The 127,500-nt window shown below is 41.7% G+C and overlaps 5 protein-coding genes and 1 long non-coding RNA gene across 9 annotated transcripts in view; 4 read left to right on the forward strand and 2 right to left on the reverse strand.

Annotated features, from left to right (window-relative positions):
* The window catches only part of LOC138947509 (methionine--tRNA ligase, cytoplasmic-like), a 96,594-nt gene extending 67,570 nt beyond the window's left edge, over window positions 1-29,024 (forward strand). Inside the window, exons 20-25 of the mRNA XM_070318995.1 lie at window positions 21,276-21,459; window positions 22,090-22,179; window positions 22,671-22,763; window positions 25,229-25,372; window positions 26,158-26,268; window positions 27,228-29,024. Coding sequence (XP_070175096.1) covers window positions 21,276-21,459; window positions 22,090-22,179; window positions 22,671-22,763; window positions 25,229-25,372; window positions 26,158-26,268; window positions 27,228-27,392 — 787 coding nt within the window. The 3' untranslated portion in view covers window positions 27,393-29,024. The remainder of the gene's footprint in view (window positions 1-21,275; window positions 21,460-22,089; window positions 22,180-22,670; window positions 22,764-25,228; window positions 25,373-26,157; window positions 26,269-27,227) is intronic.
* A 16,184-nt stretch (window positions 29,025-45,208) lies between these two features.
* LOC138947510 (uncharacterized) lies at window positions 45,209-54,348 on the forward strand. The gene is made up of 9 exons (XM_070318996.1): window positions 45,209-45,264; window positions 46,174-46,314; window positions 47,996-48,103; window positions 48,939-49,034; window positions 49,833-49,980; window positions 50,403-50,533; window positions 51,137-51,273; window positions 52,143-52,317; window positions 53,595-54,348. Exons 2-9 carry the CDS (start codon window positions 46,188-46,190, stop codon window positions 53,819-53,821), a joined length of 1,149 nt encoding a protein of 382 aa, XP_070175097.1. The 5' UTR covers window positions 45,209-45,264; window positions 46,174-46,187; the 3' UTR covers window positions 53,822-54,348.
* A 5,335-nt stretch (window positions 54,349-59,683) lies between these two features.
* LOC138946680 (uncharacterized) lies at window positions 59,684-63,000 on the forward strand. Its single transcript, XR_011449408.1, has 5 exons — window positions 59,684-59,986; window positions 60,820-60,949; window positions 61,945-62,046; window positions 62,341-62,419; window positions 62,642-63,000. It is a non-coding gene; the product is annotated as an uncharacterized lncRNA (long non-coding RNA).
* A 3,531-nt stretch (window positions 63,001-66,531) lies between these two features.
* Window positions 66,532-94,193, reverse strand: LOC138947511 (protein roadkill-like). Of its 4 annotated transcripts, none has more exons than XR_011449688.1 (11): window positions 93,822-93,967; window positions 90,580-90,917; window positions 89,157-89,278; window positions 85,634-85,785; window positions 84,466-84,593; window positions 83,274-83,451; window positions 81,333-81,388; window positions 78,105-78,227; window positions 75,592-75,734; window positions 66,914-74,768; window positions 66,532-66,733 (listed from the first exon to the last, which is right to left on the reverse strand). XR_011449688.1 is itself a non-coding variant. In XM_070318998.1 (10 exons), exons 2-10 carry the CDS (start codon window positions 90,655-90,657, stop codon window positions 74,624-74,626), a joined length of 1,125 nt encoding a protein of 374 aa, XP_070175099.1. In that variant the 5' UTR covers window positions 90,658-90,917; window positions 94,085-94,193; the 3' UTR covers window positions 66,532-74,623. The 4 variants fall into 4 exon arrangements, 2 of the variants coding, with proteins under 2 accessions (XP_070175099.1, XP_070175098.1); XR_011449689.1 differs by having other exon boundaries at window positions 66,532-66,719; window positions 66,900-74,768; XM_070318998.1 differs by lacking the exon at window positions 93,822-93,967 and adding an exon at window positions 94,085-94,193 and having other exon boundaries at window positions 66,532-74,768.
* Window positions 94,194-94,248: 55 nt separating this feature from the next.
* LOC138947513 (RUN domain-containing protein 3B-like) lies at window positions 94,249-111,362 on the forward strand. Its single transcript, XM_070318999.1, has 10 exons — window positions 94,249-94,409; window positions 95,382-95,497; window positions 95,951-96,087; window positions 97,001-97,086; window positions 98,776-98,865; window positions 99,912-99,995; window positions 102,866-103,034; window positions 107,073-107,218; window positions 107,776-107,934; window positions 109,644-111,362. Exons 1-10 carry the CDS (start codon window positions 94,336-94,338, stop codon window positions 110,947-110,949), a joined length of 2,367 nt encoding a protein of 788 aa, XP_070175100.1. The 5' UTR covers window positions 94,249-94,335; the 3' UTR covers window positions 110,950-111,362.
* Window positions 111,363-119,828: 8,466 nt separating this feature from the next.
* LOC138947514 (uridine phosphorylase 1-like) overlaps window positions 119,829-127,500 on the reverse strand; it is a 36,811-nt gene continuing 29,139 nt past the window's right edge. Inside the window, exon 8 of the mRNA XM_070319001.1 lies at window positions 119,829-126,237. Within this exon, the coding sequence (XP_070175102.1) occupies window positions 126,095-126,237 (143 nt within the window). The 3' untranslated portion in view covers window positions 119,829-126,094. The remainder of the gene's footprint in view (window positions 126,238-127,500) is intronic.

Consider the following 127,500-nt stretch of genomic DNA (forward strand, 5'->3'; position numbering starts at 1 on the left):
GGCGAGGTGGCGGCAGCGTCAAAACCGATCGCAACAGTAATATCAAAGAACGCATGTTTTCATATGTGCGATGCGACGGATGCTTCATCTGGGGATTTAATCAAGTTTGAGTGAATCTTTCTTGAAGGTTTTTCTTTGTATTCATAAATTATGAGTAATCTAAGCTTAATTAGTTTGGACAACATTTTGGATGAAATTATTGCTGCTGCAGGAACATTGAATTGGCAAGTCTGTAACAGTAATCGTCTCTCTGACCCCCCCCCCCCCCCCTTGCTTGCTGAAAAATAAAATTAACTCTCTTCCTGTCCTCTGTCACATCCTCTGATTCTTTTGCTGTATCTTTTCCTCTTTTTTTGGTAAAAAATGTATCTTGTCTGTCTTACATTTATAACAAGAGGATAAGCGATTCTCTGACCTTGACATAACGTGAAATAATAATTCCTATCTAGATGTACATATTTATAACCACATTTAATATAAGCTTAGCTTATTGTGTGGTTACAAATGTTTATATCGCATATATATGCAAGTTATCCAAAGAATGAAATTGTTTTGAGACCTATAGCACCGTTAGTTTGTCAGAACAGGAGGTGGTCCATATCAGGCAGTTGTCCATGTTAGGCTATTTTCCCTTACGACCAGGGTGTGCTTATTGCGTGTCTTATGAGAAACAGACCGCGTGCAGAAACACACACACTATGATGTGTTGTCGTATTATTTTTGCTTTGGTCAATCGTAGGACCCTATTCTGAGGTCTCAATATTTTCCCACGGTCTTCCCAACGCATGCGATGTCACTTTCCATTGAGCGTTTTTGCCACCATTTGGCAAGGAGTTATCAGCTGAGATAAAACGACTGTAAGTAGAACGCGAAAATCACACCTGGACTCGATCCGACCGACTGGTTCTTGTATACGCAAGAGCACTTGATAGTCTCTGCCGCGGATCATAAAATCGTATAATCTGCTGATTTTCGCATCCCGAATCTACTCAGCTTCGTCCCAATAGGCCCACTTAAAACATCACACGCGGAATTTAAATTAGCTAAGATGGACAACTGGACACCACATGTGAGAACCACGCACCAAGACATTGTCAGCATTGAGAGAATGTTTTCACGGAATTGTTTCACGATTCTGTGACACTGTTATATTGCGGGGTTATGATATTTTCTTCGTTTCTGATTTGAATTCATGTAAATGAAATCAAGTTAAAATTAAACACTATTGTTATTTTAGAAACCAATGCGGACCCTGAAAGAAATAACGTTTCACTCAGATAAATTTTATCCAGCCTGTCACGTTTTTCATTTATACATTTTGACAGAAAAAAGAAAATAACAAAAGAAAAATTAACACATCTGTGTGGGATTAAAATCAAACGTCGATTTGTGTTACTAAAGTTACTGACCACCATGTGCATGCGAACATTTGCTGCCCCCCCCCCCCTCCACATCGTAATCGTATCGGCTCTGTCTCATTTTGCCCACCACCCCTCCACCTCTCCCCAGGACCCCCCCCCCCCCCCCCCCACCTTCCTTTTCAGTAAATAGCCCTTCAGTCGGAGCGGCAGTTGTCGCCACGCATCAGACTTTTTTTGAATAATTATGTGCGGTTTTTAGTATCTCCTTTACAAAGCTGATCTGATAATTAACTATCTTTTTTTTTGCAAGCAAACGACAAATTCGCCTCAAAAAATGTTATTGACAGTGCATATAGAAAAGGTAGCAAAAAAACTTGCGGGGACAAAGTGGGCGAGGGAGAGCCTGGGTGGTCAAACGGGGGCCGTGCCATGCCATATGTCACCTGCTGGTTAAACGAAAGGTTTAAAGGAACAGATATCGCACACAATATTTTGATCTTTTGATCAGTCAACCATCAATTTTGTACATCAACCCCAACAGTGTTGTTGTCCAAAAATAAAAGAATTGCATTCTGTCCTCAAACTGAACGGTAGTTCAAAGTTAAAGGGATATTGACCAAAGTGCTTTTGAGGAACAATAAAACACTCTCCCCAAAATAAAGACGCAAAAAAACACCCCACACAAATAAATAAATAAAGAAAGAAGCAAAACAGATTTACAAGGAAATTAATTATGTTCATGGTATGCTAGCGCTGTTTTTATTTTATTGTATAATAAGCATGCTGATACCGGGATGCAGTATACGTTAAATGTAAATGATATAATGCTGACTATCTAAATGTGAATCAAAAAACAAGAAAGGTAGGTTTTTTAAAAAAATTTTTAATTTAAATGTGAACCAGAAAAGATGCATTTCTTTTAAATTGATGGCGCCGTCAAAAACAAAAACTAAATTCTTGGTTACAAAATCAAATGAATCTTAGTAGTCGATAGTTTAGTACTATTTGTCACTTTATTAGAGGTGGTTTGACTGAGTTGCCGACTTCTCCGCTTTAATTCCTTGTCAGTTTTATCTGTACACTCTTTGTTTTCATGCGATACGTGTAACACTTTTCCCGACCTCGCACATGATGGACAGCATTCATTGGAGCGATATGTTTTCACCGGGTTTTCGCAAAATTGTATTTCATGCCACGCTATTATCGATTACCTCAAATTAAAAAAGAAACAAAGAAAAACTCCGGACAAGCGCACAAGGTAGAACCAGCGGTCAGTGCATGGGACTGCAAAAGTGCACGTGTGCGTATGCGTGTGAATACATTTTTTTTTAAACTAGTTAGTGTCACTATCGATCGAATGTCATTTCGATCACGTTTCAGTTTAGCGGACAAGCGTAATCGGATTCAACATACGCATACACACTCACATAGTCGGAAGAGTCGTCGAACAGGGAAAAAAATGACAAAGTAAAATATTGTAAATTGAAAAATGTTTGTGTAATTTTGCGATGAGACAGAGACAATCTGGGAAGGAAGTTTATACCCAAGTAATACTATCGAACGGGTTAGTCCGTAAGCTGCGGACAAATATTCTTACTCAAAGAGAAAAATGAAACAGGATTTTTTCAGTAAATGTAAGCTTACAGGGCTGCCGATGGGGAAAGACTGAACCACCTAAACAAATAGCAGTTCACATCGGTTGATGATTCTTCAGTCCCACAGAACTTCGGTCCATTAGGAAGTAGCCCTGTTGATTTGCTAGATTAACACTCTCCACCTCCAAGGAAAAGGTCCTGCTGAAACTGAAAGACCAAGCAGTCCCACAGGTCGACACGCCAACGTTTCTGGGAGTCACCCTGGACACACGTCTGACGTGGAAGCCGCAGATTGAAGCGACAGAAGGAAGAGCGATGAAGAAGCTCTCGCTCATGAAGAAATTGGCAGGAACCCAGTGGGGCGCAAACTCTGGCATTCTGAAACAGGTCTACACAGGCGCTGTCAGACCGGTCATGGAATACGCCTCCTCAACATGGACCACTGCCTCCAAAACCAACAAAGGAAAGCTGGACAAAGTCCAGAACATGGGGCTAAGGATCATCCTCGGTGCCATGAAAAGTACACCCATCCAAGAAATGGAGAAAACAGCAGACCTGGAACCACTCGAGGACAGACGAGAGTACAAAGCTGTCCTCCAGGGAGAGAAGATGAAGAGACTGACCACTCACCCACTTCACCAAAACCTCAACAAGGGCACCAAGAACAGGCTGAAACGAAAGAGCCTCAAACATCAGGTCAAGGACCTCCAAACGGAGTATGCTGAAGCTCTGGAAGCTGACCCCAACTGCTGTGAGACACTCGTCTCAGACGTCTGGGCCCCACGCAAAAGCTTCCATGAAGTCAGAACAGATGTACCAGGACTGACAGCAAAGGGCGAACAGTCACCACATGTCCAGAAGGCCCTCGCCATGGAGATGATTCAGGACCGCTACCCACATTGCACCTGGACTCACGTCTACACAGACGGCTCCTCAGAGAACGCCGTAAGGAATGGAGGCAGTGGCGTCTACATCCGTCGCCCAAACGGGACCACCACCTCCCTCTCCGTCCCAGCTGGTGACCTGAGCTCGAACTACAGGGCCGAGCTCCACGCCCTCATCACTGCAGCAGAGCACGCAGCAGGGGAAGACCGCAGTCGGCAAAACATCGTCCTCCTCACTGACTCCCTGTCCGCCCTCCAGTCCCTTCTGTCTGGCCCCACTGACCTCCCCACCAGGCAACTCGACAACTGCCTCAGCACCCTGTCTCAACACAACAAGGTGGTGCTCCAGTGGATACCGGCTCATGTCGGCATTGCCGGCAATGAAGAAGCGGACAGGCTGGCAAAAGGAGGTGCGAGACTTCCCCAACCACACAACTCCACCTCGTACAAAGAAGCCAAGACTCTTCTACAACGGAAGAAGAAAGAAAACTGGAAAAAGAGAAACGGAGACTACAACCCACAGGAAGACCCCATCAACAAACTAGACCGGAGAAGCCAAACCACCATTTTCCGTCTAAGGACAGGGCACTGTGGACTGAAGAAACACCTCAAGAGACTGGGCCTTGCGGATGACGCACACTGTGAATGTGGCTCGGAAGAGCAAACTCCGGAGCACATTCTCCAGAACTGCCCCCATCTAGAGACAATACGCCAGAAGTTCTGGCAAGAAGAGACCAGTGTTGGAGCCAAACTCTGGGGTCCTGCCGACGAACTGCGCAAGACTGCGGACTTCCTGGCAGCCACTGGTCTGAGGATCTAGCACGGCCACCAACATCGAACGCAGAAGAAGAAGAAGCTAATTAACATCACATCGCTACCCGAACCGATTTTTATTGAAAATAAACACTTTTTTAAGCTCAGATATAATTTATCTGTAAGTTACATCACGTCTACAGTCGTTGACACAATCTAAAAACTCTATCAAATTACTCCGCCAAAGTTCCGACAAACTTACTACACATATATGCGTCGTCTGCATGTGTTGCGCGCGCAGTCCGGGGCGTGGCTTATTAAAAAAAAAAAAAAAAAAAAAAACTCGTATTAGTCTTTTTTTTTTAAGAGTTAAATTCAGATAGCACTTCATTTGGACAGCCTTGAGAAAACGGCCGTACAATACGTGTATATCTTCTTTTATCGAGAAGGAGATTAACAGCGGTGGGGTTTCAGTCATGCTTTCTGACGCCAGCTTCAATTTCAGATAATGTTAGGAGATTTCAAAATGCAAGGGGGTGGGGGTATAGAGTGGGGGGGGGGGGGGGGTATTTTCTCTGAATCGTTTATAAGGAAGGAATGTGTTTTTTAGACCCCAATCGTCAATGTTGAAGGTCCAGTATTAAAACTTGCCCAGTGTCTGACAAAATTAGACTCAGTTTAAAATTACCCTTGACAATTTGTGCGTGAGACAGACTGATTGCCGAACGGAAAATGGAATCACTCATGTGGCGCAGTGAAGTGTAGCCAAGTACCTGCTATGTCCTTCAGCAGAAGTGGCGGAGTGCCTGTCATCTGTTTCTCATTTAGTGGCCTCACAGTGGCCGAAGATTGGATTTGATGTGACTTTTAGTACACACTTGTGAGCGTGATCTGGTAATTTCCCTTCGCTTGCGTCTGACTTTCCCGTCTTAAGCTAACATACGAGAACAAACATAATATGCAAAATTGCAAGGATCGACCTCCTTGCATGAAAAGTCAACAACACTTTGTTATTTTCTCATTGTATAGAAACCTAAAATGTGACAGCAGCCCACAGGGTTATCTGTGTTCGTACACGCCGAAGTCTGTTCACTCGAAATCGTTCTGACAATTATGTTTTATGTTCAATGATATGTTTAAATTCAAATTCCAACGACAAAAAAAAAGAGAGATAGAGAGAGAGAGAGAGAGAGAGAGAGAGAGAGAGAGAGAGAGAGAGAGAGACAGACAGACAGACAGACAGACAGAGAGAGAGAGACAGACAGACAGACAGACAGAGAGACAGACAGACAGACAGACAGACACAGACAGACACAGACAGAGAGAGACAGAATCAAATGTAAAGCGAACTGTTTAAACCTGTTGCGATAATTAATGTACAGTTCTGTAAAAATAAACTGTACTCTTAGTGCCCGACCCGACTCCCCAAACCTACGTCGCGGTTATCTGACGCTCTCTCTACGTCGTGCCTCTGCGTGCCTCCATTACAGAGAAATGGAAGGTGAAAATCTTTGTGTCAGTTTGACTCTTGATTTTAAACAAGTCGCGTAAGGCGAAAATACAACATTTAGTCAAGCTGTCGAACTCACAGAATGAAACTGAACGCTATGCAATTTTTCAGCAAGACCGTATACTCGTAGCATCGTCAGTCCACCGCTCATGGCAAAGGCACTGAAATTGACAAGAAGAGCGGGGTAGTAGTTGCGCTGAGAAGGATAGCACGCTTTTCTGTACCTCTCTTCGTTTTAACTTTCTGAGCGTGTTTTTAATCCAAACATATATCTATATGTTTTTGGAATCAGGAACCGACAAGGAATAAGATGAAAGTGTTTTTAAATTGATTTCGAAAATTTAATTTTGATCATAATTTTTGTAATTTTAATTTTCAGAGCTTGTTTTTAATCCAAATATAACATATTTATATGTTTTTTTAATCAGAAAATGATGAAGAATCAGATGAACGTAAATTTGAATCGTTTTATAAAAAAAAATAGGCCTATTTTTTTTTTACAATTTTCAGATTTTTAATGACCAAAGTCATTAATTAATTTTTAAGCCACAAAGCTGAAATGCAATACCGAAGTCCGGGCTGTAAAAGTTGTTTCAATTTGTTTCCATTTAAAACGTCCGCTACTGGCACCTCAGTCGGACCATACATAACACTCTGAGAAGTAACCAAAGTGTTTTCTTTTAAAGTAATTTGTAACTCTCCGCTCCGCACGCCAACCAAAACAATTCCTGGGAGACGCCTACATCGTTCGGAAAAAAAACCCACAAAAAACTGTTCCGAGCCAGGACTGAACTAGAAAGGGTTTCCATGACCACGGACGTAGCTTTGTGCCGAGGCTGATCACGTGGTCAGGTTGACCAATGGCAACGCGACCCTTTTACGGCCTCTCTATTGTCCAATGTGTGTACTCTATGACCCCTTGAAAACTTCAGCGATTGGTGTGAAGTGTACTCTTTAGAGAGGATGAGTTCAGCGGTTAATTGCTTTTAACATACTTACCTGAACAGATTATAGGCCATTATCTCGAGATGCCTTGCTTTCGGCAACAGTTCTTTGAATCCCTCCCTCCCTCTCTCCATCTTCTCTCTACCAGTCTGTTTCTCTCTTTGTTTCTCTCTCTTTTTCACACTTTTCAACCATTAACTATTCATATTCATTTGCATAATGTAGAGCAGTCCCTAATTGGGCGACAGTTGGCTGTTAAAAGGAAAACACATAAAACAAACCAAAAAAGAACACTTTTGTAAGCTTACTACATTACTTTTGAAAAAAACCATCATTGGGTTCATTTCGCGTCATTTTGCTTTCGTCAACAGGAAAGTTTTTGTAATGCCTCTCTCCACCTTCCCATATGCTCCCCTCCCCCATTTCTGTCTCTGTTTTTTACATTTAGTCAAGTTTTGACTAAATGTTTTAACGTAGAGGGGGAATCGAGACGAGGGTCGTGGTGTATGTGCGTGCGTGCGTGTGTGCGTGTGTGTGTGTGTCTGTGTGTGTGTGTAGAGCGATTCAGACTAAACTACTGGACCGATCTTTATGAAATTTGACATGAGAGTTCCTGGGTAGGAAATCCCCAGACTTTTTTTTCCATTTTTTTGATAAATGTCTTTTATGACGTCATATCCGGCTTTTCGTGAAAGTTGAGGCGGCACTGTCACGCTCTCATTTTTCAACCAAATTGGTTGAAATTTTGGTCAAGTAATCTTTGACAAAGCCCGGACTTCGGTATTGCATTTCAGCTTGGTGGCTTAAAAATTAATTAATGACTTTGGTCATTAAAAATCTGAAAATTGTAAAAAAAAAAAAAAAAATTTATAAAACGATCCACATTTACGTTCATCTTATTTTCCATCACTTTCTGATTCCAAAAACATATAAATATGTTATATTTGGATTAAAAAAAAGCTCTGAAAATTAAATATATAAAAATTATTATCAAAATTAAGTTGTCCAAATCAATGTAAAAACACTTTCACCTTATTCCTTGTCGGTTCCTGATTCCAAAAACATATAGATATGATATGTTTGGATTAAAAACACGCTCAGAAAGTTAAAACAAAGAGAGGTACAGAAAAGCGTGCTATCCTTCTTAGCGCAACTACTACCCCGCTCTTCTTGTCAATTTCACTGACTTTGCCATGAGCGGTGGACTGACGATGCTACGAGTATAAATTTTCGAAATCAATTTAAAACACTTTCATCTTATTCCTTGTCGGTTCCTGATTCCAAAAACATATATATATGATATGTTTGGATTAAAAACACGCTCAGAAAGTTAAAACGAAGAGAGGTACAGAAAAGCGTGCTATCCTTCTCAGCGCAACTACTACCCCGCTCTTCTTGTCAATTTCACTGCCTTTGCCGTGAGCGGTGGACTGACGATGCTACGAGTATACGGTCTTGCTGCGTTGCATTGCGTTCAGTTTCATTCTGTGAGTTCGACAGCTACTTGACTAAATATTGTATTTTCGCCTTACGCGACTTGTTTTTCTTCTCGTGTCCCTTTGCTTGTTTGTAAGTTAGTTTGTTGATTTTCTGTTTGTTTTAATTACTGTTGATGAATTGTACGCTCTTAATATATGTTTTACGCGCAAAGTAAACATTTATTGCCGGCGTAAAATTGAAAATATTGATTACGCCTTCCTAGGCAAACCTGAGGTGGTGATCCAAATCATTGATACGTATTGGAAGGACTTCATTTACAAATAAAGAAATAAATAAGCCGTTTTAGTGATTTTTCCCCGGCGACATCCACCTTTCGAAGCCCAAGAGACATTCGCAGTGATGTAATTTGGAAACATCTGAAATAACTAACTGTAAAACGCTCCGTTACCGTTGCCGATTATTTCTTTTCATACAAACAGGATTTCACCTTCTGGCGATAATCTCTTTTGCGTTTGATTCTTGATTCTTTAAATTAATTTTTTCAGTGCTATTTAGTTGTAATCCATTACCCAAGCAGATGAAACCCGTGTGAATAACTGAACACTTAGACACTGATGTTCAGATGGTACGTGTGTGGTTACATAATTACAATAACCAAAATTGCAACCCGAACTGTCCAGTGAAGTGCTTTTCCAAGTTGCATGTGAGTGTGTGATTGTGTCTGTTCGGAGCGCTTCTAAGAAATTGTAAAAGTTTATGCGTAAGCATTTGCGATTTTCCGGTCTTGTACTTTTTCGTCAGTTTTCAGCAAACTCAGTTATATCATGTCACATTAGTGTGTGTTTCTCTTTTCTTTTATTTTTTCGTGTGTGTGTGTGTGTGTGTGTGTGTGTGTGTGTGTGTGTGTGTGTGTGTGTGTGTGTAGTTAGTTGTGTTTTTTTTCAAAGATTTGTTTTTAGCCAAGTTGATAGAGCGCTTGGGCGACTTACTTAAAAAACAAAAACAAAACTTCCCTTTTTTTTCCAACTAAGATCCTTTATACTCGTTTTAGGAATGGGTATGCTAAGTACATTTTTCTTGGCGAATTGTTGTGTTAGCTAAGCAACATTACGTGAATCGTTAAAACATGTGGGTTTTGTTTTTTAAAGTATTCCCCGCTTAACGAATTAAGATTTCTATGCAAAACAACGTGTGTTAACCCCATGTACAAAAACAGTACATGTAGTACATGCTTGAAAGTGCAGAGTGCTGTTGCGTCCAAAGAATTGAGTATTTCAGTAATTATGTCGACTGGTGATAAACACACATACAAACACGCGCACGCATTAACAAATCATAGAGAAACAAGCAAACAATTCGCAGAACAAACGTATATTAATGTGTGTGCATGCGTGAACGCGTGCATTCGTTTGCTTGACTAACTGACAATGTCAATCACGCTTTTAGAAGAGAACCGCTGATTTCAACGTGGTATGGCTTTTACGCGGTCTTATGAGCCTTCTGTAAGACGGGCAGCGTTCGGCCTGTAACAAAACAGACCATCCAATAAACACCAGCGAAGATTTCATTGACGCGGCTGTCAAGTGTTTTGAGTGAAGTGGGCGGAGCGTTGGGTTTATCACATGACCATTTGGGCCAATGGATGAATGTATTTAGTATGTGCGCTACTTTACTGGCGGACCACGAAGCTCGAAGAAGGTGTCAACTTGATTTCTTCATGCAATAAATCGTTGGCAGAAAAAAATGTTGCCCTTGGTGGAACGGGAGCCGCTCAGAAGAGGCGTGATAGAACTTGTGCGCGGTTCATGCATACACAACAATCATTTTTCTTTCAAGGTTTTATTGAGTCACTTGAGAAAAAGTGACTCTATGTAATCGGTCAGTGTTAGACACCACCTTAACGTTGGACTTTTCTCGGAAACTATCAAAGCGATCGGGCTCATATTTTGTTTAGTCGTGACCTCCAATGACCTCTACACTTTAACGATGGTTTCGTTGACCTTTGACCTTTTTCAAGGTCACAGGTCAGCGTCAAAGGAAAAATTAGACATTTTATATCTTTGACAAAGTTCATCGGATGTGATTGAAACTTTGTAGGATTATTCTTCACATCAAAGTATTTACATCTGTAGCCTTTTACGAACGTTATCAGAAAAACAAGGGAGATAACTAGCCTTTTCTGTTCGGCAACACACAACTTAACGTTGGGCTTTTCTCGGAAACTATAAAAGTGACCGGGCTCAAATTTTATGTGAACGTGACTCATTGTGTTGTGAATAGCAATTTCTTCCTGTCCATCTGATGCCTCATATAATATTCAGAACTGCGAAAGTGACTCGATCGAGCGTTTGCTCTTCTTGTTTAACACTATGTGTTCGTAAAAACCGTTGCTCAACAACAAAAATAAATTAATTAATATTTTTCATCCTATACATGCCGCTACAGAAGCACACAGGGAGAGGTAGACGCGGCGAGTCGTGTCGTCTGTGAGGTAACGATCGTGTCAAATCATAGTATCTGTTAACGACGCGCCGAACCAAGGTCAGGGGTGGAGACAGGGGTAAAGAAGAAAAAATATGTGTATTCAGATTCATTCTTCTTTCAGTTGATCAGCTTACTTGACTTCTATTTCCCGAAAGTTTTTTTTTGTTTTGTGCGCAAAATTATCGATTGTTGTCGTTGTGGTATAGTTGGTTGTCGATATTTTTTCTTCTCAACATCACTGGCTTGATTTGTTTAATGATATATGTAGCAGGCAGCACACGTCTGTTTCAGAAATCGTTTGAACGTCTGAATTCTGTTATGATACAACAATATAGATGATATACAACTTTTACATGAGAGAAGAAAGTCAAACATTATCTACCTAGAACATGTTGTCTTGTTAAGTTAGCATGCGTATTTTGTGTTCTATGCTATTCCTACTCATGCAGATGTCGAGTGCATTTGAGGTAGAAAAATAACAACAACCGGCAGTTTTGTCGCGACATTTCTCGCAATAATGTTTTGGTAAAGTTTACTTCCTCGTCCGGATTTTCATATGTAATTTTCCATGATGTTCGACCTGCAACCGACTGCGAATTACTCCTAAATGTTTTGAAAGTTGCAACGCAAGTAAGCGTTTCTATCTTTCCATGAACTTTTGTTGTTGTAGTATATCATTATGACATATCTGGGCCCCGGCCGAGATTCGAACCCGCGACCCTAGGATCACAAGTCCACAACCTGAGCTACCCGGGCTCCCTTGAAGCCAATCGGTGTGTTTGAATCTTTAGTCCGATCGTGCAATCAAACCTGTCCAATGAAAGCTTGTCCACCACTTTGTCTATAACGACCACACGAAATATATATATATATATATTTTTTTTTAACATATTGTAAAGTTTTGACTAAATGTTTTAACTTAGATGGGGAATCGTGACTAGGGTTGTGGTGTAGGGCCTACGTAGTACGTGTCTGTGGGTCTGTGGGTCTGTGTGTATGTATGTGTAGAGCCATTCAGAGAAAACTACTGGACTACTGGAGGATACGTTTCTTTGATGACGTAATATCTGGCATTTTGTACAAGTTTTGGTGGCACTGTCACACCCTCATTTTTGGATTCATTTGATTAAAATTCTGTAAAAATAACTTTCGACAAAATCCGGACAACAGGATTGCATTTCAGGATTAAAGCTTGCAAATTATTTTTTGAGTTTGGCCATTAAAAGTCAGAAAATTGTATTTAAAAATAAAATGTGATGAATCGATCCAAAAAGATGTAATCTTATTCTTGATCATTTTCTGATTCCATAAACAAATCTATGTGTATCGATTGAACACTGGATTTCCCTTCTTTGAGCTATGTGACGTCAGAGGCCGACAAAACGTCTGTTTAGGCGGCCAGCCGAGACTACAAAATAGTGCATGTTTGTGTGCGTTCAATCATAAAAACTACAAGAAATTCTACCCAGATACATAAATTTTATTTGTATTTTTTTACCAAAATATGACAATTTACACATATCTCGACAGTCGTTCACCTCGACCGCTAGCGCGGTCTCGGAGGAACACTGACTGTTTCGATCTGTGTAAAATGTCCTATTTTGGTCAAAAATACATACAACGTTTAATGTCCTGTTTGGATTAAAACAAGCTCGAAAAAAATTATACAATATAAAAAGCACAATTTCATAAGAAGCGCTTTACACTACTGCGCTATACTGGCTTTCTGTGGCGTGAACGCGATAGCGGTCGCCGTCAGGTATGAAATCGACACAGGTATTGAGTTTTGTCTTCGTATTGTCTTTCATAATGTGAGTTCGAAGGGTTGACTGAATGTATTAATTTCGTCTACGCGACATGTTTTAAGATATTGCTTACTTGTCAACTGCGATCACATGTCTAAACGGACTGCGGCTGCCAGTTTCGGCCCAAACTAACGTTCACAACCTGTCTTTCACAACCTTTAAAATCATGTTTGTTTTAAATTTATTTTTTTAATTACATTGTACTATCTCTACATCACCAATACATAAAATTCATACACTACCATCTCGCTATACCGACTGCTAAACGTATCAGACGGACGGGACGGCTCTCAGTTAGCCGAATGCAATCACGTTGTCTTCTGCGCTTGAGTGCACCCCATACACACCTCTTGACATACTCTTGAAAGCGATAAGACACCACCCGAGTAGCCAACGGCGGCTTTCTTTAATTGCGATAACAACTCGGGTAGACAGTTTCAAACTGTCGTTAAAGACAGGTCCAACTACACTTACTTTTAAGATGTTACATTATGGAGGTCAAAATGGCCAATTTTCTGTAGTTTTTTTTGGAACAATCTATCCTGTTATTGTATTAAAAAAAGAAGCTTTAATTTTTCGGCACTATATTTGATTATGGTGGACTCAGTGGAACTCATTCTGATAAGCATCGCTCCACGGCTATTGCCAGTTGTCTCTCTGACCGGACGCTACAGTCCTACGCGAATCTATATAAAAAAAAAAGAATACAGAGTTATCTCCCATATGTTTTTCGCGAGCACTGATCTAAATTTGAGATCAGTGTTCGCGAGACGAAAATGATTGCAGATTGGCCGACTTCGACAGTGATCTCCGTTCTGTTCTTCACAGTTATGATAAAGACATCGTTCTAAGGTCAAAACAAGTCGAAATTTTGGGACTGCTGCCGGAAGGAGACCGTAATATATGGTTTCATCTCTGTCAACTGGTTACAGAAAAAATCGTCTGCTCCAGTGAGCGCCGAAACCAAACGGTTGATTATCACGTGACACTTTTGTCATATTTAGAATTGTTTGCACAGTAAATACAGCCGCGAAAAATAGCTCGCTTGAAACTGTCTTACATTTCAATTCCTTCGTAATTTTAAAATGACAAAACACCATGAAAAATCATTATCGACGATCGCGAATCTGCTTATATCAATAATACATTACAAAAAGCTCTAAATATGCACACACACACACAAAAATCGGTTTCCTTGCCAGACAAGGAATCTCAAGGCATCCTGTCAGGGAGAGAATGACCTGAACTCCTTTTGACCTGAGTTCAAGATGAGTGGAACTGTCCTAACATTCTCAGAAAATTATTTTCAAAGTTTATGTTTGTTTTAAACATTAATATGTGAAAACAGAATTAAGGTAGGTGATCAGCGATGCTGTCAAAACTACTCACATTACGTCATATATGGCTGGTTTTTAGTGTTGATATTTTTGTTTCGAGCGACAGATTGACTGATTTGTTTCATATCGCTTAACCGGTATTTATTGTGGGTTTTTTTAAACATTTTTTATTAGGTGTTTTTTGTGTTTGTTGTTGTTGTTGTTGTTGTAAGCACGCTGCTGGATTACACACACACACACATACACACACGGCTGAGTCTGCAGGTGACCCGTCTGCAGTTTTACTAGATATTGCTCGTCGTCGGCGTGTGCTCTTTCAGTAGATATTTATATGTTTTTGGAATCAGCAAATGATGGAAAATAAGATGAACGTTAATTTGGATCGTTTTATACATTTTTATTTTTTTTAACAATTTTCCGATTTTTAATGACCAAAGTCATTAATTAATTTTTAAGCCACCAAGCTGAAATGCAATACCAAAGTCCGGGCTTTGTCGAAGATTACTTGACCAAAATGTCAACCAATTTGGTTGAAAAATGAGGGCGTGACAGTGCCGCCTCAACTTTCACAAAAAGCCGGATATGACGTCATCAAAGACATTTATCAAAAAAATGAAAAAAACGTTCGGGGATTTCATACCCAGGAACTCTCATGTCAAATTTCATAAAGATCGGTCCAGTAGTTTAGTCTGAATCGCTCTACACACACACACACACATGCACACACGCACATACACCACGACCCTCGTTTCGATTCCCCCTCGATGTTAAAATATTTAGTCAAAACTTGACTAAATATAAAAAGATAAAACAATAATAAAGTTTTTTTATGTATTGCAAATCCTGACATGGTTCTGGGCGTTTCACAAAATTAATGTGTTAACAAAATTACAAAGCAATGTACATAATGAACATTTTAAAACAAAACCATTTTCTCCCTATAAAAATCAACTAGTACTGTGGCATCAGCATTAACAGGGAAAACAAATCTGAAAATTATTAAAAGCACAATCACCTACAAGATGCACATTATAATACATTATTTATCCAGAATCTATCATAATATTGATTGTTTGTTATTATGTGTTTGCGGCTGCCAGTTTCGGTCAAACTAACGTTCACAACCTGTCTTTCACAACCTTTAAACTCATGTTTGTTTTTAATTTTTTTTTTTAATGACATTGTACTATCTCTACATCACCAATAAATAAAATTCATACACTACCATCTCGTTATACCGACTGCTAAACGTACCAGGCGGGCGGGACGGCTCTGAGTTAGCCGAATGCAATCACGTTGTCTTCTGCGCTTGAGCGCACCCCATACACACCTCTTGACATACTCTTGAAAGCGATAAGACACCACCCGAGTAGCCAACGGCGGCTTTCTTTAATTGCGATAACAACTCGTTTCAAACTGTCGTTAAAGACAGGTCCAACTACACTTACTTGTAAGATGTTACATTATGGAGGTCAAAATGGCCAATTTTCTGTAGTTTTCGGGGGAGAAATCTATCCTGTTACTGTATTAAAAAAGAAGCTTAAATTTGTCAGCACATTATTTTATTTTAGTACCAGTTCAGTGCCTCATATGGCTTTTTGACCAATCAGGACGGATTCTAGGTGACCCTCTAAATGTTATAACGTTCAAGCAGGGACCCTTTTTGTTTATCAAGCAAAACATTGACAAGACAAAGTACAAATTTAAATCAACAATACCAACGTGATTTATTCTAAAGAATGACACTTCAAATGCTGCGAGATAATACTCTCTTTATCTAAAAAAAAAAGTACAGAAAAGCTAGTTTTGTCGGTGGGTGCTTCACGGAATAGCAAAGCACCGCCCATCCTCTGAGTGTGCAATGCCGACCCGCTCACTTGGAATCTAAATGATCAAAGTTCGAAAAAATCTAGTGAAATTGCGTCACTCGCTTTACGTCAAATGTATCTTTACAGCATTTCCCATCGTCTGGAGTCGGTTCTAAATATCTCTCTCTCTCTCTCTCTCTCTCTCTCTCTCTCTCTCTCTCTCTCTCTCTCTCTCTCTCTCTCTCTTTTTCTCTCCTCTCTCTCTCCCCCTCTCTCTCTCTCCCTCTCTCCCTCTCTCTCCCCCTCTCTCTTTTTCTCTCTCTCCCCTCTCTCTCACTATTCTCTTTCTTTCTCTCTTTCTATCATCATCATCATCATCATCATCATCATCATCATCATCATCATCATCATCATCATCATTTTTCTTTTCTTTTCTTGCTCCTCTTACAGTATCACGGTAAATGTTCCCAAATAGATCCTAGTTACCTCAGAGGACGTTAATCCCCAAAGTCAGCCAGTCAGTCAGTCATTAAAGGCAAAAGCGAGGTAACGCACAACTGGGTCCGACCAGTAAAGCCGTCGCTGCCTGTGTGACAACCACCATAAAAATCTACCACAGCGGGAAACTTTCAAGTTAAGTATTTTCAACCATCATGTGCCCGCATTAATCGAATGGATCAAAACTTTGAAACCTGCGCGCATATTCTAAGCCGACTAACACATAATTGTTAAGGACATCATAAAATGGTTCTCGGTGAAAACTTGACCGAGGGCCATTTTACGACGTCCTTGACTCGAGTGTGTGACGTATACTCTTATGTTCTGCTTCTTGGGCAAGGTAAAGAACACCGAAAATATGTCAATGCCGTTCTCGAGCTACGCTGACTTTTACAAAGGGTACAGCTGACACGGCTTACGTAATCTGGTTTCCTGGTCATTTGTGTGAAAAATCTGTCCGACAAAGAAGAAGAAGAAGAAGTGCGCGCAGAGAGAGAGAGAGATAGAGAGAGAGAGAGAGAGAGAGAGAGAGAGAGAGAGAGAGAGAGAGAGAGACAGAGAGACAGACAGACAGACAGACAGACAGACAGACAGACAGACTTTCCGCACTCGTTAAAATGTCAGTCGATACTGGAATGAATGTTGAAACATTGTAAACCTAAAAAAAAAAAAAAAAAATTATTAAAATTAAACATTCATACGAGTTACTATCTGTGACAAGAACGCATAAGAAGTATAGCAACTAAATATTAATCCGCTTACCCATTGCTCCTCTTCGCACCTCGGCCTGTGAGTCGTCCTTTTCCTGAGTACTTGCACACAAGTTTTGCGTATGCATACTTCAGTTCGTCTGGAAAGGGCTGTTTTGAATTCTTGTTCGCAAGTTGAACAGCACGACTGTATTTGACCACGTACACCAAATCGTTCTTTCTGGAAAAGTCTGCCAGCCGTTCAGTAAGATCATTCCAACTTCTGAATGTTTTCCCCAACTGTCATTTGTGCCATTTCTCAGCGATTGATCAACGGTGTGGTTATTATGGATGTAGTAAGTGTCGAATTGTGAGAATGCACAGTTCTGTCCGCCAAGTGGTTTTAAACACTGCGCGTATTTGCACCAAGTAATAACGTGTCACATCAAAATAGTTCTTTACCTGTCAGATAGTTTAGCGCCAAAAACATGAACCAATGATAGCCCATGGATTAGTAAGTCATATGATGTTGGGGCGGGGCCAATGAACTAATGTCAACACAGTAAGTATCAACCAATGTTTGGCTCCGCCCCCACATCACGTGGAATGGGTGGCCGAGTGGTAACGCACTTGCGCTCGGAAGCGAGAGGTTGCGAGTTCGACCCTGGGTCAGGGCGTTAGCAATTTTCTCCCCCCTTTCCTAACCTAGGTGGTGGGTTCAAGTGCTAGTCTTTCGGATGAGACGAAAAACCGAGGTCCCTTCGTGTACACTACATTGGGGTGTGCACGTTAAAGATCCCACGATTGACAAAAGGGTCTTTCCTGGCAAAATTGTATAGGCATAGATAAAACAATGTCCACAAAAATACCCGTGTGACTTGGAATAATAGGCCGTGAAAAGTAGGATATGCGCCGAAATGGCTGCGATCTGCTGGTCGATGTGAATGCATGATGTATTGTGTAAAAAATTCCATCTCACACGGCATAAATAGATTCCTGCGCCTTGAGTCCGAGTCTGGAGATACGCGCGCGATAGAAGACTTCATATATATAATCACGTGACCCATAAACCCATCGCCTGTAATTAGATCATACTATTACCGCTTCAGTTCTGAGACATCCTGCTTGCTGGCGCGCGCGCAGAGAAAAAAATTCCCTCTTTATCTTCGCTTCTGATGCTCATCCTATTGTTGTTGGCACTCGGGTTTGTTTGTTTGTTTGCTTAACGCCCAGCCGACCACGAAGGGCCATATCAGGGCGGTGCTGCTTTTGACATATAACGTGCGCCACACACAAGACAGAAGTCGCAGCACAGGCTTCATGTCTCACCCAGTCACATTATTCTGACACCTGACCAATCAGTCCTAGCACTAACCCCATAATGCCAGACGCCAGGCGGAGCAGCCACTAGATTGCCAATTTTAAAGTCTTAGGTATGACCCGGCCGGGGTTCGAACCCACGACCTCCCGATCACGGGGCGGACGCCTTACCACGAGGATTGGAACTCGGGTAACAGGGAGCGAAGGGCAGTGCCCCACCTAGTGATCGAGTGCCACAACCCAGACTTTTCCCTTAATATATACATAGGTTTTAAACTCCTGCTTCCGGATTATACAAAACACATTAAAACATGTATTAAACAATGGCGACTGGACGTGAGAGGGAACAATAAAGAGACCAAAAAGCAATGTACTCACGTTAAAATGACGAACACGGAACGAATAACAGCGACGTTTCGACCTAAGGGTCTTCTTCAGGCACAAAAACACAAAAATACACACACAAAAAAGAAGAAAAAAAGACGATAGAACAAATGAAGAGAAGAATAACTGACAAAACAACTGCACTGCACAAACCAACAAATGACAAAGACACAACACTTCGAATTAACCTAAAATAAATCTCATAACAAAATAATTGTGATCATTTTTTTTTTTACAGGAATGTATATGTTTCTGTGTTTGTTTTTGTTTTAATACAAAAAACCCGTGATCAAATAATCAGAACTCTTTCAAAATACTCTGAATAAAATATATTAAATGCAATAACTTTTTTTTTTTTAATTCAAATAAATGTTTTAGTTTGACTGCATTTGAATAGAAACTGCATTCTGATGAAAGCAGTTACTGTAAAGTCATTTGAAGTCACATGATAAAAATCACATGGTTTAGTTGAGCAGACCACAAAGTGCAGAGCTAAAATATGTGTATGAATCTGTGTGAAAATCCAGTCCGTTTGTCCACAGGGATGCTAGGAAGCAGTCAAATGGGGTCGCTCAATCTGCTCAAATCCAGTCAAATGGGGTCGCACGGGCCGACAAATGGGGACGTCCCCGTTTGTCGGAAGCGTCCCCATTTGACTGCTCTCCAGTGACAATCGTCCCCATTTGTCGGTAAAACCACCTACACACACACACACACACACACACACACACATACACACACACGGTAAGCATAGGTGACACGGTGCAAGAGTGCGAGACACTAGATCTAGATCTGTCTGTCTGTAGCCTACTTACGGGAACACGACTGCCAGATGGCCAGATCGACACTGCGCTTTCGACAGCGCTTCCTCGCGCAGACACTGGAAACACGCTGTGCAGATTAACCTGAAGGAAATCTCCTTTGGTATCTTCTTTATCTATTTTTCTGGAGCTACGAAACCGAACAATGTGAAATCGTCTTCTCCGAATCGGCGAACTGCAGCTCGGTGATAACTGTATCTATACCACAATCCTTCACGCGATCTGACCTAACCTTGACCCCTGACCACACACGACACAAACCAGTCACCTGTTTTTACCCCCCCCCCCCAAAAAAAAAACCACCACCCGTTTTCTTTGGATACACACTTTAACTACATACGTGCCGACAAAATGTTGATCATTGCTTCAATACTTTGAAGCTGTTGCTTGAATAATAACCAGGTAAAATTAGTATTTCGGTGTTCAGACAAATGTTAAAGTTTCTACCACAGACATACATACATACGCACGCACGCACGCACGCACGCACAGACAGACAAAAGTTAGCATCGCATAGGCTACACTTACGTGAGCCAAAAATGACAGAAAACTCTTTTTTTTTTTTTTTAATTTTATCCCAAGAACAACACAAGCAAACAATGTGGACATAATGAACGTACTACCTGCTTAATAATAGTACAGTCAAATAATAATACAATCAAAAAAACAAAACAAAAAGACATATATAACTCAATTTTTGGTTGTTGTTGACCTAGTGTCATTGTCTTGTGTTGTGGTTTTCTCCTATCATCATGGTCCATCTTCTGACCGGCACGGTTGGCCTAGTGGTAAGGCGTCCGCCCCGTGATTGGGAGGTCGTGGGTTCGAACCCCGGCCGGGTCATACCTAAGACTTTAAAATTGGCAATCTAGTGGCTGCTCCGCCTGGCGTCTGGCATTATGGGGTTACTAACCAACCGTTGGTGCTAGGACTGGTTGGTCCGGTGTCAGAATAATGTGACTGGGTGAGACATGAAGCCTGTGCTTCGACTTCTGTCTTGTGTGTGGCGCACGTTATATGTCAAAGCAGCACCGCCCTGATATGGCCCTTCGTGGTCGGCTGGGCGTTAAGCAAACAAACAAACAAACAAACAAACGGTCCATCTTCTGACTCACATGACCTCTGTATTATTTGTTCATAATTCTTTGACACGGCTGTGCCAGCGCTCAAACACAGCGCACAGTACACACACTGACAGCAGCAAAAGACTGACTATGTTTAGAGTGAGCCAGCGAGCGAGTCTGGCATCCCAACCACTCACTGCTGGAATCATAAACTAAGAGTCTAGTTTCTCTGCTGGCTGTAAGAGAGAGAAATTCAAGTTTTACGCCCTCACGGCAAAGCCATAAGGGGCATGTTCCCAGGTTTTAACCTGACTTTAGATGAGATACACAAGTGTATGCGTGTTTAGGTGGTATCAGCCATCTGCACTTATGGCAGAATGACCAAAGTCTTTTACGTGCCACAGTGGTGGCACGGAGGTGGGACATGGATACAGTCTCTGGGTCTGCACATAAGTTGGCCCGTGTCCGTTCCAGCCCGGATTCGAACCTGCGACCTTAAGATCCTGGCTGTAAGACTGTGTTGAGTGTGTTTGTTCGTTCATGGCAAGAAACATGCATGCTTGTGTCTTCATCACAGGAAGCGTGCTGGCGCAGTGGTCAGTCTGTCGGCGAACGTGTCGTGCCTGCTGTCCGTGTTGCTACAGCCCTACATGCCGTCGGTCAGCGACACCATACAGCAACAGCTGAACGCTCCACCCAACATCAACGTTGTCACGTCCGCCTTTGTCTGTCGTCTGCCGTCTGGGCACAAGATTGGCAAGGTGATGCGAGGATTTTTTTTTAAGACTATTTTGAGTTTGTCTGAAGAAGACAGCGAGGGAAAGGAGTGGGCACCGCCCTCATAAAGCTGGCCTGCGAGTAGTTAAGATCTCTAACATCTCACTCCCCTACGACCAAAAATGGTTTTAGGACTACCCTTAGCTTTTCCCTTTAAACACCCCAGTTTGTTTGTTTGTTCGTTCATGGGCTGAAACTCCCACGGCTTTTACGTGTATGACCGTTTTTACCCCGCCATTTAGGCAGCCATACGCCGCTTTCAGAGGAAGCATGCTGGGTATTTTCGTGTTTCTATAACCCACCGAACTCTGACATGGATTACAGGATCTTTTTCGTGCGCACTTGGTCTTGTGCTTGCGTGTACACACGGGGATGTTCGGACACCGAGGAGAGTCTGCACACAAAGTTGACTCTGAGAAATAAATCTCTCGCCGAACGTGGGGACGAACTCACGCTGACAGCGGCCAACTGGATACAAATCCAGCGCGCTACCGACTGAGCTACATCCCCGCCCTAAACACCCCAGTTATTCTAGTTATTCCATGGCAGTATTTTTTAACAAGTAGATGGAGAATAATAAAAATTGACTTCAAAATGTTTCTCTTTCTTTCCAGCCAAGTCCCTTGTTCCAGAAGATTGAAACAACCCTCATTGAAGAGCTGAAGGCCAAGTTTGCTGGCAAACCAGCACCGGAGAAAGTCAAGGTATACAGCTCACACTCAGGGCTAAATCTGGATACTGCCCATACTTATTTCAGTTGCTATTTTTTGGAGTATTTGACTCTTTGTTATCAAATGCAGAGATCTGAGCGTTTGCAGTACGCATTAATTTTGTCAGAGGAATAAGGGGAATAATCTGATGAGAAGTAATAAGAGTTACTGCGAATGGAGTTTCTGCTCCCCTGTTTTGCTAAACCCCCGTATATTCGGGGGTGTATAGGTTTCACTCTGTCCGTCCGGAGTTAGATTCTTGGTACTTATGAGCTGAAATTTGGTGTGTATGTTTGAAATGGGGTACAGACGGTCAAAGCCAAAATTTGTATTCCTACTTGTAGCAAGAAAGGAGACATGCGCTTTACACTTCACAGCATGTGAACACACACCAATCGAAACTACTTCTGTCATTCTTTGCCAAGTGTCCAACCTCCGTAACAATAAGTGGCATGTTTACTGAAATGTAAATGATACTTTTGCAGGGCAAACCAGGGGCGGCAGCAGCTGCAAGTGGACCACAGGGACCGGTGAACCCAGCAGAGGTCACACGACTCACTGAAGAAGTTGCCACACAGGTAAGGTCAAGCAGACGTTGTGTTTAAGTTGTGAGAAACAAAGGGAAGTAAACGCTCTAAATGCATACGACATGTGCTTCTTCTTCTTCTGTTGCGTTCGTGGGCTGAAACTCCCACGTACACTCGTGTTTTTTGCACGAGTGGAATTTTACGTGTATGACCGTTTTTTACCCCGCCATTTAGGCAGCCATACGCCGTTTTCAGAGGAAGCATGCTGGGTATTTTCGTGTTTCTATAACCCACCGAACTCTGACATGGATTACAGGATCTTTTTCGTGCGCACTTGGTCTTGTGCTTGCGTGTACACACGGGGGTGTTCGGACACCGAGGAGAGTCTGCACACAAAGTTGACTGAGAAATAAATCTCTCGCCGAACGTGGGGACGAACTCACGCTGACAGCGGCCAGCTGGATACAAATCCAGCGTGCTACCGACTGAGCTACATCCCCGCCCATACGACATGTGCAATATAGTGAGAGGTGCGCGGAACCAGTCTCCTGGCGCCTTTAGAGAATAACAAGCATTGAAATGAACAAGCGATTTTCATCCTTTTAAGTTGGATTTGACTGTTTGTGGCCTTACAGACTGTGATGGTTGAAGACAGCTTTGTGGCCTTACAGACTGTGATGGTTGAAGACAGCTTTGTGGCCTTACAGACTGTGATGCTTGAAGACAGCTTTGTGGCCTTACAGACTGTGATGGTTGAAGACAGCTTTGTGGCCTTACAGACTGTGATGGTTGAAGACAGCTTTGTGGCCTTACAGACTGTGATGGTTGAAGACAGCTTTGTGGCCTTACAGACTGTGATGGTTGAAGACAGCTTTGTGGCCTTACAGACTGTGATGGTTGAAGACAGCTTTGTGGCCTTACAGACTGTGATGGTTGAAGACAGCTTTGTGGCCTTACAGACTGTGATGGTTGAAGACAGCTTTGTGGCCTTACAGACTGTGATGGTTGAAGACAGCTTTGTGGCCTTACAGACTGTGATGGTTGAAGACAGCTTTGTCTTTTCATTTCCTGATTGATTACCTTGTACATCTGTGGATCGTAACCCACTCACTGTAAAAAAAAAAAACAAGTCGCGTAAGGCGAAATTACTACATTTAGTCAAGCTGTGGAACTCACAGAATGAAACTGAACGCACTGCATTTTTTCACAATGACCGTAGTCTGCCGCTCGTGCATAACGGAGTGAAACTGACGAGTCTGTTCAGCGCGGTAGTGGTTTCGCTGTGCTGCATAGCACGCTTTTCTGTACCTCTCTTCGTTTTAACTTTCTGAGCGTGTTTTTAATCCAAACATATCATATCTATATGTTTTTGGAATCAGGAACCGACAAGGAATAAGATGAAATTGTTTTTAAATCGATTTCGGAAATTTAATTTTGATCATAATTTTTTATATTTTCAATTTTCAGAGCTTGTTTTTAATCCAAATATAACATATTTATATGTTTTTGGAATCAGGAAATGATGTAGAATAAAATGAACGTAAATTTGGATCGTTTTATATATAAAAAAAATTTTTATTACAATTTTCAGATTTTTAATGACCAAAGTCATTAATTAATTTTTAAGCCACCAAGCTGAAATGCAATACCGAAATCCGGCCTTCGTCGAAGATTGCTTTACAAAAATTTCAATCAATTTGATTGAAAATTGAGGGTGTGACAGTGCCGCCTCAACTTTTACAAAAAGCCGGATATGACGTCATCAAAGACATTTATCGAAAAAATGAAAAAAACGTCCGGGGATATCATACCCAGGAACTCTCATGTCAAATTTCATAAAGATCGGTCCAGTAGTTTACTCTGAATCGCTCTACACACACACACGCACACACATACACACATACACCATGACTCTCGGCTTGATTCCCCCTCTATGTTAAAACATTTAGTCAAAACTTGACTAAATGTAACAAGTCAGCTCTTAGCCGGGTGCATTCTATGCACAGTGGTAATTTGTGTATGAATTAATTTTGTAAAAGCCACGAATGGCTTTTTAAGAAACTAATTGCTAACAAACAAATTCCTACTGATGTTGTTTGATGTTGCTGTCTGATGTTGATGTCGTGTGCCAAAAAGAATTAAAAACGTGTAATAAAAAATAAAAATAAAAATTAAACAAAATTTTTAAAAAATTCCAACTCACATCATATCAGCAAGCAGGCAGAGCATTGAACTTTGGTATGTGACCAAAAGCGAAGGGGTGGCCTGATCCTGTGTAAAAGCGTGGCTAGATCTGAGATGATGAGCCGGCCTTTTCTTAAGGCGATCTTTAATTGAGCCCAAAGTTGACTTCATGAAGTCTTTTAAACGAAAATTCAGTGCTTAAGCTTCATGCGGCCGGCTTCGCGAAAAAGTCGACTTCGTCTGGTTAAGGACAGGCTTTTGGGGAAGGTGTGTGCCTTTAACATGGATGTTGCAGGACTGTCATTTTCAGTTGACCATGTCTGTGTTGCCAGGGCAACGTGGTGCGGAGAGTGAAGGCGGCCAAAGCAGAGAAGTCTGTGGTGGACGCTGAAGTGGCCAAGCTGCTGGACCTCAAGAAACAGCTGACCGCCGCTCAGGGGACACCACCCCCACCAGGCAATAAGGACAAAGAGAAGGTACGGGAACATTTATGATTAGTACAGTGGAACCCCCCTTTTAAAGAACCCCCGACCACCTCAAAAATGGAAATAAAATCTGAGAAAATCAGGTTTTAAAAAGGAGGGAGTCTTTTAAAATGGGGATAAATTTACAGAGGTGTTTATCAGAAGATCTTTCAAAAAAGGGTCTTATATAGGAGGGAGTTCTAAATTGGGGGGGGGGGGGGGGGTCCAAGGGGGTTTCAAGTTCAACTACCAGAATGAAAGATTATTGTGTGAGAAAATTGGTTGATATGCTTCATGTGTGACAGAGTGACGTAGTAATCCCCCTTTCATGGAATCTACTCTGCACAGATGTGATGATAAATGTTGTTTTACACCGTCAGTGTGAAACCATTTAGAGCATGATCCCGGGTGCTACCCCGACTTTAGATCAAATACCTTGGTGTATGCGTGTGTAAGTGTAACCAGCCACAGTGCACTTATGGCAGAATGACCGAGGTCTTTTACGTGCCACTGTGGCGACACGGGAGTGGGACATGGATATTGTCTCTGAGTCTGCACACAAAGTTGACCCGTGTCCGTCCTGGCCTGGATTCGAACCTGCAACCCTAGGATCACGAGTCCAGGACTCGACCACCTGAGCTACCCGGGCCCCGCACAGATGTGTGCCAGCCTGGAGCTATTTATGGCATAAAGATTTGGCCATTAATCATAGCGTCAGAGTTACTCGGAACATAACTTGGGTGTTTTTTTATACAGTCACAGCGCTTTTGTTAACGGAATGCACATTTATTTCACAGGGCAAAGGGGACGCAGCGGCCAAGCCAGCGGGAGATGCCGCACCAAACGGACCAGGCGGAGTTGTTAACGAGGCAGAGGTGGCTCGACTCACTGATGAGGTCGCAAAACAGGTAAGAGTTCATGCTCATGCAGTCATGTTGATAGGTATGGGTGTGATTTACATGTTTCAAACTGCTTGTACAGTGAAGCGCGGAAGTGTCTAATACATTTTGAAGCTGCCTGCATTCTTACAACCTCTGTGGCAAAATACTTTATTAATTTAATATGCAGTTTTTTTGTATATAGAAAACTCAAACTGTTCTCAGTCAGTATTTTGGGTCTTGAAACATCATATATCTTGAAGGAAAAGGTTGGCTTTTTAATATGTGTAAAAAAAAAAAGCTTAGATAGATCGGTAATGATTTGTGCATGAGCAAGGCAGGTAGCTTTCAGAACCCCGGCCGGGTCATACCTAAGACTTTAAAATTGGCAATCTAGTGGCTGCTCCGCCTGGCGTCTGGCATTATGGGGTTAGTGCTAGGACTGGTTGGTCCGGTGTCAGAATAATGTGACTGGGTGAGACATGAAGCCTGTGCTGCGACTTCTGTCTTGTGTGTGGCGCACGTTATATGTCAAAGCAGCACCGCCCTGATATGGCCCTTCGTGGTCGGCTGGGCGTTAAGCAAACAAACAAACAAACAAAGGTAGCTTTCAAGAGACTTTACAGATTTAGCTGAGAAAGGTAATAATACAGTGGAACCCCCCCTTTTACCACCTCCAAAAATCTGAGAAAATCAGGTCTTAAAAAGGAGGGAGTCTTAAAATGGGGGTAAGTTTACAGAGAATATGAATAGGAAATCCAAAAAACTAAGGTCGTACAAGGGAGGAAGTCTTAAAGAGGGAGTTCCACTGTACCCTTAAAGCCCTCCAGGAGACCAAGCCTTTCTAATCGTGGAAGGCCACAGCGCTAAATTTAGTGTTGCCAGCACAAAAAACTAGAGCTACATCTACCGTGAGCCGATGTTGGCCTTTAAGACACAATGTAGACAACACACCCTCACCACCAACCCGTCCATATCTCTATTTTCAGGGCCTGGTCGTACGAGAACTAAAGACAGCCAAAGCAGAGAAGTCTGCCATCGACCCTGCAGTAGCCAAATTACTGGACTTGAAGAAACAACTGGCGCTAGCTCAGGGTGTCGACCCCAATGCAGCAGCTTCTTCTGGCAGCAAGAAGAAGGGAAAGAAGAAGTGAAAACATTGGTTTTAGCTTTGTGTTGGACGAAGATGGACCCATTTCAAGAAATGACTCTGTTGTGTGGTGATCTTATTATGAGTGCTTGGGGTTTGTTGAAATGAGTTATGCATTGACCGAGTGGCGGAAGTATAAAGAGCATAGCAGAGAGAGCAAATGCTACTTTATCAGTCGCTGTCGAAGTAAGAATTGTTGGTTATCATAACGTCATTTGTGCTTTGAAGAAGATCTCACACTTGTTACATTTAGTGGCTGTGTACGAAAGAAGTCTTTGAAAGTGTGATGAAAGCATTTTGAGATATGAAGAAGGAAAGGGAGAAATACTTGGTTTTCAAGTATGGGTTGGGTTTTACTTTCTATATTTCTTTTCTTGTTATATCTGAATCATTTTTCTTGTTTGGTATTTTGTTGTTGGAATTGGTGCTGTTGGTTTGTGTTAAGTATTCGTTATGATAATTAGCTTTGATTAGTTTGCTGAAGATTTAGTTTGTACATGTATGTAGAAGTTTGGCTTTGTTATTTCATTGTCTGACAGGTTCTGTACAAATGTTTATGATTTTACTTGTTTAAAGGTACTGAACTTGTCAAATCCAGGTGCACGGAGCCCCTGGGGCTTTTAGTCATACCTCAGGCAGCTATCCGTTAGAAGAACTACCAAGTTTCATTGACTTGCACCCAAAGAGTCAAGAACTGCGATTTTTTTTACGAACTAATTTCGTACTCGGACCCGGCTGGTGTTGACCTATTTTTGGATCTAAATTTAGATCAGGTAGATCACCACATCATGCACAAAAAGACACGTCACTAAAAGCAAACTATGTCAGACGTCATCATGAGTTTGTGTAAAACAAAATGGAGGCCGGAATCACTCAAGTTGAATCGAACTCCGACCAAACACCAACGTAATAACTAGGGTAATTTATGTACTCGCGTGAACAAGAAACTGTCGAGCTTCACAGATGTCGTCGTTGGGTAGTTTTGGGTTTGTTTTACTACCATAGGAGGATTTTTGAACTGTAAATGCACTCAGCTGCAACAAAAACGCAAAACGAAGGCTGTGAGCTGCACTGGGCCTTTAACCCCTTCACTGCCACAGTATAACAGCATTATCCGAACGGTCTATGGGAAAGAAATGTGTTTAGAACCCCTACAAGTACTTGGACAGTGGTTACCTCCCATTTAGTTTTCAGAAATGTCCTGAAATGTTGTTGACACAAATCCCACGTATGAGATACGGTTATGGGCGTAGGACAAACCGAAAATGACCACGTATTACATACGGGGTGGGCAGTGAAGGGGTTAAACAAGGCTGTGAGCTGCACTGGGCCTTTAAACAAGGCTGTGAGCTGCACTGGGCCTTTAAACAAGGCTGTGAGCTGCACTGGGCCTTTAAGTGGGGCATGTTCAACAAAGAAGTCTTACACTTGTAATACAAAATGTAGTTTATTTAGAGTTTATTTAATTACTTCTGCAGATTTTGAACCAATTTTCTTTTCTTCATAGAAATACACTGTATAACATATTCACATATTGGCTCTAGTCGGTTGGGGAAGATGTGAGCTGTTGCTTACAGACTATGTTTGTTTTTGAAGCATGTGTTCAAGTTTTAGTAAAATTGGTTTTCACAAATTAGTACTGTATTCTTGTTTCTGTGAGAGTGCGGCGTGTTGTTAAGTAATAATTGACATTCTCTTGTGCTTCGATTGTACTCGACTCATTTGTCAGATGTAAGGGCATTAAATAATTGAAATACTGTACAATTGCTTGTATGCCTAGAATTAGGGATGTTCTTTCAGGTCCCCCCGCGGGTTAGGGGGAAGAATTTACCCGATGCTCCCCAGCATGTCGTAAGAGGCGACTAACGGATTCTGTTTCTCCTTTTACCCTTGTTAAGTGTTTCTTGTATAGAATATAGTCAATGTTTGTAAAGATTTTAGTCAAGCAGTATGTAAGAAATGTTAAGTCCTTTGTACTGGAAAATTGCATTCTCCCAGTAAGGTAATATATTGTACTACGTTGCAAGCCCCTGGAGCAATTTTTTGATTAGTACTTTTGTGAACAAGAAACAATTAACAAGTGGCTCTATCCCATCTCTCCCCCCCCCTTCCCCCGTCGCGATATAACCTTCGTGGTTGAAAACTAAAGAAAGAAAGAAAGATGTTCTTTCAGGGAGTTTTTGGTTGATGCTACTCTGTGTTCTTTCAAATAAATGTATTATTTTCATTGACACTATTTATTGCATTGAAGCACAGGTATTTAGGCCAAAAAGAAAAATATGTCTGTTTCCGGTAACCCGACCGACCCTATTTTTAAGCGCCGACCCTAAAGTTTTTTTTTCGCTTTTCGCACACACACACACACACACACAAAAACCGGGAGGTAATCGGTCGATGAGACTTCACAATTGAAGAGACATACCTTCCGTTTCCGTCGGCACGCGAAAAAAAACATGGTGGCCAATGACGCCGGGAATCCCTCTGAAAACGTAAGAAAAAGGTAAAAAAAAAAAATTTTAAATAAATAAATAAATAAATAAAAAACCGACCGACCGACTCTATTTTTTTCGGCGATGTTACCGGAAACAGACATATTTTTCTTTTTGGCCTTAGGAAATGTGATCAATATCGACCAACAGTAAAGTTGTGTTTGTCTTTCCTCTTCATCCTCCTATCTTTCTTTGTTGTTTGCAATAGACAATTCTTGCCTTCATTAATATTTTACTAGCAATCTTACCTACACCACAAATTGTATGTACCTCACTACCATCCTGAACTCAGGTCAAAATGAGTTCGGATCATTCTCTCCCTGGTCTATGCGAATCTATCAAAACAAAAATACAGGGTTATCTCCCATATGGTTTTCGCGAGCACTGATCTAAATTTGAGATCAGTGTTCGCGAGACGAAAATGATTGCAGATTGGCCGACTTCGACAGTGATCTCCGTTCTGTTCTTCACAGTTATGATAAAGACATCGTCATGGGTGAAACTAGCCCGTCAATTGTAAAAAATGTTGTGACGGAAATTCCGTCAGTCCGAAATTGTGACCCCAAAAAATTATTTTGAAATCGGTTTACTTGCAGCGATGATGACGCGATTCGGTTTCAGCTTTCGGTTTGAAGGGAAGTACTCTTTTGTGTAAGAATACAGCCAGCGTCTTGTTGTTGTTAACTTCGCAGGAGTCTGACTTTCGGGTCACTTCATTTCTCTGACAGTGAATAAAAGGCTCTATTTCCAAAGAAAGCCGCTTTTTTCCGTGTTTTGACGGGCCAATGAAGTGATGAAATGATTAAAGCATAGAAGATACCCGTTTTAAGTATAAACGCTTCAACAGAGTTGATCGGTGCTGACCAACCGAACAAACGCGCGTAAACCGTAGAGTGTTTTCGGAAGTGGTTTCAGAATCTTGATACATTTGTGTGCCATCTGCTCCAATTTCCAAATTGTGAGATTATGGAATTATCGGGAAGAATATGCACGCGCAAGAAGCAAACATCACAAGAAAGCTGTACCGACTTCGTGATAAAGTCGACCATTTCATTCTTTCTTTCAATGGGCCATGCTCCGTATCTTTGGATCTTCGGTTCAACTTCAATGCGTATCTTTGGTGTAGTTTTCAGGTTAGTCATCAAATAAACAAGACATTAACTTCAGGTGTTCATGTTGTATGTGATATATGGCTGCTGTTTTTCATGTGTTATCAGTTTTGTCATATTTCTTTCGAATACATCACCTCAATTTAACTAATAGGAGTTACCTTACTTACGAGTGCTAGACTGAGAAGCGTCCTATGTTACCAGTACTAGACTGTAAACAAGGTCGCTAACTCTAGATTTCCGTCGGTATACCATTTAGGGGAGTAGTCTCCCTTTGTCGGTAGTACCTCTCTGCGCATGTGCCAATGCCCATAATCCTCAGTTTCAATTTCTTGCTACGGGGAGCTAGACGTGTATTTAGACCTTTCCCGTCTAAGAAGACTTCCTTCACAGGAACTACAACTTTCACCTTCAATCACGGTTTGGGCTTTCCTTTTTAATGGCGATTACTTCGCCCGTATACATTCAATGATTCATCACGTTGAACAACGTAACGAACCGTGAAAATGAAAGTGAAACGGCTTAAAAATGTAACAGAGTTACTTGGTCATAAGTAGAAGGTACTACAATCATCAATGATACCTTGTTGACACACAGAGCCTAACAGGCTCCGTTACTTGTCTTTTAAAACTAGTGAACACGCAATTGAACGACAACTATTCTTTACTCAGTCGTTACGAATGTCGAACAGATATTTACAGCGGTTGGACCGGTTTCATTGGCGCAATAGAACTCTGCGAACGATAACTTACCTTGCCGCTTTCAATGGAAAGCAACGGCAGGTCACCCTACACATCAATGTAGGAATACGAACAAGACCTTCAACTTCGAAATTACCCGGAAGTTTTTTGCGTTTTAACAGCTTTTTATCGACTACAGCGAGGTTTACCATGCGCGTTATCCCGACCGGAAGCGCATTTCTGATCCGAATTTTTAGGCGTACAAAGTACCGAGCGCCCGCGAAGGTTACATACGGCGTATGAATACTTCTGTCATTACAAACTGCGATGACTCTTGCGGGCAGCGTAGATACGGAACGCAGTACGCTTGAACGCTGGTTGAACTGAAGGCACAGAGCGCCCGCGAATGTTATATACGGCGTATGAATACTTCGGTCATTACAAACTGCGATGACTTTTGCGGGCAGCGTAGATACGGACCGCAGTACGCTTGAACGCTGATAGAACTGAAGCGGGTTGTATCGAAGAATAACAACAACAAACCTCGCCCGCTTGGAAAGAAAACCAAACACTGAGATTGAGATATGCGCCTCCGGGAATATTACGGAGGGAACTTCCTTTACTCTCAGAGAAAGGCAAGTAATTCTCTCTCCTATGTTTCTGGGAAACGATGTTTTCTGCGGTTGGCAGATTATGGTTTTGGTATTTTATCAGATGATCATGGTGGACTCACAGAGACCACGTGGTGGTACTTCTTCAAATTGGATAAAGAATACTTTCCTTGCCAACTTAACTTGATTAACTTGTAAACTTGTATGCGTGCATACATACACATTATATATATATAAATATATATTAAAAAAATAAAAAATAAAAAAAAAATAAAAAAAAAAAATTTTTTTTAAATTGACAAGGAAGAATTAAAGTGTATGCAAACACAGATGGGACATCTTTATTGGGATATAATCCTTTTTTCTTGGCAAAGGGTATCAAAGAAGTCAGTTGATGTTACAAATTCCATTTTCATGGAGTGTTTAAATCAGCTATCTGAGTGGTAAAAGATTTAACTTATGGTTAAACTCAAGTGTTTACACTTTGAGATTTACACTCAGCTAAAATCTGTTGATACCACAGTGCCAGGAGACAGCTCTTCAAATTCAATTAGAACAGGCACACATATATACTTATGTTCTGTTCCAGTGCACAATTGATGTACATTACACTTGAATGACATGTTATGAATAATATACAGTTGAAACCATGCCTTAGGGGCATGAATAAACTTGGTTGTTAACACATGAGTATTACACTCAGCTGAGTTTTCACAACATGCAAGATCGAGCAAGGCTCTGAATAATACTCACAGGTGAGCTTCCTATAATGTTGTCAAGCCTCTGACCTTTAACAAGGCCACATCTCTACTGTTGTCACCTAATCCTACGACTAGGTTCTCAGAAGTAGACAACAGGACCTAACAATAAGAGGCCGCCCTTAAATAACACTGGCTCTAGTCAGGTTCATACAAGGGATACAATGTTTATCATTTCATATTATGGAAAATATAACATATTTGCTAAACGGATGTTGTTACAACACACAATTAACTATGCCTCCTAGACAGAGCGGCTACTCTCATGAGAAAGGTACTGGATAAACTCTTGGCACAACCATGCCGTTATCAGTACGAGGGGGAATTAAGTCATATTGACATGTATTTATATATACGTAGACATTACCAAACAGACAATGTCGGGCGCTCTGGGGGAATACCTCCAGTAAGCACAGGAAGAGACAGGCTTCCTTTTCGCCCTGATAACTCCCAGGATCGTTGCGACAGCTTATGACAGACCCTCCAGCTGTCAGGCAAGACGTCCACTGGGCGTAACATGAGTAGAATCTCCCTGAGGTAGCTACAGCCTCGTCTGCAACCTCTCCCTTGAGGTGACCCTGAAACACGGCTGTTGACAGGACTGGGCCCCTCCCACCACTATCTTTGCCAGGGTTCCCCATCATGATGGTGGCTTCATGCATTTTGACTACCAGTATTCAGTGCTGCAAACTGCCTGTAGCGATGCTTCAGCACCGGAAGGACAGCTCCCGCCCCCCATTGCCTGTCTACCACCTCCTGACGGACTGAGGAAGACCTAATGTTTAACGCTCTTGGAACTAGACCAACACTTCACGCCTGACCATATTCAGCAGTGCCCGGCTACACAGAAGTCTGGGAGTGTGAGGAGAATGCCTAGAGCCTCCTAGTTATCTTCATCACATGGAATGGAGAGCTAATGGTTAGAGGCTACAACCTTCACACCGGGGAGCCGCCCTACCAGTAACAAGATGGCACCTGCAATCTGCATACAGATCACCAGTCAAACAGCGGTGGACAACTGAACAGGGTATGGTAGTCACATCAGTTTCCATGCATACTGCAAGCTCTTGAGGTCTCTAGATGTCTCCTTCGGATACACAGCTACAAGACAGACACTGCGTACCAAGATAAGAGGAATCAAAGTGTCTCAAGACATTTGCCTGAGGAAACGACTCTGAAGATCACTCACACTTGGAGTGGAGCTTGTTCAACAGGGTAACAGGCCCAAGAATCTTGCCATACAAGCGTCGGGCAACACGGGTGAGCATGTTCAGGCTACATCACAAGGCGGGGAGCTGTTGGAGATAACGCAGAGACGGGGGAAGAAGTGCTCTGAGAATGTCAAGTACAGATTGCTTTCATGACCTGTGGACGGACCCAGCGTAACAACTTGTAAGAGTTGCCCCTTCTTCCTGAATGTCATCTGACACCCGCATCAGCCAGGGGATGATGATAGAAATGTCAGATTGTACAGTCGACATTCAACAGAGGATGTCCGACACCTGTAACAGGTCACATCTCGACTGATAATGGTAACAACTCTGGCAGAAGCATCAACAGGAGAGACGACAGTAGACGTCCTAGAGAAGGGATGGGCCGTTTAAGATCACTGGGCAGGTGCCCCTAAGATGATCAGCAGCTTTTGGAAGACAACCTACCCCAGGGTCAGGCAGTCCTTAGGCTACAAAACCTCATGGTTATCTTCCTTGGACCAAGTCAAGAACCGCCCTGATATGGCGCTTCGTGGTCGGCTGGGCGTTAAGCAAACAAACAAACCAAGTCAAGGCAAAACCCTTCAACAGGGACAGCACTCAACCTACGTCATGCTTTAGAGACGGACAGACTTGACTAAAGAGGGAATGTCTCCCGAGGTGACTCCGCCCGTTTTTCCATGGACTTTCCAGGAAGGACACTGAGAGATAGTCTGAGGTCTGGCCAGCCATCCGCACTATGAGATCCATGGGCCAGATTTCATAGATCAAGGAGGACCTCTCAGCCCATGCGGATTGATTAGTGCTGCCAGACATCTTGGACTGGGTAAACCATACGTCCCTCCATCATTGAGTCAAATTTTCCTGGAACAAGAAGAGCTTCCTCTACCTTTAGGGGTATTGGGTACGGCCACAGACACACTTGGATTTGGGAAGGCTCAGCCACCCCTTCCAACCGAACCTTGAATTGGACAAGCTTCGTTTGCCTCTTACAACTGGCGCTCTAAGATCCCTGGACCACAGAGATAAGACCTAGAGGTATTCCTCCCCCGAAAGGCATAATGAGTGCGGCAATACCTTTGACAGTGGGTGAATGTGTCCATCCCATCCATATGTAGACTCTCAGATGCCTGGACTCAAAAGCTAAAGGAGCTGGAGGAAAGAGACACAGTGAGATCCTAGCAGGAGCTAGGAATACCACACAAGGCTATCTCCCTCGCTCCCAGTCTATGGTGACACAAGGTTATTGGGTGAGTATAAGTTGTGTCACTCTAAGAGCTTGAGGTAGAGACACAGTGAGATCCTGGCTGGAGCCAGGAATACCACACCAGCCTTTTCTCCCTCGCTCGAAGAGCCTGAGGTAGAGACACAGTGAGATCCTAGCTGGAGCCAGGAATACCACACCAGCCTATCTCACTCACTCCCAGTCTACGGCTACGCGTCGTTTTTTGGGCGAGAAACGTGGCAACTCGGGTGCTGACTAAGACCTTTGTCAAGTCAGAACTAGGCATCAGATCAAGAGAGTACACCTCCTGCCTCAGGCAGGGGCCTGAAAACAACTCTGCATAGTCACCCTAGAGCTCAGCTCCACAAACAGCTGAAGTGCCCCAGAGCTCACAAAGCTATGCTGGTCAGACAATGCAACACTTGCCGCCCGCAGCCACGCCTACTGAAAATCCAGATATGGACTTGGGTGATCTAGGCAGAAGTACTACTGAGATCACAACATAAGACATCTTTGTGAGTTCAACTACCAGGGGGCAGAACTTTGCATCAGCCCAAGATAGTGCACCTTCGGCCATAGGCCGGAGAACATCACTGCATAGTCATCTAAGAACTTGTGAGCTCTACAGAAATCTGGAGTGTCCCAGAACTCACAAAACCTATGCTGGGCAGACAACCCAGCAGATGCCACCTACAACCATGTTTACAGAAAACCTAGATCAAGGACCTGGCTGATCAAGCCAGAAAACGGTCCTGCTGAAATCACAAATGGGACCTCTCAGTGAGTTGCATGCCAGGCATGGCATCCTCTTGAGTAAGACAAGAGCGGTCATTCAGCCAATAAGGGCTCAGAGATGCCCATGGTCACTGGGGACCCCCTCACGTTATAAGTGTGGAATTTCAAAGTAAGAAGCAGGTTTTCCCCTTGGGTAAAGGCAATACAGCTGGCTGTCTTTCACTGGCTATTCTAGGACAAATGGTACCTTTAACCATTAAGGGTAGGCTTATAGCCCCCACATGCGTTGAGACAGGCACAGGAAAGGTGCAGACAGTGACCGTACTGCTGAGCGCACTTGCGCTTACTTCCTGTCACGCAGGAGGAACAGCTAAGTCAGCCTGAATTTACACTGGTATCTGTGCCTACCATCCTCATTAGAGAGGTAAATTCAGAGAGGATATATATATTCATTCATGCGACTGGCACAATTGTTTGCCATGGAAAGTGGTGCCTCAGACCAGAATTCTACAGGATCTCTGGAAACTCTGTCAATCTCCCTTAAATGGAGGATCAGTCGCAGAGACGCACCTTGGTGATAAGTTCAAGGTATTAGAGGAATTGTTATCTCTGACCATTCCTCATCTTTTAGGTCGTTCACCTGATCCACCTGCAGAACTTTACGTTGCTGGGGAGTTGGGTCGCTCAAGGCGCATAATGGCAAGTCATAACCATAACCCAACTTTGATAAAGACAAGTGATCAGAGGAATAGTAACGACCATCGAGTAGAAACCAGCTCTACATTGACAGGTGGGACTTTCTTTCGATTGTCCCTTTCTGGAGCAAGTTGACACAGTGGCAACAATGCAACTTGCCACTCGCCCGACTCAGGATTTCTTGCTTCTCAGTCCGATGATCTATCCTTTTCTTCCCCCGTTTTTACAGGGGGGATTCCGGACAAATGGACTGAGTCGGGTGAGGTGACACTAGATTACCGATCGAAAGTCAACCCTCCAGCCTGTTATCTATTCTCCTATTAGTTAAATTGAGGTGATGTATTCGAAAGAAATATGTATTTTTTACAAGTAAAATGACTATTTCTAAGAATACTCACCTCAATTTAACCAGAGACCCTCCCACCAACCCCGCTATTGACTTAATAGCTTCGAATTGAAACTGGGGATTATGGGCATTGGCACATGCGCAGAGAGGTACTACCGACAAAGGGAGACTACTCCCCTAAATGGTATACCGACGGAAATCTAGAGTTAGCGACCTTGTTTACAGTCTAGTACTGGTAACATAGGACGCTTCTCAGTCTAGCACTCGTAAGTAAGGTAACTCCTATTAGTTAAATTGAGGTGAGTATTCTTAGAAATAGTCATTTTACTTGTAAAAAATACATTTTCTGTTTGTCTTTGAGCGTGTATCTTTATGTGTTATAAGCGCATGATCGAGTGACTTGTTTGGTGAAATTGTTGTTTTGTACAAGGGCATTGTTTTTGTGGCTCATCGACTTGATAGGATCTGCTGTTACTTATTACTCATTTCTCTGCTTGCTTCAGCACAGTCTATCTTTAGCTTTCTGACACTCTTTTAAGCAGAATAAGTTTGGAATGGACCTCTGAAGTGTCACATTTTTTTTTTAGAGCCCAGGAGAGGCCATAAAATCACCTACATGTATAAGTATAAAACGTCAAAATTTGTTTTCAGCTGGGGGGTTTTGCCCCCCCTTGACCCCCCATCGGGGCGCTGCCCCTGTACCCCGCCAGGGCCTGTGCGGCCCCTGGACCCCTGCCTCAGAATTTTCAGTCAATTTATTTTTTTTAGGTTTCACCCATGCAACGTTCTAAGGTCAAAACAAGTCGAAATTTTGGGACTGCTACCGGAAGGAGACCGTAATATACTGTTCAAAAAAAGAAACGCATAGCTTGTAATATTTGGTTAATTTAGTTATATGGCTACAAGGATATCCACCAAACTGCAGAAAATGTTTATCTGGTCGTCGACCTTTCGTCCATTGCCACAAGTGAGCTCTGCACATGACGCATGCGTTATCAGTGGCTACAATGTCAAAATTGCTCATTTGGCATGACCACTCGTCATGCTTCAGTGTAATCTCGTGAAACTCGGGGAATATTGAGCTCTCACCATGTCTTCCAAAACCCATAAAAGCGGATTGTTCGCCACAAAGAAATCAGACGACAATTCAGCGACGAAAGATGGCCCGATTGAGCAGAGAAGACCGCCAAATTGCATTGGGTCGTTTACAAGCAGGCCAAAGTCAAAGTGCAATCGCCAGGCACTTCCACGTGTCCCAGAGCACCATCAGTAGACTGTGGGTCAGGTTTCAAGCCACTGGCTCCGTTGCTGACTTGCCACGAGCGGGAAGACCAAGGGCGACAACTGCTGCTCACGACCGCTTCATACGGCTCCGCCACCTCCGGAATCGTTTCCTGTCGGCCTCATCTTCTGTCCAGGCTCTCCCCGGGCCACACCGATTATCGGACCAGACCGTGCGGAACCGCCTGCATGAAGCTGGTTTGAGAGCTCGCAGACCTCACAGAGGAGCTGTCCTCACCCGCCGCCATCGCCAGAACCGAGTGCAGTGGGGCAACCAGCACCTTCGCTGGACCGTCCGGAATCACTGGAGACACGTGTGGTTCAGCGACGAGTCCTACTTCCTGCTCCTTGACGATGGTCGGAGGAGGGTCTACCGGAGAGTAAACGAACGTTACGCGCCCAACTGTGTGGATGAGGCACCCGTTCATGGTGGTGGAGGCGTCATGGTGTGGGGGGCGATCAATACCGCTGGAAGGAGCACCCTGGTGCACGTCCAAGGGCGCATAACTGCCCAGCGATACGTGGAGGAAATTCTGTGCCCACACGCCCTTCCTCTTCTGGCTGACCAGGATAATAATAATAATAACGATTACTTATATAGCGCGTAAACCTCGTGGTGACGAGCCCAGAGCGCTTTACACCTACACAATCACAATACAAACAAGGAAAGAGAACCAAATCCGAACAAATCCAAACATGGCCACACACACCCACACACGCACGCACACACACACGCACACACACACACACATCACACACGCGCGCGCAGGATGCCATATTCCAGCAGGACAACGCTCGCCTGCACACAGCACGACTCACCACCCAGTTCCTCACCGACCACCATGTCCAGGTGCTTCCCTGGCCATCCATGTCGCCAGACATGAACCCGATAGAACACCTCTGGGATGAATTGGACAGACGTGTGCGCAGGCGAGAAGAAGCGCCGGCAAATCACCGCGATCTATTGCAGGCACTTCAGGAGGAGTGGGACACCATCCCACAGCAAGATATCCGGCATCTGATCCAGTCCATGCCCAGAAGGTGCCGGGCAGTTGTTGCTGCTCAAGGCAGTCACACCCCCTACTGACTTGACAGCCTCGGCACCCAATCGTATTGATTGACTGATTGATTTGAAGATGCAAATGAACTGTGTGTGCATTCAACTGTGTCCATACCAAATTTCAAACAAATAATCTAAATATTGGATTTTCTGTTAATTTTTTCGAAAAATAAAACAAATTTGGCAAGTAGCAACTATGCGTTTCTTTTTTTGAACAGTATATATGATTTCATCACTGTCAACTGGTTACAGAAAAAATCGTCTGCTCCAGTGAACGCCGAAACCAAACGGTTGATTATCACGTGACACTTTTGCCATATTTAGAGTTGTTTGCACAGTAAATACAGCCGCAAAAAATAGCTCGCTTTGAAACTGTCTTACATATCAATTCCTTTGTAATTTAAAAATTACAAAACACCAAGAAAAATCATTACCGACGATCGCGAATCTGCTTATATCAATAATACATTACAAAAAGCTCTAAATATGTATGAAAAAAACCCATCGGTTTCCTTGCCAGACAAGAAAACTCTTGGCATCCTGTCAGGGAGAGAATGAGCCGAACTCATTTTGACCTAAGTTCAGAATGCACCGTCATCATCATCATCATCACCATCATCATCATCATCATCATCATCATCATCATTTTGACCTGAGTTCAGGATGCCTCACTACCTGATTTCCATTCAGGGCGGGGATGTAGCTCAGTCGGTAGCGCGCTGGATTTGTATCCAGTTGGCCGCTGTCAGCGTGAGTTCGTCCCCACGTTCGGCGAGAGATTTATTTCTCAGAGTCAACTTTGTGTGCAGACTCTCCTCGGTGTCCGAACACCCCCGTGTGTACACGCAAGCACAAGACCAAGTGCGCACGAAAAAGATCCTGTAATCCATGTCAGAGTTCGGTGGGTTATAGAAACACGAAAATACCCAGCATGCTTCCTCTGAAAACAGCGTATGGCTGCTTAAATGGCGGGGTAAAAAACGATCATACACGTAAAATTCCACTCGTGCAAAAAACACGAGTGTACATGGGAGTTTCAGCCCACGAACGCAGAAGAAGAAGAAGAAGAATAGAAAATCTGAAATAGCAAGGTCTTAAATGGGGGGGGGTCTTAAAAGGAGGTTCCACTGTACTGACTGTGTCACACCTATCGCCTTTTTTCTTTTCTTTTTTCTAAAGATACAAACAAAATGTACTTTACATCTAGTTTCTGTAGAAATGTGGACTGCATTCCTATCAAAAGCGCCAGTTTGGGTTTCGGTTCATTTATTAGGTAAGTAACGGACATTGCAGCAGTTAAAATTTTAAATGAAAAGGTCAGATTGACATTATTTGGGTGAAACTTTTGTATTGTCAATGTCATATAATTCTTATGTCACAGGTTTGACGCTTGATTCTTGATTCAGCCTGTGTTAGTGTTGGTGAATAAATGGATGAATCTGTGAATATTCATTGTGATGCTTCTGAATTACAGATGAGATGGAGTAGGGAGTATGAGAAGGTGTAAAGAGACACAGGAACCATAGTTCTTTCTGTGTGTGTGTGTGTGTGTGTGTGTGTGTGTACGTTTGTCTGTCTGTTTGCCTGTCTGTTTGCTTGTCTGTCTGTTTGTCTGTCTGTGTGTGGGAGACATTCAAAGATAACAACCACGTACAGCTCTAAAAAAAAAAACACGATGAAAAAATCTCTCTCTCGCTCTCTTTCACACACACACACACACATGTATAAATACACATGCGTACAAACACACTCACGCACATAATACAAGGGAGAAAAACGCCCACAGCGTAAGGAAATTCATTAAAAGATATCTCTCTCTCTCTCTCTCTCTCTCTCTCTCTCTCTCTCTCTCTCTCTCTCTCTCTCTCTCTCTCTCTCTCTCTCTCTCTCTCTCTCTCTCTCTCTCTCTGTAAAATTCAAACACACTCGCACAGAATTTAAATTCCAACAAAAATTGCTGTGTCGGTAGGTCATGACTTGGCTTGACTAGATAAACTTCAACTTCAAGTTAGATAACCACCTCCCCACCACCACACCAATGTTCACACGCTCCCCTGTCTAAAGATTCCCACCAATCAAAAAGTGTCTGTCAGAGTGTGTGTCCACAGGCGCCTGGCAAGCCTGTATTACCTTCACATCCGTCGTAGGTTTCCTCTGAAGTCGGAGTATGGCTACCTGCCTAAATGGCGGGGTAAAATGGCCATACACGTAAAAAAATTCTAGTCTTGCAGAAACATCGATTGTACATGGGAGTTTCAGCACAAGAACGCAGTAGAAGAAGGATATATCTAAGCACGATATGCTGTAACTAGCTATATATGGGACTGGGTGGCCGAGTGGTAACGCACTTGCGCTCGGAATCGAGAGGTTGCGTGTTCGACCCTGGGTCAGGCCGCTATTTTCTCCCCCCCTTTCCTAACCTAGATGGTGGGTTCAAGTGCTAGTCTTTCGGATGAGACGAAAAACCGAAGTCCCTTCGCAGTGTACACTATATTGGGGTGTGCACGTTAAAGATCCCACGATTGACAAAAGGGTCTTTCCTGGCAAAATTGTATAGGCATAGATAAAAATGTCCATCAAATACCCGTGTGACTTGGAATAAAGGCCGCGAAAGGTGAATGTTCGCCTAACAGGCTTGAGGTTTGCTGGTCGATGTGAATGCGTTATATATTGTGTGTAAAAAATGTTTGTTTGTCTGTCTGTCTGTAAAAAAATTCCATTTCACACGGCAGAAATTAATATGTAAAGCGCGGAGAGCACAGTTAATTGTGGTTCGCGCTATATGATAATAATAATAATAATATGGGAGATTTATAGAGCGCTTTACGTTCTCAAAGCGCTTTACAATGACAAACATACATAATACATACAAAGCAAAGCAAAAGCATGTGCAGCAGCATTCAGCACACAAGTGAACAACGAAACTTAAACACTACATCAATACAATCTGCAAGCATATAAGCATATAAGCTCACCATAATAATAATAATAATATATGTGATCCTCTGTTATTCATAACTACAATGGACCCCCCCCCCCCCCCCACCCTCCTTCAAAAACCTCCTGAGGGAAGCAGATCTAAAGGGGAGTCTACAAATTGAGATACATTAGCATGCGTTATGAACACGAGAAATGATCTGAAAAGTATGGCATTTTTAAACAAGTCGCGTAAGGCGAAAATACAACATTTAGTCAAGCTCAGTCGAACTCACATAATGAAACTGAACGCAAAGCATTTTTTCCGCAAGAGCATCTCGTAGCATCGTCTGTCCACCGCTCGTGGCAAAGGCAGTGAAATTAACAGTCCAGAAAAGCGCGGTCCAGGCAATCTTTTTCGACATTTCCAAAGCATTTGACAGAGTCTGGCACAAAGGTCTTCTGAGAAAGTTATTTGCACTAGGGATTCGAGGTCAGATGTTTAATTGGTTGAAAAACTATTTAACTGATCGAACACAAGCAGTGGTGCTTAAAGGAAGTATGTCTAGCTACTTACCTGTGCAAACAGGCGTTCCACAAGGCTCTATTCTAGGACCTCTCCTTTTTCTGGTTTACATTAACGACATAGTATGTATTTAAGCCTGGAAAATTCTCAGATGCGAACAGATATTTTTAACTCAGATCTTGATAAAATCGACCAGTGGGCTAGACAGTGGAAAGTTAAATTTAACCAAAGTAAAACAAAACTTCTGAATATAAGCAGGAAAAGAAATCCAGATTACATCCCTTTAAACTTCGGTGGCACAATTTTACAAGAAACTCAAAGTCACAAACATCTTGGTATTATTATTCAGAATAACGGTAAGTGGGAGTTACATATTAAATATGTTATAGCAAAATGCCGTACGCTAGTAGCTTGCTTACGATCTTATAAATATAGACTAGGCAGAAAAGCTTTAGAAACAATGTATAAATCCTTCATATTGCCACATTTTGATTATGCTGATGTTCTCTGGGACAACCGCCCTAAGGAGTTAGCCACCGAGCTCGAAAGTATTCACTTAGATGCAATTCGAACGCGGTACAAGCCATCAAAAATTGTACGATGAGTCAGGCTTTATTTCATTACTAGAGAGGCGAAAACGTCATAAATTGATATTATTTCACAAGATCGTTCACCGCAAGGTGCCAAACTACTTATTAGCGATATTGCCACCATTGATATCAACTAATAACCCATATCACCGACGCAGACCTCTAGACAGGAAAGTTCCATCGTTTAAAACTGAATTATACAGAAACTCATTTCTCCCATCTACTACACAACTCTGGAATTCTTTACCAGACTATATAAAACTTAGTGATTCCCTAAGTGAATTTAAGCACTTTTTGTCAAAAAACGATTTAAGTCCGCCGTGTTATTTTTATTCTGGAGATCGCATGTCACAAATAATTCACTGTAAGCTCAGGTTATATATAAGTGATCTCAATAACGATCTAGTGAGACGTCACGTTGCTACAGATGCATCTTGTGACTGCGGATTCCCGTCCGAATCCGTACAACACTTCATATTCGATTGTCCAAATTATCGCGAAGCACGTCAAGAAACTATACATACCCTCCCTAATCACATAACTCACCTCCCCCACCTGCTGTTTCTGTGAACTTTGTATACATGTCATGATTGTAACCTTTGTTAAAATAAACTTATGTTTAAACCAAAAGCGCGGTAGCTTTGGTAGCGTTTGCGCCGAGGAGGATAGCACGCTTTTCTATATCTGTATTCTTTTTAACTCTCTGAACGTGTTTTTAATCCAAACATATCATATCTATATGTTTTTGGAATCAGGAACGGACAAGGAATAAGATGAAATTGTTTTTAAATCGATTTCGGAAATTTAATTTTAATCATAATTTTTATATTTTTAATTTTCAGAGCTTGTTTTTAATCCGAATATAACATATTTATATGTTTTTGGAATCAGAAAATGATGAAAAATACGATAAACGTAATTTTGGATCGTTTTATAAAAAATTAATTTTAATTACAATTTTCAGATTTTTAATGACCAAAGTCATTAATTAATTTTTAAGCCTCCAAGCTGAAATGCAATACCAAAGTCCAGCCTTCGTCGAAGATTGCTTGGCCAAAATTGCAAAATGGAAAAATGAGGGTGTGACAGTGCCGCCTCAACTTTTACAAAAAGCCGGATATGACGTCATCAAAGACATTTATCGAAAAAAAAATTTAAAATGTCTGGGGATATCATACCCAGGAACTCTCATGGAAAATTTCATAAAGATCGGTCCAGTAGTTTACTCTGAATCGCTCTACACACACACACACACACACCCATACAACACGACCCTCGTCTCGATTCCCCCCTCTATAATGCTAAAACATTAAGTCAAAACTTGACTAAATGTAAAAATCAGTTGGGGGTGGGGAGGTGGTTATTCATGGTTGTCTAGAAACGGGAGTGTCTTTGAAAAACGGAGTCCACTGTTTGGTGTGTAGTGTGAGATTTTGTATTCAACGTGACTGCATGCTCAGAATAAACTACTGTTTAACGTGAAGACATTATTCATTGGCTTGTCTAGCGCCTGTGATGTCTTTGTGTGTCTCGTTCTATCGGATAACGCAAACACCGTAACTTCACGTGAAGATAGAACCAGAGAGCACCAAAACCTGTAGTCGTGACCTTGACTCGTTCACTTCAACCAAGACTATCAGCCGGTGAGCATGTGGGAATTTCATTTCTTAGCTAAGGATATTTCGTTTTTCCGAGTTTGTCTTAGTCACGTTAGTAGTATAGATAGGCACTCACGTTCTTATCTGTTGTGTGCTTTTTGAAAATAATGACGAAATAAATTTACACTCAGAAGTGTTGAGCTTGCAGGTGTGTATTTTGTCACAGTGATACCTGAACGAAACACGTTGAGTTGACATACAAAAAACGTGTGGCATCATAATTTGTCGCAGGTTTGACTATACGGCATGTCAGGGCCAGTTGTGCAAAACAAAGTGGGTCATATCACAGGCACCTTACTCTGAAAATCCTTTTGTTCGGCCGCACTGAAATCAGAATAGTATGAGTTGTATTGGGGTCATCACCGATAAGGTTCGAAATGTTTTAAAACCTAAAATCAAAAATAACAAAACTCATTTGTGGGAGTAAGTCGAAGAAAAGGTTTTCGTGACATACTTAAAATGAATAAATGTTTCCCCCTTTCCAGGCCTCTATTGAAACATGTATAGGTCATTCAGTGTTTTCACCCGTGTGCCGCACTACCTTATCCGTGTATTTCGTGCTGACATAATACATGTCACACAAACACCGAATCTGTCCAACGGCTAGGGTTTGCACACCTGAACTGGTAAAGATGTTGTCCGAGGTGAAAAGGATTATTGTGAATGTGCATAGGATGCTGAAAAGGGGAACGCTGGAATAACCAGGCTGACGTTGCAAAAATTAATGAGCTTGCCACGCACCGTGAATTTCAACAGAACCACATTATTTAAAGCAGTGACTCAACAACAAACGAAATGGATTAACCCGGCTACATCTGAGATAGTAAGCCGACGATTAGTTTTCACTATACATATAAGCACTAAAATGTACATGTGCAATAATCTTCCCTGCAGCTGCTACACTGAAAATGACGAGTGTTCCTCACAGCCACATTCCCTACGGAGAGTCCGGTTCTGGTCACTATGGCAACTGGTTGGCCACCCAGGATGCCGACAACATCGCCATCGTCAAGGATCAGATCTTCAAGGCCGTTGGTAAGTATGCGTACAGTGGAACACCTCTTTTAAGATCTCAAACAATCTGAGATAATCGAGTCTTTCCCCCCGCGGGTTAGGGGGAAGAATTTACCCGATGCTCCCCAGCATGTCGTAAGAGGCGACTAACGGATTCTGTTTCTCTTTTTACCCTTAAGTGATTCTTGTATAGAATATAGTCAATGTTTGTAAAGATTTTAGTCAAGCAGTATGTAAGAAATGTTAAGTCCTTTGTACTGGAAACTTGCATTCTCCAAAAGGAAGGTAATATATTGTACTACGTTGCAAGCCCCTGGAGCAAATGTTTGATTAGTGCTTTTGTGAACAAGAAACTATTGACAAGTGGCTCTATCCCATCTCCCACCTTTCCCCGTCGCGATATAACCTTCGTGGTTGAAAACGACGTTAAACACCAAATAAAGAAAAGAAAGACCTCAAACAATCTGAGATAATCGGGTCTTAAAAGGGAGGAGTCTTAAAATGGGGGTACATTTACACAGGTCATGAACCAAAAGTCTGCGAAAACAAGGTCTTAAAAGAGTTAATTGTGACCCTCCACCACGGAATGAGTCGCATGTCACCTTTGCATGATTTTTATATTTTTACATTTTTCTAAAGAGTTTTTAATGCTCTATCCAGTGGTGAAAACCGTTTTAGAAAAGAGCGAAAACTGTTTGAGTTATTAGCCTGTGACTAAGGTGACCCTCACACTGTTACCAGACACTCCCTGGACTTTTACTGATTAAGCCTAGCCGGCAGAACCGCGCGAGGTGACATGTGACTCATTTCGTGGTGGAGGGTCACAATTGCCTTCATCAAAACGTTCCCAGAACGTGCGTATCTAGTGGTCACCTAATGGTGTCTGAGAAATGATTTAGTTAGTGACTAACTTGCCGACCCACTGACCAACAGTTACTGATTGGCTGGTTGATCTCACGATCTCAGCAGAGTGGCATATAGGCCTGTTGGTTTTCACTGACACACTGACTTACATTTGACTGATTTTCTCCGACTTCCAGTCTTTCTGCTTGCCCAACTGACAGACCCTGGAACTTCCTAGAGTTCGTGTAGGCCTTCATGTGAAGTGAACAGCTTGTTCGAGGATATTTGCCAAGATTTTCAGAATAAACATTAAAATAAAGTTGTAGGTTATTGGAACGTTCGATTAGTGACAAAACAAAACTGGGTAGACAGACAGACGAACACAAGTTATGATACGCATAATGAACTTATATCAAAATCCTGGATGAATCTGGCATGCAAGATGGCAGAGAGGTAATGACATTCAGCGGTAAATCTGCCAAGACATTCAGTCACAGCTTTTACTATGAAGCAGGGCCGGACCCAGGGGGGGGGGTTCCAGGGGTTCCGGAACCCCACCCCTGGAAAAAGCATGTACCTTGCTTTGAGTGTTTGGTTTTTTTACTAGTTTTAGCACCAAAACAATGCTGCTCTTAACCCTCAAAACAAGGCCCAGAATGCACCAGATTGCACAGATTTTAACCGTTTTTCAAAAAATTTTCGGGGGAGCATGCCCCCGGACCCCCCTAGTTCGCGCGCCTGCGTTGCAGGTGCGCGCTTGTGGCTTCGCCACTTCGCTGATTTGCCCCCCCCCAAAAAGGAGGAACCCCCCCTTACAACTCATTTGGTCCGGCCCTGTGAAGATAAACATCGTGTGCAGACTCCATCCCTGTGCGGAGCGGAACCAACGGCAATCGTCTGTTCACCATGGGAGACTATGGCACGGCTGATGGCTCCGTCACCATCCCTCTCATTAGAGAGCTTATCAGTGAGTGTGTGTGTGTGTGTGTGTGTGTGTGGGGGGGGTTATATGTGTGTGTGTGTGTTTGTGTGTGTGCGTGTGTGAGTGGAGGGGAGTATAGGGTGTGTGTGTGTTTGTGTGTGCGTGTGTGTGTGCGTGTGTGAGTGGAGGGGAGTATAGATGGGGGGAGGGGGCAGGGCGTGTGTGTGTGTTTAACGGTGTGTGTCTGCGTGTGTGTGTGTGTGTGAGTGGAAGGGAGTATAGATGGGGGGAGGGGGAAGGGTGTGTGTGTGTGTGTGTGTGTGTGTGTGTGGAGGGGAGTATAGATGGGGGGAGGGGGCAGGGTGTGTGTGTGTGTGCGCGTGTGTGAGGGGAGGGGAGTATAGATGGGGGGAGGGGGCAGGGTGTGTGTGTATATGTGTGTGCGTGCGTGTCTGTACGGTGCGTGTGTGTGTGTTTGTGTGTGTGTGAAAGAGAGATTGCAGGGATGTAGTAGTGTAGGGAGACTGACACAAAGGTTGTATAGGCTACATACATTGTATTAAGTTCGTTCGCGTCTGTGCGCCTTTATGTTTTTTCGTCCGTCCGTCAGTCTATCTGTCTATCTTGTCTATCTGTCCGTCCGTCAGTCTATCTGTCTCTCCGTCCGTCCGTCCGTCAGTCAGAACCGTCTGAGTATATTCTGGTGTCCAGAAAACGTGAAGGCTACAGTAATGAAAAACGTTGGCAGTTGAAAGGAGGATAATGTTTTGAAAAACTGCATATGGGTCAGCAGGTAGTCAGTGCGGTCTCTGCATGTGGCTCTGTCCTTGTTGTTCCGTCTGTAACTGTTCACTGTTTGCATTCTCCTTGTTGTTCACAGCCACGATAAGGAAGAAGCACGGAGAGGTACCGATACAGATCGTCTATGAAGACCAGCCGTCCAACGACTTCAACTCTGTCTTCAAGCGTATTCATGGTAAGTCTTTGAACTGGAAATATATGACAAAACAACAAACAAACGAATAAACAAACAGGCTGATTAAATGACCGACGACTCAGTGACTGACTGACTGACTAACTGACTCACTGACTGACTCCTAGCGCAGACTACAGAGCAAAGACAACCTTTCACTGGGCAGTTGAGTACAGATACACAGCTGAAACTGATTCTATGAGCTATCTTGCAAATGACGCACATGCGATTGTACCATGTTATGCTCACCCCCCGCGGGCTAGGGGGGAGTCCCATATTGGTTGGGACGAGAAAGAATTTACCCGATGCTCCCCAGCATGTCGTAAGAGGCGACTAACGGATTCTGTTTCTCCGTTTACCCTTAAGTGTTTCTTGTATAGAATATAGTCAATATTTGTAAAGATTTTAGTCAAGCAGTATGTCAGAAATGTTAAGTCCTTTGTACTGGAAACTTGCATTCTCCCAGTAAGGTCATATATTGTACTACGTTGCAAGCCCCTGGAGCAATATTTTGATTAGTGCTTTTGTGAACAAGAAACAATTGACAAGTGGCTCTATCCCATCTTCCCCCTTTCCCCGTCGCGGCGATATAACCCTTCGTGGTTGAAAACGACGTTAAACACCAAATAAAGAAAGATGTTGTGCTCGTCTCAATAAATGTTCACAATCTGCCCGGGGCTTAGACAAACTGTAACGAATCAACTGTGTGGCCCAATACTCTTCTTTCTTTCTTTTTTTTTAAAAGAAACTGTGTGGCCCATTATGATATTTTCTCTCTGATTACTTCAATTCTACGTGCAGGTCTGATACCGGATCCTCCAACTTACCTGAACGACTTCAAGAACGTGTTCGTGTTTGCGTCGGGTGCGAGCTTCTACCACCAGATACTCCCCGACAACACGGGGGACCTCATCATGTCTTTCATCGCGGCTCACTGGATGTCGGAAGCGTAAGCCGGTTGACGTCAATGGGGGTACGGGGTGGACAGGGGGGAGGGGGGGGGGGGGGCGGGCGTGTTCGTGTTTGCATCGGGTGCCAGCTTCTACCACCAGATACTCCCCGACAACACTGGATACCTCATGTCTTTCGTCGCGGCTCACTGGATGTCTGAGCCGTGACTGAGTTGACGATGATGGTGGTGGCGGTGGTGGTGGTGATGATGATGATGAGTGATGATGATGACGACCACGACGATGACGATGATGATGATGATGATGATGACAATGAGGAAGATGATAATGGTGTGGTGATGGTGGTAGCGAGAGGCGATCGTCTTTGGTAAAATGGGGTAGTCTCTCTACCTATCTGTCTATATGTCTACTTTTGTCTTTCTGTCACCAACAATTTCAAATTACACTTTTTCTTGGACAGACCAACAACGTTCCAGGACTCATTTCACCGGTTTCCTAACGCAAACGAGGCTGAGCGGAAGTTGGTGGCAGCCCAAGCAGCCAAAGACTGGGAGACCTTTCTTCTCCTCCGTGCCAAAGAGATGAAATCGGGTAAAACAGCTTACATTCATTGAAATGTATCCACTTATTCGTTTTGATCATTTGTCTCTATTTTTCCTGTGTCTGGTAGTCTCTGAAACAATCGTGAAATTTGAGATGTTTACGTTGGACACAAAAAATGCCCCTTCCCTCCAGACCGGCCGCGCTCCTAGCTGTGCAGTATGACATATTACCCTTCCCCTTCCCTACCCCCCTTCCCACCCCCCCCCACCCCCCACCCCACCCACGTTCAATAATTTCTTCAATGATGCGCAAGTCTAGCAGCAAAAAAAAAAAAAACCCAACACATATCATCCATAACTAACAAAAATATAGTCAAGTCATTGCGATTTTCACCATTGTCCCGAATTAACTCCGTGGAACTGACGATTACCTACTGAAAGGAGAGCGGCAGTTTGCAATTCTTTCAATGGAATCATGAAACTGAAGCCTCACATTAATTGGGTGAAGTCTACTTCGCGAAGTTGGCTGCACGACGTTTTGGCACTGAATTTTGGAGAAAGAAAAAAAATTCGCGAAAACGATTTAGGCCTTAATTAAAGACAGCCTCCACAAAAGGGCTAACTCGTGTTATTCAATATTGTCTTGTTGCAGGTGGGGTACTTATTGTGTCCACCCCGTCTGAGGACCCCGAAATGAAGCAGAAAGGGGTGCGCTCCTGTAACCAGGGTACCGAGGAGGGCATGCTGAACATGTGGAGAAGGATGAGGGACGAAGGCAAGATCACCAATGTGAGTTGTTGAGGTTGTTACAGTACAAAAAACACACCATACTGTTCAGCAATTTTCCGTTAAGTTACTTTACTTCCCGTGTAAAGGATCGACTACACACCCACATATCCGTCCAGGCGTTTACATGGGGTAGCCTAAACCTACCCTCCACTTAGAAAATAACAAAAAGCAACGACCGTACTGCTTTCTCCGCAGCCTGACTGGGATTTGTTTTTATTCAAAAATATTTAGCAGATTGACACAGGTGTCAATTTCAAAACAAAGAAACATTATAATAAACTCTGCACAGAAAGTAGCCATGCTGCATAATTTGGGTATATGTCCCAGTGGAAGAACTCTCTTCTCCCATGTAAACGCCTGGACATATCTCTGGTGGTTTACATGATAGTTTTCGAAGGAAGACAGGCATTTTCAAGCTATCGAGAAATCGTCATCGGCGTGTATCTGTCAGAGAAGTTTGCCGGGCCTGTTGCATTCTTGTAACAAGACTTTCCAGTCTTCCAACGATGTGATGTCTGGTCGTTGAACGTAGTTTTGCTGCTGAGGACCTACGCTTTGTTGGAACCCTACACGTCATAACGGGTTTTGGTAAAACTAATGTTAATTAGCGAATGAATTCAGTGTTAGAACTGCATAACAAAGGCATGGCATTGGGAACTGTTTTCCTTTGTGATAATGATGGATCACCTAGTCTCAAACACCACTGTGACGATCTTTGACAAGTCTTCCTTTCATGAATACTCCCTCTGGGTTTGCAAAGACGATTGAAGCACGTCCTTGGTCTCCGAGACGAGAATGCTTACTCGAGGGATCAGTCATTATAGGACGTATTAGATCTATATTTCAACTGATACGAATTCTGACTGCAGGAGGAGTTTGTGAACACCAACTTCAACCGCTGCCAGAGATACCTGGAAGAGTACAAGGCACCGTTTGAGGATCAGAACTCAGCTGTGTACAAGGCAGGGCTGAGACTCATCAGCGCTGAACAGGTCCTCTCGGCATGCGTGGCGCAGAAGAAGTGGCAAGAAAAATTAGAAAAGGGTAAGTTTACCAGAGCGTAAAAAGGGCGATGACCTCGACCAAAATTCTTGGCTCTTTGCTTGGACTGTTTTATGACTTCACCATTCAATTTGAAGGTAATGTTGATAGATTGTCCACTAAGGACAAGTAGTTTTGGTCAACCAATCCAAAGACACATCCAGCAGAAAAACGTGGCCTCGGTTTTAGACTCCTTGTGGAGGAAACAAATAATACTTGCTCAGTTCTGCGCTTCACGAAAATTAAACTACAGTGGTCGCCGGTTAATATGACCGCGGTTAATATGACCAGCCGCGTATTATGACCAATTTTACCCGGTCCGGAATTGTCCTTCTTTGTTATGTATTAGAAAAAGCCGCTTAATATGACCACAACGCCGCTTAATATGGCCACATTGTTTCGAGAAAATGGCAACAAGTTCACATCTTTTTCAGTTTGAAATCACTCGGGGGGAAAAAATACATACGATTTTTTGAAAAAGGCAAAAAGGCGTGCGATATTTTCTTTCTTTTTCGTGAATGAAACTAAAGTGATCAGTGATCAGTGCTCAGTGATCTCTAATGTCGCGATCATTATTCTCTCTCTTTTTTTCCCCCGAGACTGAGCGTCATAAAAAAGGCAAAAAAGCGTGCGATCTTTTCATTATTTCCCGTGAATATATCTAAAGTGATCACGATGGATGGTTTTCTCGTTGGAAAGTTCGCAACGGCTTGACATTTCATAAAATTCACGGTGAAGCCCAAGACGCCGATTTTGATGCTGCTAAGACATGGAAAGACGACGTCCTTCCGAATCTGCTCGCAGATTATGCCCCATCGGAAATTTACAATGCTGATGAAACCGGGATTTACTTCAGAGCTTTGCCGGACAGCACATACGTTATTAATTACAATTATTAATTACAAAAAAAATGTTTCGTTTTGCGATTTGTTTCAAGTCGTTTTCTCTAACATCGGTTAATATGACCAGCCGCTTATTATGACCATTTTATCCCGGTCCCAAAGTGGTCATATTAACCGGCGACCACTGTACTTAGTTTGCTTACACCTTTTAGGTAATTACGACTAACACATATTGGCAAACTAATAATTATTTTAAACAGACATTACAGTGAATGATATGATTCGCGCTCTTCTTAAATTAGATATAAATAGATAAATAATGTAATAGATAAATAGATTTTTTTAGATAAGTCAATCAATCAATCTATCAATTAACTAATCAATCGATCAAACAATTAATATTACTGTTAACACACATTTCATGTTCATGTTCTGCAGAGGGTGTAGACGATCGCAAGACGTGGGCCAAAGCTGTGGTGAACCAACACAGATGCTGGAGTAACAGTTCCTTCATCCGGGGACTTTCCGACAAGCGCAGCGAGAGCGAAAAGGAGGCTCTCGTGGACGAGATGTACTCTCGTCTGGAGGCAGAAGTTGCCACTCAGGATCCGAAAGTATTCAAGAACTGGTACCTGCTGGGATACGTTTTCGCTCAAAAAGTCTAAAACCTAGATCAGATTTTGGACGTTCTCTATCTTGATGATGTACCACAAGAGAATATCCTTTCAAGATCGAGTGTTCAAAAGCTGGTACCTCACGAAATACGTCTTTGCTAAAAAAAAATAAAAAAAATAAAAAGTTCAAAGATTTAATTGGATCAGGTTTTGGATGTTCTGGGACTTTAAGTAGGGTAAGAGAATAGTCTTTCCAAGACTGTTCTCAGGACGTCCCTGCCACGTTGTTCTATAACCTGAGCTTTTGCCACTTTAAAAAGAAATCCAGATTTATTTTCAGTTTTTCCAATTTCTTACATCAGAGTAATCGGGCTTAAACATTCTATTAACTGGGCCAGTCTTGATGTTTTCCCATATCTTGATGATGCAGTTGTTTGAAGCAAAGTTCATATTGTTTCCGTCAATATTGACACCAAAAGCGCACAATGTACATGTGATATTATCTTTTTGGTCATTTGTATTCACGGTTACTGTTGTATGCATAGCATTTCCGCACAGTAATAAAATTGCAGCTGTCATTCGATTTTGTTGGTGTTGCATTTAACTTGCTCGTTTTATGCGTTTTGAGACTGTACCGCTCTAGAGTTTGCGGTTTTAGTTCAGTGTCGTAGTCGCTGTCATCATAGTCGTTGTTGTTGTTGTTGTTGTTGTTGTTTAGTATTGTCTCTCTTGTTAAAATTACATTGTTCAGGATTTATAACGTAAAAACTTCCGCTGATGAAAATAACGTCGGAAATATGAAGAGCGGACCCGATCCATACTTTTGATTTAGTGTAAATTCATATCCAGTCCAACTTTTTACGTGACATGTGTCGTCTGCTTCCCTGGTTCCAGTGCCGCTGAGTTTTCAAAGGTAAAATTATGTAAGCAAAGAAACGAGTGATAAATCGATAAAGGAATGCAAAACTTTAGAAACAGAAGCTGAATAGATTACGTTTTTGATTTTTGGTACATATGTTTGTTCTGTCGGAATGTTTGAGCGTGAGTGAGTATCCACCTCGGAACACACTGATGATCAGCCCAACAACAAGACACTGTGCTCTCTCTCTCTCTCTCTCTCTCTCTCTCTCTCTCTCTCTCTCTCTCTCTCTCTCTCTCTCTCTGATATGATTAACCTCTATAATCTTAAACAAATAGTCAACACTCCCACTAGAGTCACATCATCCAGCAGTACTCTGATAGATCATATCTATGTTACTGATCACCATAATATTGTCGAATGTTGTGTTCCAGCCAATGGTTGCAGCGATCATTTTCCTGTCTGTTTAACATGGTCAAGAAAGGGTGTCAAAATTCCTAAAGTTGGTCACAAGACAATAAAATACCGCTCTTTTTCTAAATTTAACGAAGACACCTTTCTACATGAACTTTGGAATTCCCCACTATCTGATACTTACAATTTTACGGATCCGGACGAAGCCCTAACACATTGGCTTAGTGCCTTCAATGACATATACGATAAACATGCTCCGTGGAGAATAAAGAGAGTTAGGCACATTGTAAAACCTAAATGGTTTGATAATGATTTACAACATGCCATTGACCATCGCGATTTTTTAAAGTCGGTTGGCAAGGAAGAGGAATACAGAGAACAGAGAAATAAGGTAAATTCACTTAAACGAACAAAAAAGATAAAATATTTTCGTGACCTAGCATCAAGTTCAAAGCAAAACTCAAAGAATATATGGAAGGCAATAAATGAACTTACGAATAAAAAGGCTGCCAGTCATCCGAGTTGTATCAAGGACATATCTCCCGATGATTTAAACACACATTTTTCCAAAATTGCTGAAAATGTGATTAAAAATGACAAGTCCAAATTAAATGATTTGAAAGTTTTAGAAGAATTTTGCAAATCAAAACAAATTTCATGTCAAGCAAAAATTCCCCTTCTTACAGTACCTGAAGTTTTTCACGCACTTACACACCTCAAGCAAACAGGCACCCGGGGGCTCGATGGGCTTGATGGTAGGATTCTTAAATTGTCAGCCCCCGTAATTTCTGAAACACTTACCTACATTTACAATCTCTGTTTAGAAAAAAAATATTTTCCAGTCGCCCTGAAACAGGCTAAAGTCATTCCTCTGTTTAAATCAGGTGACAAAAGAGACCCCTCAAATTATAGGCCAATTTCCATTTTGTCTGTGTTATCAAAACCACTGGAAAAGCATATCAACAAACACATCCTAACACATTTCAACCAAAACAACTTATTCCATCCTAAACAATCAGGATTTAGAGCTAAGCATTCCTGCCACACTGCCTTAATCTCTCTTGTTGATCAGTGGTTGGACAAAATAAACGATAATGAATTCTGTGGTGCCATTTTCGTAGACTTTGCAAAAGCCTTTGATGTAATTGATCACACATTATTGCTTAGAAAATTCGGTTTGTATGGCGTCGGATATGATACTATCAATCTTGTTAGTTCATTCCTCTCTGACAGACAACAGACAGTTCTTACAAACACTAGAGCATCGAGCATGCAAGCTGTAGATTACGGTGTACCACAAGGATCGGTATTAGGACCTCTGCTCTTCTCAATATATGTTAATGACCTCCCCCTTTATATTCAACATTTATGTGAACTTTTTGCAGATGATACCACAATTCACTCCAGTAACAAAAATTTAACTCGCTTATCAGAATCCCTCCAAGGAAGTCTAAACCAGCTGACAGAATGGACTGACCTAAATCACATGTCTCTTAACCCAAAGAAAACCAAATATATGATAATTACAACTAGACAAAAACGACAGAATTTTACCTCAACTGGTCCCGATTTAATGATTGACGGCAATATAGTGGAAAAAGTCGACCATCACAAAGTTCTAGGTGTCCACATCGATAACAACCTGTCTTGGTCAACTCACATTGAACAACTTAGTAAATTAGTGTCAAAGAAAGTGTACCTCTTATCTAGAATTAAACACTTCCTTAATTGTCAAGCCAGGAAGTTATTTTTCACTGCTCATATTCAGTCTCTTATTGATTACGCATCCACTCTATGGGACTCTGCAAGTGATAATTCCCTAAAGCTACTCAGCAGATTACACAAAAGAGCGCTAAAAGTAGTATTACTCAAACAGACTACTCTCACCGACTCAGACTACATCAACATAGGGGTCCTACCTCTAAAGTCAAGAATGAATTACAACAAAGGAATAATGATGCATAAAATTATGACAGAAAATGCACCCGAAACCATTTGCTCAAAGTTCTCCTTGAAGAATTCGCACCACTTTATAAAACTAAACACTCCTCTTCCTAGGATAGACCTATTTAAATCAAGTCTTGTTTATTCAGGAAGCAGCCTCTGGAACGCTCTTCCGGACGCCCTGCGGCAATCCACCAACACGGATTCTTTTAGAACCAAATATTCTTTCCATTTAATGAACTCTATGAACAAATAAACTTGATTGGTTGGTATGTTTTCTTTGTATACAGTTGTTCATTATCGGAATTATGGTTTATTGTGACAAAATCACGAAGATTTGGCTCTGTAATACATTGTTTTGCTGAGCTAATGTATTGTTGGGTTACTTTCCGTTTATCTTCATTGCTTTACACCCAATTTTGAACACTACCTTATGATCTACAATGCTTCTACATAATGCGCTTCATGTACATAAACTTATATGTTCTACCATTAATGTTTTTATGTAACCTTTTTCTAGTCATAGTTATAGTAAAATAGTTTAGTCCCTCTTTAGGGCGAGGGCCAGATGCAAAAAAGCATATCTATGCTTATTCTTGTCACCCTCGAAAAATAAAGATTTGTCATTGTCATTGTCATTGTCATTGTCTCTCTCTCTCTCTCTCTCTCTCTCTCTCTCTCTCTCTCTCCGTCTCTCTCTCTCTCAACCACGCTGGCTTTGTAGGGGTTCGATCGCCACGTTCGGCGAGAGATTCAACTGAGTCAAGTTATTTCTCGGAGTCAACCGTCGTTTGTGCAGACTCTCCGAAGTTCGGTGTACCAGGGACCTATATCTAATATAGGTCTATGGGTGTACGAACACCCCCGTGTGCACACATGCGTACGAAAAAGATCCCACAGTTCACAGCGAAAGTCTCAGGGCTTGGAAAACACGAAGACACGCATGCATCATCTCTCGTCTCTGATTATCATGATCGTATTTCGATACTTTGACGCCGGAGTGACAAACCCAATGCTATGGAAAGCCGTTTGGCTCATAACCATTACGCGTGTAATAAAACATAAATACACGCGTAATAAATGACTAATACACGTGTATTTATTTCTTATTGCACGTGTAATTTATCTTTTTTCTCATGCTATGGAATAGCATAATGATTAAATACACGTGTAATAAATATTTCATACTCGTGTAAGAAATGATTAAATACACGCGTAATTAACATTTCATGCGCGTGTAAGAAATATTTAAATACACGTGTAATTATTTATTACACGTGTATTTAAATATTTTTTACACGCGCATGAAATGATTATTACGCGTGTATTAATTATTTCTTACACGCGCATGAAATATTTCTTACGCGTGTATTACATATTTCTTACACGCGCATGAAATATTTATTACGCGTGTATTTAATCATTTCGTACACGTGTATGACATTTTTATTCCACGTGTATTTAATCATTTCGTACACGTGTAAGACATGATTAAATACACGTGTAATACATTTTTCATACACGCGTAAGAAATGAATAAATACGCGTGTAATAAATATTTCATACAAGCGTTAAAAATGCAGGAGTCACGTGGTTAAGCGACTTAAAAACTCGGACTGGGAATCCACATGAAAAACACTCTATGCGTCTTCATCGCCTCGCTTTGCACGCTTACAGCTCAAGATGGCGGAAGCGGCAAACGTCAATGTCACCTTGGAAGGTTTGCGAGAACAATTTAACGCCTTTGCCCAGGCTCGCACAGCATTGGAAAGGTAAGTTACTTGTTTTATCAGATGAAGTCGGTTGTTGTGCGCGCGAACCGGAAGTAGAATAGACGAGAGTTGTTGCTTTGCATGTCGTATATTTTCCGATTCAAGTTTTAAGTTTATTACGGGTGTATGTAATGATTAAATACACGTGTATTTAAATAATTTCCTACACTTGTATTTAATCATTTCTTACACGCGTATAAACTATTTCCTGCACGTGTATTTAATCATTTCTTACACGCGCATGAAATATTTATTACACGCGTATTTAATCATTTCTTACACGCGCATGAAATATTTATTACACGCGTATTTAATCATTTCTTACACGTGTATGAATTATTTATTACACGCGTAAAAATGATTATTACACGTGCATTAATCATTTATTACACGTGTATCAATTATTTATTACACGTGTATTTATGTTTTATTACGCGTGTAATGGTTATGAGCCAAACGGCTCAGTTTCCATACAATGCTGGTGTAGCTAGCTACGTACGTGTCGAAGAAGACAGCCACAGCGGGCTTGTTCGAATCAAAGTATCGCACCATATCTTCAGCGTATTACCAATAGGCCTGTCCCAATATAGACCAGTTGGTCTAAGAGGACGTTAAACCCTGTAATAGTGAGTCAGTCAACCACACAAAAACACGCGCACGCGCGCGCATGCCCACACACTTGCACACACACTTGCGCACACACACACGCGCGCATGCGGCACGAATGCCCACACACACTCGCGTCACTGACAAACCCACAAGGCGCGCACGAACGGACGCACACACACACACGAGAGACAGAGAGAGAGAGAGAGAGAGGGGGGGGACTGAGGAGAGACAAAGAGAGAGAGGAGGGGGGGGAGGAGAGAGAGAGAGAAGCGAACTGAGACAGACATGGGGCAGTATAAACACACACATGCGGTTACAGGCGGCATGAACTATTGAACTTAGCCCGGCTTTGCCAGCTCAGTCTTGATAAACAATGACCAATGTCTTCTAGTAGTAATAATGTCTGTACCTGTTAATTCATTCCTTGAGTGAGACTTGTAACACAACGGGGCAACCACACCAACCAACGAACAGGCCACCCACCCTGTTCCAACACGCATAGCAGTATTGAAATGGATGCGCAGGCAGCAACGCCGCCAATGCCGGTCATCGTCCACCACTCGCTACGAAACACTCCGATCTACTCTTGTCTGACCAACCAGAGACTTAGAGTGAGAGGTGAGAATAAATAAGCCTAGGTAACAAATAATAAGTAAACGGTGAAACAAAAACATTGATAAAAACAATACCGGTACATTACTACAGAGGCGTCCGCCCCGTGATCGGGAGGTCGTGGGTTCGAACCCCGGCCGGGTCATACCAAGACTTTAAAATTGGCAATCTAGTGGCTGCTCCGCCTGGCATCTGGCATTATGGGGTTAGTGCTAGGACTGGTTGGTCCGGTGTCAGAATAATGTGACTGGGTGAGACATGAAGCCTGTGCTGCGACTTCTGTCTTGTGTGTGGCGCACGTTATATGTCAAAGCAGCACCGCCCTGATATATGGCCCTTCGTGGTCGGCTGGGCGTTAAGCAAACAAACAAACATTACTACAGTCGAACCCATCCCCGACAAGTGTTTCGTCTGTACTGATTATTCTCCTTTCCATAACCACCTCAGTGTCTATGGTGACCACTTTTGGCCGGTCTCTTGGTCGGTCATTATAGACAAGTTCGACTGTACAAGAACTTGCTTGTTGCTAATGATATCCATTCTTTATACCAAACAGAAGTTAAATACTAAATAAATAAATGAATACATCAGTCTGTCAACGTTTGTTCTTGGTTACGCAAGTAACCATAATTATAGTGTTAATGGGAAGACGCTGAGAGAGTAAAATGTGATCACCACTAGCATCTTTTCTCGAAAGATTGATAACTATAAACAAGTAAACACATGCACACAAATAAATAAATGGATAAGTCAGCCATTCACACAAAAACAAAAACACATTCTTTAGTTAACTATCATATATATGCCACATTATATGAAATGACGTAACTGTATCGCAGTGTCAGAGACGACGTCAGAGAGGAGTGTGATTTTCCCGGCATCCAAAGTGGCGTTCTATTACCTGCACGTGACACCCGACTTGCTCTCGCACATGGACGATCAGGAACAACGCTCCAGTTTACTGCACAGGTGAGACGTTTAATCATTTTTTTTTAAACTACAAAAACTGCGACAATTTTAAAAGAAACAAAGGCAGTAACAATGGCACCGATGAGGTAAAAGAAGTCGCAAGTTGTGGTTGTGTGGGTGTGTGTGTGTGTGTGTGTGTGTGTGTGTGTGTGTGTGGAGGGGGGGGGGTGACGTGTTGTAAATATTTGCACTGGAGAAAATTTCGTCTGAAACTACTCTACTTGTATCTAAATGTCTTTCAAAATATATTCAGTTCTTGTGTTGCTTGTCTCTTTTCTCTTCGCTAGCGCTGAGAGCTGGGATGACTTGGGACTAGTTGTAAGAAAGGACCATATGGACCTAATGCTATTATTCTTCCGTAATAAAGTTTCGAGTTCGAGTTCAAGTACTCTTCCACAGTATTTATTTTTTATTTTTTATTTTTTGAGTCACTTGAGAAAAAGTGACTCTATGTAATCGGTCAGTGTTAGTCTGTCCGGCCGGCCGGCCGGCCGGCCGGCCGTCCGTAGACACCACCTTAACGTTGGACTTTTCTCGGAAACTATCAAAGCGATCGGGCTCATATTTTGTTTAGTCGTGACCTCCAATGACCTCTACACTTTAACGATGGTTTCGTTGACCTTTGACCTTTTTCAAGGTCACAGGTCAGCGTCAAAGGAAAAATTAGACATTTTATATCTTTGACAAAGTTCATCGGATGTGATTGAAACTTTGTAGGATTATTCTTTACATCAAAGTATTTACATCTGTAGCCTTTTACGAACGTTATCAGAAAAACAAGGGAGATAACTAGCCTTTTCTGTTCGGCAACACACAACTTAACGTTGGGCTTTTCTCGGAAACTATAAAAGTGACCGGGCTCAAATTTTATGTGAACGTGACTCATTGTGTTGTGAATAGCAATTTCTTCCTGTCCATCTGATGCCTCATATAATATTCAGAACTGCGAAAGTGACTCGATCGAGCGTTTGCTCTTCTTGTTTATTTGTACAAAGTGTCACCAGGTTTGTGGAAGGTCATGGTCATTGCTATGTCGTCATGGAAACCAGTGCAATGTGTGAAAGGACCTTCACCTTGCTGGGAGAAATTCAGACCCAGTAAGTGCAGTGTTTTTCTGACTTAGGCCTAATGCTTTACTTGTTGTTACGGTTGTTGTTAGTTTGTCTGTTTTCAAATGTTTTGTGTGTTGATTTATTTCTTGTTTATGCGTCTGTACAAAATGTGTAACGATTCTGTTATTTTGATGGTCAGCTTTGTTTTCTTTTCTTTCGTTTTATTTTACATGAGTCAAACCATTTGTGCATCTCTTCTTTTCTTCTGATGTTCTTATCTTTCATGACATGTTACGTGGATATGTTCTTTTCTCAACTTCTGTTTGTTTTGACAAATAGGCATCTGGATTCTATTCTTCAAGTCATCCCAACTCTCAGTGCTAGCGAAGCTGGAGCTGCTATGGTGGACATTGCCAAGGTAACAGTTGCTATGTTATTTACAACGCATATCATTAGCACTAAATTGGGTTTCTGTCTATAGCCAAAGAGAAGATGAAACATTTTAGCTGTTTTCAAGAAGTTTTCAATGAAGGTTATTTGAATTAATTAATTAATTCTTCGTCTTCTACTTCTGCGTTCGATATTTGTTGATCAATTAATGTATGCCAACGTCACGACGTGCTATGCTTACTGTGTTCAGCTGCAGTGCCGCCCTCTAGCAGACAAGATGCACGCCCGGTTCTGCGTGTTGCTGAACCGTCTCTTGTTGGAAGACACCTTCCCTTGTCTGTTGAGTCAGCTTGGACTCGATTCACATCATATCCTTTGCTTTCTGTGTCTTGTTGTTGGTGTTTGTTTTCTTTTCTGCGTCTCATTTTATTTGATCATTTGTTTTATTTTTTTATTTGTTCAAAGGTCCATTGAAAATGATTTGTGCTGAAAGAACAAACAGTCAGAAACTGTTTTTCTTTTGAAAGTAAGTTTTATCAAACAGACATCACTCAGGAATGATTTCAACACAAATTAAAATTGAAAGCAAAATTTAATGACACAGAGGAAGTGATCAGCAGTCACGTGACTTGAGGCAGATAAGAGGTGAATAGTTTGTTTTTTTGTTTTTTTCCCCTGTCCTAACACCTGTTCCTTGTCCCGGTGTGCTCTTACGTTTATCCTTAACCGTTACCATAGCAACAACTGGTTCAAGACGGGATAGGCAGTCTGTCCAGACTGGCCTCTGCTTCTACATCTGACCTCATGGATTGTGCACTGGACCGTGAAACTGCCCTCAAGCTGACACGCTTCTTTGGACATTCCCAGGAGTGACTGTCCACTCATTTTGCAGTGGGCCTGTGGCTCCTCCTTACAAACAAATAGAAGAAAGAAAGAGAGGGAAAGAAAAGGAGAAAGAAACAAAGAGAAAGAAAGAAAGAAAAGAAAAGAAGAAACAAAGAAAAGAAAAGAAGAAACAAAGAAAAAGAAAGAAAGAAAGAGAAAAACAAGTCGCGTAAGGCGAAAATTCAACATTTAGTCAAGCTGTGGAACTCACAAAATGAAACTGAACGCACTGCAATTTTTCAGCAAGACCGTATACTCGTAGCATCGTCAGTCCACCGCTCGTGGCAAAGGCAGTGAAATTGACAAGAAGAGCGGGGTAGTAGTTGCTCTACCGCCCTGATATGGCCCTTCGTGGTCGGCTGGGCGTTAAGCAAACAAACAAACAAACAAGTAGTTGCTCTGAGAAGGATAGCACGCTTTTCTGCTCGTTTTAACTTTCTGAGCGTGTTTTTAATCCAAACATGTCATATCTATATGTTTTTGGAATCGGGAACCGACAAGGAATAAGATGAAAGTGTTTTTAAATTGATTTCAAAATTTTTATTTTGATCATAATTTTTATATTTTTAATTTTCAGAGCTTGTTTTTAATCCAAATATAACATATTTATATGTTTTTGGAATCAGAAAATGATAAAGAATAAGATGAACGTAAATTTGGATCGTTTTATAATTTTTTTATTTTTTTTTTACAATTTTCAGATTTTTAATGACAAAAGTAATAAATTAATTTTTAAGCCACCAAGCTGAAATGCAATACCGAAGTCCGGCCTTCGTCGAAGATTGCTTGGCCAAAATTTCAACTAATTTGATTGAAAAATGAGGGTGTGACAGTGCCGCCTCAACTTTTACAAAAAGCCGGATATGGCGTCATCAAAGACATTTATCAAAAAAACGAAAGAAAAACATCCGGGGATATCATTCCCAGGAACTCTCATGTAAAATTTCATAAAGATCGGTCCAGTAGTTTAGTCTGAATCGCTCTACACACACACACACACACATACACCACGACCCTCGTCTCGATTCCCCCTCTATGTTAAAACATTTAGTCAAGTTTTGACTAAATGTAAAAAGAAAAAGAAACAAACCGGGAAAGAAACAAAGTATTAAGGGGGGAAAATATCAGGATCTGAAGAGAGAACTGTAATTGTTGCCTTTCCACACACATACTTTGTGTGTGTGGTTCTCCGTTCTGGTTTTGTTGTTTTTGTTTTTTCAAAGCACAGGTAGTTTTGTGCACCCAGTTAACAGATTTTTGGAGTCTTGTTACTGTATGCGAAAGTTTCAAAGCATTTTTCTGGGATCATGTGCGCGAATTCAGAACAATATTTTGTCATCATGAAACACATGCACACACACACATGATTGTATGAACACATACAATCACAAACACTCACACACACACACAAAGATGTGGATTCAAAATTTGTTTCATTATGCCACACACACACACAGTTTCATGCACACACAAACACACACACACTGCACACACAGAATTGTATGCAGACACAATCATACAAACACACACACTCCACTCTAAGAAGAATCATGTTTGTATGAACTAAGTTTATTAAAACTGTACAGTCCATGGAAATATAGCGAGTCACAGTGAGTGAGGAGAGAATTATGATACGCACAAACATTCACTGATCCATAATTACACAGAAACACGGACTGGTTTTTTTTGCATTTAAAGCCCCTGTTGCCTTGTCCCAAGCCCCTGTTGCTTTGATGCTTGTCTTTGCAACAAACAAAAAGTGTTGGTTTATGCTATACATCTGGCAAGTGAAGTCTCATTTCTAAGCGGCTAAATATGACAGAAATCAATTGTTGTTATCCGGCAAGAGCTCTAAAACGGATAAATGGTTGGCTAAAATGTCATTATTGGAAGACAAGTAAAAGAGGGGGAAAAAGGGAGAACATAACTGACTCAGCACACATTTTGAACCATAATTCAGTGTTGAGAGAGTAGATGGAGATTTACTCCAAAGATTTACACACAAAAACCTTATACAGGCATGGGAATTGAAAAAAGTAACAAGAAGGGCAAAGCCCATACGACTCACATGCTTGACCTCAAATAACTAAACCTAGCAATGACATCATACACTAAGAACTGCTTTACACATTTTTTCTACCAAAATACATGTGACCTTGACCCAAGGTCAAGGTCATCCAAGGTCATGCAACACAAAGCTGTTAATTCAAGACATAGGAAGTACAATGGTGCTTATTGGCCTTTTCTACCATGAGATATGGTCACTTTTAGTGGTTCACTACCTTATTTTGGTCACATTTCATAAGGGTCAAAGTGACCTTGACCTTGATCATATGTGACCAAATGTGTCTCATGATGAAAGCATAACATGTGCCCCACATAATTTTTAAGTTTGAAACAGTTATCTTCCATAGTTCAGGGTCAAGGTCACTTCAAAATATGTATACAATCCAACTTTGAAGAGCTCCTGTGACCTTGACCTTGAAGCAAGGTAAACCAAACTGGTATCAAAAGATGGGGCTTACTTTGCCCTATATATCATATATAGGTGAGGTATTCAATCTCAAAAACTTTAGAGAAAATGGGGAAAATGTGAAAAATAGCTGTTTTTTAGACAACATTTATGGCCCCTGCGACCTTGACGCAAGGTCAAGATGCTATGTATGTTTTTTGGGGCCTTGTCATCATACACCATCTTGCCAAATTTGGTACTGATAGACTGAATAGTATCCAAGAAATATCCAACGTTAAAGTTTTCCGGACGGACGGACGACTCGGGTGAGTACAGACTCACTTTTGCTTCGCATGTGAGTCAAAAAAGGCTGAACATTTGTAAATAATATCAGAGTCGACGGCGCGAAGCACCTAGCCTTACTAGGGGGGTCCGTGGGCATGCCCCCGCCCCCGCCCCCCCCCCCCCCCCGCCCCCCCCCCCCCCCCCCCCCCCCCCCCCCCCCCCCCCGGAATTTGTTTTCTCCAAAGAACCCAAATTGTGCAATTTGGTGGCATCTGCGCTCCAAGATTGCCATTAAATTCAGTTTTCAGAACCATTTTTGCCTCCCCCATTTATTTTTTCGGCGGACACTTCTGCTTTTTCGGCGGAACAAAAAAAAATGTCGGCGGAAATTTGCCTTTCGGCGGACAATTCCCATGCCTGCTTATAATCTAGTATGTTTTGTGTGTGCGATTCAACAAACTCAAGAACCCAATCCAAGTGATCATCTTTTCATCATTACAACAAACTCAAGAAGCCAATCCAAGTGTTCATCTTTTCATCATTACAACAAACTCAAGAAGCCAATCCAAGTGTTCATCTTTTCATCATTACAACAAACTCAAGAAGCCAATCCAAGTGTTCATCTTTTCATCATTACAACAAACTCAAGAAGCCAATCCAAGTGTTCATCTTTTCATCATTACAACACAACCCCTCTTCTAAGGCCCTCCAATGTAAGACCTTGGATTTGTTTCAGATTGTTTGATCCTAATCTCTGTAAATGTACCACCAATTTAAGACCTTGGATTTGTTTCAGATTGTTTGATCCTAACCCCTGTAAATGTACCCCCAATGTAAGACCTTGGATTTGTTTCAGATTGTTTGATCCTAACCCCTGTAAATGTACCCCCAATGTAAGACCTTGGATTTGTTTCAGATTGTTTGATCCTAATCTCTGTAAATGTACCACCAATTTAAGACTTCCTCCTTTTTAAGTCGTACATTTCTAAAAAAAAAATCTGAAAAATTCAGGTCTTAAAAACTTAGGGAGTCTTAAAATGGGGGTAGATTTACAAAGGTTATGCACAGAAACTCTGAGAAAAAAAAGGGAAGGTCTTAAAAAGGGGATTCCACTGTACTGGGGTCTGAAAACTGAACGCACATGGAAAGAGGGAGGATGATTAATTGATGTAGCAACAGTTACTGCCCAAATCTCTCACAGATACAACACCTAAAACAACACCACTTAAGACTTTAAAATCAAAGAGAAGAAGAAAAGAGAAGAGAAGAGAAGAGATGAGATCAAAAGAAAGAAGGTGCTTTCAGAGACAGAGACTGGGAGACAGAGACTGGGAGACAGAGAGAGTAAGGAGAGACAGGGACAGAGAGAGGGGGGAGGGGGGGTGGTGGTTGTTCAAAGGTAGAAAGAGAGAGAGCAAACAGAGCTGTAGAGAATCTGAAGTAGGCAGGGTTTAAGCTATGTAAGGTTTTACAAGAATGTTTTGTTTTACAATTTTCTGTCATAACATTAAATCCATTCTCCTCCACATATATGTACAAATACATCTCAGATATTTTACTTCAATCGTAACGTTCAGCTTCACATTTGTAAAAAAACAAAACCACAATTGTGTGTCTCAACAAACACATAACAATACAAGGGTAGGGAAGCAAGCAAGAAAGAAATGGACAGAACTGTCAACCATCTGCAAAGTCTTATTTTTTGCATGGACACATTGACTTATTCCTGACATCAAGTATGTATAAAAACTTCTGCAGGTGAACAAAGACAGTATTTTATATGCACATGGTAATTCATTCTCTCTCAATCTCTCATTCTCACACACACACACACACACACACACACTCTCTCTCTTTCTCTCTCTCTCTCTCTCTCTCTCTCTCTCTCTCTCTCTCTCTCTCTCTCAGTCTCTCTCCTCCATTCAACATCATGCCAAGTGAATGTTACTTGTTCTACACAAAATGTACAACACTGAAAACACAATACGACCTTAGAGGATGTATTTTCTCGACTTAACCCTTTCTAAGACATGGATTTTCAAAATGTTCTGTTCATAACATCTGTAAATTGACCCCCATTTTAAGACTCCCTCCTTTTCAAGACCTGACTTTCTCAGATTTGTGGGGGTCTTAACGGGAGGGTTCCACTGTACTGTCACAGTATACTTGTGAGATTTGTACACTAGCCTTATTAAAGTAAAACAAGACAAGTCAAATTTAAAGTAACAAACATTCCTAAAATTGGAGGACATAAACTCAAACTTCTCTTTCTTTCTTTCTTTATTTGTCGTTTTCAACCACGAAGGTTATATCGCGACGGGGAAAGATGGGATAGAGCCACTTGTCAATTGTTTCTTGTTCACAAAAGCACTAATCAAAAATTTGCTCCAGGGGCTTGCAACGTAGTACAATATATTACCTTACTGGGAGAATGCAAGTTTCCAGTACAAAGGACTTAACATTTCTTACATACTGCTTGACTAAAATCTTTAAAAAAAATTGACTATATTCTATACAAGAAACACTTAACAAGGGTAAAAGGAGAAAGAGAATCCGTTAGTCGCCTCTTACGACATGCTGGGGAGCATCAGGTAAATTCTTCCCCCTAAACCGCGGGGGGTCTCAAACTTCTCAATCACAGATCCAACTGTATATCTTATAACACTGACAGGCTCAATTGTAGATTTCATTTAAACTCTCACAGGCAAAGTTTCAACAACAAGGAACCAATTTTGTCATACATCAGAGAAATGTACAAATACTTGTTACAATATTTCCCTTCTTGTACAAGTATAATTTCTCCTGTTTCTCATTTCAAATTATAACAGGAACCTTCATTCAGGGAAAAAGGATAGATAAAGTGTCGTACGTTGGCAGGTTACACTGTTTGGAACCAGATGTAGTTTTATTTCTTCATGCCGTAAACAACATAAATAGACAGTTTTATCTACAAAGAGGACAGAAACATACACTTCGCTCTCTCTCACACTGTTGGTTACATAGTTGGGGGGGGGGGGGGGGGGGGGGGGGGGGGGGGGGGGGTAGCAGTCCAAATAGTATGAAAAGGAAATAAAATGTACAGCCTAGCAAGATTCAATTCTAAAGGTGACCTCCCATTTACACAACAAAAAAGAAAGATTTTTATAACCATCAGGTGGAAATGAAATTATGCAACCACAGCATAAGCCAAGGGAGACAAAACAGAGCGCTTATTTCTTCAACTTAGTAAAGTCTCCTTTAAAACTGAAATTCTAAAAAAAAAAAGAGCTCCGAGCTTCCGAAAGCAAAACTCAAAGAGAAAATGTTACACTTAGTTAACCAGTGCAGAGATGAAAGTTAATAATGTTTGAAATCGGGGAAAAAAGTGAATGAAAACCCAATAACTCGACTTTTTCCAAATCCTGAGCACTCCACTAATTCAACACCCGGAATGGTTTAAAAATCAGGAAAACTATCAGATATTATTAATTCCCTAAATCAGGAATTCCTGATCTCTGAATAATAACTCTCATCCCTGGGAATGAATTTAAGAAACTGAAACTGAGAACCAGACAGAAACAAAGAATGAAAGTGAAACAAAGAGACAAAGACCAGCGAGACAGAATCAAGAATATATTGATAGTGAAGGCCAGCGACACACAATAAGCAGAGCAGCAAAATCATTCACAGCAGAGCAGCAAAATCATTCACAGCAGAGCAGCAAAATCATTCACAGCAGAGCAGCAAAATTATTCACAGTAGAAGCAATGAGCCTTTAAAACAAAATGGAAATCAACTTCTGAAGCTGACAGACTATGCAGGTTTTGATACATGTATGTATTACGCACATGTAACTTGCCATTTAAAATCCGATCCGCTTTTGAATTTCAGGTATATCTGAACAGATCACATATTCCAGTTATTGGAAATCATAATGCCCAGCAGTTAATCTCACTCTCAAACTTAGAAAAAAAGGATACGCCCAAAATATAAAATAAATAAAAACTTGAAAAATTGCAAAAAAGTTGGAGAAAGTTGTCAAGGGAGGCAATTTCATTTGTAAAAGCAGTTGTATCCCTTGTCTATAGAATTTTGCCAATTACACTGTGCAACAGATTAGGTTAAAGTCAGGGCAAAAGTTCATTCGTTCTCACTTACGTCTTCTCAAACCAATGAACTAATCATTGCTGCCAACCATTTCTGTACCACAATACTCATAATAATAAATTGCGCCGCTTTTGTGTTATTGTATTTGTCAGACTTGATTGTACCAAGTCCCTATGTTGTAATGCGCTTAGAGCCAAATATTTTTGTTTTTTGTAAGGGATAGGCGCAATATAAATACACTTTATTATTATTATAAGCCATTCAACACCACAACTAAAAATACAAACAGAATTAACAGACCTGTTTACCCTAAACCCGAGGCAAGAGTACTTTCCCAAAAAGTTGAGTGTATTTTTCAAAAAGTTGGTGTACTTTGCAAGCAAAGCCATATGGGCTTGGGAAAATGTACGCGTGGGTGCAAACGTGTTTGTGTAAGAATAGCATGTCTTGTGAACACCTTCAGAATTTAACTCCTTCCAATACAACAGGGATAAAACAATTTTATTTACCTGTCAGTTTATAGCATTATAACCAGTGTCTTCCAAACAGATTGATAATGAAAAGATGAAGTTCGTAAAATAACATCTGCGGTTGACAGTGGCAAGTTAATTTTTACAATCATCTCAGAAAACATTGCTTCAGCACGGACTACAGCCTTTTCTTCTGGCAGGATTTGCTTTGCGGGAATGAACTTCATAATTCCTTGGCAGCTTTCAGCGGATTTCTTTGCAGCAACCTTGTCCAGGTGAGTTTTGGAACTGCAGTGTCGTTCGATGTCATATTTCCCAGCATGGGGAATGGAGAAATCTGATTTACAATACTTGCAGTGTGCATGACTTTTTCCCATAGTAGACTCCACAATTCCTGGCTCTTTCTTATATTTCTCCAAGAAAATCTGCTGCTTCTGCTGTTTAGATTTGGTACAGTCATCCAAAACTGGCACATTTTTCCGCTTCATTTTGCCACGATTGTTCAGACGATCGCACGTGCCAACAACTGAACAAGGTTTCAACAGCTGAAGACTCGCTGTCATGGTTATCTCCCTTCGACCGAAACCGGTATCGGTTGTACCATCCCGTAATCAGCACACCAACACCGGAAAACGTATTCTTGACTTTTTTGTTGGTGTATTTTGTGCGTGTGTCGCGTATTTGCGTACCGATAATAATTTGGCGTACAAAATACGCCCAAATCGTACTGGTAAACAGGTCTGAGAATAACTCTTTGGGAGTGTGACTGACATTGCAGACTCAGACCTGGGAACACCTGTTTTGCACTTAGAGTATTCTCAAACAAACTTGGTGTATTTTCTGAAAAATGAGTGTATTTCACAGAGCATTTGAACATCCGTGATTCAAACATGCTTCATACGCGTCGGTCGTACCGTTAATAAAGTTCACCAATACATTTAAAACACATGCTTCTTTCAATGTTTACTGACAAAAACTGTAATCATGTGTCAAAATACTGGATGGGCTTCGGGATGCGCTTGTGAAGAAAAGCAGTGTTGGCATTGTTCTCGTCGTATTTGTTTTCCGCTGACTGTACTGATCGTATTCTAGACAATCATGCGTACAAAATACGTTGAAATCTTATGGGTACCCAGGTCTGCAGACTCTAACGGACAGGACTTTCAAGCTGAACAACCAAGCTAACTTTAACTGAGACATATAATGTATTGAGCTGCATCTAACCGTCTGATGAACTGACATTTTTTTCAGACTGCAACTTTACTACCATTATGAAGTTACGGCCATGGCATGTATGTCTTGACACGTTAACAGAAAACAAATTGAAAAATTGTGACTGCAACAGGGGCTGACAAAGCAAGTCTCATACAAAAAATTAAAATCTAACACAGGAATTTTAAATGTGTAACTGTGAGTGTCTGTATTCCAATCACAGAAACAAAACACGGAAACAAAATACACCCAACAACATGGATAAATATTTTACCTTTACCGTGTCTTTTACATGACAAAGTCTTTCACACGTATACTCTGCTTCTTCAAACTAAAATCTTGCTCCTACCACTCAAACGACCACCATTCAAAAAACCATTGTTACAAAACTGTCAAAGGGGGTGTTCCAAAAAGACTTAACACTCACGTTTACGAGACAATGTTCGGAGAGATTTGTTCAAAACATGTTCAAGCACATAGTTACTGTCCCTGTTATAAGAATCGTCAGACCCGCAAACACACTCATCAAATTCAAACAAACGCACACAGCCATTCATCTCACTGTCAGTGGAACTGAAAAATGCGCGCCGACAATCCAAACACATTCACTGATAATTATTTCCTCAATCATCAACATTATACAACCTCTGATAATTACTCACATCATCAACATTCACAGCTTACTCAGTCGCGGATCACTTCCTTCTAAACAATAATAAATCTATTTATTAAATTAGTTGGTTCCTCGTCCGTTGCGAAACACTTTGGCAGTCGAGATTGGTCTCTCGTCACATCACAAACATGTACTAACTTACACAGCGAGTTCCAGTTTGAGAAACTGCAGACCTAACAAGCCTGCGTTTCTCTCCGCTTTGAACCATCAAAGTCTCACACTCTTTGTATTCTTCGTCTTCGTTCATGGGCTGAAACTCCCAAGTTCACTCCTATTTTTGCATGTGTATGACCGTTTTTACCCAGACTCTCTGTTTAAAACTTCTGCTCTCTCTCAAAAAGAGAGGATGACTAAGAAAACCCTCGCACACAGTCAGCTCTTTCAACTTGCATTAAAGATTCTGCCTGCTTCAAGGGCATAAGGATAACAGTACAAGTTACACATTCTACACAGTTCTTGTTTCTGATACTGAAACAAAACACAAGAACTCTCACTATCACTGCCTCACACAGAGGAGAAACAGCAACACTCTCAGGCTTGTTAACGTAACAACATTTCTGTCGTCAAGAGCTTCTAACGTTCACCAATATTTTCCCGTTCAAGAAACGCGCAGTATCAATGACAAATTGCTTCAGTATGCCTCAATCTCATTCGATTCTTAGTCCTGCTCATTTTGTTGGCAACTTTTTCCGGTTCTGGTCTACAAAACAAAGGCCTTGGCAGGACTTTCCACGCTCCTTTCTCTTTCTTTTCCCTGATTTTCTTTGTGCAAACTTTGATCACTCTTTCAAATTGCCGTGCATAAAACTGATGTCAGGCTTTTTCTTCATACTTCCCCTGAGTCTTATCAGTTTCTCACACAGCCAATTCAGTACAGACATTTTTCCATTGCAATAAACATCTTTTCATTTGTTACAACCGTTTCTAAACAGAGCTGATACACACACATGTTCAAGTTTTCCTGGGGGACCATATTTCCCAGATCTATAGGAATCTTTTTACCTCTACAGACGTGGATGACTGATGATATTTTTCTGTCTTGTCAGCTAGTCGGTATACACTGACTTCGCATTCATTAACCATGCACAACTATCGGAAAGTTTCCTGTCTGTGACACTTACTTATTTACTGCCCGTTATGCCGGTTGACATGTAGGGCAGCAGTCTGTGACACTGTCCACACACAATTAATGAAGTATGATGACGATGCCTTCTAGTTCTACGCCTTCTTGCATACATAATCCTGCAGCACATGCAATTCTGCAGAATCTTTCCATCATTCCCTATCATATTACTTGATGGTTCATCCCAAACAGCACACACTTTTTCATCACACACACACACACGAGGCAGAGCGTTGCTGGAGCATCACTACCCCCGATTATCCCCCACAATTTAACAACACGTTCTTCGTTCCAGATCTTTCCATTCATCATATGAGATGCAGTGCTTTCCCACAGTGCCACAAACTCCTTATCCACACAAACTGGACGTAGGATCATCTTTCTGCACATACAACTCTGCCGCAACAGAAGACTCAAATCTATTTCTGCACATACCATTCTATCACAAGAGAAGACTGTCATCTACCCTTGCAATTGTATACCACTCTGTCGCGAGAGCAGACTCAAAAACAAATCAATCAGTGTTGTTCTCAGGCTTCGGAATTCCTTCGTCGACGCATACTTTTCTGATCTGATGCTTGGTTCTGACCCCTGGCCGGTCAACCGTCCGATATTTTTGACATGTAGGAGCTCTTCAGGCTAAACTGATTTTTTTCTCGCCAGTTCATTTGGACTTATGCATCTTTTCAATCCAGGTCCAACAGACCTGCTCTCCTTCGAGTCTTAGAACAACACTGATCAATCTTAACTCTGATAACTCTTCACACTGCCTCACAAACCACGTCTGGCAGGATAAAACCACAACAACCATTCCTCAACGCACACAAACGCTGGATGACGATGACATGAGACCTGACAGGGCGTGTCGACACGCGACACCGCACAGCCTCGTATTAGTATCTGTCCACGTCCGGATCTAGCCCCGTGCAAACTTCGTCGCCACACTGAATGAACAGCCCCTTCCACGGGGCTATATCTGGAGTATGCCCGGAGTCTTTGGTGGAGATAGTGGAGTGAAAAGCAAATTCCGTGATTGCGGAACGATCTTACGTCTGCTTCATGCGTTTGCGCGGGGGGCCGAGTGGCGGGGATTGTTGTGAAGCCAGGGCGCGGAACGCTTCGGCGATGAGGTGGGGGTGGGAGCTGATGATGTCCTTCCACCCTGACGAGTCCATCACGTCTGTCGCATGGCTGCAAGCGTACAACAAAATACCCGTCAATAAAGTGTACAACAAAATACCCGTCAACAAAGCGTACAACAAAATACCCATCAATAAAGCGTCAAAATAACCGCCAATAAAGCGTACAACAAAATACCCGTCAATAAAGCGTACAACAAAATACCCGTCAATAAATATCACAAACAGGTTTAGTTTTAGAATATCACCGCCAGCTTAGTCTCTCAGCATTGTAACACTAACAGCATCTAAACTGCTTCAAATGATTTGACTTGCACAGAACTATTGCAAAACAAAATCATACCGGAACTTCTGAAAACCTTCATTGCCTAAGTAAAGCGTTTGGTGGTCTAATCAACGTAGTAGGTGCAACCACTCCTCCCCATCATGGACCCCTCTTTATGCCAGGAAACTGAAGGTACAGAGTAAGAATCTAACTTGAATTGGGCTCTCCAGACGTATCTTGCTTCATCACTTTAAAATATAACCTCAAGAAGCATGCGGGGGCCCGGCAGCTCAGTTGGTAGAGCACTGGACTTGTGATCCTAAGGTCACAGGTTTTAATCCGGATCTCCCGGGTCACGGACACGGGTCAACTTTATGTGCAGACTCCGAGATGGTATCCATGTTCCACCCCTGTGTCACCACCGTGGCACATAAAAGACCTCGGTCATTCTGCCATAAGTGCAGGTGGCTGATAACATCTAAACACGCACACACCTGGGGAGCGCCACTCTGTTGCTGCTAGCTTTTGCACTGGGAGGAAGCGACTTGAATTTCCCAGCGATGGGACAATATAGTAATGAAAATGAAAAAATGAAATGAGTTAAGCTGACCTGTTAATGAAGTCGATGGCGTGTGACTTGAGTTGATCTGCACTGTGGAGGTCGGCCAGGACGAGGATCTCACAGACGTTGTCGATCATCAGGTTAGAGCAGAGGGCTTCTTCACACATCACCTTCAGTCGCTCCAGTGCGTACTGTTAAACGGGGGAAAAAGAAACACATTTTGAACATAAGCTGAAAGGTGAGCGAGTAAAAGCTGTTTGTTTGAAGTCCACCTTTAAAAGACTACAAATGTGAAAACACAAAATGTTAGCAAACAAAACCAGTAAAAGAACACTGTGTCTGGGTCTAACAAATTACACGGGAAGGAGCGTGCCATTAAGCAGCAAACAGACAGGTGAAAAGAAAACACACACACAACACACATAAACAAGCTTTTTTAGGAACAAACAGTAAAAAACACAGCCTCTAAAAACAACGCTGCAATTCACAGCAGACAGACAGAAAAGAAAAGAAACACACCAAACAACCGCTCACCAAAAAATCAAACAAATAGAGATCGGCCCACCTGGTTTCAGTCCTTTAAGTTTGACCTTGGCAATAACCTCTCAAGTGGCCCTGACCCTTGTCACATGACCCCGAAGGTTAAGCTGTCACTGTCACTGGTGATTCACGCTCAAGGAGGGTCCTCATAGCCACTGAGGCGTAACATTAGTCGGCCACTCACGCAGCCATTGGTTCATAGTTTGTAACACTGCTCAGTTTGCTTGTAAGGTAATGCTGTGGGTAGGTGTGTGTGTGTGTGTGTCCCTTATTGTTACTTTATTCAACTATCTAAGAATTTTTAACATGCAATAAGTCACAATGATAGGTGACACAGAAAATCATATGATAATATGTCTATCTCAGTTACATGCGGTAAACTAATGGTCTTTTGTTAAGAAACATCATTGACATGAATTTAGCTCTCAGTTTAGCTCATCTGACTATTTGGCATTCTATGAAATGTGAAATAACAATTGTAGTAGGAACAGTAACAGATTTTCTTCTTAAACCACACATTTCACTCTTTTTCCTACCAAAAATAATAGCACTTCATAGCTGCTTAAAGGCACAGTAAGCCTTCACGTAAACCATCACAGATACTGTCAGGCTTTTACACACAGTACAAACACCCTTCCATTTGAACGCTCACCAAACGGGAACATCCTAGGTGCCCTCCGTAAAGAGCGAGCAATTTTCAAAGAATTTTTTTTGGCGTGGTTTATCTTACCCCTTAGTCATTGTGAACCTGTGTGATCAAGTTTCCCTTTTTGGCTCACGTAAGTGTAGCCTATGCGATGCTAACTTTTGTCTGTCTGTGCGTGCGTGCGTGTGTGTGTGTGTGTGTGTGATAGAAACTTTAATATTTCCGAGTCTATGAATAAAGCTCGCATAAGAAGATTACGTCTCGGTCAAAAGTGTTTGACGTGTGTGATAGAAACTTTAACATTTGAAGACGTCACATTATGACGTAAGAGGGTTAGACGTCACGCGAAGGAATTACTGAAAGTCTCGGTCATTGTTATTGTGAGCGGGCCGAGACTAGTTGGCAGATCTAGTGTCTCGCTTTCTTGCACAGTTTCACCTATGCTTACTGTGTGTGTGTGTGTGTGTGTGTGTGTGTGTGTGTGTATGTGTGACGGAGTGATTGAGTTTGTGTTACTGTTTGTCGATTTCTTACGTGAGCCTTGAAGGCTTCGCCTCTTGTTTATAATGTAGTCGTCAGTTAGTAATTTGAATGCGACTCGCTGTGAGCTTATCTGCAATAGCACGTTATTAAGTACCTCTGACTATGCACGAAACAAACGGCTGTGGTTCACAAGAACTCTAGCGATGGCTTTTGACTGTTCAGAGGAACTGGTGATAGGTATAAACCGTCGTCTACTACGAGACCCACGACTTTGCATGACCCTGCTTCCGGGCTTTTCTTTTTTCAAACTTCGAATTGTACTGATCTTGTCTTGATGAAAAAAGAATTCTTGTATGATTTAAGAATGTTTGTGTAACAAGCTGTCAATTTATTATTTAGATTTTAAAAGTTAGGTCTAGCGTCAAAACGCACCACGGTCCGATTGTCCGACACAATCTGCAAAATTAATTCTTTGAAAATTGCTCGCTCTTTACGTAGGGCACCTAAGATGTTCCTGTTTGGTGAGCGTTCAAATGGAAGGGTGTTTGTACTGTGTGTAAAAACCTGACAGTATCTGTGATGGTTTCCGAAGGCTTACTGTGCCTTTAACGTTTCAAACTATCTATTAATATCCAGTGGCGCAAATATGTTGGTGCTGTCTTCAATCATCATGGTTCCATAACACAAAAGATCTATTTCCATGCTTTTCTTTCAACAAGTTTCTCCCAGGTGAACCCTAAATTGTAACCTGCAGAAGACGGTCCCAGATATAGGTTGTAGGGACGATTAAAAAATTAATTTTTTTAAAAATCAGCCTGCAGATAAAATGGCGTGCACATGGACACAAACACAAAGAAAGTAAAACACAAAGCCAATGGAACAAGTCAAATACCTTATCTGCAGCTGCAAGCAATTCGTCAGCCATTTTGTCGAGGTTGGGCGCTCGCCCTGTGTAGATAAAGCGCAGCATTTCTCTCATCACATCATGGTCCACGTCTGTAATCTCCACCCGATTCTGTCAAAATAATAAAAGATGCAGTTTGAAATTACAAATTAAAAGAAAATTACTTTGCAAATATCAAGAAACAACAATACAAAACACACACAACAAGAGGCGAAGCCTTCAAGGCTCACGTAAGAAATCGACAAACAGTAACACAAACTCAATCACTCCGTCACACATACACACACACACACACACACACACACACACACACACACACACACACAGTAAGCATAGGTGACACTGTGCAAGAAAGCGAGACACTAGATCTAGATCTAGCCTACTTAAGCCTGTCCTTAATTGAGCCCGTCGTCGACTACACGAAGCTTCGCAAAGTCTTAATACCAAAAACCCGCAGCTACGGCGTGGTACTTTGACCCCAACATCGCTTCTCAAGTTTTGACATGCGAAGCTTCGCCGTAGCTCGCAACGAAGTTGTTGTTTTTTTGTAAGAAGAGTGCTTTTTGATTCAAGATGGACGACGAAATCAGACTCAATACCATAGTGAAGAATGCACTTATCGACTTTGGTCGATATCGACTAACCTCCTACCTATATTATTTCATACTGCGATGCATTGACATGTCGAATGAAACTCGAAATCCCAGCGCTCATGCCAACTGGTCCCGGCCGTGCTCAGTCAACGAAATAGAACACATACAATTAACTTACGTCATCATCAAGTACGTAAAGTACAATTTGTGACGTAAAGTACTCAGAAAGAAGCACACCACGCGCTGGTCGAGACTACGTGCATGCGCTTTCTGACTAATAAGATTTGAGACGCCAAGACATGAAAAGATAACTCTCTTTTCCGCCATAGTGCCTTCCAACTAGTCTCGGCCCGCTCAAAATAATGAGCCAAAATGACCGAGACTTTCAGTAATTCCTTCGCGTGACGTCTAACCCTCTTACGCCATAATGTGACGTCTTCAAATGACGAAATGTTAAAGTTTCTACCACAGACATACACACGCACACACACACACACGCACAGACAGACAAAGTTACGATCGCATAGGCTACACTTACGTGAGCCAAAAATCACACAGGGTCAACTGTTGTTGTTTTCTTACTCTCTCTCTCTCTCTCTCTCTCTTTCCTTTTATTGTTTTGTTTGTTTGGCTTCATTATTACTGGGTCAGGAGCGCCAAATGCCACATGGTGTGTGAACATTATAAGATGTTTGGTGGCTTGTTGACAGACCAGCTTTTTTGTTGGTCCAAGGGGACCATATCGTCTTTTGTTTCATCTTTATCGACCAAGGCCGAAGGCCGCGGTTGATAAATATGAGACAAAAGGCGATATGCTCCCCGAGGACCAACAACAATGTGCTGGTCTGACAACAAGCTACCAAACATCGTTTTTGTCATCATTTTGGTTGTGCAACAAAATGCACAATAACCCACAGGGAGACGAATTTTTAGAATCCAACTCCGGGGCCACAAAGCATCGTCACAGTAGCACGAGATAACACGTCAAACTTGTATGTGATGTCAAACGTAGCTTGTTGACGCTTTTCTTCCAGTCTGAAAATGTACAGATCTGCGATCATACCTGTGAGTTCAGTAAGTGTTGAGCATATTTCTTTTCTTTTAAGTGTTTATGACTTTTCGTTGTGGATTTTGCGATTACAGAGATAAGTTGCAAATTGACCATGAGTCGCCGCAGTAATTATCAACATTGATTGGGTCTTTGAGAGTGAATGCTTACAATCGTTGTCCTCGGAAACACAAATCCAAAGCCACGATGGTTCCACACATCAAACAATCAGCCTGATTGGCTTTTACTTTGACAATCCACGTTTCACATGAAAGCTCAAACCCATTCACCACCTCGAGTTATTGCATGGGGAACATGAGATTTATTTACCAGGTGTTTGTGAATGAAAACTCGTGAAAATGATGACAATGATTATTGTTTTGTTCTGAGTGGTGATGACAGTTTTGAGGTGGAAAAAAAAGCTTGGTTGGGTTGACAAAATCCAACTTTTGTGTGTGTGCGTTGGCCTACAAAAACTTGTAACTGAGGGGAATAAAAGCAACGCCGATCTGCCTTCTATCACGCGAAGAAAGAATCAATAAATCCACATAATTATGTATGTATGGCCAAATAAACTGTCAACGACAGCTTGCAGTTTCATGCCTTTTTTGCAATACATGTACTGTGGAACCTCCCATTTAAGAACCGCCCCCCCCCCCCAAATTAACAACTCCCTCCTTTTTAAGACCCTCTTTTCTTAGACTTTCTGTTCATAGCCTCTGTAAATTTACCCCCATTTTCAGACTCCCTCCTTTTTAAGACCTGATTTTCTCCATTGTCGTAGGTCTAAAAAGGGGGGTTCCACTGTACAAACACATATTCTCAAATCTTGTGTCAGGCATTGGACAACAGCAATAGAAGGTAGGTAAACATGTGTTATTGGGTGCACACCCGAAGGCTCAGCCAGCATTGAGTGAATACAGTGTATGTGTGTGTCCGGAAAGTGATAACAAAACTGGCATAGAGTGCAAGCATATGTTCTGACAAAACATGCATTAGAGTTAGACTGTGACTAAAATGAAGGAGCAGAGACAAGTGTTGGGAGAACCAGGGTGACGGTCTGCCTTCCAGGCAGTAGGCTATAGTAAGCCTGAGCGTAGCTAATAAGAAACACGTCTTGTACACGCGTCGCTGAAGAGTGGAATGACATTCAAAGATGGCCGTGCTACACATGTGCAGTGCCTACAAGGGGAGGTGATCCTGACGGATAGGAGAGGTCATGACCATAGTCAGGGTGTCTTCTTTTTTAAGGGTTACTTTCCCCTACCAGGGAGAAGCGTAGTTCAGCGTCTTAGCACTTAAACTAAAGTTAATGCTATATGTGAGTTGGGATAACATATGTAATTTAATACAGATTTACAATGGTACCTGCGATGCGAGGCCCCACTAATAAGTGGACACCTCCCATGAAAGGACACTTTGTGGAGTCCCATTATCTATTATCTTGACGAAAGTATACCTGTCATGACAGGCCACCTGCAATGTAGGGACACTTTTCACTGGTCCCAAGGGCGTCCTTTCATCACAGGTACCACTGTACTATAGTATATATGTAGGTATGTTGCTTCCACTTACCCTTTTGCTTTCTGTCATCTCGTGTTCAAACATTGCGTAAAACACTGGTGATCGCGCTGCAACAAATCAAAGTGCACATAATGAGTAACTACATCTAACTTATAAAGCTCGTTTCTGTGTGTCTGTGTGTGTGTCGATGACTAAAGGCTCCGAAATGGCTGCACCAACTGGGACAGGAATTTCAGGGAATGTTCTTTGCCACTTACATTGTGTCATAGGGTACTTTTGGAAAACAAAACCTGAAGGGAGTGCTAAGCTTCAGCTGGACAAGTCTCGGTCACTCGATGCTAGCCAAGAATGTCCTTCTTTTAGCGTTTTCGTGTCTGTATTTGACAGTGTGTGTATTTGTGTGCGCGTGTGCGTGCATGTCAATGCGTATGATTTTAAATGTTGCGGGGTTCTTTATCTGTGTGTCTGCTGCTTATTTTTCTATTTATGTCTGTCTGTATCTCCCTTTGTCTGGGATGCTAGAGCGCGAGTGCGCATGACCGAGAGTATTTCTGTTCATGTATATGTTTGTGGAGACGAGTGTGTGTCAGTGGAGGGGGGGGGGGGGTGTGTGGTGTGTGCACGTTCATACGCGTGTTTGCAAGCGTGCATGTCAGTATATCTGCGAGTGTGTGTGTGTGAGGGATTTTCTTTGCGAGTAATTGTCTGTGTGTGTGTGTGTTTGTGTGTGTAATAAAACATATGTTATAAGCGTTAATTTTTTATGTTGTGGGAAAGAAATAATCATTCATCAAGGACCGTTCCAGGAAATAACTGAAGGTTAACGAAAAAACCCAGGGACAGCTAGTCATATATTTAATTGTTACAAAGGAGTTTCAATTGACAAAATTCAACTCTATTCCATCTGTCAAAACTTCACTAAATGTAAGGACACAGGGTAAGCTGCAACCAGTCAGCATAAATCCAATAATTACATTTCTGTTCAGGCAGATTTTTAAAAAAATCAAAAAATTTGAGTGCCGCTGCAGTTTCTGCTATCGACTATCAGTGTCATTAATGAGTACTGATTTGAGTAAAACCAGAACTTAGAGTTAACCTTCACCGTGCTTCCTAGGTCGTAGCGTTACAAAAGTATATGTGTCTCTGTAAGTATTGGGAGTTTTTGATTAAGACTTCATGTAATCCTCGAACACCATAGGATCCTCCTATCGACCGCTGTGTGAAGGATTATCTTTGTAAACAAACACCATAGCACCCTCCCATTGACCACTGTGTGAAGGATTATCTTTGTAAACAAACACCATAGCACCCTCCCATTGACCACTGTGTGAAGGATTATCTTTGTAAACAAACACCATAGGACCCTCCCATTGACCACTGTGTGAAGGATTATCTTTGTAAACAAACACCATAGCACCCTCCCATTGACCACTGTGTGAAGGATTATCTTTGTTAACAAACACCATAGCACCCTCCCATTGACCACTGTGTGAAGGATTATCTTTGTAAACAAACACCATAGCACCCTCCCATTGACCACTGTGTGAAGGATTATCTTTGTTAACAAACACCATAGGACCCTCCCATTGACCACTGTGTGAAGGATTTTCTCATAGCACCCTCCCATTGACCACTGTGTGAAGGATTATCTTTGTAAACAAACACCATAGCACCCTCCCATTGACCACTGTGTGAAGGATTATCTTTGTAAACAAACAAAAGATGTCATTTGAACTGGGCAGTCTGTATGATGTGGATCGTGGGCAACCCACATGGTCTGAGGCGACCCATATGGAATTAATGAGGGAAATTTGTTTATGGTTATTCCTATTCGGATGGCGTGGGTCGTGTACGACGCATACTTTTTATGTTGAATCCTTCTTTAAAAGTATGGCTCGTACACCACCCACACCATCCGGACTGTGTAGTCCAAAGCATGATCAGGTGAAGGTTAACGCTGCAATATCAATTTCCAAAATCTTCAACACTCACCAGCAAGTATTGACTTGTGCACCCTGAACTCGTGACCCCCGACACTGAGAAAGACGTCGCTAAACGACGAGCTCTGGAACAGCTGACCAAGATCCTCGCTGAGTCGACACTCCGGGACCTTGACTGGTGTGCAGTTGGACTGGCCCGACACGTTTACTGTGTCCCCCACTACACTCACCTGTTAGCGTGTGCAAAATCAGGATATTTCATTTTTTGTTTCATATATCATTCCTTTGTTAGTTTCCTTGTGAGAACCATGCATGGGGAGAAACATCTTTGCAGTAACAGTGCTGAATATTTAACTTGTGTCAAAATCAGGATATTTCATTTTTTGTTTAATATATTATTCCTTTGTTTTTTTCGCTGTGAGAACCATACATGGTGAGAAACATCTTTGCAGTAACAGTGATGAATATTAATTTTTAATTCGTGTCAAAATCAGGATATTTCATTTCTTTCTTATACCATTCCTTTGTCAATAATTTCCTTGTAAGAACCGTGCATGGGGGGAAAACACCTTTGCAGTAACAGTTCTTTCTTTCTTTATTTGGTGTTTAACGTTGTTTTCATGCAGTAACAGTGCAGAATAGTTAACTTAAAATCAAATACAGACCAACGACCAAGGCATTTGAACGGACAGTTGTGCTGGAACTCTGCAAATAACTCTGTTGGGTTTCTTATTCTATGGGTTGTCAAAGAGTGAAAACTCTTGCTTTTAGTGAGACAAGCTTCTTACACATGCTCCTTGTTGTCGTGTTTCAGACACACCCCAGGCTATCAATCAATCAATCAATCAAGTGTGTAGCCCACAAAGTCACAAAGTTTGACTCAATAAAACTAAAAACCAAGAGTATCCACTCTTTCACAACAGTTATTTCCGAACATCGCCAATTGACAGTTGAAATTATGTTGTACTTTCTGGTCATACCTATGCTTACGTCTAGTTTGAATTTGGCAGGATCAAGGTTTCTTCAATGTGACCGTTCACTGTAACATTTTCTAACTGTTTAGCAGTCTACTGTATTTCACATGGATGATGTATGCATTTCTGTTCCCATACTTGCAAACAAAATATCTAAGGCAACTAAAATCAAGGAGCAATGGGAAAAGACGCACCTATTAAATATCTCCGACAATGCTTGATCTTCATAGGAGCAACATAAAAAATATATTGCAATAAAAGTCTACACACCTCACAGAATATTGTTAACTTGTCGTCTGGTAATAACCCGTTGGCTTCATCCATCAGGAAATCTCGTCGGATGAACTTTTTAAAACCCCAGTCTTTCCCCTGGACAAATCTGTAAGCTCGCTGGCTCTCTGCAATACAAATGTTTTCATCAAAATCAAATGTCTCAAAAAACAAGCAAACGAGGAAGAAAATCAGAACCATACATGATACAAAACTAGTGATGAAAAGTCAAGAAAATACGTCCGTTTCATTTTCCCAAGGAAAGTAATAAGTGTATTTACGTCTGGAATCCCCCATCCGCGACAAAAACGTATCAAAAGTGAAATCTTCTTCTTCTTCTTCTGGGTTCGTGGGCTGAAACTCCCACGTACACTCGTGTTTTTGCACGAGTGGAATTTTACGTGTATGACCGTTTTTACCCCGCCATTAAGGCAGCCATACGCCGCTTTCGGAGGAAGCATGCTGGGTATTTTTGTGTTTCTATAACCCACCGAAGTGGCGCAGTGGTTAGAGCGCTTGCCTCTCACGCTGGAGGTCGTGGTTCGTCCCCCACTCGGGGACAAATACAAATACCCGATTTTTCCGAGCGCTCTCCAGTCCACCCAGCTGGAAATGGGTACCTGATCCTATTCAGGCCCGTGGAAGGCAAAGGCAGCGAGGGAGAGGAGATGGGCACCGCCCTCATAAAAAGCTGGCCCCCAGAAAAGTGGAGATCTCTAACATCTCTCTCCCCTACGACCAGATGGTTATGGGAATACCTTACCTTACCGAACTCTGACATGGATTACAGGATCTTTTCCGTGCGCACTTGGTCTTGTGCTTGCGTGTACACACGAAGGGGGATAAGCCACTAGCAGGTCTGCACATAAGTTGACCCGGGAGATCGGAAAAATCTCCACACTTAACCCACCAGGCGGCCGCGGCCGGGATTCGAACCCTTGACCTTCCGATTAAGAGGCCGACGTCTTACCACCCCGCCACAGCGCCCGTCAAAAGTGAAATGACATATGAATGTAACCCTGAAGCTTGTTTTAAAACAGCTTACGCAAAGTTCTACAAAAGCAAAGACTCACGAAATACATCCCCCGTGTTGATAAATAGTCCCCACAAATATTAACATCCACAGGCAAACAAACCATAAGGGCGGGCATAACATTTATTCTCTTACCCATGGCTTTGGTTTCTTCTCGCTTGGCATTGAGAATGGAGAACTTGAACTTTGCCCGCACCTCACTCTTGTTACAGGAAACGAGGAGCAGGTAGAGCGACAGGTAGTCCTTGCTCTCCTCGTCCAAGCCTTTGGGGTTCACCCGTAAACACCTGAAAACAAAACCACAAACATGTTGCGAGCTGGTTTTGTAGTGTTCTAACAACATAAAACAAGAGGCGAAGCCATCAAGGCTCACGTAAGAAATCGACAAACAGAAACACAAACTCAATCACTCCGTCACACACACACACACACACACACACACACACACACACACACACACACACACACACACACACACACACACACACACACACACACACACAGAAAGAGCATAGGTGAAACTGTGCAAGAAAGCGAGACACTAGATCTAGATCTGTCTGTCTGCATGTAGCCTACTTACAAGGACACGACTGCCAACTAGTCTCGGCGCGCTCAAAACTATTAATGACCGAGACTTTCCTTCGCGTGACCCTCTTGCGTCATAATGTGACGTCAATGTAATGTGACGTCTTCAAATGTTAGAGTTTCTACCACAGACATACACACGCACAGACGCACGCACGCACGCACGCACAGACAGACAAAGTTACGATCGCATAGGCTACACTTACGTGAGCCAATAATTTGTGATTCACTCATAGTCATAAAAACCCGATACCAAAACCACAATTGTGTTACTGTTACAAGCTGGTTTAGCAGTTATATCAGTCTTCAACCAATAACAAGAAGGGCAAAGCCCATACGACTCACATGCTTGACCTTGACATGACCTTGACCTTCAGGGTCAAGGTCAAATAACTAAACCTAGCAATGACATCATACACTAAGAACTGCTTTACACATTTTTCCTACCAAAATACATGTGACCTTGACCCAAGGTCATCCAAGGTCATGCAACACAAAGCTGTTAATTCAAGACATAGGAAGTACAATATAAGATGTTTGATGGGTTGTTGACAGACCAGCTTTTTTGTCGGTCCGAGGGGGAGCATATCGTCTTTTGTTTCATATTTATTGACCAAGGCCGAAGGCCGCGGTCAATAAATATGAAACAAAAGTCGATATGCCCCCCGAGGACCGACAAAAAAGCTGGTCTGGCAACAAACCATCAAACATCGTTTTTGTCATCATTTTGGTGGTTCAACATTAAGTGAAAAATCAACACAGGGAGCCATGGTTTGAAACGCGAGTTATGTTATTATAATGCATGTTCGGGGCCCCAGCACGTTGTTCAAAGCTGGCGTGCGAAAGCAACTTACTGTGTGTGATTTGAGTTTATAATGTTGAGACAAGTATGTCAGGTTTGAGGATTCGAAGTTCTGTAGGTTCCGACTACAGAGTGGTGTGTGAAACCAACAGTAAGCGCCGATAGTGCCCACATGTTGCATTCGAGCGATGGGATTGTCGTATTTCAAACGGGGTGATTTGCTTGCAGTCAGCGTTGACCATCTCACAACAGATCTGTTATGTGGATTATCGTGCTACGTTCGAGTCGGGGGCAAGGAATCGCAGGAAGCAAAGATGAGTCTTTTTCCATTGTCACCTTTCTTTCCGGTTGTTGGTGCATATAATATTGTGCGGACAAAATGATGCGACGGCGAGTGTTTTTTGCCTCCAAGATTTTGTGGTGTGGGTATTGTTTTGCTCGTTTCATACCCACACCAAAACCTGAAACACACCCCACCCCACCCTCCCCCTCCCTCACAATCAGTCCATGAACACAAACACTGACACACACAAATTAATGATCAAGTTACCCCCCCCCCCCCCCAACCCTTCACTTGCACACCTGCAACGCAGACGATCATATTATTGATTAAATATTCATATAGGTCAGTGTTGGGTTTTTTGTTCTTGTTTGTGTTATTGCAGAATCGGTTTTCTCTTATTGCTACACGTGTCTCTTCATTACATTTCACCATCGCCCTACCACCCTGCCCCTCTCGGTATTCCACCCCTCGGTTTTCAGTGGTAAATATTAGTAATCGAATATTGAAGCTACGTTGAGTCAAAGGTCACAGAAGATTTGCATCGTGCAGCACTGCACGAATTGGGTCAAAGGACACAAACGATTTGCGTCGTGCCGCGAAGGAAAGATAATCGCGATCTTGTTTCTCATTGCCTCTCTGTTTTTCATTAGACTTGTCATTCTGCTTGCTCGGCTTTGTCAGATGTCTTCATTTCTTGTTGCTATGTTCTTTGCTTTTTTATTATTTTTTTATTTGCGCTTAGTTTATCGATACAACGTCTTGTGCACGGGTCAAAATGTGTGTGTCAGGGGTCAATTGGTTTGACTTAAACTTGCCGTTCGTGTTTCTCCAAACAGAGAACATATACACGCACTCCATGACTTTGTGAGAAGATAAAACATATCGATAGGTTTCATTTGTTTGCGATAAAGCATAAATGTATGACCTTTGATGAGGTAGTTTTGTTTTTTGTTTACATTTGCCAGTTTGCCAGTTCGTATTTGGAACTTGGCGAAGCAGTGTCGTCTGTTTAGGTCTGGGGAAACGCCAATGAAAAGAGCCATTGGGTTTGCTTTTGATTATCCATGTAATAGGGCTTCCTGCAACTATGGTAACCGGGGATTTATTCCCCGGGGAACATGAGATTTATTTCCCAGGTGCTTGTGAATGAAAACTCGTGAAAATGATGACAATGGTGCTTATTGGCCCTTTCTACCATGAGATATGGTCACTTTTAGTGGTTCACTACCTTATTTTGGTCACATTTCATAAGGGTCAAAGTGACCTTGACCTTGATCATATGTGACCAAATGTGTCTCATGATGAAAGCATAACATGTGCCCCACATAATTTTTAAGTTTGAAACAGTTATATTCCATAGTTCAGGGTCAAGGTCACTTCAAAATATGTATACAATCCAACTTTGAAGAGCTCCTGTGACCTTGACCTTGAAGCAAGGTAAACCAAACTGGTATCAAAAGATGGGGCTTACTTTGCCCTATATATCATATATAGGTGAGGTATTAAATCTCAAAAACTTCAGAGAAAATGTGAAAAATGTGAAAAATAGCTGTTTTTTAGACAACATTTATGGCCCCTGCGACCTTGACCTTGAAGCAAGGTCAAGATGCTATGTATGTTTTTTGGGGCCTTGTCATCATACACCATCTTGCCAAATTTGGTACTGATAGACTGAATAGTGTCCAAGAAATATCCAACGTTAAAGTTTTCCGGACGGACGGACGGACGGGGGGGACGGACGGACGGACGACTCGGGTGAGTACATAGACTCACTTTTGCTTCGCATGTGAGTCAAAAATAGCAAAGACAAGTTATAAACAAGTTGAAAAGCTTCATTCACCCTTAACCCACCAGATGCGACCGAGATTCGAACCCGTGACCTTCTGCATGGGAGGCCGACATCCACTAGGCCACTGCGCCCGTTAAAGCTATTTCAAAGGCAACACCTACGTACACACAGAAGCTGCCTGCTGCAGGCAGAACTTTACCATTTGAGTTTGTCGTTGGCGCCAGCCGAGAAGGTTGAACTCTTGAGAACCTCTCCCATCTCCTCCCTGCAGAAGCTGAAGTTGTTGATGGTCCATATGTAGGAGAACTTGATCACTTTCACCTGCACACACACACAAATCATCTTGTAAAAACAAGGCAATAAAACACTGTTGTGCTCAAACAGAAGCAAAGCAGAAATCCCTGAAATTGCAACAGGTGTGTGTATCCTTCTATGTATGTGTCTGTGTACATCTTTTTATATTTAGTCAAGTTTTGACTAAATATTTTAACATCGAGGGGGAATCGAAACGAGGGTCGTGGTGTATGTGCGTGTGTGCGTGTGTGCGTGTGTGTGTGTAGAGCGATTCAGACTAAACTACTGGACCGATCTTTATGAAATTTGACATGAGAGTTCCTGGGTATGAAATCCCCGAACGTTTTTTTTCATTTTTTGGATAAATGTCTTTGATGACGTCATATCCGGCTTTTCGTGAAAGTTGAGGCGGCACTGTCACGCCCTCATTTTTCAACCAAATTGGTTGAAATTTTGGTCAAGTAATCTTCGACGAAGCCCGGACTTCGGTATTGCATTTCAGCTTGGTGGCTTAAAAATTAATTAATGACTTTGGTCATTAAAAATCTGAAAATTGTAAAAAAAAATAAAAATTTATAAAACGATCCAAATTTACGTTTATCTTATTCTCCATCATTTGCTGATTCCAAAAACATATAAATATGTTATATTCGGATTAAAAACAAGCTCTGAAAATTAAATATATAAAAATTATTATCAAAATTAAATTGTCCAAATCAATTTAAAAACACTTTCATCTTATTCCTTGTCGGTTCCTGATTCCAAAAACATATAGATATGATATGTTTGGATTATAAACACGCTCAGAAAGTTAAAACAAAGAGAGGTACAGAAAAGCGTGCTATCCTTCTTAGCGCAACTACTACCCCGCTCTTCTTGTCAATTTCACTGCCTTTGCCATGAGCGGTGGACTGACGATGCTACGAGTATACGGTCTTGCTGAAAAATGGCATTGCGTTCAGTTTCATTCTGTGAGTTCGACAGCTACTTGACTAAATATTGTATTTTCGCCTTACGCGACTTGTTTTACACTATATATTCAAAACGGTTACAGATTAAAACTATTACAAGGAGAGACGTTTGCCGCATGGACTAACCAAATGGATAAGCAAGTCGGAGGCACCCCTCTCGAGGGTTCATGACCTGCCACCCCATCCACCCCCCCCCCCCCAAAATAAAAGAAAATTGGAACCAAATCTAAGCAATCACTGAATCAGGTGCATTCTGAGCATAACTCTTGGAAAAAGAGAGCCAAGGGTAGCAATCTTTCACTGAAGAAAACCCTCCAAAAGGAGGATTTCAACTTCAAGCTCTATGCAAGCGCTTACCTGAGTGTAGCACCAGTTTTCCGCCACCGGGCACGAGACTTCGGGGATGGGAGGCGTGGAAACGCGGCACACCGCCATCTTCCACCGGGCCGCTGACGACCGTCTCTCCGCCTCCCGTGCGCTAGCTGTCAGCCTGACAGCTGCTTCCGCTTCCTCCCGGCGACTGCTCACTTCCGCCTCGCGGTCCTCCCTGGGATCTATGTTGTCTCCCTCTGGCCCCTGCCTGTCGATCTTGTCTTCAAAATACTGGGCGGGCTCCAGGTTCAAATCTTTGAACAAGTGTCACTGGGAGCAGCATTGGAAGTTCTGTTCTGTTATACTAGGGTGCTGATCTGCATCTGCAAATTAATAAATATCAATATGAATTCATGTTTCAACCACAGATTACTATACAATACTTTGAATATGATAATGAACATTTGAATAATATTATAATTTAGACGGAGCTGACCTGCAACTGTAAATAAATATCAAATTGAATTCACGTTTCACCACAGATTACTAAACATTACTGTGAATATGATAATGAACATTAAAAAAATATTATAATTTAGACGGAGCTGACCTGCAACTGCAAATTAACATCAAATTTATTTCATTTTCACCACAAATGACTAAACTAGTAAAAGTAAAACCATACTGAATATGATCATGAACGTTTCAATCATATTATAATTTACTATTAAGACTTAGCTGACCAGCAAGTGCAAATAAATTAAATATCAAATTTAATTTAACCACAGATTACTGAGCAATATACTGAACATGAACATTTAATTTTTATGTAGACGGAATTCATGATAGTTTGACTTTGATACATTAACTTTTTGGCGGGTAGCAAACTGGATCAGTGGATGTATACGCACTTTACGACAATGGAGATTACTAAACAATACTAAACACACCATCATCACACGCTGAAGAAGATGAATACTGAACACGAAAATTGAGTTATCAAGTGTCACTCATTCACTGTGAGTAGCATTGAATGTTCTGATCTGTCATACCAACTAACTGAGCCAGCCAGCAACAAAAGATCAGACATACCCACTGAGCTCATACTATAATTTAATAATGCTGAACATGAGAGACCGATTTCTTTGTTGTGAACTAATATCAATTTAATCAAAAACACATGGTTGAAGCTTCTTTGAAGAATTGGTAAAACTTTTGAGACACCCCCCACCCAATTTCCTCCCTTTTCAGACCTGGGAACTCCTGTTTTTCATTTGGAGTGTTCTCAAACAAACTTTCCGTATTTTCGGAAAAATTAGTATACTCCACATAACATATGAACATGGATGATTCAAACACGCTTCCGTTGCATCTTTTATTAGGTTTACCAATACATTTAAAATAAATGCTTCTTTCAATGTGTTATGACAAAAGCTTTAAATTTAATTATTGATCAAATGCGGAGTTGTAAAGTTATTTTAATCATTAAACAAGTCGCGTAAGGCGAAATACAACATTTAGTCAAGTAGCTGTCGAATTCACGAAATGAAACTGAACGCAATGCAACGCAGCAAGACCGTATACTCGTAGCATCGTCAGTCCACCGCGCACAGCAAAGGCAGTAAAATTGACAAGAAGAGCGGGGTAGTACTTGCGCTGAGAAGGATAGCACGCTTTTCTGTACCTCTCTTCGTTTTAACTTTCTGAGCGTGTTTTGAATCCAAACATGATCATATCTATATGTTTTTGGAATCAGGAACCGACAAGGAATAAGATGAAAGTGTTTATATAATATAAATTGATTTCGAAAATTTAATTTTGATCAAAATTTTTATATATTTAATTTTCAGAGCTTGTTTTTAATCCAAATATAACATATTTATATGTTTTTGGAATCAGCATATGATGGAGAATAAGATGAACGTAAATTTGAATCGTTTTATAAAGAAAAGTTTTTTTTTACAATTTTCAGATTTTTATTTTTAATGACCAAAGTCATTAAATAATTTTTAAACCACCAAGCTGAAATGCAATACCAAAGTCCGGGCTTCGTCGAAGATTACTTGACCAAAATTTCAACCAATTTGGTTGAAAAATGAGAGCGTGACAGTGCCGCCTCAACTTTCACGAAAAGCCGGATATGACGTCATCAAAGACATTTATCAAAAAAAAGAAAAAAACGTTCGGGGATATCAATCCCAGGAACTCTTATGTAAAATTTCATAAAGATCGGTCCAGTAGTTTGGTCTGAATCGCTCTACACACACGCACGCACGCACGCACACACACACATGCACCACGACCCTCGTTTCGATTCCCCCTCTATGTTAAAATATTTAGTCAAAACTTGACTAAATGTAAAAAAACAGAAAGAATTTTTCTCAACGTATTTTTTTCTAATTCTAGTGACCGTACAAGAAAATCAAGCGTACAAAATACGCCAAAATCGTATGGGTTTCCAGGTCTGTAATTGTTTGAGACCTGCAGAAAGTTTTCCATTACATTTTGTACGCTTTTTCAAGTTACTGGATAGGGATAGCCTCCTTACTAATAGTCTACTAGTAATACAGTAGTAACAAACTACTTCAGTGCAGTGAACAACAAATTTGCCCTTTCCCAGAACAGTGGAAGTTGTTCTCATGAATTTCAATTTGTCCTATTCCTAACCAATAACAAAAAGGTATAACTGCGTGCTGAACTCGGACAAAAATAACAGTTTTGGTTTTCCATACTCTCTGAACCCAACAGCACCCCCCCCCCCCCCCTATTTTTCTATCTCCCTTTCAATGTTTCATTGTTTAATTTAAGAACACAATATGCTATATCATTCTAGCAAATTCCATGAGGAATGAGGCTGAAGAGAAGTGCACAATAGTGTTTGAATAAAAATGAATGATACTGTTTGTCAATCTTAAAAGAATTAACAAATCTAAACAAACATCGAGTTCCTCCTTTTGTTTTCGTCTGCTTCAGGCCGTCTGGATGTGTCCAAATAGGAGGTCAACATCCGCTTTTAAAACGATCTCACACACTGACATTTAGGTTGAAGAATGGCCGGTAATTCGCACATTTTTATGGGTAAAAACGCTCGAAGATCTAATCATTGAAAATAAACGAAGTTAATGAGTGCTTTAATGAGAGTCAGGTTGATCGAAAAGACGTGGAAAAAAACAAAATTTATGTTACGAAGCAAGTTGGGTCGAGTGCCCGACTTGCCCTACTTCCACAGCCTATCAAAGCCGCAACCAGAACGACGAAAATAAAATAAAAACCACAGAATCTCTTACTGTTGAGCTGTCATATATGCATTTCAGCCACTTGGTCAGTTTCTCCAGTTGAAGAAAATATCCCACACAAAGAATTGCAAGAACGTCACCGTTTCTTCTTCTCAGTCTGTCTTGGGACAGGCACGCGCATGCGTAAACATTGTCCAAAAAAAGTCTTTTGAGAGAGAGGCTTCATCTGACTGTTAATCTCTAAGAGGTCATTATTTTCACCATTGCAACTCTTTCAAGCATCAAAATTTGAGAAAAATACAATAAGAGGTTACCTATTGCAAACAGTTATCTCGGGTAACATGGCTTCCTTCAAAAGTCGCAGGCATCTTATGTTTCCGTAGCCGTTTCCGTAACTAATCTACTTAGAAGTCGGGGTCAAGGTGAAGGCCGTTATAGAAAGGAAGTTATGATCACATGACTTTTTAATGTTGACCTACATCTCGAAATAGATTTTGTTGAACGTTCTCGACGACAGAGTGAATTACTAAAGATCAAAAGAGATTTGCAAAGTCTGTGAATAGCAATGGAGAGCACCGACTATTCCTTGTCAAACAGACAGCTGGAGGTGGTCAGGAAGAACTTGGTTTCAGTGTTCAGGTAGAGTTTTAGCTGCGGAGGCATTGCGTAGGTGTAACTGGAAGTGGATTCAGATAGATCTGTTCTGTTACAATCTGTAACTTGCGCTGTGCTGTTTTGCTCTTCTTTGTCTCCGTATGACACTGCCCACCCATTGAGTGGATACAGCCTCCGGTTTTATTTATTGTTTTGTTCCGTTAATTTTTGTTTGTGTGTAACAGAAACGTGACGTCTCTTTTTGTGGGCTTGCAAGGACCCTTTAAATTAAAAATTAGACACTAATAATTACAATATTTTATTTACATGCAGGACAACACACACACACACACACACACACACACACACACACACACACACACACACACACACACACACCCACACACACAATAACAAACAAATGGAGACAAACTGTTCAGCTGTTTTGATGACATCTATAATTAAGTGGTCCAGCTTTTTGCGACCGTTTGCTCTTCACTTGATAAAAAGACAAAAAAATACTGTACTCACGTGTGAACGAAGAATACGGAACGAATAACAGCAACGTTTCAACCCCAGGGTCTTCTTCAGGCACACAAACAAACAAAGTAGAAAAAAGAAGAAGACAGGCAATAATTAACACAGAAAGAAGAACTACAGATTTAACAATTCACCCACTAAAACAAACGGAAAGACGAGGAAGGGTCAGAGAGACAGCTGGAAGTGGAACTTTCTTCTTCATCTTTGTGTTTGTTTTGGTGGGTGAATCGTTAAATCTGTAGTTCTTATTTCTGTACTATATATTGTCTGTCTTCTTATTTGATAATATGATATCAAGCAGCACTGATTTTTTTAGCAATGTATTTTTAGCAAATGTATCTGCCATCAATTTAAATTAATACATGTGTAGGTTGATGGGGGGGGGGGGGGGGGGAGGGTGTAGAGGGGGAGAAAAAATATCAAGCGGCACTGATTTGTCTGGCAAATTCTATCAGTCATGTATTTTTTTATGTGCAGGTTTGCAGTGAAGGCCTTGATAGACAAATCCTGTTTCTGCAGCATTGACGATGGGTGTGAAGAATTCATCAACTTCAGTGCTTCCGTCGAGAACATTTTGCAACACCGCTTGCGAAGTCAGTGTGCAATGTTTCTCAGTTATAATTTGTTTGTATACTATATAATTATTATATTCAGGGAACATGTGTTAATTGTTTGTTGCTTTTTGTATTGAAATCTTGTCACATTCCTGTGATCTTAATTGTACGACTGTTTGATTATGAATTATTGTAATTCACATACATACATACATGCACACACTAACACACAGACACACACACACACACACACACACAGACACACACACACACACACACACACACACACACACACACACACACACTAACACACTAAGTGACTAACACTAACACGCAAAAACACGCTGCACACAAGTTTACACACACACACCAACGTACACACATATTCTGCCAAGACAGTCACACAATGCAGGGAAAAGTTTGCTTGTTTTTGAACATCAGCTGACTTTAATGATCAAATTATTAATCGGTTTTAAATTAATTATCTTTCAGCGAGCAAGATGTGGTACCTGGGAGACAACAAGACCCACTTCTGGTTTTACATCAAGACCGCCTGCAGACGCCATGACCTCCAGGGCTGCATCATCAACATTGATAACATCGAGAACATCAAATCACCCGTCGCCAAGGTGACAATGGATACTTCATGGATGGATGGCTGTGTTTGGTTTGATTTTTATCGGTGTTTATTAAATTTTGTAATGACTGTTAGGGTGCTTTTAATAATTTACGAGAGAGATAAGAAGAAGACGAAAATGACTGCTTGGAGAATCTGTCTCTTTGTTTTTGTGTGATTGTTTTATAATTTTATTTCATGATAATAATACAAATTGGCAGTAAACACTGGTGTCACATGATTGATGTGAAACAGTTGATTGGCTAATGGCAATGCGCTTAAAACTGTTAGCGCACTCTTGGAGTGCGCTAACAACCCCTGTGAGTGCATGAGAGCGTATTCATGCACCAGTGCCCCTTCTTTTGATTTGAGAAGATTCTTTTCATCCTCCTTGTTAGTGACATGTAGCTTATCTTCTCCATATTACCAAATGATGCTCGACCCTAAAATTCCCCGCGGCTATAAAAGCAGAAGTGTTTTTCTGACAGATTTTGAGCTAGACCATGCAGTTTTTGTTTGTTTGTTTGTTCGTTCATGGGTTGAAACTCCCATGGCTTTTACGTGTATGACCGTTTTTACCCCGCCATTAAGGCAGCCATACGCCGCTTTCGGAGGAAGCATGCTGGATATTTTCGTGTTTCTATAACCCACCGAACTCTGACATGGATTACAGGATCTTTTTCGTGCGCACTTGGTCTTGTGCTTGCGTGTACACACGGGGGGGTGTTCGGACACCGAGGAGAGTCTGCACACAAAGTTGACTCTGAGAAATAAATCTCTCGCCGAACGTGGGGACGAACTCACGCTGACAGCGGCCAACTGGATACAAATCCAGCGCACTACCGACTGAGCTACATCCCCGCCCAGAGACCATGCAGTGACTGGAGCAAGTGTAATAACTATTCTCATTGCTGTCTATATCTCAGGGCCGGGCATTCTTGCGGTGTGCGCTGATGGAGAAAAGACTGTCGGAATATCTGAGTGAGGCCCTGAAACAGACGAATATTACCAGGTAAGGCGCTGAAGAATAAATGTTGTGGCTTTTAATAGGAAGGTTTCCGCCAGTTATCTCTCTGAGGTTTTGGGTGCGTGCCCCTTGCGGGGGCAAAAAACATTGAGGTCACAAGCAGGGTCAAGGGGAAGGTCGGCTATGCGGACAGGAGTATGACAGCTTACTAGTGCCAAAACTGACCTGGTGTTACCCATTATCACGTGATAATTACTAATTAACGCTGTCAGTTACTGTTTTCATCTGTTAGTTACTAATTTTCACGGGAAAATTACTAAATTTTAGTTTCGGCACTAGCTATCCTTCAGGAAATGAGCCAAAACTAAAAATTAGTAATTAACAGGTGAAAGTTAGTAATTTTTCCGGAAAAATTAGTAATTTTCCGGGGAAAATTAGTAATTAACAGGTGAAAATGGTAATTATCAAGGGAAAATTACTAATTTTACCGTACCCCTTGCGGGGGCAAAAAACATCAAGGTCACAAGCAGGGTCAAGGGGAAGGTCGCTGGGCGGACAGAAGACTATTTACATGTCAGTTTTATTATTTTCTGTTTGCGAGTTTTACAGTTAAACAGCAGTTTGTTTATAAAATTGCGACTTAATTGTTCATTGGTGAGGGAGCGAGATCGCAAAACAGATTTAGAGTGAGAAAATTATATAGATGGATGCATTTGTTTTTATAATCAGTGCTTGAAATTGTCACCTACTTTAACTGAATGTTAACATCAGATAAATACACTGATGCATTTTTGTGAGACACCAGCAAACTTTGAAGTGCAGTTTTTGTCTGTTGTGTTTGTTTGCTTGTTTGTTTGTTTGTTTGCTTAACGCCCAGCCGACCACGAAGGGCCATATCAGGGCGGTGCTGCTTTGACATTTAACGTGCGCCACACACAAGACAGAAGTCGCAGCACAGGCTTCATGTCTCACCCAGTCACATTATTCTGACACCGGACCAACCAGTCCTAGCACTAACCCCATAATGCCAGACGCCAGGCGGAGCAGCCACTAGATTGCCAATTTTAAAGTCTTAGGTATGACCCGGCCGGGGTTCGAACCCACGACCTCCCGATCACGGGGCGGACGCCTTACCACTAGGCCAACCGTGCCGGTGTCTGTTGTGTGTCTTGTTTGTCCATGTTACAGGTCGAAGACAAAGTTCTTGTGAATGCTTTGTTCGGCAATCTCCCGATATAACCCCGTCGGTTCAATCTTCAAATGGTTCAAAACTACAAACACCGTACCGGTTATGGATTCCTACAACGGGATAACGGAAAAACCAAGTTCAACACCACTCTATATATACTCCAGACGTCACGTGACGGAAAGAATGTCATCACACCATTGAAATGACATTCTTTCCGTCCCCTATAGGCGACGAAATAGGTCAAATTTTGTGCACTTTTTAGTGGAAAATGCTTCGACGCCGGAGCGGGTACTGGACCCAGTGCCGTTGTAGTGCAAGTGTACTTTGTAGTGCACTTGCACTACAACGGCACTGGGTCCAGTACCCGCTCCGGCGTCGAAGCATTTTCCACTAAAAAGTGTGACCTATAACCGGTACGGTGTTTGTAGTTTTGAACCATTTGAAGATTGAACCGACGGGGTTATATCGGGAGATAGCCCTTTGTTCTGTCTTGAATTAAACGCTGCAGTAATTTAACTTTTTTCCCTTTTGATTCTTATGTGCAGGCGTTTTTACCAGCCAGGTGCCATCATGTTGGGTGACGAGGCGACAGAATTGTGTGGAGTCCTACTGGGGCTAAATTCAATTGATTTTGGGTAAGAATGTGTGATTTTTGAGTCACTTGAGAAAAAGTGACTCTATGTAATCGGTCAGTGTTAGTCTGTCCGGCCGGCCGTCCGGACGGCCGTCCGGCCGGCCGGCCGGCCGTCCATAGACACCACCTTAACGTTGGACTTTTCTCGGAAACTATCAAAGCGATCGGGCTCATATTTTGTTTAGTCGTGACCTCCAATGACCTCTACACTTTAACGATGGTTTCGTTGACCTTTGACCTTTTTCAAGGTCACAGGTCAGCGTCAAAGGAAAAATTAGACATTTTATATCTTTTCTCGGAAACTATCAAAGCGATCGGGCTCATATTTTGTTTAGTCGTGACCTCCAATGACCTCTACACTTTAACGATGGTTTCGTTGACCTTTGACCTTTTTCAAGGTCACAGGTCAGCGTCAAAGGAAAAATTAGACATTTTATATCTTTGACAAAGTTCATCGGATGTGATTGAAACTTTGTAGGATTATTCTTTACATCAAAGTATTTACATCTGTAGCCTTTTACGAACGTTATCAGAAAAACAAGGGAGATAACTAGCCTTTTCTGTTCGGCAACACACAACTTAACGTTGGGCTTTTCTCGGAAACTATAAAAGTGACCGGGCTCAAATTTTATGTGAACGTGACTCATTGTGTTGTGAATAGCAATTTCTTCCTGTCCATCTGATGCCTCATATAATATTCAGAACTGCGAAAGTGACTCGATCGAGCGTTTGCTCTTCTTGTTTGTTTTGTTCAATGTTGTTATATGTTTTGGAAAGGACATTTCCAGTGTGTAGGTTGTACATGAAAGAGGTGAGATGTGGTAAAAAAACAAAAAAGAGATAGAAACTGTGTGTGTGTGTGTGGGTGTGTGTGTGTCTGTCTGTCTGTCTGTCTGTCTCAAAGGGAGAGAATATGAGATCGAAGGGTGAGTGAGGGAGTGTTTGTTTGTGTGTGTTGGTGTGTGTGTGTGTCTTGTTTTCGTTGTTGTTTAAATCTATATATTTGATTCATTTTCTCATATGCTCATTGATGTTTCTTTTATGCAGGTTTTGTCTGAAGGGAGAGAACTATGACACAGTGGAGTGCCCGTTAGCTGTTGATTACACTCCCTTTATGAAGTTCAAGCAAAGGTTTGTAATTATTGTTTATTTCTTCTTGTTATTCTATGTTATTATTGCATTTACTTGGCATGGGATGGGTGCAGTGGCGAAGTGGAAAAGACATCGGCCTCCTAATTGAAAGGTTATGAGTTAAATCCCGGCCGTGGCCACCTGGTGGGTTAACACTATTGTGACTAGCACTGCCACGGCGTTTACGTCCTGCCTGCCCAAGCTTGCCACCAAGAAACTTCCCAAAAATCAGTAACTGTAAAGAAATCTGTCTAGCAAGCTTGAATTAAGTCCAATCACCACCAAATTTTGTGTACTAATTCAAAAATGGATGCCCAGTTCAGTCGTGCTATTTATAAGTTTGTCACGCGATTTGTTTTAGCAAAGGGGGGTGAAAGGGGGGTGAAAGGGGGATAATTTGTGTTTTTTAACGTTTTTTTGTGTGTTTTATTTTCTACTGCTTTTTTTAAAAGTTATTTTTTAACAGAAAGTATTATAAATAATGTTATAACCAAACAAGGTGTAAAACCTATGAATTAGCTGAAATATTGTTAACATTGTACACAGAAATAAGGAGACAGTACAAAGAAAAAAACAAGCAAATCACGCATTCACTCACAGCATCCTGACTCAAATGAAACAAAACTGTAGATCTAACACTCACCAAATGATGTCTAGGTAATCCATATTGAATATAAGTCACATTTTCACAACAAAGTACCAACTGTACACCTATGAACAATTCCAAAAGGATTTGAAGGCTCCAGCCATCCATTGTTATCAGTGCTGCCACGCCCCCATAGCTCCTGCACGATTCCGAGATACATGTTCGTCTAGCAGTATCACCGCCAACCACGTGTAGTTTGCCGACTCGTACTAGCAACAACGGGACTGTTTCTTCCTCACTTTCACTGCTTGTATCGCTTTCGTGAGGCGAAAACGATACGTCCGAATCATGCTCTTTGGGATCCTCTAGGTCCAACATCCGGAGAATCTCCTCCCGAGACAAGGCTCGCCTTTGATTCATTTTTTTTTCCTCAAAAACGCACACAAATCAGGCGGATTTGCAAATGGCAGAAGGGGACGCCAAGTGTATCAAGGGAAACAACTCAATTTATTTGCAAGCTTCAAAAACCGGGAAGCAATCACGAGTCGTGTACCCTCTATGGCTGGTACTGAAAAATGCGCTTCCCGTCCATGGGCGTGTCAGCGCTGGTACTGATTTATCAGTGTCCCGTCGCGAAAGTGTTAAGGGTGGAGATTTTTCCGATCTCACAGGTCAACTTATGTGCAGACCTGCTAGTGCCTTATCCCCCTTTGTGTGTACACGCAAGCACAAGACCAAGTGCGCACCAAAAAGATCCTCTAATTCATGTCAGTGTTTTGTGGGTTATAGAAACACAAAAATACCCAGCATGCTTCCCCCAAAATCAGCGTATGCTGCCAGAATGGCGGGGTAAAAATGGCCATGCACGTACAAATCCTCTCGTGCAAAAAACATGAGTGAACTTAGGAGTTTCATGATCAAAGAAGAAGAAGAACTTGGCATGGAATAGTCGTTAGCAGTAATGACTCCCTAATGAGTGGCCAACTGCCAAACACGGAGTTGTACAGCAAAATCAGGGACCAAAGATGTCTTTTACCTGCAATAGTAAGTACAAATTAAAGGGAGGTAATTCTCTTTAGGTGTGTGTGCCATTACACGTTTCAGAGTTTAAAAAGTGGGTGTAGTGGTTAGCATACAGTCAGTCAGTGTGTGTGGGATTGAGGGGGGTGGGGGATGCTGAAGAAATTGTTCACTCAATTCTAACACACAGAAATTATATACTGGGTGGCCGAGTGGTAACGCACTTGCGCTCGGAAGCGAGAGGTTGCGAGTTCGACCCTGGGTCAGGGCGTTAGCAATTTTCTCCCCCCTTTCCTAACCTAGGTGGTGGGTTCAAGTGCTAGTCTTTCGGATGAGACGAAAAATCGAGTTCCCTTCGTGTACACTACATTGGGGTGTGCACGTTAAAGATCCCACGATTGACAAAAGGGTCTTTCCTGGCAAAATTGTTTAGGCATAGATAAAAAAAATGTCCACCAAAATACCCGTGTGGCTTGGAATAATAGGCCGTGAAAAGTAGGATATGCGCCGAAATGGCTGCGATCTGCTGGTCGATGTGAATGCGTGATGTATTGTGTACAAAATTCCATCTCACACGGCATAAATAGATCCCTGCGCCTTGAGTCCGAGTCTGGAGATACATGCGCGATATAAGACTTCATATAACATATACGGGGCGGGGATGTAGCTCAGTCGGTAGCGCGCTTGATTTGTATCCAGTTGGCCGCTGTCAGCGTGAGTTCGTCCCCACGTTCGGCGAGAGATTTATTTCTCAGAGTCAACTTTGTGTGCAGACTCTCCTCGGTGTCCGAACACCCCCGTGTGTACACGCAAGCACAAGACCATGTGCGCACGAAAAAGATCCTGTAATCCATGTCAGAGTTCGGTGGGTTATAGAAACACGAAAATACCCAGCATGCTTCCTCCGAAAGCGGCGTATGGCTGCCAAAATGGCGGGGTAAAAACGGTCATACACGTATAAAAGCCGTGGGAGTTTCAGCCCATGAACGAACAAACAACAAATATAACATATACTATACAAATTGGAACACCCCCCCCCCTTTTCTTTTAAGACCACAACAAAATTTGAGAAAGCTGGGATTTGAAGGAAGGGAATCTTAAAAAAAAAAAAAAAAAAAAAAAAGGTAAATTAATGGAGGTTATGATCAGACATTCTGAAGAAGTACGGACTTGAAAGGGAAAAATCTTGAAATGTGAGAGTCTGAAAAAAAGGAAAGTTATACTGTAGAACATATTATTATGCTTTCACTTATTTCCCGTACAGTCAAGAAGGTCTGCACAGTGACTTGGAAGAGATGCGAGAATTGTCGTGCGGCAGCTCCCTGGCAAGCGAAGATGGAACAGACATGCAGGAGACGCCTCCTGCCTCTGACACCTGGCCCGATCGCTACAACGCTCTACACAAACGCTACATGCGTGTACTCGAACAGAAGGTGAGTCACGAGTGTGTTAGACAAGGAGGACTGTGTAGTGTGTAAACAACTACACTGTGTGCTGATTAGTAGTTGGCCATCGGTGTTGTTCCCAGGCCTCGGTCTTCAGTCAATTACCAGCACGGGAACGCAACGGTAGGGGAATGCAATGGCAGGGGAAACACATCAGCAAGGGAACACAACGCCAGGGGGAACGCAACGGCACGGGAACGCACTAGCACTTGAACGCAACGTCAGGGGAACGCACCAGCAAGGGATCGCACCAGCAAAGGCAGGCAACGGCAGGGGGAACGCTCCAGCATGGGAACGGAACGTCAGGAAAACGTACCAGCACGGGAACTCAGGAGAACACAATAAAGCGTGGCATAATACACCAGGGCACTAAAAACACTTTTAAAGAAACAACAAGCAATACGCATATTTTATTTTATTTGACACATTGTTCTGATCCCAGGCCAGTTGAATAATAATAATAAATGAGCATTTATATAGCGCAACATCATAACTTTACAATTATGCTCTTTGCGCTTGACACATTTAAAATTAAAACACAGTTATACAAACATTTACGTTTACATTCATTGTCAACAACCCTTAATTAAAAGCTTACACCATCAAACATACATTAGTCAGAAGAGGCACGGCGTTGTCTTGCTTGAGAATAGACGGTGAGGAGTTCAGAGAAGTAAGCAGGAGACGAGCCAAAAAAGAAGTTAAAGCAGAGGGTGGACAGTTTGTAGTCAATGCGGGCTTTAAGAGGTAACCGGTGCAGTGTGCGAAGAAGTGGTGTTGCGTGATCTCGTTTTCGTGCTTTGAGAATGAGGCGTGCTGCTGAGTTTTGGACTTTTTGTAGTTTATGCAGGAGGTACAGAGGACAGCCAGAGAGAAGAGAGTTGCAGTATTTGTTGTTTTAGTGATAATGTGATAATGTATATAAACATCTAGGGCTTTCAGTATTGTTGATAACATGTTTTGTTTGATTAAGGGTATTCAGCTGGTATTTCCCTTGTTTTCACTACCTATTTTATTCATGTTTTTATTACTTAGTGGAAGAATTTTTTGTAATGTAAGTAGTCAAGTTTAGAAAGAACAAAGGCACAGACAAGAGTGTTAGTTGTTTGAGAGGAAACTTTTTGAAAAGGTAGTTCTGAAGCAGCTGCTGTCATATTTGAACACCCATGATTTGATCTCGCATTCTCAGTCCGCTTATCGCCCTTCTCACTGTACTGAAACAGCCCCACTTAAAGTAATCAATGACATTCTGTCTGCTCTGGATGGTGGTGATGTGTCAGTGTTTACCCTACTTGACCTTTCTGCAGCGTTCGACACGATTGACCATGTTACGCTTCTCCATAGACTTCAGACTCTGTACGGCATCTCCGGTCCAGCGCTAGCATGGCTTGAGTCCTATCTCATTGGCAGGACTCAGGCTGTGCTTGTCGATGGCCAGATGTCTGCTTCAGCCCCACTTTCTTTCGGCGTTCCTCAAGGTTCAGTACTCGGTCCCATCCTTTTCATCATGTACACTAAGCCCCTCTCCACACTGATCCAAAACCATTCTGTTTTAAATCAGTCTTTTGCTGATGACACCCAGCTGTATAAACCCAGTCCCCCTGCAGAGACACATTCCGCCATCCAGACCATTCAGACATGCATCACTGATGTTAAATCTTGGATGGTCGATAACAAACTTAAGCTGAATGATGATAAGACTGAAGTCTTACTGTGCAAAAAGAAGAACACTGCATTTCCCTCTCCCCAACCTGTTTCTGTTCAAGTAGGCAACACCGACATTTTTTTCTCACCATCAGCTAGAAACCTTGGATTCACCCTTTCATCTGACATGACCCTTAACGTGAGTTCGTCCCCACGTTCGGCGAGAGATTTATTTCTCAGAGTCAACTTTGAATACCCCCGTGTGTACACGCAAGCACAAGACCAAGTGCGCACGAAAAAGATCCCGTAATCCATGTCAGAGTTCGGTGGGCTATAGAAACACGAATACATGTAGTCTACTGATGGACTGAGAAAACAAAATCAGGGGTTGTATTTCTTGAAGAGGTGTGTTTTAAGTGCTCGTTTGAATGCTTGGGGTGACTGAGAGTGGCGGATGTGAAAGGGGAGAGAATTCCATTGTGTGGGTGCGCAGAAAGTGAAAGTGCGTTGTCCGTATGTTTTGGTTTTGGTGTGTGGAATGTTAAGGATGCGACGAAAATACTCAGCATGCTTCCTCCAAAAACGGCGTATGGCTGCCTAAATGGCGGGGTAAAAAACGGTCATACACGTAAAATTCCACTCGTGCAAAAAACACGAGTGTACATGGGAGTATCAGCCCACGAACGCAGAAGAAGAAGAAAAGATATAGCTGTTCTGACCTTGATTTGTTGTTCCAAACTTACAAAATGACAGTTTTTGCGTCGATGCGTTGATCTCAGGTTTTGATAGCAGACGCCGTTTCTTATGCGCATTAGTTTTGCGCAGGCGCCACACTGACTTTGGGAAAAAAACCTCGATTTGACAACACAGCTGTTAAACAGCTTTTTATTAGTTCATTCGTATACAACAAAAAGAAGTTTGAGTTTTTTTAATTTTGAACAAGACTACTTATGAAGAAGACCAAAACACAACATCAACGGAAAACTAGAAACAACTGAAGAACTAGGATGCAACAAGGGGAGGAGAACAGCTAATCCGTACAATCCGAAACTCTCATGTCAAATTTCATGAAGATCGGTCCAGTAGTTTACTCTGAATCGCTCTACACACACACACACACACATACACACACATACACCACGACCCTCGTCTCGATTCCCCGTCTCGATGTTAAAACATTTAGTCATTACTTGACTAAATGTAAAAAGAACAGATCGACTTTCATCCTTTTTACATTTAGTCAAGTTTTGACTAAATGTTTTAACATAGAGGGGGAATCGAGACGAGGGTCGTGGTGTATGTGCATGTGTCTGTGTGTGTGTGTGTGTGTGTGCGTGTGTGTGTAGAGCGTTTGAGAGTAAACTACTGGACCGATCTTTATGAAATTTGACATGAGAGTTCCTGGGTATGATATCCCCGGACGTTTTTTTCATTTTTTCGATAAATGTCTTTGATGACGTCATATCCGGCTTTTTGTAAAAGTTGAGGTGGCACTGCCACACCCTCATTTTTCAATCAAATTGATTGAAATTTTGGCCAAGCAATCTTCGACGAAGGCCGGACTTCGGTATTGCATTTCAGCTTGGAGGCTTAAAAATTAATTAATGACTTTGGTCATTAAAAATCTGAAAATTGTAATTAAAATTATTTTTTTTATAAAACGATCCATCATTTTCTGATTCCAAAAACATATAAATATGTTATATTTGGATTGAAAACAAGGTCTGAAAATTAAAAATATAAAAATTATTATCAAAATTAAATTTCCGAAATCGATTTAAAAACAATTTCATTTTATTCCTTGTCGGTTCCTGATTCCAAAAACATATAGATATGATATGTTTGGATTAAAAGCACGCTCAGAAAGTTCAAACAAAGAGAGGTACAGAAAAGCGTGCTATGCAGCACAGCGAAACCACTACCGCGCTGAACAGGCTCGTCAGTTTCACTCCGTTTTGCACAAGCGGCGGACTACGGTCATTGTGAAAAAATGCAGTGCATTCAATTTCATTCTGTGAGTTCCACAGCTTGACTAAATGTAGTAATTTCGCCTTACGCGACTTTTTTTTGCTTGCGCAAAGTTGCAGATTGTAGAAGAATACAATGCAATTCTGCAATAACAGCACAGTGTAATAATTTAGATGGAAGAGGAATGTAATGGAGTTGTTCATGCAACTAACAACATTGCGGGAATAAATCAAGTTTATAAAACAAACTTCGATCAAGTTAACCATTTACATTTTTTAATTATAATGCAATCAACTACTGGTAATGTTTTTTGCAATTGTTACATGGCTGAACACAGTATTTGTGTATATTCAGCATGCCCTTTTCAAAACTGTTGCACAAGTTTTCATCTTAGTTCATTCATTTCTTCTACAGAGCTTCCTTGAGGAGATGACAGCATCGCAGGAGAAGGCGCTGCAGACAGCAGCCGCTGCGCAGCGAGAGGATTGCCGCATGCAGCAGGAGGCGGCAGAACAGAAACGGCAGTACGAAGGCGTCATTCTGGAACTACAGGCACAAGTGTGAGTGTTTGGCATTTGTGATTTGTAAGGACTACACCATATTCTAGTCAAACACTGTTTTTCTCGACTAGGAAAATTCTTGTTTGTGTCTGAAACTGTCAGAAGATGATTTGTCCATTTGTAGGTTGCTTATGGTGATTGAGAGAAAACAGTCGCCTTGAATTAGAATGATTTAAGCATAAGATGTAGAATTACAAGAAAAATTGATTTTGACTTCGTGTTTGAATATGGAATTGGAAAGGTTAGGTGAAAGACTGATGTAAAACTTGAGTAATGATTCAGTTTAAAAAAAAAAAAATGTTTGTTTTGTTTCTTTTGATTGTGAACCAGAGGTCATATTAAATCCGATTTTTATGTACATTGGCACTGGGAATCTGTAATCTTCTTTAAAACAATAAGGTCATTTGATTTACTATTGTTCTTCAGAATCAGAATATTTACATTACCAAACTGCAACTGTGATGAGGACACCGTCGATTCAAGCAATGGTAAGGATCCTCTCACTACATGTACCACTGTGCCATAGATAATATTAATAATCCAGTTTGCCATTGCAGGGCGCGCATGAAGACAATCAATGAAACGCTGCAGCAACAGTTGGTTCAGGCGCGCAGTACTCGCTTGCCGCTGTCGGACATGGAGAGGAAAGCCGGCGACTCACACGCCGAGGCCTCCAGGTTTGGTGCCGCCATGGAGTACAGACAGGAGAGTGACAGGTGGGTGGATGGATTTGTAGTTGTAATAATAATTATATCAGACATTGTGTCGAGTTTTATGGGGGAGTATGAGGTGAGGCACCATTTTGTGGATGTGCATAATCATCCATGCATTCATCATCATCATCATCATCATCATCATCATCATCATCATCATTATCATCATCATTATCATCATCAGTCCCCTGACTAAGAAAGTCATCGGGAGGACGTTAGGGCAGAAACCCTTCTCCAGGTTGTTGTCACGACATGGGATATGGGTCTGTGATGTACGTTATACTGATGAAAATCTGTGTATTATCTGATGAAAATCATGCGCTATTACAGCTAAAAGCAAACATGGGTGGGAGGTACAAAGATTTTCATCAGCATAACATCACAGACCAATATCCCATGTCTCGACAGTTGTTCTGTTTGGGACCGTTGACAGAAGGTCAGAAAAGCTCATCTGTGTCCAATCTTTCACGTTGTCAGACCAGCTCATCTGTGTCCAATCTTTCACGTTGTCAGACCAGCTCTTCTGTGTCCAATCTTTCACGTTGTCAGACCAGCTCATCTGTGTCCAATCTTTCACGTTGTCAGACCAGCTCTTCTGTGTCCAATCTTTCCAGTTGTCAGACCAGCTCATCTGTGTCCAATCTTTCACGTTGTCAGACCAGCTCTTCTGTGTCCAATCTTTCACGTTGTCAGACCAGCTCTTCTGTGTCCAATCTTTCACGTTGTCAGACCAGCTCTTCTGTGTCCAATCTTTCACGTTGTCAGACCAGCTCTTCTGTGTCCAATCTTTCACGTTGTCAGACCAGCTCTTCTGTGTCCAATCTTTCACGTTGTCAGACCAGCTCTTCTGTGTCCAATCTTTCACGTTGTCAGACCAGCTCTTCTGTGTCCAATCTTTCACGTTGTCAGACCAGCTCTTCTGTGTCCAATCTTTCACGTTGTCAGACCAGCTCTTCTGTGTCCAATCTTTCACGTTGTCAGACCAGCTCTTCTGTGTCCAATCTTTCACGTTGTCAAACCAGCTCTTCTGTGTCCAATCTTTCACGTTGTCAGACCAGCTCTTCTGTGTCCAATCTTTCACGTTGTCAGACCAGCTCTTCTGTGTCCAATCTTTCACGTTGTCAGACCAGCTCTTCTGTGTCCAATCTTTCACGTTGTCAGACCAGCTCTTCTGTGTCCAATCTTTCACGTTGTCAGACCAGCTCATCTGTGTCCAATCTTTCACGTTGTCAGACCAGCTCTCCTCTGTCCAATCTTTCACGTTGTCAGACCAGCTCATCTGTGTCCAGTCTTTCACGTTGTCAGACTAGCTCTTCTGTGTCCAATCTTTCACCTTGTCAGACTAGCTCTTCTGTGTCCAATCTTTCACCTTGTCAGACTAGCTCATCTGTTGTCCCCTGTTGTCTCCAGGGTTTATCATTCGAATAAATGAAATGTGATGTACTACAGCACTTTTCTATCTTTTTCCAGGTTTTATTTCAGTGGCCTTCTTTGTTCCTTGTAGTTAATCTGTGTATGTCTGGCTGGCTTCTGGCCAACATTATTATCCGTTGGCATTCTTTGTAAACATTATACATGATTATTTTTTGTCGGAAATGGACGGCCGTGTCAATTAATTCAAAATGAAGAATATTAAAATTCTGAAAACGGAAAGTGAAATGATTACGATGTTTTTAAAGCATAACATTTGACTTATTCTTTCTCTTTCTCAGGCACAGCCTGAACAGTTCGTACGACAGAGGCAGCAAGACTGGCGACACACGCAGCATGACTTCTGCCGTCTCCGAAATCTCCGTCGACGTTCTGGGCGCCAGCTCAGCCAGCCAACCAGGGGGAGCCACCAGGCGTACAGAAGACACGCAAAGCATGGTACCCATGGTGGGATCTCTTGCTGACCTTCAGCTTGACCTTGACCAGGGGTCAAGCAACACGGCGGTTTCAGAATCGTCCACCCTGATCGCTAACCCTGAGCAGGCCACCCCTGTGGTTTCCGTGAGCTCGGGTGCTTACACTATCGCTTTTGTTGAGAGCGGAGAAATTAACGGAAATGGTTATGAAGATGGGGGGTACGGTGGGGAGCAAGATTTTTCCGCTGTTCAGAATGCTCAAGGGGTACCAGCAAGAGGGGGAGAAAGTTTGACAGCAAGGGAAAGTACACAGCGTCAGGGTGCGTATGACGTACAAGAAGAAACAGAAAGAAAGGATGTAGATAGAAGCGTTTCGCAAGAAGTTTCTGCAACCAGAGAAGAAGCAACAGAAGCAACAGCTACCCAGGCAGAACAGAGAAGAGAGGAAACTGCCACCAAGGAGTCGACCAATCAGAAAGAGGGAAAAGCAGGCTTTCAAGAGTCCATCAGTGAGGGCAGTCAAAATGACAACACAGCAGAATCGGGCGCCGCTACTCCCTTGGACGCCACGGAAACCAAGTCGGCCACTTTCGAAGTTGGACAGGTGGGGTCAGACAGTGGGAGCGAACACAGCAAAACTTCGGAAGCTGAGGAACTTCTTCCAGAGAACAACAACACAAGAGAGGAAGGCGAGGGAGAGGCAGCCTCCAGTGATCGAGATACATCTGAACCGGAAGTTTTGAGCCGGGAAATGACAAGCAGCAAAGAAAGCTCTGCCAGCTCTGGTAGCAAGGATGAAACTTCGGAACCGGAAATTCTTAGCCAAGGAGAAAGGTCGAGCGATGATGACATCAAAGCGAGCAGCCACAAAGAGGATTCAGCGGGCGGTGAGAACACAGAAAACAATCCCCAACCAGAAATCCGTGAAGATGTTCTTGAAGCTGGCCAGAACCCAACCGCAAGTGGCAGCGATGCTAACATCATTCCAGAAGAAAAGGAAAAAGATGCGGAAGAGAAAGAAAAGTCCAGCGTAACAAAGAAGGATTCTGCGGGATTGCTTGTAGCCGAGAGCGAGAAGGAAGGATCCAATGGAAACAGCGACGCTGGAAGTTCGGACGGCACTAAGGATAACTGGGATATGTTAAGCGATGCAAACCAGGACAGCAGTTAAAATTGAAAGTCACCAAGGTGCAAATTACTGTTGTGGCACAGAACGATAAGTGAAATCATACAATTTAAAAATGGAGAAAAAAAGAAGATAAAAAAGAGAAAGAGAATGAAAAAAAAACCAGAATCAAACTATTGTAATGGAAAGACGAGGTTTAATTAGTCAAGTGCATAATTATATGCATAATGAGTTATCAGCTCTAGAATTTATTTGGATCGCTGCTTTGGGCCTCTATCTTGTGAGAAGTCATACGGACATACCCCCTATTATAGATTTTATTGCGAAAGGTATTTCCCTGATGGAATTCCAAGCTAAACAGGATTGTTGTATAAGCTGAACATTCACACAGACATTGGTAGAATGATGGGACCAACATATGTATGGAAGGTGTGCTTTGAATCATAAGGCATTAGGCCCCCCCCAAAAATAGTCTGTTTACGGTAACCCGACCGACCCTATTTTTTTCGCGCGACCCTAGACCTTTTTTGGGCATTTGGGGAAAAAAAAATGCAAAATAACGTAAAAATATGGTTTATTGGAAAAAAAAAAAACAAAAAAAACCCAGACCTACCGACCCTATTTTTTTGGCCTATGTTACCGTAAACAGACCTTTTTTTTTTGGCCTTAGGAGTATCTGTGTGTGATCCTCTTGGTTATATTGCTTTGCGATGGTGCACTGTATGAGTCTATTATGACATGACAGGGATGGCCAAATCTCAAAATCTAAAGTCGCCAGCCAGGCCAGTAACTTCCAAGATAGTAACTCTAGCCCGCCAGAAATTTCGCTAGCCCAGTACATACCACTGCAGTTGCTGTATCTGCAGTGTTAATAACGCTTTGAAACTAGATTATACAACCAGAAGTGTTGCATTTGTCCAGAATTTTCACTGGCCAACCGGGCGAGTTGCCAAGCGGTTTTTACTTGCCCGGCGGATTTTTTACTCGGCCCTGGCGATCGAGCGGACGATTTGGCCATCCCTGCATGGTGATGTGATAACAGAATGTGTTACAAGGATGTACAGAATTGTTTGCACACTAAACTGTAGTTAAGCAAAATTGAAGCCTCAAGATTTTGTCTTTTTTTGTGCTTCAATTGTAGATCAATGGTAACAGCTAGCAGAAATGTAAGTTTCATTATCAAAAGACAAGAATATTAGGTTATTAGAATGTTAAAAGATTGACAAAAGACAAGAATATTAGGTTATTGGAATGTTAAAAGATTGACAAAAGACAAGAATATTAGGTTATTGGAATGTTAAAAGATTGACAAAAGAAATGTAAGTTTCATGTTTTACTTTGAATTGAATCAAAACAGTCATGATATTCTTAGCAGGACCTGCATCCTTTTTAAAAGAGATCACAACATTTATAAAAAATGTTCTTTAAGTGATGAAAGGTTTACACTGGAATGAAAAAAAAAACCCAGCATTATACCAGTTTTATTTTTATGACATCAAATGCTCTTATTTGTATGTATAGGTTACAACACGAGTGGTTTTTTATATGGCTTGTATTTCAGTCAAGACCCAGCGGATGAATATCATCGGGAGACACGAGCCTCTGGCGAGTGTCTCTCGATTGATATTCCCGCTGGGTCTTGACTGAAATACAAGCCATATAAAAAACCACGAGTGTTGTAATCTGTATATCCCATTCTACCATCAAACACAAAGTGTAGACTACTAGCGGCACTGTTGCGATCTGTGCAGGGTAAAACTGTTGCCAGCGAGACTTAGCCCTTTTGCAACCTTAAACTAAGTGACCGTCGCTGAAAAAATAAAACGAATGAGTGCATCGATAAGTACGCGGTAACACTACTTTCAGACCATTTAAAAGCTTTAAGTAAAGGTTCATAAGTTGCAAGAAAGTAATGAAGTCGAATAGAAATTAATTTAGTTGAAGCGCACAATTCTTTTGTTTTGCGTTTCAGGTCGGCAGAACGGGCGAAACGGGTTTGGGACCCATTTGGCTTACTCGATTCAGAATTGATTCCACGTTGTTTTTCTCGAACGTGTGTAATTAGGCTTATTGACAGAGAAGCAAATCTTAGGGAACAAATATGTAGGTTTAGATTTAACCATTTGCTCCCTATTTGAAATGTATCTACGTGATTAACTGTTTTGCGAGTGTGTTTGCATGGATGAACTTAAACTGGTATGGGTGAGAGGAAAACGCGACCGACACGTCTGTCACCGCCGATTGATTGCATTTTGAAGGAATATGACTGGATTACGGAAAAATATGTGGACTTACTGCAGAGCCAGGCAAAAGAGTAGACTTGCTCGCAAAACATGTGAAACAGCCGATGTTTGATAGCTGAAGGCGCACACCGGCAAAACACACTACCGACAGATTCTCAAAAGTCGTCTGCTAACGATGCAAGGGGAGGGTACTCGTGTTTTTGTTTTGGTTCGCTAGCATCTGGTTATCTTGTAAGTTGAATGTTCGGTTTTTTCGACCTGCATTGCTTTCATAATGAAAGAAACTTTTGCTTATTGCATCTCATACATCAGATCAGTTCTGAGATTCATTTTTGCGTGCAACTGATATGGTTTTCTGAGCCGTGCAATACGATTTTAGAACTTCATACAAATGTGTCACATTGTTCGGCGCGAGCGAGGTCAAAGGTCGGGAGGAAAGTAGTCCTTTGCCCAAATCGGAATCTGCACTATCATATATTTTTTGGAGTCCATGATGTATTTATTGAGCTATAAAAATACAACATATATACCCATACTGAAGTAACAGAGACAAAGAAGGGAGGTCATGGGATATGTATATATATATGTATGTGTTTCTATGTTACATGCATCATTTCAATTTTGAAGATAACATTCTGAGTACTGTGAGTCTTACACCTAGACAATCAAATCAATATACCCTTCGCATTTAAGTCAAAATGTGACATTGCTGTCTACTTACTTTGTTTTATGGTTTTGAGATTATGAAAAAAGAAAAGTCCTTGATAAAGGGACCAAAAAGCAATGTACTCACGTTAAAATGACGAACACGGAACGAATAACAGCAAAAACGTCGCTGTTATTCGTTCCGTGTTCGTCATTTTAACGTGAGTACATTGCTTTTTGGTCTCTTTATTGTTCCCTCTCACGTGCAGTCGCCATTGTTTAATACTTTCCTTGATAAAGGGCTTGACTGAATTGAGTCAACATTAATGTGAGATCAACTAACGGGCATTTGCTGTCAATTAATATGCTCCCAATATGAACCTGGTGATATTAAAAACACTTCTTCTTTTTGAAGCAATTTTCATGTGTAAAGTCTTTGTTTTGTGGTAAGTGTACATTTACATTGTAACATGTTTTACTTTCCCTTGCTCTTGCTAAGTGTACATATATAACTTGTTCAAACAAAATATGCTCCTACTCTATCGGTATCTATGAAAGACAGGAGAATTAAGTGTCTACAGGTGCTAACGGTTGGTGCAATAATTGTGATGGGAGCAATTAATGGCCGCGTGGATAAGACACCAGCCTCCCAAAAGCGGATGGTTGTGTGTTCGAATCCCAACTGCGCCTGGTTAGTGAAGGGTGGAGATTTTTTAATCTCCCAGGTCAACTTATATGCAGACCTGCTGGAGCCTTATCCCCCTTCGTGTGTACACGCAAGCACTGCAAGACCAAGTGCGCACAGAAAAGACCCTGTAACCCATGTCGGAGTTTGCTGGGTTATAGAAACACAAAAATACCATGCATGTATCCCCTGAAAGTGGCATATGGCTGCCTAAATGGCGGTCATACTTCTAAAACCCCATGTGGGAGTTTCATCCCATGAGCGAAGAAGATTAAGAAGGTGCAATAGTAAATGTTACAAGTGAAAGTAAAAGTGCAATGAATATGGGATGGTGAAATTGGCAACATTTTAAAAAACAACTCCGAAATGGAAGACAGTTTTCCTTTTTTGCCGTTCGATGGGAATTAAAGTGGCAAAGAAGCGTTCAATGGAATATTTTAACAAAATCAATAAACAAGGTATGTCATTGGAACATTTGATTTATGACAAAACAAACTGTTGTGTAAAACATAGCATAACGTTATGTAACATTTAGTTTTGTCATAAATGAAACGACTTCCAATGGCATACCTTTCTTGTTTTTTTATTCTGAATTTTGGAATGTTGGCAGTGTATTTGTGTTTGGATTCATATTTTAACAGTAATGGAACTAAATCATTCCTGGAGCTTATTACAGTTCTGCATAATGTGGACAGGTTTTATGGACCTTATATATTTCTGTAATTTTGACATCAACTAAACTTGGCATTACATGTACAACACTGGGACTTCAGTGATCTCATAAAGACATTTTTTGTAGATGTATACAGATTTATTTGTACAGCCTGTGTGTGTGTGTGTGTTTGTGTGTGTGTGCTTGTGTGTGTGTGCTTGTGTGTGTGTGATTGTGTGGACAGCTGCGTGCATGTATGTGTGAGTGAGTGTGTGTGTGTGCGTGCGTGTGTGTGAGTGTGTGTGTGTGTGTGATTGTGTGGACAGCAGCGTGCGTGTGTGTGTGTGTGTGCGTGTGTCACTATGTATGTGTGTGTGTGCATGTGTAATAGGGTATGCACACTTTCTGTGGGTCCAATAAAATTGCTATCAATTTGTTTGGTTTTATTTTCATTAAGACTTCCACAGTGTCCGATACTTTACCGGCCATTACTAATGTGAATGTCTTTTTTCTTTACATAATTATGATCAAATGCTGATAAAAACTCAATTAACTTGTGATTAGTGGTGTCATTTGATTTGAATATGAGTATATTAATAGTGATAGAAGTCCTTGAATCATTATGCTTCCTATTGAATTTTATGTTTGGCGCCTCAGTATTACATTTTGAGAGAATACTCTTGAAAGATTGAAACACAAATGATTTTTACATTAGAATGCTTCCTTTTTTGTGCATGAGTACAGCAGGTATTTTTGAGTTGATTTGTGTTTTTCTCAAACAGATTTTTTCTTCTCATTGTGCCCTTGCCTTTCATTGTGAGTCAGTATGTGATTGTACTGGTTTTGAAGCAGATATTGGATGTTTTCATTTGTTTTTTTATTGTCAGTAGTCAGATGACGGGCAGTGAGTCCGTTATTTCATTGAGAGTGGCACTGTGGGTGTGCGAACCAGCATCATTTTGTTATACATTGTATACTTTAAAGAAAGTGTGTGTGTGTGTGTGTGTGTGTGTGTGTGTGTGTGTGTGCGTGCGCACTGGTTTGTACAGATTTTTTGTACTGAAATTCAAGGATTTTTCAAGAACTCTCCATACCCTTTGAAGATCAAATGAAGCACCCTCTTACCTTTAAAGCGGGCAATGTAACACTTCCAGATCACGATTAAGTTGAAGGGGCATCAAAAGGACACCCTTGTTTCTCTCCCCGCATGTTGATTTCAATCACTGAAGGGACAGTTGCTTACTGTTTAACCTTTTTAAAAAAAAATTTCTCCATTACTTTATTGTCCCATTGCTGGAAAATTCGGGTCGCTTCCTCCCAGTGGAAAGCTAGCAGCAACGGAGTCGCGCTACCCAGGTGTCTGTATGCTTAAAGCCACCTGCACTTAGGGCAGAATGACCAAGGTCTTTTACGTGCCACTGTGGTGACACGGGGGTGGGACATGGCTTCCGTCTCTGGGTCTGCACATAAAGTTGACCTGTGTCCGCCCCGGCCCGAATTCGAACCTGCGACCTTCCAATCACAAGTCCAGTGCTCTACCAACTGAGCTACTGGGCCCCCTTGCGATTTTAAATTAATGAAACCTTGAAATCGTCTACTGCGGGTGGTTGCTCTGCAGTCTATCAGCACCGTTTTAAGGTTTTTACAGACTTTGAAGGAGCTTTCCAGGCTTTCAATGACTTCTTCTTCTTCTGCGTTCGTGGGCTGAAACTCCCACGTACACTCGTGGTTATGCACGAGTGGATATTTACGTGTATGACCGTTTTTACCCCGCCATGTAGGCAGCCATACGGTGCTTTCGGAGGAAGCATGCTGGGTATTTTGGTGTTTCTATAACCCACCGAACTGTGACATGGATTACATTATCTTTTCCGTGCGCACTTGGTCTTGTGCTTGCGTGTACACACGAAGGGGGATACGGCACTAGCAGGCCTGCACATAAGTTGACCTGGGAGATCGGAAAAATCTCCACCCTTAACCCACCAGGCGCGGCCGGGATTCGAACCCACGACCTTCAGCTTTGGAGGCAGGCGTCTTACTTGAAATTGATCCCTTAAAATTCAAGCACTTTCAAGGATTTCAAGCACCTGTACGAACCCTGTGTGTGTGTGTGTGTGTGTGTGTTTGCTTAAAGCTGATGCGGATATTGTGCACTGTCTGATGATATCGGCAGATGAATATTAATGTTTCAATGTCAGTTTTCAGTCATGATTGAACATTCGAGTTTGATCATTATATACATGAAGTTCATGACGTAAAGTTTTGTTCTCAATATAATTTGATCATAAAATCAGAAAGATGTGTAGTTGTTGAATAAAATTGATGATTAACCTTCGCCGGTGGTCGTGGGTCCGTGTAGAACCAGAAGGATTGTTAATTGCAAATATCTCTTAAACTAGTTGGAATTTTTTTAATGAGCTTTTAAGAATGCCTCAGGCACCTAAAAAGCTCTTATGTCCTAAAATTTCAGCAAGAATTAATGTTAAAAAAGGTCATACATATTTGGACTACAGACATCATGGGGCTGTACGGACCCATGTTTCTCAAAGAAGAAAATGAGAAGCATGGGTCCGCACGGCCCCACGATCGACTTCCGTGTGTAGTCGATAACCCGGACGGGTGAAGGTTAATTTGAATGTGCATGTAGATACATTGTATAACCATTCCAATGCGTGGCGGGGATGTAGCTCAGTCGGTAGCGCGCTGGATTTGTATCCAGTTGGCCGCTGTCAGCGTGAGTTCCATGTCAGAGTTCGGTGGGTTATAGAAACACGAAAATACCCAGCATGCTTTCTCCGAAAGCGGCGTATGGCTGCCTAAATGGCGGGGTAAAAACGGTCATACACGTAAAAACCGTGGGAGTTTCAGCCCATGAACAAACAAACAAACCATTCCAATGCAATTATGTTTTATGTTAAAATTATGGTTTGTTTGAAATCTTGCCATTAGTAGTTCATCCAATTTATTTGGATTATTCTTGATTTGTTCTGCGTTGATTTCTGCTTGATGAAAAGACAATTGTGAGAACTCATAATACATTCTTGGTGCTATTAGACAAAGCACTTGAAGGAATTGATAAACTTCTTGTTGGTTGACAGGATTTGAACAATCAGAACAAAAACTTAAAGTGGATTTTGTTGTCGTTGCAGATAATAAATAAAGAGAGATAATCATAATTCATACTGATGCTTAAGTCTTTGTCTCCTGTATGTGCGAATGTTTGTGTATAATATTTCATTTGTCTCCCATGCAATTTGTTCGAACACATAGAAACAGAGATTAAGGCCATGGTAACATGGCTAAAAAAGATAGGGTCGGTAGGTCGGGATTTTTTTTTTTTTCCCCCAAATGTAGACCAATAAAACTAACTTTAAAAATCGCGCAAAGAGACTGGATTCACTATACATAGAGACAAGACACTCAACACATTTACAAATCGTCAGCGGACTTTCGTTTCCACACGTTTTTGTTGTTCATTTTCTCACCCTGTCCTTTGCCACCAAAAAAAATAAAAAAAATTTGAGTTTGGAAAAAAAAAAGTTTAGGGTCGGCGCCAAAATTTAGGGTCGGTCGGGTGACCAGAAACAGACAATTTTTCTTTTGGCCTAATGGATGAATGTAGAAACAGACATGACATACATAAGACATATGATTTTATTACAACCACGGGCAGTACACTGAAATGTTGCTTGACTAGAGTACATTCTTCTTCTTCTTCTTCAGCGTTCGACAGTAGACGAACGGTGAAGAAGAAGAAGAATGTACTCGAGTACATTCAATACATAATACATTCCAACACAACAATCAAACAAGAGTGCTCACCAAGCTGTGTTCACACACTCACTTCCACTGATGGGGTCTATGTCGACCAAAAGAGTGGGATTCCCTGTAGGTGGAGTTCCTGGAGGTGGATTCCCTGTATACAGGGAATACCACAGGGTGGAGTTTTTCAATAAAACTTGCAAACCATATTCGAATTTCTAAGAAATATAAAAAAAGATTGAAAAACATCAAATTCTACCGATGTCGCCAAGCATCACGTGACTTTCAGCGATATCAGCGACACGCTACAGGAACTAAATCCTGTGGTATTCCCTGTATACAGGGAATCCCCCTCCAGGAACTCCACCTACAGGGAATCCCACTCTTTTGGTCGACATAGACCCCATCAGCCTCACTTACACCCACGCACTGACACACACCCACGCATGCACACAAACACTTTCTTTCTTTATTTGGTGTTTAACGTCGTTTTCAACCACAAAGGTTATACACAAACACTTTCTTTCTTTATTTGGTATTTAACGTCGTTTTCAACCACGAAGGTTATATCGCGACAGGGGAAGGGGGGAGATGGGATAGAGCCACTTGTCAATTGTTTTTTTGTTCACAAAAGCACTAATCAAAAAAATTGCTCCAGGGGCTTGCAACGTAGTACAATATATGACCTTACTGGGAGAATGCAAGTTTCCAGTACAAAGGACTTAACATTTCTTACATACTGCTTGACTAAAATCTTTACAAACATTGACTATATTCTATACAAGAAACACTTAACAAGGTTAAAAGGAGAAACAGAATCCGTTAGTCGCCTCTTACGACATGCTGGGGAGCATCGGGTAAATTCTTACCCCTAACCCGCGGGGGGATTATACACAAACACACACTCTGTGTCAATCAGTGCAACGTGACCAAAATCAATGTTTGTATACTCTTTAATAGATGCAATAAGGATAAGGATAAGATTGCATATAGTCCTGTGAGGTTATACCCTGCACATGGGAAAGCAAGCTGCCAATATATTCAAGTATACTACCTTTTTTTATTTTTAAAATTTTTTTTTTTTAACTATAACAAGAGTACAGAAAATAAGTCGCAACAGTATACAACATACTAAAATCAGTCAAAGATTAAAATAAAACACAATGAAAATTTCACCGAGGTGTTTAAGTTAAAGCTTCACATATGAAAACATAACTGCATTCATACATGTAGTTCGAAAACTTCTAAAAGCATGTAAAAATGGAATTTGAAGCATAAAGATAAAAACAATCAAAACTTTCACCGAGATGTTTATGTTAAAGCTTCACATATGAAAACATAACCTCATACAGACATGAGACCAGCAAATGTTCCAAAAGTAGGAAACTAAGCCGGGGTCCAGGGGCAACGCCCCGGTAGGGGGATCAGGGGGAAACAAAAGTATAATTTATAACAATCACACACACACAAAACTTACTTGAAAACTTTCAGAAAAACACTCTTCATAGCCAACAGCACAACAAGGAATCACTCAAGTCTTACAAGCATTGTGAAGCAGGAGCATACAAGTTCTCAGAAGCATGAAGAGTGTCACCGTCAGGGCAAGTGTCAGCAATTCTTTTTACGTTATCACTTGCCATTGTCTTCGTTCATCTTTTGTTTTCCTTGAGAAAGTATTTTTTAATACGCAAATTTGGACTTTCATTTTGCTGTGTTGGAGTTGTGTTTTGTTCCTTCATATTCAGTTATTGCAATGCAAACAATACAATCACTAGGCATCCACATACTGACACTGTGCTTTATCATCAAAACTTTTTTTTCTCGGGCTGTTGAAATATGGTATAGGCCAGTAATGGTACTAGGCTACCGAGTCAGTGAGAGTCAAGAAGAAGAAGAAGACTGAAGAAGAAGAAGAGTGTGTATGGCTTCATTACGACGGAGGATAGGCGCCCAAATATTAATAAAGAAAGCTTACCTCGGTTGCAGAAACAACGGAGGTTGTTGTCTGACGTGCTTCCAAGAGCCCTCTGTGCTTCTTGCTTTCAATGTGACGAACCAACACATTTTTTTCCACCAAGTCCGTATTTCACCACGCAGTGGCCGTTGTCGCACCACGTGCACACGGCCTGACCGGGGATGGATATCTTGGCGATACTGTCACCAATGAGCTGGCGCGCCTACCTTTCTTGTTGATAGTGACAGTCACTTCTTCTGACAGCCAGTTAGCTTTCCACTTGTTTTTCACACTTTGGTCGTCGATCGTAAGAGCTTCCACAGCCGACAAAACACTGAATACAGAATCCAGACGCCATGATGCTACCTTTTTCACCTTCGGCGTTTGGAGATCGGCAGCCAATCAAAACATCCCGCAAACCGCCATCGGTGAATAATTAAGCCTAGGCGATAATCGTCGGAGATCGACAGCCAATCAAACGCGATCCATGATACTGCTATGGGTTCACGCGAGTGCTGGGGTGCGAATGCACTGACTTCAGACGCAGACAGCTTCAGCTGAACGGTTCATACCACCACCACCCCTTTTTTTTCTCAACGAATTTGCATCGATCTCAAGAATGGTCTGTGAGCTAAGGAAAATATCGGAATTCCGATAAAATTCGGACCAGTCCCATGTCTGCTCATACATGACTAGTACATAATGTAGTTCAACTTCTAAAAGCATGTAAAATGGAAGACAATGAATTGGGCATGATTCATGCAAATAAAAATATTTTGCTGTGTGTATCGATAGATGAATAATTAACCCTTAGGCTGGTTGTCGCGACATATGTCGCGCTACTTTACGTATACTGTCACCTGGTTGTCATGACATATGTCGCGCTACTGGCTCAGTCTGTTTGGTCGGTTCCGATTACCTCCCATGGATGTGAAAATCTATATGACCGCTTTTCTTTATTTTTCTCTTTGTTAATTCACCAGTGGCTATGTAACATGTGTTACAGAATTGCACCAGTTTAATGCAACCCTTTCAACACACGGAATTTTGCCGAATTTTGACACATTTCCAAAAAATATCATTAAATATCTGATGCACTTACATTAAATTGGTTTGCTTTTGTGAAATATTTGATTCTTAAATGTTTCTAATTAACATAACATGTACAAGGGTAAATTTAACACATAATCCAAATATTTTCAAAGAAATTGGTATATTATTGGATTTCGGAAAAAGTTTTGCTCTTTGAGACACCAACACACTTTTGGGTGGGGTTGGAAACACACTTCCAGGTAGAAAACGGTTCATGGGAAACAACTCATCCTTTCTGGCCTATTTAGCAAACTGGCAGTGGAAACGATTGCCTCCCTTTACCGTCTCTGGTGTCTGTGAATTTTTTTTAATACATTTTTCTTCCTACCGCCAGTATACTGGTGCTATGTCGTGAAAAAGCTGGGGCGAGGAAGTACCGTTTATTGGACAATCCTCGCCGCAATGAACGCTAGGATTTGGAGAGAGAATGCTAGCATGCTCTGGAGGTGCTCGCTATGCGAGAAAAAATGGCTGCCGCATTGCTGCCAATCCGATTGGCTGTTTGTGGCCATTTACCGAACAGTGCAGACGATCTTTTCGGTATCAACACCATTGGTTGATACCGAAAAGATTGTCTGCACTGTTCAGTATCAACCAATGGTGTTTAAATTATTGCGTAGCTCAGCCATATTTTCATATTCACTCTCGCTTTCTAGCTCCGCGAGAGGCTAGCCGCGAGCAAGTCTCGCCTGAAAGAAACACGCATCAGGTCTAGAGAAGTGTGCATGATGAAAAAGAGTACTGTACCAAAACCTTAAAAATATAAAGCATGTATATCTTTAAGAAGAGCACACCCTTTGTGGGCACAATTTTTCTGTCATTCACTCATGTTTACTGGCAAATTGTAAAACAATTGTGAAAGTGGATAACAATTCAGTCATCTAGGAATGATTTTTAATCGAAGATTTGTGTAATTTTCATTTAATTCTGATCTGAGAATCAAAATTTTGTTTCAGATTCTGACAAGAAATACGTTTTGAGTTGTAGAATAAACAGGATCTTCTACATTCAAAAGAATAATCAAAACAACAATAATCTGTATAATGCAAGCACCCAAAAGCAAAATATATGTACAGGCAAAATAGTTTGTTCGCATCAATGTACATGTGAATACTGACCAGCACCAACTACATGTATAAGCAATAGAAAGAAAAAGTCAAATGTAAACTAATTAAAAAAATTAACGACTACGGGTAGTATAAAGTTACAACAAATGTTACTGAATCACAAACAATTAAGTGATTGTCCTACTGTAAGGCCAAAAAAAAAAATAGGTGTGGTTATGGTAACATAGCCAAAAAATATAGGGTAGGAAGGTAGGCAATAACTTTTTTTTTTTAAACTTTTTTTTCTAATGTGTACAAATTAAACCTACTTGACAGAGAAATAAGTGTGCGACTCGGGCGATTTCGCTTTCATTGCGTTTTCTGCACTTTTTTTGTTTTGTTTTTGTTTGTTTTGACAAATGTAATAAAAAGTTATAGGGTCGGCCCCTAAAAATAGGGTAGGTCGGGTTACCGTAACCACACCTATTTTTTTTTTAGGCCTAATACCAGAGCCAAAAGGCCACACGCGAGCAAGACAAGCTCAACTGGTAGTGGTACAAAAAGACCAAAAAACACAAAACAATGTTTTACAGTGGAATGCCAGGCCTTCTAAGACAAGTACAAATGTACCACAATACTGGTAGTGATACAAAAAGACCAAAACCACAAAACAATGTTTTACAGTGGAATGCTTTATGTCCTACTACAGGCTAAATATTTCGCCTGTTAAAGACAACAGAAAGCATATATAATTATGTAAGAAGGTCATAAGCTGCATCGATCAGCATATTCATGCATATTGAAAAATGTGGAAATCAACACAAAAATATTTAAATATCGAAAGCATAAATACTTGCTAAAGCTATGATTTTAACGACTGCGTATTATTATTAATATTTGGCACAGATGGATCATTTTAATAAGTAATGCATATCAACCCTGATCTTGGAAAGGAATTGAGAAAAAAAAAAGAATAACATGGAGAACAAAACAAAATGTCTGACCATACCAAGGCCTCAATAAAACACTACACCTGGTAACATTAAATGCTTGACTTTTAAGGGGCTGGAAGTACATTCTTGCCATATAAATTACATTTATAATGATAATAATAATAATGAGGATATTTATATGGTGCAAATCCAAATACAGTTCTAAGTTATCAATTCTTCCTCTGCGTTCGTGGGCTGTTAGTCCCTCGTACACTCGTGTTTTTGCACAAGTGGATTTTTACGTGTATGACCGTTTTTACCCCGCCATTTAGGCAGCCATACGCCGCTTTTAGAGGAAGCATGCTGGGTATTTTCCTGTTTCTATAACCCACCTAACTCTGACATGGATAACAGGATCTTTTCCGTGCGTACTTGGTCTTGTGCTTGCGTGTACACACGAAGGGGGATAAGGCACTAGCAGGTCTGCGCATAAGTTGACCTTGGTGATCGGAAAAATCTCCACCTTAACCCACCAGGCGCAGCCGGGATTCGAACCCACGACCTTCCGCTTTGGAGGCCGGCGTCTTACCACCAAGCCATTGCGCCCGTTATCAATTCAAAGACAGTTCAATTTTGCCTTACTTTTTGTGCAAATGATTGTTTCCGTTTTGTCGCACCTCAAAACAAGTTCTTATTGTATACTCGTGTTTATTATAGCGATTCTTTATGTTCTGATACACAAAATGTCATACACGTAAAATTCCACTCGTGCAAAAACACGAGTGTACGAGGGAGTTTCAGCCCACGAACGCAGAAGAAGAAGATACACAAAATATTTGATCAAAAGTTTCCCGAGCTGCCAGGCTTCATTAATTGCAATGAAATTCCTTCAGTTAACTTTGCAACACAACATAGAGTGGTCCTGGTAAGCTATATACTTTTATGAATGAAATAAGTACATAGATATAACATTTTAATGTAATTGTGGCAGTTTGTAGGTTTGTATACCCTGGTTAACGTAGTATTCTCCCCTGAGTAAAAACAACAGACGAATTCCGAAAATACCAGTTGAGTTTGTATGAGTTGTGAAAGAGTGAATACCCTTGCTTTTTACACAGACAAGCATTGGAGGGGCCAATCACTATCAAGGGGTGTGTCAGAAACATGTGGACAGGAGCACACGTGAAGTTATTGGTCAGATCTTCTTTTCTTCTTCTTCGTTCGTGGACTGAAACTCCCATGGTTTTTAAATGTATGACCGTTTTTACCCTGCCATTTAGGTAGCCATACGCCGCTTCCGAGGGAATTTATCAGATGAAAAGCAAGGGCATTCACTCTTTCACAATCCATATAAACCCGACAGAGTTATTTCCAAAAATCATCTATTTCTCTCATTTACTTCTCAATGCCGAGTTTCTTGCGATTACCGGAAAAGGGTCTATTTCTCTCATTTACTTCTCAATGCCGAGTTTCTTGCGATTACCTGAAAATGGTCTATTTCTCTCATTTATTTCTCAATGCCGAGTTTCTTGCGATGACCTTAAAATGATCTATTTCTCTCATTTACATCTCAATGCCGAGTTTCTTGCGATGACCTTAAAATGGTCTATTTCTCTCATTTACATCTCAATGCCGAGTTTCTTGCGATGACCTTAAAATGGTCTATTTCTCTCATTTACATCTCAATGCCGAGTTTCTTGCGATGACCTTAAAATGGTCTATTTCTCTCATTTACTTCTCAATGCCGAGTTTCTTGCGATGACCTGAAAATGGTCTATTTCTCTCATTTACTTCTCAATGCCGAGTTTCTTGCGATTACCTGAAAATGGTCTATTTCTCTCATTTACATCTCAATGCCGAGTTTCTTGCGATTACCTGAAAATGGTCTATTTCTCTCATTTATTTCTCAAAGCCGAGTTTCTTGCAATTACTTGAAAATGGTCTATTTCTCTCATTTACTTCTCAATGCCGAGTTTCTTGCGATGACCTGAAAATGGTCTATTTCTCTCATTTACTTCTCAATGCCGAGTTTCTTGCGATGACCTTAAAATGGTCTATTTCTCTCATTTACATCTCAATGCCGAGTTTCTTGCGATGACCTGAAAATGGTCTATTTCTCTCATTTACTTCTCAATGCCGAGTTTCTTGCGATGACCTGAAAATGGTCTATTTCTCTCATTTACTTCTCAATGCCGAGTTTGTTGCGGATGTACGTAGCGATCAGCTGCTGTGGTCTCTTCTCCCATACCGCCATGACGTCATGGGGTGTAGAGATTTGGTCACCTTTCAGACGATCCAGCAGTGTAACACACACTACTGCACCTGCTCACACAAAACAGTGTAAAATGTGAGAAAAAATGTGACACACCCAACAAAATTGTCTGTCTGTCTGTCTGTCTGTCTGTATGTCCTTCTCTCTCTCCAGCTGAGCTTAATTTCTCTCTCAATTCCTTACTCTTGATGCTAGCCCTGTATCTGTATTATGCTGCAAAGCAGAGAGACTCTCTCTGTCTCTCTCTCCTCCTCTCTGCCCCCCCCCCCCTCCCACCTCTCTCTCTCAAGAGCTAAATATCTCTGAATTCCTTACTCTTGATGCCAGCCATGTAGCTGTATGCAGCAAAGCAGAGAGTCTCCATCTCTCTGTCTCTGTGCTACCCCCCCCCCCCCCCCCCCCCGCCCCCCCCCCTCTCTCTCTCTCCAGCTGAGCTTAATTTCTCTCTGAATTCCTTACTCTTGATGCCAGCCATGTAGCTGTATGCAGCAAATCATCGAGACTCCACCTCTCTCTCTCTCTCACTTTCTTTATCTCTGTCAGTCTCTCTTTCATTCTCTCTCTCTTGCCAGAGCTATTACATTTCTCTCTGAATTCCTTACTATTGATGCCAGCCCTATAGCTGCACGCAGCAAAGCAGAGAGTCTCAATCTCATCGTCTCTGTCTGTCTCTGTCATTCAATCTCTCTCTCTCTCTCTCTCTCTCTCTCTCTCTCTCTCTCTCTCTCTCTCTCTCTCTCTCTCTCTCTCTCCCCAGAGCTAAATTTGTCTCTCAATTCCTTACTCTTGATGCCAGCCCTGTAGGTGTATCTCTCTCTTTCTCTTTCTTTTCCTTACTCTTGATGCCAGCCCTGAAGCTGTAATCTCTCTCTCTCTTCCTTACTCTCAATGCCAGTCCGGTAGCTGTGTCGCTCTCTTTCTCTTCCTTACTCTCAATGCCAGTCCTGTAGCTGTGTCGCTCTCTTTCTCTCTCTTTTCCTTACTCTTGATGCCAGCCCTGTAGCTGTATCTCTCTCTCTTCCTCACTCTCAATGCCAGCCCTGTAGCTGTATCTCTCTCTCTTCCTCACTCTTGATGCCAGCCCTGTAGCTGTATCTCTCTCTCTCTCTTCCTTACTTTCGATGCCAGCCCTGTAGCTGTATCTCTCTCTTTCTCTTCCCCCCACTCTTGATGCCCAGAGCCCTGTTCCTGTATCTCTCTCTCTTTCTTACTGTTGATGCCAGCCCTGTAGTTGTATCTCTCTCTCTCTCTCTCTCTTCCTTACTTTCGATGCCAGCCCTGTAGCTGTATCTCTCTCTTTCTCTCCCCCCCAC

Source organism: Littorina saxatilis, linkage group LG14 (genome assembly GCF_037325665.1).
Source record: "Littorina saxatilis isolate snail1 linkage group LG14, US_GU_Lsax_2.0, whole genome shotgun sequence".
Lineage (NCBI taxonomy): Eukaryota > Metazoa > Mollusca > Gastropoda > Littorinimorpha > Littorinidae > Littorina > Littorina saxatilis.

Coding starts and splice junctions, on each gene's coding strand:
- LOC138947510 (XM_070318996.1), top strand. CDS start 46,188: ATGACGAGTGTTCCTCACAGCCACATTCCCTACGGAGAGTCCGGTTCT. Junction 48,104..48,938: donor TCTCATTAGAGAGCTTATCA/GTGAGTGTGTGT, acceptor TGTTGTTCACAG/CCACGATAAGGAAGAAGCAC. Junction 50,534..51,136: donor TGCCAAAGAGATGAAATCGG/GTAAAACAGCTT, acceptor GTCTTGTTGCAG/GTGGGGTACTTATTGTGTCC.
- LOC138947511 (XM_070318998.1), bottom strand. CDS start 90,657: ATGGCGGTGTGCCGCGTTTCCACGCCTCCCATCCCCGAAGTCTCGTGC. Junction 81,389..83,273: donor GCACAAGTCAATACTTGCTG/GTGAGTGTTGAA, acceptor GATTTGTTGCAG/CGCGATCACCAGTGTTTTAC. Junction 75,735..78,104: donor TGCTTGCAGCTGCAGATAAG/GTATTTGACTTG, acceptor CCCGTTTAACAG/TACGCACTGGAGCGACTGAA.
- LOC138947513 (XM_070318999.1), top strand. CDS start 94,336: ATGGAGAGCACCGACTATTCCTTGTCAAACAGACAGCTGGAGGTGGTC. Junction 97,087..98,775: donor AAACAGACGAATATTACCAG/GTAAGGCGCTGA, acceptor TCTTATGTGCAG/GCGTTTTTACCAGCCAGGTG. Junction 107,219..107,775: donor CTGGAACTACAGGCACAAGT/GTGAGTGTTTGG, acceptor TTGCCATTGCAG/GGCGCGCATGAAGACAATCA.